Consider the following 104999-nt stretch of genomic DNA (forward strand, 5'->3'; position numbering starts at 1 on the left):
TCAGGATTCACTATTCTAATTGTTAGGAATCATCTTCTCATTTCTAGCTTAATTTGATGCATGGCCAGTTAATATCCATTTGTTCCTGTGCCAGCGTTGTCTTTTATCTCACATAGGTCCTTGCCTTGGTATTTATGATCCGATGTATTTGTAGAGAATAATCATCTCCCTCTCAGCCATTACATGGAAGACTAAACAAGTTTTTCTAGCATTTTCTAACTAGCCAGCCTGTCCCTGAACCTAATGCCATGGTAACTCTTCTGGCTGTGCTGCTGGTCAATTTCCAGGAGCCGTCACAGACTTTGTGCTCACCTGGTGAGAATTCCCTCTCTGGATACAGACAGGGCTGCATTCACCCTTCTCAGTCCCGCTTTGCAGTGACAGCTCAGAGTCACTCTGTGGCCGGTTACTCCTGTAACCCCTCTTCTTCAGGAGCTTGCAGCTCACAAAGTCCCCCAAATGAAGTAAAGAACTGCACTCCTGGTGACTTTCATGCCTTTTTTTGGAGATACATCATTCAGTTACTTTCCCCTACAGTGCCAATGCACCGCAACATTCTGATTTTGTCATGGAGATTACACATAATATTTGTGCCAATCTATAAGGAAATCAGTTTGTAAGAACATCCACAAAGTACCTCAGTAGTAACCTTCTGCATGCCATAGAATCATAGAATGGTTAGGGTTGGAAGGGACCTCAAAGATCATCTAGTTCCAATCATATGCTCCCTTTCACCAGGCTCTGCTTTCATCTTGACCTTAACCATTCCTTCCTACGTGAAACTCCTGTCCTCATTTCTGCCCCAGCATCTACTAAGGTTCCCAGTTGGTCCCAAGGTTCCCAGCTGCTTCCCTGGAGTCCACACAGGGCTTATTACTTTACAGAAAGGGGTTTTTAACTATCAGGTTAGTCAGACATAATAGACTGTATTTTATCCCACTTTCAATTTCCTGTCCATGTGCTGCGTTACTCTTTAATCGAATACTATTAACATCAGACCGGCAGGCCTGCTGCTGTCTGGATCGCTCTTTCTCCCTTGTTAAGTATAGGCATCGGTTGTCTTTGCCATTCTTCACTTCTTTTTCTTTTTTGTCCTCCTTTTATTTTGCAGCATTACTATATTTTTAGTTGATTCGTGGTCCAGCTCAGTGGAAATCTTGCTATGTAGTTTTTCGTGAAATGAGTAATCACCAGTGGATTCCTTCACGCTCTCAACTAGATACTTTTCCACCTTGTATCCCACATCTCATAGCTTTCTCCAAGCATTCCTTCTCTCCTCTGGATCCACCCTTGCTAGCAGGTTTGTCAGGCTCTAACAATGAGCCCCAAATTGCACAGCCCAGCCTCTGCCTGCCATTGGAATAAATTTCCAGGTCACTCTTTTCTTCTGATCTGAATGCAATTTCTTTCTCCATCTTGGTCCTGGACTCTACCTCCCTATTGTGTCTGCTGTCTCCACCATTATTCCTGAGTGGTGTTTGCTCTTTAGTTTTCCCTTGCTGCCGCATCTTCTGTTTCTCTCCTTAATTCTCCAACATACAAAATATATTTTTCCATTTTATTTCTCCTCAATTAGTTGGGTTTTCTTTTCATACTTACTTACTTTGATGGGTTAACTCTGTCTGCATGCCTGCCTTTTTTTAGTTCTCATGCTCAGAAGGTGTCTGCAGTTCCTCAGTGTTGCCCCTTCCCACCATGTCCCCAGAGCTGCAGCAGCCTGGGCAGGAGCTCCAGCTCTCATGAGGACCCTGGTTTGCTGGAGCACTCTGCTGCGGGCAAGTGAACCCGGTGCAGTGCTGGCACAGTTATGACTGGCTGGGGGGGTGATGCAGAGTCACCTCCTAACCCTTGGGGACAGCCCTCCAGTAAGGAGGGCTTGACTCATCTGCTGCATGTTGTGAATCTGGGTTTCTGCCTTCTGGCCTCTTTGGAAGAAGGGTAGCATGAACACACATAGAAAAGAAAATCCCCCAAAAACAAGGTGGGTGAGGGCAAGGGAGACAAGGCCAGAGTGATGTGACCAGTTGTGTACAGCCTGATGTTCCCAAAGTGTCTGGAGAGAGACTTTTATAAATGGATAATATTCTGCTTCCATCTCGAATCCTGCATGTGTGACCTGAAATCTGGGAAAGAAGCTGTTTGCAGCCAGGCAAACAGCGTCACTCTGATTGCAGTCTGGACTACTGAACCAGAGATGATCACGCCTGCACGAGGGTGTCCTTCCTGCACCAGCTACTCCTGCAGCAGGCAAAGCCCTACAGGTCATTAACTCTTCATCTGCAATTCAAGAAACAGCCTGGCTATTGCACTCTTGGTCGAAGGAGCCTAGGCTGCACCAGGCTCCAGTTTGGGAGAACTTAAGCTCCTTCCTCCATTGCTTATCCTGGAGAACAACACACCATTTCCACTCTAGCTTCAGTGAGGGTCTTGCTGATCCTTCTCAACATGGAGGTCTGATCAGATGGAGGCGGGTGTGAGTCTCTGCACTCCTCCTTTCCATTGTTCCCTCCACCAGTCCTAGTCTTCTGCCTTCTTGCTTTTTGCGGAGTCAGGTGTACCTTTCTTTCTCCTTGTTGCTCTGTCTTGGTGCAAAAAGCAGGCGTGCACTAATGTAACTTGCTGAAGGCACAAAGATGGAAGCCATCATCAGTGCAGAGTGTTATCACACTATCAGATGGGAAGGTCTGGAGGAACTAGGCAATGAAAAAGGAATGAAGATCAGTGAAAGGTTATGACCTTAGGGATTAGTAATGATAATTTCTTCTGGATGTGATGAGAGACGCTTGTGCAGTTTCTCAGTGTTTGCACCTTTTCTGGTGCCAGTCTTGAAGAATAGCTTAGGATCACTATGCAACTGGGTGAGGAAAAGGAGAATTTCAGCCCCTCCAGGTGCTAAGTTTCTCAGTTTTTATGACAGAGATAGAAATTCTCAAAAATCTGGCTTTCTGGAGAACTAAAATATCTTTTTTATCATGTCTGATTTATATAGTAAGCTTATATTCTCTTATCCACTGAATTTATAACTATGGATTTACTTTTTAAATATCGAAAAATTGAATCGTGAGCTTTTTGTGTGGCAAAAACATTGACATTATTCAGCTTGAAAAATCTAAAAGACAATAAAAAGACCAAATGAATTTAGTGACATTAAACATATGTGGACCTGGCTCTGTGATTTTTCACTAATATATTTGACATACATAGTAAATTCACCTACCTTGTTAGACATGGGGAGCGAAAGATTTCCAGATCCTCCCATCCTTTTCTTTTTAATCCTGAAAAGCCAGCAATTTTGCATGGGATCAGATAAAAACACAATGTAAATTGGCTCTCTAATGCTATTTAACTCTTCTCCCTTTCTCCCGAGACTGGCCTTAAAGCACTAGCAACTGCACATCATTGCTGCACACCTTCTCTGTGACTCCATGACAAAAAAACAACAAGCTGATTACTCTGGCAACCACGAAACATCCAAGAAATGCTCCTCACCACCTCTGTCTATACTGAGAGAATGAATCGAGGCTTTCATGGCCACTAAAAGTGGAGACAGATGACAGTACTCAGAGCCCGAAGGACCATTAAATGCCGTAATGTTAGTTTGCAATTTCAACAAATGGAGGTGGGCAGATAGGCCATGACCAAGCATGCATGCTTTGCTAAGCTCAGGCTGTTGTGCTGCCTCCTTCCACAGTTGGTATCAACATTGAGTGACTCATCTTGTACAAACTTTTTTCTGTTATTTATTCTGATTACATCATTCTGGCAGTAAAAGCCAATTACCCTGCTGCTGACAGTGTTGCCCTCTTCCCCTTCAGCCAGAAGAAATACCTTCAGTCCTGGAATCTGAAGTCCCTAGAAACCCCTCAAGCTACTAGGAAACAACTCACAACATTTCTGTAGCCAACAGGCATGAAATGACCCCGCTGAAATCCCTGCTGTAACATGATGCTGTAGCTTAACTTTAAAACATCACCTAGAAAACGGCATTCGGTGAGATAAAAGGGAAGGTAGAAGTGTCACCTGGAAGCTTGCAGGCACCGCGGTGGCACACTGGACCCCAGGTGCTTTGATGGCAGACTTTCACCCTGGCGTGTTTAATTGCTGGACTTTGCTTGCCAGCCAGCGTGGGCACCACATATGATTGCGGTTTCCTGACGGGACAAGAATTCTTTATCAGCTGCATAAAAGCCGTCAGCCTCTCTGGCGTGAGCCCTGACACCCAACTCCGTGAGCTGGCAACATCACCCCAGCAATGCGTGACACCCTGGAGTCCTCCACAGACATGCCGGAATTCTCAGCCCACTTTAGACCTGCTAAAGCATCCGCATTTGTTCCTGTGGCCCATAGGATCTTGTTCCAAATCCACACAAATCCTGGGTGGCGAACAGGCAGCAGAGTCATGGCCAGAGCAAGGCGCCTGAGGAGTCTAAAAGTCTGGAGAAGCCTGTTCTTCAGTGCCTCTGCATGGCAGCAGGCACAGCAGGGCCAGCTCAAGAACAGACTGATGGGAGGCTGCAAAGGGTCAGAAGGTTTGGGGCTTCAACACATGCAGCACAACAAGAGTCCTTGGTCACCAGTGCAACTGTTTGTGACTGCCCATACACACCCTGCCGCGGCAGAAGACCACGGCAGCTCTGTGAGCTCTGTCTCTGGTAGGGACCTGAAAACTGCCCATTCTCAGGGAGCTTTCAAGGGTCTCTCATGGGCACATGCTCCTGAAGAGAGAAAATGCAGATGATGGGAAAGCCCTGGTTCTGCTCATCCCCATCTGAAGCCATTTCATTTTATCTTCATGATTTAGAGCCCACAGGAGTTGATCAGCTCCAGCAATCTGTCCAAGACTGCCTGGAGCCTGAGAGAGCAGCTTGGCAAAGCCAGGTGACTTCTTCATCCCCAGCAGGAAGTTGGCATTACAGTCAGATTTGGTGATTCGACACTCACATGCCACACTCCACATGTGCATCCCAAGGCTGCCCTCCTAACATGTGGTGCAGCTCCATGGAGCGAACAAAGCCAGAAGAAAAAACTTCTCCCACATGCTCCTCCAGGCTTTGCTGGAGACTTTCCTGCAAAGACTTTTTCTTGATTTGAGTGGCCAGAGAATCCCGAGAAGAGGCTGCCCAGGCCGGGGGCTGCGCTTTGGCCATGAGGCAGCAGGGCTGTGGGCAGGCGCTGGGGTAAGCTGCCAGGCGTCAGGCTGAGCACGCTGCTGGTCACTCTGCAGGGACTAAGCCACAGAAAGGACATTGTCAGAGCGGAGGATTGTTCTGGGGGAACAGGCTGCACAAAGAGGGATTGTTTTGCTGTGAAATGAGGCCATGTTTTAGCTTCAGCCAGGGCTGGGCTTTGCCTGCCTGTTGGGGCTGCGGGCTGGCAGGGACACTGCCTCCTTCCCAGCCTGCCTGGCATCTTCTCTGCTTCTGAGGTTCTCCACCAGTGCAGTCAGTAGAACAGTGCATGCCCTGAGACCTATGATGGGTGGAGAGGAAAAGGAAATGGAAGGATGAGAGAACTCGTGGCAGATCCTGCCATAGGCTCCTGTGTCTGCCTGGCAGGTCTAAGGGGCACAGGGGCAGGGAAGAGCAGCAGTAGGGCAGCTCCCATGATGAGGGGCTGCAGTGTTTCTCCCAGATAGTCAGGAGCAACCGTCCTCCCTTGAAGGGACAGATATAACCAGGAGGGAAACAGAGATACGCAGTAAACTGCTCCGAGATAGTGGGCAGAGAACATAGTGGCCTCCTTTCTCCAAATACTCACCTCTCCAAAAAGTGTTGTTGATGGTGAACATCACAAGCCTCCTTGGATGCCCTCATGCCTGCACTGTGTATGGAGACAAACATCTCGCACTCAAGCCCTAGCAAGACACAGCAGGGAGAACAGGACACAAAGAAGTGAAGGAGAGGGAGCTGTGTGTTTGAAATGAGGGTTGGAGCATTCCTATTAATTCCTTTTTTTTTTTAATTCCCTATGTGAGTGAATATAAATGGTTAAGAGCAATGGTGGGCGCACCCAGAGGCTTTGTGCGAGTCATACCTGGCGGCTGAGGGCTGCGGGTCCTGCTGCCCAGCTCTTCCCGCCCGCAGACCCGTGCTGCCTGGCTCCCTGCCCAGCCCCGAGCTCTGTGGCGTGGGGCTTCACATGAGGTGTGCTCCCCCAGAGCTCTGTGCAATTGAGCCACAACCTGGTGCATTGTTCTGCTGACTGGAGCAAAACTGGCTGTGCTATGATGATGGTGATGACCATGGCTGTTTCGATCGCTGCCATGCCCCTGGGAATCTAAATATACAAAAACAAGACAGCCAAAATTACTGCTTCTTGGCCCCACTTAAGTAGAATGCATTTCTTAGAGGGGATACAAACCAGTCCTGTGTTAGCTACTGCCATTAGCTCTCTCGGCAGTGCTTTGAAGTCCCATCACGCTGCTGCGGCAGAGCAGGAGACAAGAGCCATCTCTCCCATCCCACACAGCAGGACCTTGACTTCAGTAGTGCATCAGTACCAAAAATAAATGACACGTAAACATCCACAGCACACTTCAAAGCCCAGTTCCCGCAGGAGCAGCACACCTCCGTGCCGCATGCCAGGGTGGGCAGAGCCCTGGGCTGGCACATGACAGTGGGAGACAAACGCGTCCCACCAAGGCCACCTGGCAATAGGCATAGAAGGGGGAGGTCTGGGTTCAGGAGAGTAACATCCTGGGAAACGCTGCAGCTTCAAAATCACACCCACAGACAGCAATGACGCCCCTTTGGCCCAAAGCATGGCCAGCAAAAACTCAATGAAAAAAAAAATGCGAAAGTACCCTAGGGCGCAGACTTTATTCAGAGGAAAGGATCTGCCATGCCAAGCGGGACCTTAGCACTACTGCTAATTCGGTGCAGAACTGTTTGGACATGACAGTAGCAAAGGGTAAGCGGGTAAATCAGTGACAGAATCTGAGCTGCAGTGACAAGACAGCCGCTGCAGGAACCACAGCTCTTGATCCTCTGACTTTGGAAAATATGCATCTCAGAAAAATCCGTGCAGTAATTTCCTTTCTTTAAAAAAACACACAACAACAAAAAACAGACAACAAAAGCTTCTCCTTCAGAGGAGCCAGCCAGCACACTTTGCATGACTTACGTGCTTCCTCGTGTGCAGGTTTACCCTGGAGTAAATTGCAGGTTTTCATTAACTTCTAGGTGCAGGTTTCCACCAAGGCAATGTTCATGGATCCAGCCAGAGAGCTACAGTATCATAAGGACAATAAATAAACTATGGAGTCATATCAGCCTAAACTATTTTTATGGAATATATTACAATTACATCCAAACATCCTGTCTCTCAAGTGTGTACTTTTGCTACCACCACGTCTATGTGAGGCACAAAGGGGTAACATTGTACTTCTAAAACAGATGAAGATTTTTTGCACTCAGTTGCAAGGAGGAGCGCTCCGGGATTTTTCCAAAGCACTTGTATATTCATTTGTAGGCACCAGCTGTCATGCAGACATGCTCTGGCTCTCCCGGGGCCACCAAGCTCATGGGGGGAGCCCAGGGGAAAGCGGAGAGCCAACCTGGGGTTTCTGCTTCCACCGCTCTGGTTGTTTTCCCTCTGTTTGTGTCTGTCACTTTCAAGCAGTTTCCAGCTTCTCAATGACCGGTTCAGAGGCATGTTTTGCTGCTGTTTCCGTGTGTTTGTTTCTCCTCTGCGAGCTGCAGGTGAAGCTGCTTTGGGAGCGATGCAGATGCAAAACTTGGCTTACTGCCCTTTGGCAGCACATACCCCGTTAAGTTAGTTCTCAGCATAAAAAAGTGCTCAGGCTCCCTCAACCCAGCCACCAGAATACTTCTCCTTTGATCCCAGATATTTCTGTCAGAAAGGTCCCATCCTAGCAGGAGGATGGAAACCAGCCCCCCAGCCCATGCCAAGCCCCTGCCTTCCTGCCTTAGCTACCGTACGGCCAACTGCAGAGGTTGCCCTCCCTCAGCTGTCCCCCTCATCTTTTGGTCACGTCTCTCCTCGCACCTGATGTACTTCGCCTCCACTGTAAACACTTAATGACATCCACTTGAAAGATCTGTAGGTTAAAAAAAACAAACAAAAGTGTTATGGTTTTCTTTTTTGAACAAAAGAAGACACCTATGTGCACATCTCTGCTTGGGGACGGGACAAGAGAACAAACGTGTGGCAGATGTTGCTCATGCTGATCAGCGGATGCAGAGAGATGCAGGGAAGTAGTGGCACCACAATGAGCTTCACAGCTTCCAGAGGTGAGCCAGCCCAGGGCAGCAGCAGGACAGGCTGCGGGCACCACCCAGCATGGCAGCATGTGCAATACAGGCTGGGAACGGTGGGACTGCGGATAGCTGGGCAGGAAGGAAAGGCAATAAATATATTGCTCCTGCATTTGGGAGGAAGCCAGATGAAGCATTTCTGTCACGAGGGTGAAACGCTTTCCACTCTAACAGTAACTCAGGAAGATGTTAAACGACAGTTGCATAAGGGAAATGTTAAAAACTCAGCAGTCCGGGTATCCTGCATCTCAAAACTAAAAAAATAAAAATTAAAAAAATCTGTTTTTAAAAATCCAGACTCTTAATGCTGACATTCAGTAAGACAAGGAAGCCTGGAAAAGCTCCGAGAACAAGCAACCTGATGTTATGCCAGCATTTTAAAAAAGTAAACAGGATGGCCTTGTAAACAGGTGTGTCTATTCGACAGTCATCCCATGCAAAATAATGACCAAAAAATATGTGATCATATCAAGAAGGACTTAAAGCAGAGAAATATAAATATCAATCATCGTGCATTACAGACAATGAACCTGTCAAACTAACATGATAATTTTTGTGGCACTGTATACTCTTAAATATCAGAGAGTGAGCTGGCTTGTACGGCGGTGCGTGCCGTCAAGGAACAAGAGTGCCAGCAACCTGGCCAAGTGTAAGGCAGCAGAGGAGATGCTCCCCGAGGAACTGGCATCGAGGATGTGTTTCTAGCAGGGAGTGCTAAATAGTGAAATCTGATGACCTGCAAGGAAATGAAGTCACCACGGGTAAAGCATGCTGTCCCGGGAGCCGGGGGGGGCATCCAACAATCTGGAGCCCTCAGGATCCCTGGGGCAATGGGGCCACATGGCGAAGGTGTCCATCCTCTGCACTGGAGCCTGACTGGTACTGAGGAGGGACTTGGGGGGCCAGAACAAAGCAGTGCCTGTGCTGTCCATAACACTGCCGCACCCGAGCTGGGGCCCAGACAGCCCAGCAGCACCTGCCGTGCCAGGGTTGAGCCTCCTCCCTGCCAAAATCATCCTACTAGGAAGAAATGAGTTCAGAATGGGATTGGACAAGGCAGGGGAAAAAAACCCTCAGGGCTCAGCACAGCAGCACATCCCATGCTCGTGTGGAGAGTGTGCTTCCCCAGTCGCCTGCTTGGCGCTGCCTGGCCCCTGCACAGACCGAGCCTTTGCCCTGGCCCAGCAGGGCTCTGCTTTTATCTTGACACAGCGCATCGGGAACAGTGAATCCCTGTTGGACTTGCAGACCACGGTGACAAGCAGCAGAGCATGAATTTCCACCGTGACTTTATGGGTAAAGGGGAGGTCCAAAGGGGACATTTTTGTAAAACAGGGACGGTTCCTGTACTCTGTTTAAACATTCAAGCACTGGCAGCGACTGGATAAGAGGTTAAAGTCACTCTACATTCGAAATTCCCATTCCCACAATTAGAATAGCGTGTCCTAGCCCAGTGTCCCAAAGGACACAGATGCATAAGATTTGGGTGTGAGCCAAGAAGTGGAAAATGGAAAATATGCCTTAAAGCAAAAGGGACATTCATCAGTTCAGTTTATCGTAAAAAAGGATCAGGAAAGCTTGATCATAATATCCGACTCCTCTCTGGAACTAACAACTCAGGGGCTAGCTCCCTGGCTGAGAAGATCCAGTGACTTGAAGAGAATTAAAGAAATCCAGCCTCAATATAAGGTGCAATAAAAAAATTAACTTTTAGAACAACCTACCAGTCACTGTGGCAGAGACGTATCAGTTCAAGATCAACTGTTTTCCTAACAACAGTGCTCTAATTTACACAATTCAGGGCAGCCTGTGTCACGCAGGAAGTTACACTGGCAAGCCCAGCCGGCCTCCCCGGCTCTATAATCTATGGAAAAAACCCTGCCTGTATTTCCCTTCCTCCCGTCCAAGTGTGTGAAAGGTCTGGCCTGTCCCATTGGAGGCGTTTTCGGGAGAGCCAGGTTAGCACGGGTAGCAGGCGGCCATGCTCTGCCTGCGCCCTGGGCTGCCTGAATCACCCCACCAGCCGCCCGGCGCTCCTGTGCTGAGACATTTTGGCTTTATAAGGAAGCCAGTCTGGGGGGGACGAAGAGAAGCAGCATCCTAGAGCTGAGGCTCCACGTGCAATGAGTGCCAGGGACCTGATACACGTTCCTCTGACAGTTTTCTGCCTTCCTTCCCAACCAAAGCAGGAACACGATATAGTGCAGGGAACAGCTGTCCCAGCGGTGCTCAGCCCATCACAGGGCACGGTCCTGCAGGCTCTGACTCTCCTGCCATCGGGCTCCAGGCATTGCACAAAACCCTCGCACTGGAGCCAGCAGCATGCCCCTGCCTTCACACCACCTCCGCGCCGCAGTCAGTGGCTCCTGAGAGAGCCAGGAGCTCTGCGTTCATTAGGAGCAAAAAGCAACTCCATCGGTCTGGCTGGGCTGGTGCCACTGCAGACACATCGCTGGGATCATTCCTAGTGGAAAAGCTTTGCTTATTGTATCAGCTGCTTGTGCTTCCAGCTCAACTTTCTGCTTCCCAGCTCAGTGCTTTTCAAGGGCCCGCACATCAAAACGGGTCGGTAACTGCCCTAGTCACAGCTTTGCGGAAGGCTTTGTTTTGGGAGAACAGCCCACAGCCTCCACAAATAATCTGGATCTGATTAGCTCAGAGGCAAGCAGTGCAGGAGCAGCTGCAGGCTGTATCTGCTGAGTGGAGATTTCCTCACCCGTAAGATTGCTGACAGATGCTATTGAGTAAAATACAGTGCTGGCTTTCACCACAACTCAAAGGGAAGTCCAGGCAAGAGCAGCAATAGGCACGACGGTTGTCTTTGGGATAGTGCTGTACGTACTGAGATGCTCTGTGGGCACACGTCCCCACCCTTATTCTCAGAGGAAGCTTTCATTAGGCAGATTATATGTTACAGCTCAAGGGCAGAAAGTAGAACAGGGATGGCTTCCCAATGCCCGGTTCCAAAGAGAAATGGGCCAGACCTCACAGCTGGCCAATTCAGAGGTGCCACAGTCCTGAGCGGATTGCAGTACCTCTCTGAACTGACGAATTAATCCTGAAGTAGCTAAGAAACTTTACAGGAAACGGAGAAGCAGAGAATTATGGAAGTGAAATCAGATCCAGCTGGGATTTGCAGCAGCATCAGAATACAAAAGCTCTGTGCTTCGGTTCCTGAAACGCTGGCTTCTTGCTGTGGGCCTTGTAACAGTCTTTCCCACTATTTTGCTTTCTGGGGAATAGTCATAATGGGTTTACAATGAACAAAATGCTTACTGCTTACGTTTATACCCTGCTGGCTCACTTTATAACAGTTCTTTACACATAAGCCTGCAGCTCCAGCACTCAGCCTCCAACGTCTTCTGTGTGTTTGAGATTGGAGCTGCTCTGTAGCCTTACCCAAAGGAAAATGAGAGTCCTCACGACCCAAGAGATGGACACCAGTGTCTCACAGTGTGCATAACAAGGTCTTTATTCAACAAGAGGGAGGGAAGAAAGAACATCATGAGTGAACAAGCAGAAACAAGGAGCAGAGTGCTCCATGTAGCTCTTTGGGTTTTCTATCAGGAAAGGGTAGCTGTCCTCCAGGCCGGACCCGAAGAAGATGGGATCAATACCAGAAGCAAAGTCCTCTGCTCTGACTGAACAGAGAAGTACTTGTGTCCAGGACACGTGGCTACTAGCAGCTCCGCACAAACCACCCATCACTAAATAAAAGCCAGGGAAGGGCCTCATAACCCTCAGCTCCCTGGATATGGTGTGTGGATATGTGAAAGGACTTCAAAGTCCTAGAAGGAATCCAGGTGTGGTGGCTGCAGCAGGAACAATGCTGGTAACTGCTGTTCCCTGCGTCTGGCTCATCTCAGCTCATCTCTGATATGGATGCATTGAGGCAGACTTGATGTTTGTTTTTATGCCACTCGGCATTTTTCCTGGAGAGAAAAAAAAAAAAGAAACAGTGCAAAATCAGGTATATGAGAGGACATTTGCTCAGAGGCATGCAAGACTCACAACCCTCTCTGGGTTTTTCCTGTTCCACCCCAGGTACCACACTAGGCTTACCTGCTACAGCATCTTCCAGCTTCTGACCTAACACAATCTCTTTCTGACCTAACACAATCTCTTCTATAAACTGGCATCTTTCTCTGTTGAGAAATCTCCTTGACAATTCCTGTGTCCCCCTACTATCCCTTCAAATTCTATCATTGTTCCATCTTAAACAAGCCTTTCTCCTTGTCAGGAGGCTCCTACAAGAGTGTGGGACTTGTTCAGTCTCACAGAAGTTGCTGGCAGCAGCACTCACAGAAGTACCCAGACTAATCTCTATTTCCCTTTCAGAGGCAAACACAAGTGTCTGTATCCCATTCCATATAACACTATTTATAGTCAGGGCATATATTCAAGTTACTGAGCCTCTCTCAGATCTCTTAATTTCTCTTAACCACATCCACCTCTCAGGCATTATTACTCTTTGCTGATACCAATCATACATGGGAGTGTGTTCGAAGACATTGCACTAGCTTACAATAAGCGTACAGTGCTAGACAAAACTAAGATGATCAGAAAAATAAACAAAAAGACAGTGATTAAAGAGCAGCACAGAGGGATATTCAAAGAACACTCCTTCAGAAAGTGGAATGTGTGTTCGAATTAGAATAGAAAAAAAGGACAACTTCTGAAATATAAACTGTAGTGCAGCAGGACAAGAAAAGATTTGATGAGAAAATGGCTAAAAGAATAAAGATTATTAAACTTTCTCTATCATATCCAAAGCAGGTCATTGCCTGCAATGAATTGGCAGGCAATCTGATACCACTTCAGTGCTAACAATCGGTAGACAAATACTCTTAGACATCACTCCGAAAGGAAGAGTGAACAGGACTGCCTGGGTCACCTGCATCTGGAACACTATGAGTGGTTCTGGTGTTCCCAGTCTCGAAAACAAACAGAAAAGTTGCAGGTAGGAGTGACAAGGATGGTCCAAGATATCTTATCATTTTCACACAAAGACATATTGAACAGAATAGGACACATTAGCTGGGGAAAAAACAAAAAGCATGGACAAAGGGAGGAGGACACGACAGACTTTCTAAAAAATGAAAACTATTATGGAGAAAATAACTGAGGAATGATTATTCACTATTTCTCACAACACGGGTGAAAAGGAAACATGCAATAAAATAATCAGACAAAAGATTTAAACATAAAAAGGAAGTTTTTTTAGCCAAACATGCGATAAAGCTGTGGGACATATTGCCATAGGTGTTACAGAAGTCAAAATTGTAATTCAAAAGGAACTGCAGAAATTGATGGCTGCTATACCCACTGGTCTCAAACCAAACTCTGGCTTAAAATCCCTAAAGAACAACTGCTGTCAGGATGTACTTTGTTCTTATACTCTTTCAGCGTCAGCTATGGGCACTATCAAAAGCAGGACAGTGGGACTGACCTTTGGTGAAACCCAGTACAGCTGCTCTTATCAAAAGGGAACTTCCCTGTAACACAGGCTGGACAAGTGCTCATTACCAGCACATTCTGTTTCATGTACAGAAGTGACTGTCTTCCCATCCCGGGGACAGTGTTTGTGGGTATGCAGCCAGAAATCACAGAGGCCTTCTTTGTTTCCAAACCACAGTGGAAATTACTTTCTAACTCTTACATAAATACATAATTAACTTCGGATTAATATTGTTGCTCAAGTTCATTTCTGAACAACAGTCATTATAGAGGCAAGAAAACACCAATTAGGATATCCGATATCCAAAATCTCAATTAACATGAACATAAGAATGACAGTACAGGGTTAGGCCTCTAGGTCCCCCAGGCCAAACCCACTCCTCACAGCAGAGGAAATTTAAGGAGCAATACCAGAATAGGGCAAGCCTGCAGCGATGCCTCTGCAGAATACCTCCTCAGCTTCTAACATTTTGTGGCACAGGGACTTGGGAGTCAAAGATTGTATCTTCAGGATTAGCTGTTGACTGATTTTTCATCCAGAAATTTACCTCCTTACTTACTTTTCCATCTCTCGTAAACTTTACCTACCTATCACACACTTGGCAACGTGCTCCACAGTGTAATTATTTAGTATTCAGAAGAGTATCTCCCTTTTGTTCTGAATCTACAAGCCAATACTTTCATTGGTGCACTTTCATTGAGCCTTCTGTATCATGGGAAACAGTGAACAATCATTCCCCATTCACCCGCTGTATACAATTTAGGATTTTATAGTCTTCCATACTTTCTTCTCCCTAAACCAAAGCTATCCCTAATAGCAGAGACCAGAACTGCACATAATACTGCAGGTGTGGGTGCCCAATGGATTTATACAATGGCCTTATGATATCCTCTGTTTCTCTGTTCCTTTTCTATTAATTCCTAATGTTTGGTTTGCATTTTTGCCCCAACTGAACATCCAGTTCATGTCTTTACAGAACTATTATATCATGTATCTATTTCCCAAATGCAAGTAACTAGGTTAGAGTCCACGTGCTGGACATGTGAAGTCAAATTGCTATGCCTATGTGTTTCACTTTATATTTAATACAAATGTAAACTACTGTTATCGGTATATGAAATCCTTCTGTGACTCTTCACAGACAGCTTTTGTTCTTTTCCTACCTTAAATAATTCATTATCATCAAACTTTTCCACTTTATTGCCTACCCACAATTAAATTTGACAGCAAAACCCCCAGCATAGATCCCAGCTAAAGTACGCTGTGATCTCCCCCTGTATTGATTCCTATGTTCCCTGAGTCTATTATTAAAACGGTATTGCAGTGTGACTTAAGAAGCTGAAGCCAGATGGCTGGGATCCATTTCAATGCCTGAGTCAACTCTAAGCAGCATCATTCCACTGTTACAACCTGACTCATGTTATTAAGGCCAGAAAGAAACCTCTTGGTTATATCTACAAGGTGACTGGGGAACAGTCTCTACATCTGCATTTGCCTTTCTTCCTCCCTGCACTTCAATTGCTCTCAGATATGCAATTTATTTACCTGGCTGTCCTGCTTGTGCCATCTGCACTCCTGCCAGCATTGGCTGCTGCTGAGCTGGTGCACCTGACATTGGGACCTGCTGCATGCCCGAAGCACCTGCAATGATGGCACCAGCTCCTGGTTGGCCTGACTGGACAGATCCTCCAGAGCCAGGGGGTCTCCGGTTTGACAGTCCTTTCCCAAAGGCCACAGCTGCTACCAGTGCATTGGTATCTGCAGGGTTGAAAGTCTGCTTATTCTGTCGTAAACCTGTAGAAAAATAAGTGATTTTGGAGCATTTTAGCAATCAAGTCTGAAAAGTAGCATCGCTGGTCCTGAATTTACTTTTCTGCTTTTTTAGTGCATATAATAGAGATCAGCTTCTAACAAGCTGTCCTGCAAGAGTCTCAGCAGGGTCAAAGAAGCTGCAAAATCCAGGGACAGTGGTGATGCAAGAGCTTCTCCACTGAGAGCGGGGCATACACTGCTCAGAAAAGGAGGACAGAGGGAGCAAACCCTTCCATGCTTCTGAGAATCATAGAATCATAGAATGGTTAGGGCTGGAAGGGACCTTAAAGATCATCTAGTTCCAACCCCCCTGCCATGGGCAGGGAAACCCTCCACTACACCAGGTTGCCCAAAGCCTCGTCCAACCTGGCCTTGAACACTTCCAGGGATGGGGCATCCACAACTTCTCTGGGCAACCTGTTCCACTGCCTCACCACTCTCAGAGTGAAAAATTTCTTTCTTATATCTAACCTAAATCTGCCCTCTTTCAGTTTAAATCCATTGCCCCTTGTCCTATCACTACACACCCTTGTAAAAAGTCCCTCTCCAGCTTTCCTGTAGGCCCCCTTTAGGTATTGGAAAGCTGCTATAAGATCACCCCGGAGCCTTCTCTTCTCCAGGCTGAACAGACCCAACTGTCTCAGCCTGTCTTCATAGCAGAGGTGCTCCAGCCCTCTGATCATCTTCGTGGCCCTCCTCTGGACTCGTTCCAGTAGCTCCATGTCCTTCTTGTGTTGGGGACTCCAGAGCTGAACACAGTATTCCAGGTGGGGTCTCACAAGAGCAGAGTAGAGGGGCAGAATCACTTCCCTCGACCTGCTGGCCATGCTCCTTTTGATACAGCCCAGGATACGGTTGGCTTTCTGGGCTGCCAGTGCACATTGCCGGCTCATGTTGAGCCTCTCATCCACCAGCACTCCCAAGTCCTTTTTCTCAGGGCTGCTCCCAATCCACTCTCTGCCCAGCCTGTACCTGTGCATGGGATTGCCCCGACCCATGAATGTTCCCACTAAAGGCTCTTCCATGCTGAATCCTATGGCAGGTAACAAGCACTGTGTTTTAGATAAACAATGGCAACATCCCTTTTGGAAGCTCATGAGCAGCATGGTGTCTGCAAGTTCTTCTACCACACATCTGCCCAGTTACACTATTAATCCTGGAAACCAGACAGGACCTGTGCTTGGGTCCTTGCTTACACTATGTGTGTGTGTCAAAGATGACAAACTCACTACCTTTGAGATCTGTGCATAGCACTTCCAGGAATAGTGAAGAGCTGATGGCAGAGACCAATAAAATAAGGAAGTCCAGCATCGGAGTCAGAACCAGAAGAGGTTGACCATGAGTCTGAAGCAGCCATCATCTAGAGGACGGCACACAAAAGCCTGCCAACAACATGCTGTGGACTCATTCAGAACACAGCTAAGGAGTTTCCCATTCACTGCCACTGCATTTTCACAGCTACTTCTATTAATCCAAGTTGACTGAGATGTTTTCTTGGTAAATGCTTACCACCTCCTCAAAGGGGGATATGGCAAAGGGTTGGAATGATCCTCCTGCCATTCACAGGTCACATAGGCAGGATGCACTGCACCCACAGGACCCATTTTCAAATTAGGGGGCTCCAGGACAGCCAATCTTCCATCTTGTGGAATGCTTTCGTCTATGCTGCTCATCTGCATTTCCCATGCTTCAGACTCTTGGATTTACCTAATTTGTCACTATTCCCTCAGGCCTGCTGCTTGGACTTTGTACCCCACTTCCACCTCAGCGACATACCTCCACTTTCAGATTCACGCTCCTCCTTACTGATTTTCTCCAGCAGATTTGAGCACATTTTGTTCAGACTTTGGATCTGTTTCTGCAAAATGAAAACCATCAGAAAGTGCCAGGATACCTCCAACTCAGTGCAAGTCAGCAAGGTAAACAAACAAGCTTTCTCTCCTCCGTGTCTGTGTAACCAAACATAAGCATTTTGGTAGCAGAGCCTAGAGAGCCCAGTGCTAATGTGAGCAGGAGGGCACTGTGGGGATGGGATAGCCTTTGCCTTTCTCTGACTAGTCTGATGGCACCTACTGTGAAAAAACAGCAGGCTTGATACCCTTGGTTTGTGAAACTGGAGGAAACCAAACCTCAGCTAGGGTCAGCTGAAGAAATCTCAGACAGAAAAGGACACAGCAAAAAAGAAAACTGTCAGATGGAAGGGTGAAGGAAGCAGAGTTTAAGGGTATCTTGTGCCCTAGGATTAAGAGGCAGAAGTATCAAACTCTTCTTCACCTACCTGTGCCACATCAGGGCTAATTCGAGCTGCATCTGTGATCAGCTGCTTCTCCTGCTCCTCCACCTCGGGGTCAGGCTTAGTTCGAAGATGATCAGGCACTACCTCATGGCTGAACACCGGCACACGCCCCTCTGTCTGCCGCTGCAATAGTTGGACAAGCCACACTCAGAGCCTCCTCCCCCAGCGAGGCACTCAGACATCTCAAGACCAGAGCACAGGCCATGGTGCTGGAACAAGGCTAGTACCATGCTTTGGGGAAACCTCCATCTGGGGAGCGTTACGAAGTTTGAACAATTCGTCTAGGAATTTGCACTGTCCCTGTTCAGTCAGATCAACCCACGGGGGTCTGCAATGCAATCCCACCAGCATGGCCATGATCACTTGAAATGTTTTCTCACTCAAGCAGAGAATAAATGTTGCTAGCACACACCGGAGGTTCTGTAACACACCCCGTGTTGGTCAGATGACAAACAGCGCAAATCTAGATGCAGACGTCTGACAGAAACAGCACTGCTACAACAGTGAAAACCAGGAGCTTGCAAGGAGACATCCCAGTCACACAAAAAGACACTCTTTCAGCCCCAACATCAGGAAAACACCACATTTATGAACAGAACACCTCTTGTAAAGCGTATGCAGTGCAAGTGTTTGTACGTGAAAGCCTCCCAGCAAAGCAGCTCCCAGGCAGAACTACTCATCACCTTTTATTTCTCTACACCCAAAGCTGAGGAATGCCAAGCACAAGGAATGGCAAGCTGGAGCAGATACACCAGCGCTTTCTGATACTCCAGGGGCAACACTCAGAGGGACGTTTCTTACCATGATCTCCTCATCGCGGTCTGGAGACAGCACTAGGGGTATGATAACCTGGTTTCGCAATAGTGGGGTCTTCTCATGCTTTAGCACTTTATTCAAGGTGTTCAGCTGCCCTGACAGCAATGCAAAGCTGTCCAGAACTGAAGGCCTGGGAAAGCAAATAAAGAGGACAGAACATGGAAAGGGATGCCACAGATGGTTTTTATCTCTTCTTCACTCAAATGGCTGAGAAGTGAGGAAATAACATTATTATTCCTTGAATCAGTCTACTCCAGACAGTAAGCAGTAAAACCTGGGGCTGAACGTACAGGTGTGGACAAATCCCAGTCCCTGCTGCAAATAGCTCAGGAACATTACAAGCAGCACCACTGGAAGTGGCAGTTGTTTGGGATTTCAGTGACATACACAGAAGCAATGCCTTCCTTATCACTGACTCTCCCAGTGCAATTGTAGAGCAAGGTCTGAGAAACAATTTAACTGCTAAGCAGTACAGACAGGAGAGATGATATTTATAGCTTGGCTATCCAGACTAAGCAACAATGAAGCAAAATAACTGATAATCTTGTCAAGGAGGTCCCCTTCAGATTGCTCTCTCTGGGGAATTCGTCATCTCTTGTGCCTTCTGCAACATTAACTATAGGCACTAACTGCCTGTGAAGCTTCGCTGCAGTGGCAGACACTGTCTAAGATACTGTACGGTTTATTAAGCTGTAGCTATAACATCTTTATGCTCCATCAGGAGAAGAATGCCACCTTGCATGTCTCTCAAACTGTCTGGTAAAACACACAGAATCAGCAAAACACAAGAGCTCAGTTTATACCAGAGCCAGAAAAAGCCAGAAAGGTCAAGAAATACAGAAAGAACCATTACTCATTTTATAGTGTAGGTGGATCTGTAAGATATTTGTCAGAGAAGCTTCCAGTCACTGAAGATGCAACTCTACTTCTCATAACGTGTCTAGATTAAAAGGTGTTAGCACGACTCCATTACTATACAACATGAAACCTATGGATTTCAACTGGTTTTATGGTGGAAAACATGTAGTGGTTCTTCCAGCAGAAATGTGAAAAGCAAATTTAAACCTACTGACAATAGGCTAATGTTTTTTAATTATAATTTGTGGTCCTTTGAGCTGAGTCTGGAACACCTTCAGCAGCAACCGACAGTGCCCCCAGCTCTGTGAGACACCTTACCATGTGAGTCGGTCGTACTCGTTCTCCAGCTTGTAGATAAAACTGACCAAGGAGTTCTTCAGGTCAGCCACCTGACTGATGAGCGCCTCCAGGGTCAGCTCCAGCTGCTTTTCCTCTCTCTAAAAAAAGGCAAGACAGACAGATGACAACAAAGCTTAACATCTTCCCAAGGTATTGTGGATCCACACACACGCATATAGTCCAGTCTCTCCTACAGAGAACCTCCTTTTCAGGGGAAGCAAAGGGAGAATCTGGAGATAAAAATCCTATGGTTTCACACTGACCCCTTCCCCTTGGGCCGGAACACTTAAGCATGAGACTTGTACCTGAGAGAAACCCTTGGTTAGCTGTCCTCTTTAAGATGTAGATGAGCGTAGTGAAGACATCATCACTTACATCTCTTTTTCACCACGTCAGGCAAAGCCATCAAAGTTAGCTCATGTCACCTTTGTGACCCATTTAAGCTAACCCAGCTCAAAGTAGATTAGTGTTCTTTCAACCTTTTCTGACAGCAGATGTGGGCACAATGATGTCTTCAATCAAAACAGCCCTTTGCAAAATGAGTATCAGGCCCACAGCCTAAAGACTCCAGTTTCTGCCCCTCACCTCATTCTTTACTTTCTTCCCGCCCAAGAGCCACTTCCAGCTGCTAAAGAACCTGGCAGCTTCTATTCTACTTGTTCCTCACTGGCTGTGGGAAGTCCTGCCATGACAGAGGTGGCGAGGTGGCACATACCAACACACACACATCACCTCCTGCTTTCTGTTCTGGATTAAGTTGTTTAAATAACCATTTCCACTGACGTCCTCAGGTGAGGGACGATGCTGACAGACAAACTGTCAGGACAGGGGACTGGCTGCCAAAGACACCAAGGCATATCCTTGACTCTTGCAAAAACCCTCTAGAATCTTACCTACTCTAAATTATTCATACTACAGTATTGCACAAAACATAATTGAAGTCTCAGCCCTAATGAACTGCTAATGTAAGTTGAGAACTGTACAATAATAATCCACGAGAAGGGTGGGACAAAGCAATCAAATAATAGAAAGGGAATGCCGATTGGGAAAGCAGATAGAGTGACTCAGGCTGTTGGCACGCTTGCTATTGGGTTTGTTGTTGTTCTGTTTAAATACACTGGACCAGTGTGTGCTTCACTAGAGAGGTTATCAGGTATCTTCCATGTTCACGAGAACACAAAATTATTCTATTTTATTTAGTCTGACAAGACTATAAAGGTTCTTTTAGTAATCACTGATCAGACTTCACTTCACTTCACTTAAGGACCTTAGAAGAAACAACTAAGTCAACTTTCTTAAAAGTTGCTTTTAAGAAAAGCAATGGAGTGGACTCACGGAGCGGATTGCTGGGTGTTCCACCAGCAATAAATGTACTCTCCTCCATCTTGTGATGAGACTAGTCAGTTCCTGTGCAATTAAGAAATGAGTTTACAACTGTTTGTGTGCGCCGTGTTTGTGCAAGATTAACTAATGCCTGTATTACAAGTTGGGCTGGCAGCCAGTGTTTCACTGCAGGGGTGCCAGGCATGTGCGCCCACGACAATTCACCTGGCCCGTTGCCTGTGCTTATCCAAGAAGCCCTCAAGAGGATGAATGAAATCCTATTGCACAGCTCTATTGCTCTTGCAGCAGCAGCGTACTCCAAGCCTCCTTCTTTCGCAGGCTCTCTCCAAAGCCATTAAGAGCTGGAAGCAGATGTAAGCGCTGCAAAGTATGCACGCAATAAGACCAACCGGTGTTTCCAAGGAACGCTGAGCCTCTCCCAGGCATATGCTATATTCAAGCAGTGCTTTAAGGAGTTCATTAGCAATACTAAATCGCCTGAAGTAGTTAAGATAGGGCTTAGGGGAAGGGTTGCTGAAGGATCTCCTGATACAGAGCAACTGAGAGGTTAAGGCGAAATTCAGAGTAGGTATTCGTAAAGCAACATGTGGCAAAACAAAGGGGAAAAAAACCCAAACCAATCCTGACTTTCCACACACAATGACATTCTCTGAACTGATAACACTATCACTCAGAAACAAGATCTCGGGATTATCTGAGGGTAACCCATGAAAACATCTGCCCAACACTCAAGAAGCAGTCAAGGAAGTAAACGCAAGAAAAGGATTTATTAGAAAAACAACAGAAAACTAAGCATCATTATGTCATCATATGAACGCATGCCTCATCTGCATCTTAAATATGTGTCGCTCCTGTCCCTCCAACTGAAAAGGGATAGAGTAGGAATATGTACAAATAAGGGCAACAAGGATGATCAAGAATATTCCATCAGTTCCACAGATACAGTTAAAAATAGAAAAGAGACCCATATATGCAAGTGGCTGAAACAAGGAGAGACAATATGACAAACCCTATAGGTAAGGAATTGCAGGACAATCCATTTCACCTTCTTTTCCAGTCCGACAACCAAGAGGCTTGCATGAAGCCATTAGGTAGCGGTTTCAAACCAACCGAAGGAGGTGGATCTTTACAGCCCGTTAACTTGTCATTAACTCTGCCACTCTTTTCCATTGGACATTACAGAGCCTAAAAATTCACAGCCCTTCAAAAAGTAACTACATCCTTCTTCCATCAATGAAAATTTATCCCAGGATATTAAACACCACGGAAGTGCTGGCAATAGTCTATACAGAATGACATCAGCAGCTTATTGTGCTCCCACAACTTCTTTTAGGCATCAGCTTCTCGGCTAGCGGCAAAGCCAGGCTGCCGGGCAGGTGGACCTTTGGTCGGACGACTCTTACCACGGGCTGCAGCAAGGGCTGAGAGGGAGAGCTGCACTCCGGTACCCGGGCACGCACTCACCGTGCAGTACGAGGGGGCCGTCGCGCAGGGAAGCGTCGCACCGGCTGCCCACGGGCGAGCTCAGCCTCCCGCCCAGGCTGCTTCAGCCCGGGGCGGGGTTTGACCCCCGAGGAGACGGGCCGAGGACGGCCGGGAATTACCGCCGCAGCCCCGGCCCGGCCCAGGCCAAAGGCGGCGGCAGCGCACCGCCCGCGCATGAGCCGCCTGGAGCTCGGGGTGTTCGTGGCAGGCGGCACCGAAACGCGGGGCCCGACCCCGCCACAGACAGGCCGCTCTGGCCGGCCTGCCGCCCGCGGCAAGGCAGCGGCCCGAGTAGGCCTGCAGCGGGCAGCTCGGCTCGGCTCCCGGCCCGCCGCGCCCCCAAGCCAGTGTGCGGCCGCGCTTAGCCCCGGCCCGGCCCGGCCCGGCGCCCCTCACCTGCATGGCGGCACCGCCCCGTTGCCACGGGAGAGCGGCGCTTCCGGGTCAGCCGCGCGCCGCGGGGGCGGGGCCTGCAGTGCGCGAGAGCAGAGGGCAGAGGGCACGGGGCGGAGCCGCGCGGACATGGCGGCCGCCGAGAGACCCGACTCGGAGGTGGGACCGGGCCGGGGGGGGGAACGGGGAGCGAGGGGAGGGGTAGGCGCGGTGCGAGGGGTAGGGCCGCGGCGGGGCCGGGCCGGCCGGGGCTGCGAGGGAGGGCGCGGGGTGTGCGTGCGGGGCCGGAGCGGCGGGCGGGTGCGGGACGGGACGGGACGAGGTGCCCGCCGGGGTGCCCTGCGGTGACCCGGGCCGCCGTGCTCCTGCCGCGCTCCCGCCGCAGGTGGAGGAGGCCGGGCACGTCTTCCTTCTGATGAAGAAAGACTATCGCATCTCCCGCAACGTGCGCCTCGCCTGGGTCCTCAGCCGGCTCCATCAGGTCATCTGGGCTGTCCCCGAGCCGGAGCTGGTGAGTCCGTGCCCTGGGGCGGGTGGTGTCACCGCGCTCTGGTGTGGCAAGCTGGCTCTGCGCCGCTCGTCAGTAGCTGGACCCTGCGGAAGATTGTAACGCAGTTAAAAAGCTCTCTGATTCTTCCCTTGGCTCGGCTCAGTGCTCTCTCGCTTACCGTTTACATGTTCTTGTAGGTAAAGTCAGAAAATGAACTTGATGTTCTCAGCATCTTGCCTAACGGGTGGCAGCCAGACGAGCCCGTCCAGCCCAGGCCCTATCTCCTCGTGCCCTCTACACGGGTCACCTTCCTGGCCCGCCAGTACCGATTTGTGATTGAACTTGATCTGAGCCCTTCCACAGGGATTGTGGTAAGTGCAGAAACTGCCTCTTTGAGGTGCTCTAGACCCGTTCCTGTTTGCTGAGAAGGCTTATTCCTGTCTATGTTAGTCTTAACTTTTTCAGAAGTCTTGCTTTTTCCAGGAGGGAGGCATGCAGTGCTCCTAGCTAGGCAGCTTACTGGCAAATTCTATTTCTCGGCTGAATGCTCAACGTGTGACTGACTTTAGGTTACGGGGAGCCGTCGTTTTAATCCTCCTGCCGTTGCAGAAGGATGTTTGCTGTTGGCTCTGTGTGGTGGGGCAACCAACAATGACATGGAAAATCGTACAAGATGAAAAAGCTGTTTCCTTTCTCTGTTTCTGTAGGATGACTCAACAGGGGAGATAATTTTTGATGAAGTGTTTCATGCCCTTTCCCGGTGCTTGGTGGGATTGTTAAGACCCTTTCGGATCCCTGGTTCAGACATTATCTACCAGCCAGAGATCTTTGTCACTATCCAGGCGTATTCCTCCATCATTGGCCTGCAGTCCCATCAGGTAAAGTTCAGCCTCTTCCTTGGCACAGCTCAGTGTGTGAGCAGCTCGCTGTATGGGCTTCCTGTGAACGCAGAGGAAAGTGGGGGCATGTGGTAGCTGGGCCCTGCTGTCTGTGATGCTGCGGACTTGTCTCATTAAAACATGCAGCCTGACACACAGTGAAGTGGATGTGAGCAACTTCTCCTTTCTGGCCAGGAAGCGGAGGTTTCTTCTGGGGGAGTAGGGCCCAGCAGAGAAAGCCGCCCACAGGCACGGTCTCACAAGTTGGGCCACAGGGAGTATTTCCCTCATGTCGAATGTGTGCTTGTTGTTTTGTTGGATTTTTTTTTTTTAACTTCTGTTGACCAATTCTTTTTGGCCTGTTATAATTGACTTGAAACATTCAAGAAGAGCTGGTGTGCCCAAAAGCTTGTTTGCCTGCTCCAGCTGTGTGGCAGTGGTTTGTGCAAAGATAATTGCCTCTTTCTACAAACCTTGCTCTCTTCTTGCACTGGTATGGATATGTTTCTCCTTGCTGGAGAGAGCAGCCGGCCCCAGCATTGAGATTATGAGTGAGATTTTACTTTAGCCAGGACAGATCTGTTTCATAAGGTGAAGTCTGATTTATGGTGCCAGTGTGGGTTTTGAAGTTTATCCTTGATCCCTTCCACTTCACAGTATTTTCACGTTATTTTTATGTTTCTGATGGTGTATTTCATCTCTTTGCTAGTACCAGGGAAAGTGAGTGGTATCAGGAGGAGTCTGTTAGTCTGTGCCTGCTCCCTCCGTCTGTCTTTCTCCCCAGCCTGCCTCTGCCCAAGCCTTCTGTGAGGCTGCAGCTTTTAATGGCCTGTGTAGTGCTTGAAGAGCGTGGCCTTTGCTTTAGTACTTAATCTTAGGTCCTACCAAAGTAAGTGTAGCAGGAATTTCTCCATTTGCCAATGATATGTCATCTTTTCCAGCTATGCTGCAGATGCCATCATGCTCTGCCTCAGTATCTCCCCTATTTACACTAAATTGAGCACTCTGAAGTTGATACATTTTTTTTCTTTGGATCTGTTTAAAGACTAAAGACCGGTTTATTCTATGAGGCCAGGAACTGTAATCTCTAGGTACAACTGGCTAAGCTTTATGTTTCTTTTATGGAAGAAAAGGCATGTATGTGTATCACTCATCCAGGAAAGCCTGTCTATGTTGTAATCATTTACTTTTCCTATGTCACTGTGAGATCTTGCCCATCTGAGGTTGAGGGAATGTGGATAACATGCAGTGTCCCACCTGTCTGTTGAAGTCTTTGTCTACATGTTGTGTCTTCTTTGCCTCCTGGTTGTGGACAGATATTGCCTGTACAGTGATGGCATCTGTAAACATAGGTGTCATGACTGTCAGCTTGAGGAGTTTCTGTGGTGGCAGGCTTACTCTGCTACATCACTCAGCCTCTTTTGTAACGTCTAGTCTAATTTTTTCCTTTATTTCAATTTACTGTTCCTTTATCCAGCCACTTACTGAAGGATAATTGGATCAGTCTATAGGTGAGATTAGAACAAACAGACCTTCCTTAGAAACATCAGACCAGAGTTAATGGCTTCTAACAGTGATCCCACATCACTTTCTCCTAATAACTGCTTATCCTGGAAGAAGGCAAATGAAGTAGAAATTTCTTGCCCAAGAAGGAGATTTCCCCAAGAGTGATGTGAGCATCTGCTGCGGAGTGCACTGCAGATGCCACAAGACACCGCTGCTCAGAAGCATTTGGCCCTGAGCAGGAATAGTGAGAAGAGGCCTGTGCTGTACTTGTACTTTGTCAGGGACATGTCTGAACTTCACCATGCAGACCTGTGTTCCTGTGTACTGTTTTAGGGGCTGGTACTATAGAACATAAACTTGATGACTGACATGTGTGTCCTTGGGCCAGGTACTATTCCAGGGCTGTCAGCTGGATGAGACAAAGCGAGAGGCCTTTCTGCACCAGGTTTACACACAACTTTGTGCCTTTGAGAACAAAGTGGCAGAGATGCTTCAGCAACAGTATGAACCCAAACCGCAGGTGAGGTGGGCAGAGGTGGTTGGGGTCTTTTCCCTCCCTGGAGATTTGCACTCTGAGGCCCCTCTGGGGTGGAGTGGCAAGAGGAACAGTGGCGTAGGCCTGAAGAAGGAACAGTTGAGGATTTTCTAAGATAACTTTGTGGGATCCAGTAATGAGACATGAAGACTGAGGAAAGCAGAACCAGTAAGTGTTTAAAAGAACTGATGAGAATGGTTACCTTCGCCAAGGTTGTTGTGCAATAAAGCAGCCTGGCTTCTTGTACATCACAGGACAAACTGTAGAATGTGCTTTCTCTCTGAAGGAGATGGTGGGACAGGTGATTATCATTAATCTATAAATAGCCATGAATATGCCCTTCGTCCCTGTTACATTTCTTGACTGAAAATACTTCCTTGTTACCATGAAAATTGACCATTAAACTGAATAAACAGCCAGTGCAGTTTCTAATACTCCTTGAAATTGGTGGCAGATGCTGTTTGGTAGCCACAGATGTATGTATCAACAAGTTAGCAATAGCCTGTAAGCTACAGCTTAGGATGAAATTAAAGATGAGACTCTGTAGAGATTCAAAATGTGCGTGGATTTTTTGTCAAGATCATCTTTCCTGATATTGGAAATAAAGAATTGTGAAGGTTACATTGTGGTACTGCCATGTTCATGTGGCGGTCACAATTGTATCTATGGGCACCCTTCTTGCAGTCAAAGGTATTATTTGCCTTACTGAGGTTATTTAGTCCTTATTTAGCATTAGTTATTAGAGTTTGAGAGAAAAGAAAAAAAAGTCTCAAAATTAGATGAGCAAGAGGCTACTGGTGGTCTGTTGCAGTTGCATATCTGAAGTGCTTCAAATCTCATATTCTAGCTGAAGTTTGTATCTTTGAATGTTAAGACTGTCAGTCCTGGAACAGAAAGAAGATTGCAGGAAGTAAATACCTTTACCAGTGTGTCCAGCTGGGGTTTTTGCAGTGCTTTGTATGCATTCCTGCTTGCTGCAGTGTTTCGCTACCCTATAACTTCTTCCATGCAAATGGGGGAAAGAGACGCGCTTGCAGGCCAGAGGGACTGGTGAGTCCTGCCACAGGCTGTGGGGTGGAGGTGGGAGGCCCCAGGGGAAGGGCAGGAACTGAAACTTTTTTTTACTTTTGAAGTTGCATTAGCTGTATCATTGTCAACAAGTGCCTGAATTTAAGGCATCTGGCAAATTGAAGTGATGAATAGTCAGTTTTTGTGCTTGCAGCCACAGACTGCTCCCATTTGTGCAGAGCAAAAGTTTAGTTAGTTCTGATTTTCTCTTCCCACCTCCAGTCATCTATAGCTTTGCAGGGGAGGATCTCACCTATTCTCTGTATTAGCAGTAAAAATGAAGCAATAGTTTATTACAGGGTTGAACTGCCAGAGCCTTCTGGAGATGAGGGGATGATGAACACAGTAGGTTCCTCACCAGTGTAATTATACAAATTCCAGGCTTTGCCTGGGGGATATTTTTCATAGAAGATGCAGGAGAAGCCTATCTGCATTTGCTTATATCAGCACTGCATAACGAGTGCTGTTTGAGCAGAGTTAAATGCGTAGGCACCAGGCTTTGTTGTTACGAGGCTCCTTACTCCCTCTGCTGCAGTGCTTCATGCGTGAGACATAGCTGTCTCTGCCTTTGCAGGATTTCCGGGCTTTGCTTGTGTAGATGCTGAATAGCTGCAGCTTCTACTAATTGACAAGAAAAAAAGAGATATTCACCATCTCTTTAATTTGGAACTGCTTTGCTCTGCAGAGGAGCTTTAGTGACTCCAAAGTGTCTCATCTTTCCCTTTCTGTGAGAAATCAGCTTATAATAAAGCTCTAAGCATGTTGTCCCCTTCCTCCACCCCTGAGCGGCCTTGCCCAGCTGCTCTAAGGGGCCCAAGTGACCAGTACCTAGAGCACCTGGAAATTAAAGATAGAAGTGGAATGTGCTGAAGTGCTTCAGGGCTGTGGTGCCATGGGGCTGCTAGACTGAATGAGTAAGAACTAGGGCTAGGCTGGGGCCTTGTGGGTTTTTCTTTACTTTTCCAGGTGGATTTGTCACCTCTGAGCCAAGAGAGCCCTGGTGACGTGCAGGAGTCATCTGGGAGGAAGCCCAGCGTGTCTGTTGTCACTGCCGATGTTGGTCTCGTCAGCATGGTCCGGCAGGGGATCCTAGCACTGCAGCTGCTGCCCTCCAACTCCAGTGCAGGTTGGCTTTGTCCTCTGGGTTAAGGTTTGCCCAGTTGTTTGCGAAAGGTTGTATTCCTCCTGCCTTAGGCTGAGATTAATTTTATAACGGCTGCTGCGTAGACCCTTCTGTTAGGAATGAAATTTCACCAGCAACTTTTGCTCTGCACGCTGTGGACAAATTGTGGTGGTGGGAGTGGGGAGAACAATACTGCGCCACGTGCCATCTGTCAGCGCTAGGGAGTTTGTGAGGAAGCACAGCTGTGACTGTTGCTTGGGACAACCCAGGATGTGGAGAGTTGTGCCCTGCCCGAGTGCTTCACTGTACCTAGTTGGGAAGTTTGCCAGCTCCAGAATGCCTTGGAAGCTCTGAACCAACCTCAGGATTTTCCTTCCTACTTTTGTCCTGCCTGAATTTTGTCTCTGGTAGATATACTGGGAGAGTGGTAGCTGGTTGAGATGGAAGATGCACTGAGATACTTCCTTGTTTACAGGTATAATAATAATTACGGATGGCGTGACTAGTGTCCCTGATGTGGCTGTATGCGAGACTTTACTTAACCAGCTCCGCAGTGGCACAGTGGCCTGCTCCTTTGTACAGGTATGTCTGCTGGTAGCAGGTAGTGTGGGACCGCTGCCTGCCAGAGGGAGGAGGGTGGGTTGCTGTCAGTGATGTTCACCTCCAGAGGGGAAGGGGGGACTTCTCTACCAGTGTGAGGCCTTTACTGGTCCTCTGCCTTGTCCTCAGCACTGCTCTACTCTCTCAGGTGTCTTCTTTATCCATCCTGTAGGTGGGCGGTGTTTACTCGTACGATTGCAGCTTTGGCCATGTTCCCAATGTGGAACTGATGAAATTCATTGCCATGGCCACTTTTGGTGCTTACCTCTCCACATGCCCTGAGCTGGATCCCCTGAGCCTGGATCTGAACGTGTATCACAAGGCATTTCTGCTGTACTCCTTTCTGCGTACTGGGGAGTCCCTGAATCCAGAATACTACTGTGGTGAGGAGTGTGCATGTTCCCCTTCCAGTAGACAGGTGTCTTACAGCACCTCTCTTTGAGGTGACTCCCCAGGCTTGGTTATGCTGATACTCTCCCGTGTCTCCTCTGGGCCATGCCTCCTGTAGGCTCTGGGCGTTACTGGTCTGTGCACCCTCATCTGTGACTCCCCTCCTTGTTCCAGGAATTGGGTGTGTTGGGGGAAGCTAATGTCCCATTTTGCACCATTCCCCTTTCTGAGGACTTCACTCAGCAAACTGCAGTTAGACCTGCTGTATTGGAACGTGGAGGGGGTGAGAAGCTCTGGTCCAACCTTTCCTGCACACTGGCTAGCTCTCAGATGGGGACGTTATGGAGAGTTTGTCCTAATCAGGTTTGCAGATGGCAGTTTGGAATGAAAAACTTGACCCCTGAGAAGCATCCTAAACGGTTCTCTTGGTTGTTCTTATTGTGTGAATGTTAGTGACTGAGAGTATGCCAGGAGAGATTAGTTACCAGTAAAACATGGAAACACCCTTTCATGCCCTGGCGATGTGCTGGTGCCATCTGCACTTCCTTCCTGTAACTTGGCAGCAGAAGCCACATACAGTGACAAGTTTGAAGAGAGCTGGCCTGGGACTTGGAAATGTTGACTCTTAAAAAGGTCAGGTGTTAGTGGTTTAAACTCAAGGCTTCCACATCCTGGTACCTTTTAGAAAGCACCTGGGAATTCAAGGTTTTCCAGGGAAAGGGGCAAAGCCTAAAAACTTGGTGTGTGACTGTTGCAACAGCTGTGCAGTTTCTGCCTGTCTTGGCTAAATGCGTAACTCCAGTGTGTACTTTGTCACAAAGGCTGTCCCAGAGGAAGCAGGGCCTGGAACCCCACCCTGCCCCTCTCCCAGGCCTCTTGGCCACGACAGTGGACCTGTTTGCTGTGTTGCAGAATCAGGAGTGGGTGTAAGTGGTGCCTGAAGGATGTGCTGTTCTTAAGGCCAGCGAGTGTTCCTGGCAGCTTTTGTAGAGCACTTTGGGAGAGCTGTTGCTGTAGGATGAGAAGCAGGGGAGTTGCTCCTTCACAAACCCCATCTCTGCCATTTACAGTGTCCCAGCACAGACTGTTCAATGAGCACCTGGTGTCTGCAAGCAGCAACCCTGCTCTGGCGATGAGGAGGAAAAAGCACACTGAGAAGGAGGTGCACGCTGACCTCGTGAGCATTGTCTCAGTCCGGCTGCGCGAGGGCTACAGCGTCCGCGAGGTCAACATCACGAAAGGTGACTGTGCTGTGCTGGGGGCTGGAAGCTCAGATAGGACTCTGTTCTCAACTGTTCAAGGGAAAGTGCAGAGTCTGCCATCTCAGCAGAGTGGCTGGTGTTGTGGAGAAAGGAACCATTTAAGTTTGTTTCCATGAATAATTGCCTGACACAGAACTGTCTGGTATTGTTGTGCAGTTGCGCACTTGCCAAGCTCATCCTCTGTGGCTAGAAGTGCCTGGGGAGGGACAGTCAGACTGTGACCTTCTGTATCTTGGAATAGAGTCCCCACAATTGCAGGGAAACTCGTGACAGAACTTGGGGTTTTGCAGAGTGTTCTGCGGTTTCCTCTGTATTTCTCCTTTTCTCATCCCTTTCTAGTCCTTTGCTAGATGCACTCCAAAGTACTAACACAAAGTTGAGCCCTTTGGTACAACAGATTTAATGCCTCCAAACTGCAGTCTTCCAAAGGAAGAAATTGGGGGAAACAACGATATTGTTAGGTGAAAATGCCAGATCAGTCAGGACCATAACCAATACTTGAAGAACATAAAACCATCCAGTGATCCTGTTCTCTCATCTGACTCACTAGAGCTTATGGCACCTGGAGCACGTGATCTAGCTACTGACTAGGGACCTTGAGGGGTTTGAGTATCCCAGAAAGTGCTGGTAAACCCTACCTAACTTTCCATCTCCAGCTGTGACTAGTGGTAGTGCTTTAGCTGAAGAGGAAATGAAAAAATCCAGGTGCAAGTTACGAATTGCAAGCAAGAGAAGAAATTATTCTTGACCATCGCAATGACCAGGAGAAAGCCTGGAGGAGGATGGCATTCTTAAAATATAGTGTAAATATGTACCACACATGGTGATTCAGTGTCTTCACTGTATTTTGGGGGGATATTAGTACGCAGGATATGTTTTATATCAGAAAATCGAAGTCTGTGGTGTAACTCCAAAATAATTCCAAACTTGCTATATGATGTTTTCTGTTAATATACTGTGTTCTGCCTTAAAACCATGTAAATATCTTATGCCACAGCTCTGCTTGGAAGATTATCCCAGAGCTTTGTTGCTCTTTCTCTAATTTCTTTTCTAAACTCACTCAGACCAAATTAGACCTGTGTGGCTTTATTGTCCTTAATTAAGTTTATCCTCCTTCTCTGGCATTGCACAAACATATTTAAGAACAATGCCTTTCTCCTCGTAACTTTCCTTTTGGCAGGTTAAGCAAGCCAATGTTTCAGCCTCCTTTTGTAAGGGCAGACTTTCTGTTCTGTTTATTTATTTTAATAGCACTTTTTTTTTCCCTCAGTTGTTTGGTTTTCACAGTATGGTCTCATATTTCTTGAAATAGTTGATAAGAATGTTGTAAATGTGGTTTTATCACTAATAACTTCCCTGGTTCTGAAATAAAATAGCATATCTGATAGACCAGGAATCATATGTGCTTTCTCCAGGATTGCATTGCGTTGTTAGTGCAGAAATCTCTCCGTCTTCCACGCACCTTTGCTTCTAGCTGATGAGTCCTTAGGGATGTTTTATTGGTTTTTGTTTGTTCAGTAGTTCCTAAATGTGCTATTCTTCACATAAAAGTACTCTTAAGTTTGTCTCACTCGGTTCAGCTTGCTATTCCTGTGTGCTGACTGGAAATTGCAGTTCTTTCGACTTGATGCTCTTACAAATTGAATGGACCTAAACCAGCTTTTTTGGGGAAGGTTGCTAACGATCATATTAGAGGGATAATTTCTAAAGTTGGTCTTCCAGGAATATCCCTAATTTCTTGTTTCAGGAGTTTTCTATTAAAAGTAAGAATCTGCTAGCATTTCCCATTGAGACAGCTCTTCTAGTAATGTCTGCAGATTGCTTTCACTAATCTCCTATAGGTGTGGCATGAGATATTTCCCCTAAATCCAGGCAGATTAGGTCTGTTGCACTCTCCTTGTCTAGAAACGTCTGTGAAACAGTCTGACAAGTCAGTTCCTGTCCAAGCTGTGCTCAGTATTGTGTCTTTTATCCTTCTGTGTGCTAGTTCACTTACACCTTGGAGAGTGCTGAAGAAAGAGCCTTTCTTTAATCTGGCAGCAGTGGTGAAGTGCTCTTCGTGACTGTGAAGCCTTACATAGAAATGCTGGAATAGCAGGTGTGAATCATTCGAAAAGCAGACAAGTTCACGTTGTCCCTTTTTGCGGAAAAGTGTAGCTGCAACCTCTGGCTCAGGATATTGTAAAGCAGCAAATTCCTGGACTCTGGAGGAATGTATCAGAAATATCACCACATGTTCACCATGCTCTCTGCACTTTCCTATAGGTATCTTCCTGCTGCCTTTTAGCCTTTGGAATGCTGAATGGATTGGTCTTCCTTTTTTACAAGAGTAGAGAGCGGAAGAGCAGCTGCGCTAGATCAGAGTTACCTTCTGGGGTGAATAGCTATAGGCAGGTGCACAGGGAGGAGTAAGAATAGGATAAACATGATATCTCCTTTCTCCTTTCCTTTTTTCTTCCCTTTGAGCACTGTCTAGCTCTTTGCAGCTCAGGAACTCCCTGAGCCAGAAATACTTTCTATGTACTTTTCATAAGTCTTTGTAGAAGGAATTTAAAAATTAGGTGTCTGAGCTATCAAAAATACAGTGTGTATTTCTATGCCAGCCTTCAGAATAGTAGCAAATAATGTTATTATAGTTTGGAAAGGCTAAGGCTCTGGGGAATTTCTGGCTGTGATCAGAAAAATTATTGAACTAACATCTTAAAGTAGAATTTAAAAAAGATCAGGACGTTTAGGTGTTTAGCACTGCCTCTGCTAAGGAGAAACATGTTTGGCTAAACAGGGCTCTCTGGGCCATTCTGTATAGAAGTGTATAGCAAAGAACAGTTAATTAACCTGGGTTGCCAAAAGCTTTTGCCAAACGTGCAAACTAAAGGCTGTTAAGGAGCCAGCTGGCTGTGAAGCAAGAGGAAAAAGTGCAGTTGTGGACTTTGACACTGTCGCTTTTCTGCTTCACTTTACCAAAGGCAAAATAGAATAAATAGCTAGCTTTGTGCTCAGAGTTGCCTGGAGAGGTTGTTTGTGATATTTATAAATGTTCTGGTTACCCTCACCATTTAATTTTAGATATTTAGGCATTTAGAAGGCTACTATGGTTAGTTAGGAATGCAAAAGTGCTTGCAAAAGGGGAAGGATTGAAAGGTATGGAAGGGAGAGAAGCTGTGTCTGAGAAGCTATGGGGCATGGCATGTAATGGAGTTCAGCTCCTCTCGTATTTCTTTCTGGGACAATGTCAGGGGATTGCCCTCTGTAACAACAACAAAAAAATTCTCATTGACTGTTTTCTTTTTGCTGTGTGTTGAGGAGAACTTGGAGGACACTTTTCAAAACCTTGTGTTCCTCTGTGAATCAGTCCAGCACCGAAAATGGCTGGGCACAAGCTGGCCAGTGAGAACAGCTGTTCTCGGTGTTGGGAATTGGGAAGACAAAGTGAGTTTTCTAAAAACCGGAGCTGGACTTTATGAAAGAAATCAAAGCAGCAAAAGCTTTAATTAGCTATGAAGTCAAGAGCCAAAACGAGATCGCTTTGCAGTACACACAAGCTGAAGATTCGTCTAGGTGTGACTTCAAACTAAGCCAATATTTTGCCTATATTTTTAGTTTTCTTTGTGTTGGATTGTAGGAGTGAAGCCAGGATGACTAATGGAAACACAGGTAGAAGTAGGAAATATTTTTATTAATGATCTAGGCAAAAAATGTAGGAATTTACTTATCATGTTTGCTGTTGATGAAGTAGCAGAAGTTGTTATGAGAAGCAAAATCTTGTGCAGAAAGCAGTGAATGAGCACTAAAGCAATAAGAGTGAGGTGGCAGTATGAAATGGAAAGAGACAAATTTATAAATTCTTGTTTAGCCTCTCTGATAAACTAGACAATCTTCATGTGGAAGCAACAGATGGTATAACCCTGGAAAATGCATTTATAGTAATGCAAAGCACCCATTGTGGAAAATATTAGTGACCTTAAATAAAATCCCAGTAATCCCTTAGATGAAATACAGGTGAAATATAGTATGCAACTTTGAACATCTTTGTTCAGGAAAGATGAATTCTTGAGGTGCAGGAAGGTCTGGGACTGTTAAGGGGAATGGATATTCTGTCATAGGCTGATGACCGTGGCTTGGTTTAACCTGCACAGTAACAGCTGAAACTTGGTAAGGATTTCTTCCCCCAGTGCACATTCCTTCTCAATGTTATGGAAATGAAACTTCTGAGAATAAAAATAATTTAATCAAAAGAACAACAGAGCATGAATTTGACATGTACTCTGGAAGATTTCTTCTAAAAGTTGATGGCAGAAGAGTACTCTGAGGGAGCCTCCCAGCAGGGACCATGGGAGCAAAAAGCAAGATGGCTTTAAAGTGGAGTATAATCAGGCTGTGAAGGGGATGACCTGATGTGCTTATGACAGCAGCAAATGCAGCTCTGCAGGAAACATAGGATCCAGGCTGATGACCTGTTCGGACGGTTTCCAGCACATCCAATCACTTATCTCACAAATGTTGCAAGCCCGGCAAACTATAGAGCAGGCTGGACATCAGAATAGATGATTGAGCTGTTGAAACAGCAGTGTGGCACTGTTATAGAAAGTCATGTGTTTCCCTGGGTTGTTTTGGTACAAATACACATGCACAGTCAGCAGGAGTGTGACAGTTTTCTGCTCTTCTGGCTCAGTGAGGCTTGCTGTCAGGTGTTTGTGTTATTCTTGCTAGAGATGCAATGGCCCACTTAAAGAAAAAGGTGAAAATGTTCACTTCTTCACTTTGGGAGGAGAAGAGGGTCAACAACGGTGACAAGCTTTTGATCCTTGAAGTTCTAGATTGCATGAAATACTGTCTGTGCAGGAAGAACATGGAGTTTAATTCAAGAATTAGGCCTCACCTTCCAGGTTGTTTATGATCTGAGCCCATCATGTCCAAATGTCCATGTTTCTGCAGTGGGGTAGATTAACTGCAGACTGCAGATGAGAAAGCTTTTTAGCTTAAAGGCCCTGCTCATCTATGCAAAGCAGCAGCTTCTTGGAAACAAAGATGAGGCTGTGAAGAAGAGAGCCCATTGCAAATGGCAGCATCTTCTCTGAGTTTCGGTTGCCTTCTCCAGTGTAGATACCACATGTACATTTAAAGAACTGTTCACCAAATGCTGCTGTGTAAGCAAAGCCTCCCTCTGTTGGGGAGGAGAGAGAATGACTTTAGCTAAAGCCAACAGTTGTTGGATTACTTTGCCCTTCCCATAGCAATCAATCAGTCTCACAGTACTCAAGAGTTCCTGGTCAGAGATGAAGCTCAGATGTGTGCCAAACTTGAACTTACTCCTCTGCTCCCATGCAGGTGGGTCTCAGCTGGAGGTGAAACTAGTGCTGCTTTGGAAGCATAACATGAGGATAGAGTACTTAGCTGTGACACCCTGGCCCCTGGACCCATCAAAGCGCAGCACGTGGGTGGAGGTGACGATGGAGGGAAGCTATGACATCTTGCATGACATCAGTTGCACCATGAGGAAGCCTATCACCAGTCTATACCGCACTACAGTCATCCGGCGCTTCTGGAACACCTTGCAGAGGTGAGCTGGACCATCCTCAGCAGTTCCCAGTGTCTGATGTAACCAAGAAGTTCCTTCCTTGGTATGCTGGGGCATGGGTTATGCAGGTGGCCATCCCAACCTGGGGTTCCAAAGGAATGTGCTCTGAGGAAGAGGCCTGACTGGTGACAAGCTTGCCATCTAGTCAAGGAAGAAACTTATACTGGCCTGCAACCTAGTCTGTAAGGTTGCTTCATGGTGAAAGTGTTGCTGCCCTGAGTCCTGGTCCTGTGATGCAAACTTTAACTCTGACTGCCATCCCATGGAGGTGGTGTGTTCTTACAGCACAGCCTTGGAGCTGTGCTGTGTGATCTCATTAGGAGCAACACCTCATGTCACTAAACCTGAAGGGCCTGTGAATTTCCTGGCCAGGGTGACTTAGTCCCTGCTATTCATCAGATTCCTTTTCTAGCACTTCCTTTCCAGCTCTTATCATCCTCCTTATATATTAGGTTGTTATGCTTGAACTCCCTTAACATGCTTTTTGCAATCAGGCGTTGAATCCCAGCATTGCCCTAGAAAGCCTGTCTTGGAGTAGATGGGCTCCCAATACATAGGGAGTGTTCTGTGTGCAGGCACTGGGCTGACTGGGGCAGCAAGGGGGAGAGCGTGGGCTTTTGTGGCTAACTGCCTCTTCTCTTTCAGCATCAACCAGACAGATCAGATGTTGGTTCATCTGCAGTCTTTTGACACTGTCCCAGAACACTTCACCATTCCTGAGAGCACCAAGAATGGAGTGCCTCTCTTCTACATCCCCCCAGGCTCCACCACTCCGGTATGTTCCCTCTCTGTCCCATTTAATGTGCGATAGGTTGTCCCTCCTGCCTATTCTGTCTTGCGCCAGGGGATGCCGAGTCCCAACAGGCAACCAAGATCTCCTGTAACTCTCAGGCTTCATCTCTTGCGTTGTCTTCCTCAGTAACAGAGTTCAGGTGCAGTGCAGTGCCTGTGAACAGCCCATCCCAGACTTTTTCCCCTCTGAGACATCACCCTATGTCTTTGTTGCTGCAGCTACACCTCTAAGCCCCACAGCAGGTCCCCTAAGTGTGCTGTGAAGCTTTCTCTTGTAGTAATGTCGTGTGTGAGACTGATGGGGAGGCTGACACGCTTATTTTTGCCATGCTTTTTCAGTGGATACCTCCTGTTTGTGGAGTGGCTGTTGGCAGTCTTGTGCCCTGATGATGTAGCTCATCACCATCAGGTGAAGATATAGGATGTGCTGAAGAGTTGTTGTTTAATAGGCTCGTTGCTCTGAGCAGTCATGTGGAAGGTGCAGGAGAGATACTTGTCATGTGCACAGCAGATGAGAAACAAAATATGAGCTAATAGTTTCCACTGCAAAATTCAAACTCATTGAAGCTCACTGAGCAGAAGTGGTAGCGTATTACCTGTTCCCTGCTAGTGGTGTCCTTGGCATTGGTAGAAGATGACTAGCAGATATCAAAGCTAGGGGAGCTTTAATTTAAGAGAACTATCCATTTAGCTTTATTGCTTAAGCCCTTTACTTCTTTAGGTTTGCCTGGTAAATTTTCACTACGTAGGGTTATGTATCCCACGGTATATCTGGAGCAGCCCATCTTGTGGCTAACCACCACTTTATTTCTGTGCCAGCAGAGTTGCTATAGTTGGTGGAGTCCCAGTGTTACCATCTAAACATTTTAGAGTTGCCCAGAACCACCCATTGCTGATACCCTATTTGCATGAGCACTCTCAGATGGGTTATCTCAGTGTTTAATTGCTCTGCTGACACAAACCGTATATCCCCCTCTCAATCAGAAAGGATACTATTGCGCATGCCGTCTTTTCCATGGTTGATTTACTCGATGCTGAGTAGTTAAATTCCTAAGTAACTTGACATTTCAGAAACTTAATTTACTTTTACTTGCATTGTACTGCCTGTATCAATGTGAATGCACTTAATTATTCTGCCGAGAGGCAGTTATTGAAAGCTAGGGATGCGGCTAGCCTTTTAGGCCTATATAGGTCAGCTGCTAGAGAAATTCCTGGTCTCTCTGGGTGGAACCAGACAGTTTCTTGCTGAATATTGTGCTGTTGTTTTCTCAGGTCCTATCCCTTCAGCATAGTGGGTCTGACTCGAGCCATTCCCAGTTTGCCTCCTACTGGAAGCCTATCCTTTCTATGGATGCCAACTTCTGGCAGAGGTGGTTGCACATGCATCGTATAGTCCTTCTTCTGGAACATGACACGTAAGTAACTGGTGGGGCTGAGCTCATGTGCATAGTGCAGGCCAGCCTGGGAAAGCAAGGTGTCCAGATCCGTTCAGTTGCAGAGTTGCAGCTGTCTTGCAGGTGCCTGTGGCCAAGGGAAGGGTCTTGCTAGTGCAGCCTGGTGGATCGTGAAGGCTCATTTATCTGAAAGGGACTGTGGGTTGGGAAGTCATCTTTGGCAAGAGGGAGGGCTGTTCTCAAGAGCATAAATTATTTCTCAAGCCCCTCTTGGATTTGGATTTCCTCATCACAGGGGTGTGGACCATCTAGTTGAGTCTATACCACATGTTTTTGTTTGCTGCTGGAAAACATCTTCCCTGAAAACATTGCTTTCCTTAGGCTGGTCCTAGTTGCAGAGTTATGTGATTAATAGCCATATATCCCTGGGCTCTCACAGGGAGTGTAGCTTTTGCCAACAGGCACAGGTCGGGATGATGCTTGGGTGTTGGCTGCTGTAGAGGAATAAGGCTGATGTACCAGTCAGAGGATGAGTTGGGGTGGGTGTAGCAAAATCTCTCTGAGCTTTGGAGGAAGAGAAACTGTGGTTCTAAAATGACTTTCTGCCGCATCCTGCAGGCCTGTGCCCAAGCACCTGCACACGCCGGGCAACAACGGCCGCTACAGCACCATCCAGTGCCGCATCTCTCACTCGGCGCTCACCTCCTTGCTGCGGGACTGGAGCAGCTTTGTGCTGGTGGAGGGCTACTCCTACGTCAAACTGATACACAGGTGAGTGGCTCTGAAGCAGTCCCATATGGGGAATTGCGCATATGGCCAGACCAAAAATCCAGTTAGACCAGTACACTGTGATGGCCCAGATGTCTAGAGGAGAGGATAAGAGCAAGACAAGTGGGTATGAAACACTGTGTGTTCTGAATTGCTGCTACTGCATTCCAGGGGCAGCCCAGAGGGAGAGGGAAGCCGACTCGGGGCTTTCTGCGCGCTAGAACTGACGTGTGATGCTGCCAAGTTTTATGGGCTGTTGAGCTCTGCGGAGCAGGCCTCCACTTGGTCTGACATGCAGAGCAGCAAAATCTGTGCTATTTCAGCCCTCCTTAATCCCTTCTCCCTAGCTCTGAGGATCCCACACCTTCCTCGTTTTATGTGGTGCGGATCATCTCCAAAGCTCCTTGCATGGTTCTGCGGCTGGGGTTCCCCATTGGCACACCTGCACAGGCCAGGAACAAGGTGAGAGCTGACTGGCTGCTTCCTGAGGTAGGAGCAGAGCAAGAAGTTCTAGATGTGGAACTGGTGGGTAGATCACAGGCGACACTGTGGGCAGGTATCCTCTAATGACTAACTATGTTAAGGCTTAGATGGGTGTGAATTTATAACAGAAAGGGACAGTTTGGACAAAGCTTTCTGTGTTAAGTCTATGAAAGATCTAAACTCTAAGACTCGAAGATCAATGGAATAGCTGATCACATGAATGTTTTTCCCACCGCTTAATTCAACTGTGGGATTTGAAGTGACTCAAAGGTTATCTAGTCTATCTTTGTGACCAAAGCACAATCAATACTGTCTGTCAGGAACAGCAGATACTTGTCTGACTCATCTGTAAAGACCTCTATGATGGAGATAGCCTAGGGAACAGGTAGTATCTGCTTCAGTATGTGGTGAGTTGCGTATGTCCTTGGACAAGGAGTTAAGAGTTAAAATGTGAACAATGTCCTGCATGAACGGGACAAGAGGCACATGTTCCCTGCAGGGAGAGAAAAACAGGGAGAGAAAAAGATGTAATACCCACAAAATGTATCTGTTAGATAGAATTTTAATAGCCTCTTTGTATTAAAAGAAATGGGCTGCCCTAATCAGATGCAGAAGGTAGAGTTACTATGTGGACTGTTTCTCCAGCTGTAATGGCTGAGACAAGTCTAAGTGTTTCTAGATAAAACAGTAAGTATGGAAAATATGTCCTTTCTCATTAAACTATGTGAACCTTTTGTTGTAAACAAGAGGTTTATCATTAAACCTTGAGCTTTTGTCTTCATGAAAGAAATCTTTGGTTTGTCTCACTTAGCTTTGGTGTTAGATTAGTCTGACAAAAGAAACTGACGAAGTGGGAAGGACCATCTCTTTCTGAGATAAAGAACACAGATAACACTAAATGCTCTGGCACTCTGGAGGATCTGCCCTTCCATGTCTTTAAGGGATCCAGGCTTTGGGCACTGGTTGCTGGGCCAACACGTGGGCTGGTAATGCCAAGTGACAGGTTTTATGGAGATCCCTCTGGCAGATGTAAGTTAATACCTGTCTCATGAAGAAGGTGTGAGACAGGCACCATACCCTGCAGCTCTGGGCAAGCTCCAGATCATTGCAGCAGGAGCTGTATATAGATTCTAAGTTGTATCATGCACGATTCTTTTCTTTTTTTTTCTGCCTGCCAAAGGACTGATTAGCTACTCAGTGTGGAGGATGGCAGTAGAACTTAGCCTGCCTTGTTTAAGGGGAAGGGTGTTTTGTGTTTAGCTATTCAAATTTCCAGTGTTTAAGGGAAGGAAAGCACCTAGTACAGTCTGACTTTCAGAAGGTTTTTGGTGAGACTCCGTACAGGACACAACTGTAGAACTGGAGTAGGAATGGGGTGTCATAAAACAGAAACTTGTCTTCTCACCTACATGCCTGGCAAGATCATGGAGCAAATCCTCCTGGAAATTGTGCTAAGGCACATGGAAAATAAGGAGGTGATTGGTGACAGCCAGCATGGCTTCACTAAAGACAAATCGTGCCTGACAAATTTGTTGGCCTTCTACAACAGTTAAAGCATTGGTGGATAAAGGAAGAGCAACTGACGTCATCTACCTGGACTTGTGCAAAGCATTAGACACTGTCACACATGAAACCCTTGTCTCTAAATTGGAGAGACATGGATTTGATGGATGGACCACTCGGTGGGTAAGGAACTGGCTCAATGGTTGCACTCAAAGAGTTGCAGTCAAAAGCTAGAAGACCAGCGATGAGTGTTGTTCCTCGGGGGTTGGTATTGGTCCTGGTGCTGTTTAACATCTTTGTCAGTGACATGGACAGTGAGACTGAGTGCACCCTCAACAGGTTTGCTGATGACACCAAGCTGTGTGGTGTGGTTGACATGCTGGAAGGAAGGGATGCCATCCAGAGGGATCTTGAGAGGCTTGAGAGGTGGGCCCATGCAAAACTCGTGAAATCCAACAAGGCCAAGTGCAGATTTAGATTAGTGCAAGGTAGACTAGAAGTTGTGGCTGCCCCATCCCTGGAAGTGTTCAGGGCCAGGTTGGATGGGGCTTTGGGCAACCTAGTCTAGTGGGAGGTGTCCCTGCCCTTGGCAGGGGAGTTGGAACTAGATGATCTTTAAGGTCCCTTCCAACCCAAACCATTCTATGATTCTATGAACAAGGCAAGGAAATTGAAAAAGTGCTCTGTTCTCATCAAAGCAGAAGCTGTGTGTGGTTTTCCCAATCTTTTTGCTAGTCAAAGGGTAGGAAACTCATCTGCAGGTAGTGAGATGAGAAAATCTGCAGGTGGCACAAAGCGATTTGGTTTTCTCTGCCCTTTCAGCCTATGTGCTTTGTGGACACCTAAGCAGCACAATAGTAGCTAGAAGCCAGTATTGATACGTGCAAAATAGTGTATCTTGGATTTGGGAGCTTAAACACAATCGATGATCCTGTGTTAGCAATATGAAACCACAAAGGGGTCCTAAGTGGCATTGTAGTGCAGAAAAGAGCTCTGTTTAACGTTTGGGTTTAGGGACACTCCTTTCCTTGAAAAAGACATTAATAACGATAGGGAAATTTGCTACAATAATTAGTTTTGAGGAGGGAGATAGAGAGCTGCTGTTCTCCTGTTTGCTTACAATGGTAATGAAAATTAAAATGAGTTGAACAAAGATCATGAAAAGAAACCTAACCGTGGAAATTTCAAAGAAAACACTGGGCGTTGTGGGGATCAGATGCTTGTGTGGGTAGAACCATGTTCAGAGCTGCTAAAAGCTAAAAAGAGTAATCAGGAAGTTGTTTTGAAAGTATCTTGGAGAAAATTAACGTATAAAAATAACCTAACCTCTTGAAAACTTTTACTGTAAAGGTTTGACACATGAAGATGATAGTGGGGAAACACATCAGCTGTGGGGACAGTCTGGCTTGGTCTTATATGTACTAGTTTACATTTACTGTAGGCTGTTGAGGAGAGGAGGAGGGGAGGAATGAGTGTGGATACTCAGACTGCTTCTGTGGAGGAGCTGGCCTGCAACTAATTTGTTTTTCATCAGAGTTACGTAAGGAGATTTCTTCCCCCTTGAAATTGTCTGGGGTTTTTTTGGACCTTTCTCTTGCTTTTAAAAATATTTGTAGTAGTTAAAATATGGACCTAAGAGCCTTGTCTCATCTTGGTCTTGGTATTCCTAGTGTCTCAGAAGTAAAGTGACCTTTAACTCCTGCTCATCTGTATATTCAAGAAGTGTTCTATTCCTTGTAGTCAAGCTCTTGTTCTGGAAACTTGTTTTCAGTAGCTTATGTCTCCAGACAAAGCTGGTCATGTTTACCTTTTGCTTTTGCCTTGACAGATAGTGGAGGAGTTACGGGACCGAATCTTGCAGCTGCGCTTTCCCCACAGGGTCCAGAGCAAGGAAGCAACTCCAAAAGCAAAGAGGAAAACGTTTGGCAGTAGTTCTCCCTCCAAGTCTCCACCTGTTGCTGGGGCCCAGTCAGCCCTCTCAGACAGACCCTGCCTCGTTGTGCTGCACAAACCATTGGAGAAGCTGCTCATCAGGTAGTGATGGAGATTCAGACTATTAGCACAGCCTCCCTGCCCTGGGAAGTGGGAGAGAGGAGGGTCTGTGGAGAGTGCTGCCAGTTGCAGGATGAGAGTGCTGTGAAGCTCGTGCTTCTTGGCATGGGTTTGAGTTGTGTGGCGGGGAATGGTAGCTGTAGTCAGGGAGGGCTATGACTTAAAGCAGGGAGCCTTGCTGGGCAGGCAGATTTGTTACTCCTCACTAATATGATGCAGAAGTGAATTTAGTTACTGCTGTCTGAGCAGGATCCTGTGCTGAGCTAGCTGTGTTCTGCTGCTGGAGGGCTCTGTCCTGGGCCCAGAAAGCAGGCTGTGAATCCAGGCAGCTCTGGCTCCGAGCAGAGCATTCTTTCCACTTTCTGCCCTCTCCTAGGTATGAGAAGCTGCCTTCTGACTATCGAGCCCCCTTCATTCTCAACCTGGAGCATCCCCCAGTGTCTGGCCCGCTCACTATGGTAGCCAATCGTACTGCCTCTTCCACCCTGGCCTCGCTATCCCGCTACTTCTATCACCAGCGTTGGATCTGGAGCGTCCAGTCAGGGCTGGCACCAGCTGTGCCCATCACCGCCGTAGCCCAGCTCCTTTCCACTCTCACAGAGTAAGTAGCACACCTGAATGAGAGTGCTTTCTCCAGCTAGTCTTGGGGATGCAGAGAAAGCAGGGTGGATCTGAAGCCTTATAGGTAACAATTGAAGCTGCTGTGCAGAGAATTTTGATCCTGTACATGGCTTCTGTCTACTTGGGCCAGTGCTTTACCCAGTTCTGCAGCTGAAGCTGAGGAAAAGGAGCGTCTTGTAAACACACAAAAGGACAAGAGGTTTTACTGTGCCCGGAGTATGCTGATCTTCACACAGGCTGACCTGTGCAAAATGTCACATCTCCCCGTTCTCTGTGTGTAGCTCCCTGTCTTGGGAAGGAAGGTGGTATGGGGTGAAGGGTACAGTCATCCTTGTATTTAAGGCTTGCAGTATGGGTAGTGAAGATCTCCATGTCTGACTGCCTGTCTGTTGCCAGGGTTCGTCTATCAGAGGGTTTCCACTTTGCGTCCAGTGGGGATGGAATTATCAACATGGTGCTGGAGCTGCCCATACAGGTGAGCCTGGATGCTGCAGTGTGGACAAAATACTTCACTGCTTCTTCTGAAGTCGGTTCACCTTCCTATGATGGAATTTTCCTTCCACTTTTAGCACACAACTTTGGCATGTACAGGGAGACTTGCCTCCTCCCCTGAAGTAAATCAGCTTGTGGGTTGGGCGTTTTCAGTCTTCATCTGCAGTTAGAGAGCTGCTTTGCTGGTAGGGATATGCTGTGCTGGAGGAGTTCTTGGGGCTGGGACAGGCTCCCTCAGTCCATTGCGCTAGAGGAGCTGGGTGATGGGGCAGTGTTGTGTAGAGGGGCACAGGGTAGGTATGGGCTGTTGCTGCTGGCTAGGCTGACGCGGTGTCTCCCCTCCAGATTGACGGCTCAAGTGAGAGCAGCAGCAGCAAGGAGAAGCACACCTGTGTCGTCCAGTACATCCTCTTCCCGCCCCACTCCACCTCCACCAAGGACAGGTGAGGCTGTTGCCCTGCTTCCAGGGAGAGCTGTCAGCAGAATCACCGCTTTGGACATGCCCTTCACGGGTAGTGTGGGAAGGAGGGAGTCCTCCATCATCTAGTACAGACAACTAGCTGTCATGGATTGATCACCAGTTAGCTGGAGCTTTGCCTGCAAACCTAGAGTTTGTGTGGCTGCTCTCAGCTCTGCTGTCTCACAGGACTTGCCTTATGTATTTCCTCCAGCTTTTCCACAGATGATGACAATGATACGGAAGTAGAAGCAATTGAGGTGGACACAGAACTGAACCTGGTCACTGAGTGCTGGGTAGAGCCACAGAGCGGCCATGTCCACAGTACTGCTGAGAATTGGAAGCACCTCCATGGCTTGCCCTACCAGAAAATACCTAAAGCAGTGAGTCCCTGAAGGGGCAGGGATATGGGCTCTTTTGTGGATGTAGAGGGGTTTACTTCAAGTGCACTGCAACAATGCTGGTGAATTATTGAGGGCCAGAAGACATGACAATGCTGTTAAAAAAAGAGCCTGAGATTTTTAAAAGAGGAACTAGGCTACTGGACAGAAAAGCTTTCTGGATTGCAAGGTAGTGAATACAATGCTGCTCTGGGATAGGTGGGAAAACACAAATTACTTTTGTCAAGAGCCATTCCATTGAAGGGGAACAAGCTGGACCAGAGCAGGAATTGCAGGCAGTACTGCCAATTCATCTCCTGAACAAGGCAGAAAGAGGCTAAAGGGCTGGTGGAGAAGGAGGGAACAATGAGTGAGAACAGGGCAAGTCAGGGGACGGGATTGTGGGTGTTTCCTCTCCTTGCTTTTAGACTGTTTTCCCCCGCATTTGGAGGTAGTAATTCTGCTGCGTACAGCTGAGCCTTGACTGCTTATTGCAGCTCTATCCCCGGGACCTTGCGTGCATTGCCACCACGCTGACCTTTGAGTACATCAGCCAGTTGTGCCAGAACAAGGAGTGGGTCTGCCCTCCTTCAGACGTCAAAGCTACTGAAGGTGAGTCCAACATATATGTCCTAGCAGGTTTGGTGGAGCAAGAGACAGCTAGGCCCTGAATGTCTCAGGGTCCATTAGAGGTTTCTGGAAGGTGGAACAGGTATTTTAGTGCCTTCATAGACTTTGATGGCTGTGGGTCACTTTGCACTTGTGCTAAGCTGCCAGAGAAATGGTTTCATCCTGGGAAGGCCAAAAAAGCATTGAGGCTTTCTGCCCAGGCTGGAAAGGTGATTAGACAACCCTGCTTGAGCCGGAGGGTTGGACCAGATGACAGACCTGCAGAGGTCCTTTCCAACCTCAGCCATTCTGTAATTCTGTGAGACGGGCTGACTTCTGGAGCAGATGGAAGATGAACTCGCCTATACAGTGATGGGTGGCGTATGCCTGGGCAGATGGTTATACAGAAGTTGTAAATGATGTGAAGGAAACACTCCTCTGTTCTGACACAGTTTCCAGAGCAGTTTGTGGAACGCTTGCCTTCTGGTGGTCCTGTTCATCTCTGGATTCTCTGTAAATGCTCCAGTAGCCCACAAAGATAGGGAACGGGACCTTAGGAGGTCTGGTCTGTTCTCTTCCTTCAGGATATGATTGTGTATCTCATCTGACATGATTAATATAGTTCATTGTGAGCTCCGGGAGTATGTGGAGAGTTCACCCTTGTCAGGCAATCTGTCCCAGAACCTCACTGGTTTTGCTTTCTTGTCACTAGTTCAGCCAATCCTTTCATTTGCTTGCTTTACAGTGAATAACACAGCAGATAGTGGGTGGGTTTGAGGGAGCCAGGATCATCCCAAAGGCTGAGGGCAGGGCCTGAAGGAATTCTCTTGGGTATCAGTCTCCCTGTGGAAACAGGAGAGGACCAGGAAAGCTCAAGGCCTGGAGGGCAGAGACTCCTTCCTGAGGAAGAGGACAGGAAACACCTGCAGGGATGTGCAGATGGGAGATCTCTCCCAAGAGCAGGAAGGGAGTCCTTGTTCCTGACTACGCAGGTAATTGAGGCTGCCTCTGACTCCCAGCATGGTCATTGCTCTCCAGCAGTGCTAGTCGCGACACTGATGTTCCATTTTTGTCCCCTGGCAGCTCTGGGCCCAGAGTCTAAGGCCTCGTGGTGGTTCTCTGTCCCTCCTTGTATAAAGGTGGCAATAAGCCCAGGGGACTCTTACAGCAAGGTTACCTCAGTGTAGGTAGTTCACAACCTGCTGCAGCCTCTGGCAGGCTTTGCCCTTTCCCCACATTCGTTCTTGGTATCCCTCTGCCTTCCTAAGCAGAGGGAGTTGGGGGCAGTGTAGCTGTGTACCTTCACTCGTGCTACCTGCACTGTGATTAGGACTTGCACTACGCATGTGGAGGTGGCCTGGGAGGCAGGGCTATGTGGTGCCAATTTTTGTTGCAGATCCAGACATGGGGGCTGGTTTTCGAGTGCACGAGATTCCATTCCAGTTCAACCTCATGAAGCTGTTGCCCAGGTGCCAGCAGGTTGAAATGTTCTTCCTAATGCTGACAAAAGGTAAGTGCCTTTTCACCACTTGCCTCCTCCTGTTCTCCCTCCATGGCTATGGGCACCCTGCTCTGTGTGCCTGTCTCCCTGGGCAGCAGGCATGAGAGCTGCCACGCCTCTTTCAGTAGCTCAGTGCTGTTCTTCCCAACTCTGCAGCCCCAGGGCTGTCCATGTATATTGCTGTCTTTCTTGAGATGATAGTTTTGGAAAAGTTGGTTTTGAAAACATTAAACCTGGGCTGTTGCTCTGTGGTGGTGGGTTCTTGTCTTTAGCCCCAAACACCTCCAGAACAGTTACAGTAGCAGGGTGAGTCAGTGCAGGGTAGCTAATGATGCTGGAACTCCAGGGCTCCCTCAAGACCCTCCAAGTCAGCCTTGCAGAGGTGCTGCGGGAAAGTCCTGGCTGTGTGGAAGTGTCAGTTTGCAAAGGGCTGTCTCCTGGGGGCCTGAGCAGGTGGTGGCTGTGGAGGTGCTGTCTCTGAAACTGCCATGGTTCTGTTTGAGCAGAGAATGACGAGGTGACCAAGGACTCTTCGTTTGTGCCCAATGAAATGCTACTAAACCTCTTCCATGGCTGCCTGCAGCATGACCTCAGTGACCGGGAGATCCCCATGGCTGATGCTGATCATGTGGCTTTCATGGAGCAGGTTCTGCAAAGGGATCGTGATGGCCATCAACCCCCCTTCACACTCCCTGTGATCAAAGGTAAGGGCCAGGAGCGTGGCAGCAGTGACAGCGGAAGCTGGGGTGTTTCAAGAGCCTTACTTTCAAGTCTTTTCCTCAGCTGGTGTTTCTCAAGTTGATTTCTCTGTGCTCCATTTCAGAAGAAACCCTGAAAGCCTCTGGGACCGTGGAGCAGCAGGATGCTTCTGCATCCTATCATCTTGTTGGCAGCAATGGCACCAGGGATATGACTGGCTCCACAAGTACTCTGCAGGTACTGCTACGCTGCCGTCCTTCTCCTGAGCCCCCTCTGAAGACAACGCAGCAGCTGTTGAAGAGCAGGAGAGTTAGTAGAAGGGTTGAGAACAGATTGAAAGGCTAGTGTTTTCCCACACTTGTCAGCAATTTAAACTGTAGCCTGTGGCTGAAGTCAAGCAGGCATCTGGTAGGTGTGTGGGTAGTTGCACTCACCATGGGCCTAGCCTGTTACAGCACTGATGCTGTGCTGCACATTGCTCAGAAACCATGGGCAATCGCTGCCTGGAGGTCAGGACTGGCCCCAGCAAAGCTGGCTAAGCATCTCCTGACTGTGTATGTTGTGTTTCCTGCAGCCAGGCTGCTTTGAGAATGGTGCAGGGTCATTTCAGCACTGTGCTGCCAGCAGTCATGGAGCAACTTACTATGTGTGGTTGCTACCTGCCTCAAGGTGGGCCTGTGCCATGTGCTATGAGCTTATCCAGCTTCTGCTCTTTCATCAGAGCCTCGGCAACACAGAGCTGCCTGAGGATGACGTGACCCTGAGTGACACGACGGGGCCCTTTCCCCCACAATGGCGATGTTATGCCAAGCTGGTCAACCCACAGCATGTGTTCCTGACCTTCCTGCCAGCCACCTTCTCAGGTGAGGCCGCCTGTTGTGGGGAGCAAGAGGAGGTAGCAGTCCCAAGCACCTCCTCAGAAAAACAGTAAAAACAGAATCAGCTCTGTTAGGATGGAGAGAAAATTGAACAGCAGAGTCTAGACCCAGTGTTTTTGCACCATATGGCCAGGAGTAGAGTAGTGCAAAGTGCTGAATGTCTTACTCTTCTCTCCTTGGATGTGGTGCTGCCCACATAGTGTTTTCAGGCAGAGGCTGTGGCTTCAAGTCATTTGCTGGCTGCAACCATTGGACGGTTTTCCCAGTAGTTGTTAATGAATGGAGTAAGGAGACTGCTAATGAGATGGTCTGGGAGGGTCCCCACTTCTGGGCATTGGCACTGGTCTGGCTTCCACTTAGCTGCTGGTGAAGGCTACTAGGCTCAGCTGGAAGTACTCTGTGGAGCTGCTCCCATGCATAAAGAGACAGCAGGGACATCTCTGCCCTCTTGGGAATGTAGAAGGAGGAGTTAAACTGTTCTCACTGGACAGAGGGTGATTTTATTTTGTTTTCTTCCAGATGTACAGAAGCTGATGGCTTGTGGGTTGGACAAACCTCCAAAAGATGAGACTCGATCTGGAGAGGATGCTGTGGGACCTGTCTGTGCAGAGCAAGTCAGGGCTGAGGCTGAAGAAGGGGATGCTGCAGTGCCATTACCTACCCTCAGCATAACACCAGCCCACGGTACTGCCCTCAGGACAGCGCCTTGCTAAAGTATTAGTATGGGTATCCTTGCTATTCCCAAGCACACTGTTGGGCAGATTGAGGTAGGTGGAGTAACAGGCTGCAACAGCCTGTCAGCTCCTCTTGGCAGAGGAGTCAGGAGGAGAGCCAGGACAATGGGCACAGTGAAGCCTCAGCCAGCTTTCACAGTATTCGTGGAGGGGTGAGGGAGTGTCATGGGAGCTGAGTGCCCATGGCCCAAGGCTGGCTCCCTGTGGGCAGGGAGGTTGCAGGTAGATAGGAGCTACTAGGAATGGCAGTACAGGGCTGCACTAGAAGGTCAGTGACTCTTGTGTCGTGATCCAAACTGGGACTACCAGCAGCACAATGTCTTAGGGAGAAAGGCACAGGTCCTGAGGTGTATGGGATTTGATTGCATAGCCCCTGCTGCAGTCAGCCAGGCCTGCAAGGAGGATGAAGGTTGTGCTGCTGCAGAAGGTGGTGGTGGTAAACAGTCGTGGCTGCCCAAGAAGGGGATCAGTGTGGCCAAAGCACTGGGCTGAGTGGTTGGGTGCTGGGTGAGGAGAATGGCCCCTGAGGTTGACTGGTGAGAAGCTTGTAAAACTGATACCTACCTGTGGGTGCTGCTGTGAGGGCTGTGACCTCTCAGACCAGAAATGAGGAGTCCATCGAAGGCCTTTATCTCAGGACTGTTTCTTTTGCAGAAGTGAGCCGTGACTTTGGAGAACAAGGTGGCCCCTCGCGGAGAGATGTACATATCTCCTTCTGTCACCAGAACTCGCAACCTGAGCTAGGCGAGTGCCGCCGATTTCGCTGCCCCATTTACATCTACAGCTGCTCTTTGGAACTGTTACGAGAGCAGCTTGTCAGCCCACGGGCACACCGTCCTCCCCGGGACATCTTTTTCAGGTAATACCAACCATACTTGACTCCTAGACAGGAAGCAGAGGAGCTTCCTTGACAATAGGCTGGCTGTAGCCCTGCCTTATTCTCTTGGCTTTGCTTCTCTGCCTTATAGCCTGTGCATGCCCTAGGGCCTTTCTTCAGTGGTGCCAGAGCCATTTATAGTCTAAATGTGCTTCGTTAGTGCTGAAGGCTGCAGCTCCTCTTTTCCAGGTCCCAGTCTCTGGAACGTCCCCCTGCTGCTGCTTGGCTAGACCACAAGCATAAGGAGTTGGTGAGTTACTGCACGCTGCTGCAAGAGCATTCCCACCAGTGCTATGTGAAAGGTAAGGAGCAGCATCATGAGAGCTGAGACAGGGTTGGGATTGGGGCTGGACACTGGATCTTCTTTTAAGAAAGCAATGTCTCATTTTTCTTGTGATCTTACACTGAGAAAAAGGGAGGAGCTGTGGGACTGATTTCCCACCAGGAGGGATTTAAAGATGCCTCTGTGTGTTCCCTATGAGCTTTGCACAGGCTGTTCCTGGACCTGTGCACTGCTGTGGAAGGGTGTATCTTCTTTGACTTTTTCCTCTCGCCTTCAGGGTGGCAGATCCATAGGTCACTCTGGCGTGACATAAGCCCAGGTTAACATGTAGCATTAGGCATCCTGGCTGAGTCTGGTCTCCCAGCACCTGTGCTGACTGTAACTCTGTGTTGGGACTTGGTGAAAATCCGCATGTGGCTATTGCCTGACTGCTGTGACCTTGCATCCTTGTGGTGGGACACTCAAGCACTGTGCTTGATCCCTAGGGCTGTTCAAGAGCCTTCAGCAGTCACACAGCATCAGTTCCCAGGACCTACTTACAGCCATGGACTACTGTGAGGAGCTGCTCCAAGAGATTGATATCACCAACTTCCTGATGACAGTGTGCAGCCATGTCCGCTCGTTCCGAGAGAGCCACCAACATTTCCATACACACTCCAAGACAGCCAGCTTCCAAGTGGGCAGCGTAGAGCAAGAAGAGGAGCAGAGCTCTAGGGAACGGGGTGTCTTGGTCTCTGAATCAAGGTAGGGATCCACCTTGGTCTTGCTTCTGTTCTTAGCATTACGCCAGGACAGATCTTTCTTCAAGCATCTTCACCTGCCTGCCAGAAGGAATGTTGTAGGGCAGGGTCTAACAGAGCCATGTGCAAGAACAGATACTTCCAGTGGGATACCCACCTGGTATGTTGTCCACCAAGACCTTCTCTTTTTTATAATCTCTGGTGACATCCATCCTTTCGCTTTCTGTTGTAGTCTTAGCTCATTACTGTCCCATCTGGCCTGAGCTGGAGGGCAGTTTGTCTGCAAGTAACTCTCAGACTTGTTTCTGGAGAAATTACGCATCTCCTGCTGTTTGACTCATTTACTGTTGACTGTGGTGAAAATGACAGGTTTGTTATATTTTTCTAACAAATGAAGTGCCTTTTTTTTAATTAAAACTCTGGGAAAAAAATCACAAGAGAAATAGCAAGGCAGAATTGGAATATGCTAGATCCTAATCTTCTGTCCTGCTATTCCTTAGGTATTTCTGAGGTTTGTATTTCCTCTGAAAACTGAAGGAGGGGAAGAAATACTCTGCTGTGCCTTAGTGTCTATTGAAGAAACATCCTCTTTAGGTCCTTTGTTCTCAGTTTACACTTGACTATCCTAATTTCCTTTGTGTGAATTCACTAGCAGTAGTTGGCAATCCTCAATCTTACTTCTTTCTATGCTGTAAGTCATTGAGATGAGGCTGTGGTTTTGAAGAACACTCAGTGTTTGAAAAGTCAGATGACTTCTTCAAGTGCTACTTTCCCAGAGAGAAACTGTGGTATTTTTTTTCGGTTTATAAGGTATTATGAATCATCTATCCCAATGCAGATTGTATAAACATTACTGAAGGATGTACAGCTTGTGACACATTGGACCCAGATCTGCCATCTCTATTACTACTTTGAATACCTGGGGAGTACTTTGACCAAATAACATCCCACTTCCCTGGTTGCTTTTTCTGAGTTTTAGAAACTGATTCTGTCATGGAGCTGCTGAGCAAGCATGGGCTTGAGCTTTGCACTCTGCTCTGTGCTGCCAAGACACTAGGCGTTCTGGCATGGTGGCGTTTGCTGTGAGGTGCCCTGGACTTGAGTGCTGGTAATTCAGATTGCTCTAGGCCTGTCCCTATGCTCAGACACGTCTCTCTGTTTCCCAGAGAGGGTGTGTAGCGTGGTGTAGAGTACCTGGCCATAGGATCAGCATGATTAAACTGCCTCTGGGCTGGCTTCAGACAGCCGGAGTGCTTATCTGGGTCAGTGGGTGGCATGAGGGTTTCTGGGGCTGTAGGGAAGGAGGCCACGTAAGTCACATCAAGTTTACACAGATGAGGTCTGGGGAGCTGTGAGGCGGGATGCTTGCAGGTTAGATAGTACATATGACTATTCTTGTTTCTCAATTTGCCTGTCTGACCTGTCCCCAATCCTGTCAGCGCGGAAATGGAGGACTACAGCGAGCAGGACTCCCATAACATTGCTAGCCCCACAGAGGAGCCAAAGAGCAGTGTGGGCACCAGCTGCTGTTCAGAGTTTCCCCTCTCACTGCTGGAAATCGGACAGCCCTGCCAAGCACACCCTGACTTGCATAAGATTATCCAGGTGAGGAATGTGGTAACTTGGCTTGGCTCTTGCAGGAGGGTAAAGTGGAATGTCTGCTTCATGTTTGGGGTTTCTCTTTTAGGAGAAATTCCTGGAAATTGGAAGTTTACATTTCAAGCCAGTGCCATCAAATCCTCACTATTTCTTCTATTGCCCACCATCAGCTAAGAAAGAGGTATGCATGGTGCTGCCCTGGCAGGCACCTAGTCCTTGTGAAGCAAAGTAGCTTTGCTTGGTGTCAAATCTGGATTTGGGGCTGGCAGAGTCACGGGTAGACTGAGAGGCCGATCAACAGCCTGCTCCACTGCCTGGCATGTTCTACTATCTGCCCTTCCTCTCTCCGTCTCAGGAAGAGACATCTCGCGATCAGACAGACAGGAAAGGCAGTGAGGACATGGAGGGATCAGAGGCAGAACTGGCAGCTGACGAAGGTAACATTTGCTGGAGAAGAAAGTGCCTGTAGTCTTACTGTGGTGGTGTCTTCCAGAGCTTGACTGTGTCTGGTGGGGTCTCTGGGGACGTGGGCCTGGTCTGCTAACATGGAACCTGTGTTAACAGGAACTGTGTCTGGGTGCTGCATTGCCACAGAGAGTGACCCAGAGCTGGAGGTGGAATACCGTGAGAAGCTGGAGCACGAGTTCCCAGATACAGATTCCCTCTCGGACTCCAACACAGTGAACCAGGATGATGACTCCTTCAGTGTGCTGGGAGGGGACTCGCTCAATGAACAGGAGTTCCTGGAGCAGGAGATGCCCCCGCTTTTTGTACACCTGACCTGCTCAGTGAAGCTGCGTAGCCAGCACAGCTCCATGCCCGTGCAGTCCCTGCCGACTTGTCTAGGTAAGAGCAAGCCATGCTGTAAGGTGAAAGGGCAGTAGGGCTTCTGTCAGGTCCCTGCTGGGTGGGCAGACCCTGGAACAAACATGCTGTGTCTTAAACAGCAGTCTCTCTGGACCATCCTGCCCTATATGGACACCCCAGAGTCTCTCAGCATCAGACAAGGGCTTTTTCACCAGGTCTCCCAGTTGCTGTGGGATTGGTATGAAAGGGTGAAAGGATCATGAAGGATGGTGGCCTTCTTGAGCCTGTCCTTGTGTGTGGGACAGCCCCCTCTTGCAGTCTCTGTACTTGCCACCAGGCTGTGTATGTGTGTAAGCAGAGCTGTCTGTTGCTTGATTCCTTTTGTCTGTGATCTCTCCTCAGGGGAAGTTCTGGGCTGCCTGGAAAGCTGCCAGGGCTTGAACGCCATTGACTTGGGGGACCTCTGTGTGACCCTGGACATCTTCGTGCTGACGTTGCCCCTGGAGATAGAAGTTGTCAATGCAGACATTCTCCACAACAGGTAGGTGGAAGGAGGCCCAGTCACTCACCCACTCTCTGCCTGCCCTTCACAGCCACCAGTCTCAGCTCCTCTCCATGTGCTGAGACTTGGGATTCTTCCTCTCACAGAGCCTCCCACAGCCCTAAGAAAACTAAGATTTTTCCAGGATAGGCGCACCTTCTCTAGAGATCCCTTTTCCCTCTCTAGACCCTGTGTCTGTTTATCCTCTCTGGCTTAAAAGCTGATGCTCAGCTTGCTCTCTCTCCTGTGGCAGATGCACCTCAGAGAGCAGCGTATCCTTCACACGCTCTCCAGGGCAGCCATCCTCTTTCCGCTCAGATGAGGATATCATGCACAACTTGGAACGGCTCCCATCCACAGGAGATGAGAGGTATGGCACCACAGACGTACCAAGCCCCTCATGGGCTTCTTTTGCTGCCTAGGAGCTGCATTGTGCTGGCTGCATGGATGAGAATGACTGGTTGAGTCGTCTTCTCCTCTGTCCTAGGCACCCTGCGCTTTCCAACCTGCCTGGAGTACACAGGCAGGCTATTGAAGCCACTATGAATGAGGTAAGCCAGTCTTGCCTACTTCTTGCTTCCAGCTGGAGCAGTGTGGCCACAGCACACAGCTGCTGTTCGACACTTCCTAGCCTGCTCCAAGCTGCAGCCTCTGTCAACTGAAATAACTTTGAGGCCTTGCTGGTATCCCACAGGCCATTGGCTTTGCACTCCCCAAAAGCGTAGGATTACCCTGACAAAATTCTTACTGTAGCTGGGTGGGACAGACAGACCTCTCTTCGAAAGAGCTTTTCTTTGGTACATTCAGGAGATGAGGGGATGTAGGTGATGAGAGAGGCTGCCCTGGTCCTGTTGGGATTTGGATCAGAATCAGCAGCCATACAAATGCTGGTCTTGCTCTCTGCCCTTGCCCTGCTCAGATTCGCTGGCTCCTGGATGATGAGATTGTGTCTGCGCTGCGCCACTCACAGGTCATCAGCACCTCCATCCTGCACCGAGTGGCCACCCACATCTATAACTCCAAGGGGCGGCCCAGCTGCCACAGCGAGGTGGTGCTGCTCCAGTTTGTCTTTGGACCTGAGCACTCTCTGGAGAAGTTCAAGGAGGTAAAGAGAAAGCTCTGAGGCAGCGTCATACACGTAGCTAGCGGGATGCTTATTCTTCCCTGTGTTGCAGGAGTTCAGAAGAATGGCTTTGCCAGGCTACATGCTCAATGCAGAAGGCAGTGACTACCACTACATCTCCATCAGCCGCCTGCACTCCAGGCGGGCAGCTCCAAACCCTTCAGGGACACCCTGCTTGCAGCAGCCAGCTGGAGGGGTCACCAGGACAGCCCTGAGCCAGGCAGGCCAGGAAGGCAGCAGTGAAGCAGAGGCAGAGGGCTCTGAGCTACACCATGCAAGCTGTGTCCTCCCAGAAGAAGCCCAGGGTCTCTGGGAGTGGCCAGAGAGTGAGACACACATTGTGCCAGACACAGGAAACCCCATACGTGAGGCAGCCATGCACAGGATGAGGTGAGAGACACTGAGGTGGTCTGTTGGTGGGAAGGTGTGGGACACTCTGGTAACAGAAGGTAGAAGGATGCAGGAGTATGATTGGACTTTTTTTGGTGCCTGTTTTTCTGGTCATTTTTGCGATCTTGGCTGGTGTGCAGGTCCCAGAAGTGCTGAGCCTTGAGCAGAGCAGAGCACCTGGTCATGACTCCCTGGAGGAGGCAGCTCTAGAGACAACCATACAGTCACTGGCATCCTCATCCTCTGAAAAAGGCAACAGCGAGAAATCACCATTGGTGACACCATCTGCAGCAAGCCTGGCTGACTCCGTAACACAGGGCAGGGAAGGTAGGAGCTGAGAACGTGGGCAGGGTGTACCGCAGCCTCAGGAGCTTTTAAAGGAAGGGCCCCGTTTTGGCTGTAGCGTACGAAACATGACTGCTACTCCTGTTCCAGCGCCTAAACACCAGAATTGGTGGTGTGGTACTGTTGATCTCTTCCTTGCCTGGGTGCTGGCAGTTCACTGCTTAACAGTACCCAGGGTACTAGACTGTGCTGCCACACTGATATCCCTAATGATACGGAGTTCCTGGGCACTCCAGTAACAGCTGCAAGAACCCCATTCCCCAGCACTGCTTCCCCATGGCCAGTGCCCCCACTGCCTGCTTGTTGTGTGGTGTAATGTTTCTCCAGCAGATGGGCCCTGTGAATGCACTTAGGAAGTGCTCTCATGATCAAACCCCACTTCTCTTTTCAGGCTCCAGCAAGCAGCGTCCCAGCCGTGTGCAGAGCCTCGTGTCAAGCCAGGGCAGCATGGACTCCGACCACCTGGGTGAGTCTGCCGGGACAGGGGTGACTAACAGTGTGCAGGCAGACACTGGCAGTGACATGATAGTGTGGGGGCATGGGGGACTGTGTGCCTGGACTGGGGTGACTCCTGAGCCCTGAGGACAGAGCTTGTGAGTGACTCTGGTCTCCTAGAACCTGCTGGGCCTGGGAAGAAGGCTGGCTTTCCAGGCAGCCTGGGACTGAAGTGAGGATGCATTACAGGTTACGATGGGGGAAGCAGTGACTCGGAGTATGAGGAGGCACTAATGAGCGACCAGGAACCCAGGTGTCCCCTCATGCCGGATTTCTGGCTTATCATAAAAATCCAGCAGGACCGAGTGGAGGTCTATTACCACACACGGTAAGCAGGGTCCCGCTGTCTGGCCATGGCTTCATGTACCAGGACCTTTTTGCACTCCCTTACTTCTGAACAGGATCTGCTTCCTGCCCCATATGGGAAGGGTGCTGCAGGATTAGACCAGTGCTCCATAAAGGGAAAGCAGCCACCCTTCCCCACTGTGTTCTTGCTCCCAGCACACAAGGACAGGCACTGTTCAGGTGCTCTGCTGACCCCTCTCTCCCCTTCCCTGTAAAGCAGCCTGAGTGTGGAGAAAGCAGCATCAGCAGAGACAGAAGAGGAGCAGCCAGGGGAGTGCCAGAGTCTCAACCAGTTGGTGGTGAAGAAGATCAGTGAAATCTGCAGGGTTGTCAATCAGGTAACAAATCTGCAGAGGGCAGGGGCAGAGCAGCAAGTCATGAGATGGCTTAGATGAGAAGGGACCTCTGGAGGTTTTCTGGTCTGGGCCCAGCTTGGAAGAGGGCCTGGGGAGCCAGTTCAGCTGATGGAGTCTCGGCTTGGGAGTCAAAGGAAAAGAGGCTCAGTCCAGCCCTAAGCCCTTCTCTGTGCTGTCTTCTGTGGGCTATGCAAACAACAGAACCAATCTCTTCTCATCCTTTGCAGCGCTTGCTGCTGCAGGACCTGCATGACAGTCACATATGCAACTCATTACTGGTGGCAGAAAGTGAGGAGGACATCTGGAAGAGCGAAACACCCTATACTTCCTACAGGCAGCGTGTCATGCCCACAGACGGTATGAATATGCCCTTGGCCATGCCTCAGCGGCAGTGCCACTGCCTGCCCATGGGTGACTAAAACGATGGTGACTTCCATGCTATGGCCCCAGCTATGTCCTATGTTCTTTGTAGATTACTCTGTAGAGGAGAGCTACCAGCCCCGGGACTACCTGGCTGCTACCATGCAGTTCATGCCAGGGCACTTCGCTTGTGATGTTGTGTGGAGCACACTCATCCATGTGCATTCACGCCTCAAGATGGGTCCCAACATGGGAGTCTCACGAGGTGCGTGCAGCCCAGATTCCTCCTCGTTTTGCATTTTCAAGAGTCTGGCTTCTGGCTGGATTGGCACATTGGAGGAGGTGTGTGGGATAGCTAACACCTCACGTTGCCCACAGCTATACAGGCGCTTCGCTCAGTGCTCAACGCCTTCTCTGTGGTGAACAGGAAGAACATGTTTGTCTACCAGGAACGTGCCACTAAATCTGTTTTCTACCTCCGGTAAGAAGCCAGTGTGACTTGCTGGCCTGACCCTGCCCTGCTACATGCATTACACCAGACTGAGAGCTCCTTGGGCAGAAGGTGTCTGCCCAGCCAGCCTCAGGGACCCTGCTGTGACCCAAGCAGCAAATATCTGATTTCTCATTAGTCAGAGTCACACCAAGCCAGGCCCTTCCTGTTCTCCCTGCGCTAGAACTTTACATGGGAGGGAAAAGGATTTTTTTTTTGAGGGAGTCAGAGGGCAATTTTTCCATAAGCTCCATATCGTAAGGACTAATCCTCAGAAAGTGCACAGGGCAGAGCAAGGAAGATGTGAATCTTCTGTGGAGGTATGATGCTGTCTTCCTTGGGAATGGAGGCTGACATGTCTTTGTCCTGTATTCAGACTGACCGAAACCACCTACAGTGGGAAGGTGTGGGAAGCAGAGAGCGTCTTTAGTCCAGTGTCTCGCTCACTGGCACTGACACGCAGCCAGGAGCCCATTTACACTGAGGATGTAATGGTGAGTCTGCTGCTCTCTGGGAGTGGATGTTGGTGCTCTTGGTCACAGGAGTGGAGGGGACTCAGTGGTTTCAATAACCTGGATTTTATGTAGGATAAAACTTACGTTGTAGATGTGTGGAGTAGGGCAGCAGTGGGTGGGTTCTGCCTGACCTTGCTGACAGCCCAAGATAATGATGGATCTAGAACTTCACGTAGAAACTTTCTCTGTGGCTGTTTTTGTTTCTCCAGGGTTCTCGTTCCTCTCTGGATGCAGCTTCATGCCGTAGCGTGGACTCTACTCGGCCTGTGGGACAGGTAGACAGGCACATCCAGCTCATGGTCCATGGTGTTGCCCCAGCAGGTAAGTGTTACAACACCTGGCAGCACATGGACTGTGCTGTTGCAAAGCAGAGGAATAGAGCTGCAACACCTGCCTTCTTTGCTTAAAGAGCAGAGAAGGTATCTCTATATTGAGCAAGCTGCTTTTCCTTAGCCCAGAGCTGCTCTCCATTCCATCTGGATGGGAATATGAGGAAAGGATCCATGGCCCACAGTGAAACCTCCTGCAGACCAGGTGGCTTATGCCAACTTTCCCTATGCTGGAGTACCTTCATCTTTGCCTGCTGTACCAGCAGTCTTTTGTGATCACGAATGGGTAGAAAAAGATGTCTGAACAAATTGATGGTGGGGAAAGACATGTTCTCTGTGGGAAGTGACTGTGAGGGTGGTACATCCTGAACAGGCAGGGAGGAGTGGCTCTTGTCATTCTTACTGGATGGAGGTGAAAAAGCTGCTTGTACCTTTGCTTACTTGTCAGGGCCTGAGATCACAGATGAGCTGGTGAAAGTGCTGCGCAGGCGCCTGGATGAGGCCACCCTGGATATCATCACTGTCATGCTGGTGCGGAACTGCAAGCTGACACCAGCAGATGTGGAGGTACCTCACTGGATATCTGCTGCACTCATCCCAGAACCTGTAACACTTTCTTACTTCTTGACCTGTCTCAGCCTTTCCTGCCCCAGGGCAGGGAAAGCTGGGGCAGTTCGCTGCATCCCATTCCCTGCTCCTGTGCTGCTGGAGCATTCACCAAGGTATACACTGTGTGGGTGTCAGGGTAGGTGGGAGATCCCCTTTGCTGGGGTTTGCAGCATGACAGGGCCTCCCTGTGAATAACCCTGGCACATCTGCCCACATCTGTGTCAGGGTGCTGTCTATGGACCTGGGTTCTGCCCACCACGTTCTCCCTTCACGTGGCCAGCCAGCATAATTTGGATCGATATCAGAGCCCTGGGCCTCCTGCTAGTCTCAGCTGAGTTTTAAAGCCTTCTTTCTGCAGTTTATCCAGCCCCCTGGGACACCACCCACAGAGGTCCTGCAGTTTGCACTGCCACCCTCTGCCCTGCCTTGGCTGCATGCAGTGGCCTACTATCTGCGCCAGAACCTGCTCATCTTCCTGCACACCCCAAAGTACACGGACAGCAACGTGGAGCACCACTTCAAGGTGAGAAGGGCTGTGAGTTGGGATGGCAGTCTGCCCAGCTTCTACTTGCTGCTGGGGGCATTTGTTGGGGCAGCTCAGTCATTCCGTTCCCAGCTCTGCCATGTAATGTCAGAGAGGAACTGACACTGAAGCCTGGAGGAGTTTCACAGGACTAAAAGCAGATCCTGTTGGGTCTAGTATAAACTTGGACAGGCCTCGCTTTGATACAAGCAGTCACTTGCTGTGCAAAAAGCAGCAGCCACAAAGCTCATGTCCACAATCTTCTCCCAGGAGCATGGGAGAAGACCCCCTTGCAAAGCTGAGCTTGGCTCCTTGCATGGCTCCCTCAGATGTAAGGACTGAAACATCAGGGCAAATAAAAGTTTGGGAGCAGCTACCCACCCGCCTCAGCATGGCCATAGCAAGGATGGAAGGTGAGGCCAGATATGTAGTGCCCTATAACCCTGGACAGAACTGTAGGAGGGTCCTTCTGCCTGACAGTGGCCAAGGCTGTGCTGGCAAGTGTTTTAAGTAGGTCTGGAGTGCTTGCTACTGGTCTGGGGATGAGCTCCTGCACGCACATGGGCCTCTGCTTCCCATTAAGGCAAGTTCACTGTCTCTGTCACTGTTCTTCCTTGCTCTCCTTAGCACTACTTCAACCACAGTGGGAGCATCCCAGACCAGGATCTCTATCTGTACAACAAGCCAGGCGGCCAAGGCACTGGTGGCAAAGGTACTGTGCTCAACTCATTTCTGAAACAGGGTATGGGGCTGCCTGTTGGAGAGCTCTGAGTAACTGAGGAGAGCCAGTGTCGGGGCAGCATGTTCTTCCGATGGTTGGGAGGTGGGCAGGGTGTGTGCTTGGGGGACTGCACGCTCTTGCATGTGTGGCGGAGTGAGCCAAGGCCCCCCACAGAGCCACTTGCTAAGCTTAGACCGTTGCTGTTGGAAGCAGCTCTAGGTTGCAGTATCTGGAATGGCAAGACACAGTGAGACCTCAGTAAGCGTGGGGCACAGAGACTCAGTGGGGCTGGAGTGGGGAGCAGGGACCATTGTTGCTGGAGCCTTGCTGCGAAGGGGTAGCTGAATGCTGCGTGTAACTGAGCACAGGCTGTGGGGGCAATATCCTTGCTCTTTTCTCTGGACTGCTGGAGGAAGGGATGGATAGGCCTCATCCTGCAGCAGGCTGTCGTGTCACGTTTTATCCAGGCCATGTGGTCTGTCACCTGGCTGTGTGTGTCTCGTGCCCCTTGTGCACTGTCTGAATGTTCTTCTGTTACGTAGGTACCATGTCGGACCTTGTGCAGCACCTCTTTCCACTCTCCCACTTCCAAGGTAGCACCTATGGCTCCAAGTATTACTCCAATTCCCTTTCCTGTGCAGCTCCCTGGCCCCTCTCGTCCCTGCTGTTCTTGTTTTCCTTGTGTTGTGGCTTCAGCTCTGACTCCTCTGTGTGTTTCTGTATATGTGTCCACTTAGCTGAGCCTCCTCTTTCTTGCTGTCTGGATAAATGAGCAAACAGAACCTGCTGCCCTGAGATGGCAGCTCTGGAATTCCTGGCTGCTGAGGATCTTTGTGCTGCCCTGTTAACTTGCAAGCAGTGAACTCCAAAAATCCTTCACCCTTTCTTCCCCACAGGTCCAAACAGGCATCTCGTCCCTGAGGAAGAAGAGTCATGATGTTTCAGCTCTGGTCTCACACTCCAGAGTGTAGCATCATTGCTCTTCCAGTGGCTGTGTCCTGGGGTGGGGGCTTCCCTGGCATGCCAAGGGGCTAGAGTGGCCAGGCACCACCAGACGTGTACTTGGTATTTCAGTGAGCCTGAGTCAGAGGGGGCTCAGCATCCCTCACAGGTGGGAGGTGACAGCTCCCTAGCACCCCACCTCTCCCCAGGATGTGATGGATGAGTACGTAGCCAAACTCCAGTGCATGGAGCAGTAAGGTCCTCGGCAGTTCTTGCTCACTTACCTCCTCCCATAGCTCCGGAGTTTGGGTCTTGAGTTTTGTACCTGTTTCTTACCTGTGATTCAGTGATTGCATTTCAGCTTCTCTGTGCTCCTGTAACAGGGCTGGAAGCCTTGCTCCCTGTGGCAGGGAGGCTGGCCCTTCTGCCGGTGGGGCAGGGGCAGCCAGCATCTCCACCCCGAGGGACTGAGACAGTGGCAGGGTGTTGAGTGCTTGGCACTTGCTTGGCAAACCACCTCTGTCTCAGGGAACATGGGCAAATTAGGAGTCTGCTCCTGCGGCTGCTGACCTGGCTGCTTGAAAGCACTGCCCAGAGTGCTCCCTCTCTAGAGCGTGTGTCCCAGCACAGGAGAACATGGGACACTGTGCTTGGTTGTTCTCACGTCCTCACCTGAGACAAACTGAAGCAGAGCAGAGCTACAGGAATGGATATGAGAGGGAAACCTGCCAGAGAAGGGGGAAGGCTGAAGGTGCTCAGTATGGGAGTTTGTCCAGGAGAAGATGGGAATAACTACATCTTAGTCTGCCGTTACTCACATGAACATCCACTGTTGGTTCTAGTGGGCCTGGCGCTGACTGTCAAGCCAGACAGATGAGGAGTTTGTGCCCTTTAAAGACAGAAAGTTTGCTTGGGAGTGCTCATACTCACTGTCATAGGGCAGATTTGCAGTTCTGGGTGAAGTCCTGGTCCCCGCTAACCTTTTTTATTTGGGAAATGACAAACTTCTCTGTTGTTTGGTGGATGAAGGTTGTTCCTGTGCCTGTCTGGGGAAGAGACATGTCAGAGCCTGCTGCAGAGCGCCTCTGAGATAAGGCAGCTCCTGTACTTTCTTCAAGTAGAGGGATGCTCATAGGTTTAGAGTTTCCTTTCCTCAGTGAGTGCAAGTGAGCTGCCCTCTGACTTGGATGCTCACCTCTCTCCTTGGGAGCCGCTCTCTCCATACCTGTGCCTTCTCCCTTGCATCTGCCATGTCTTGTGGGAAAAGTTGCTGCAGAGCTTACACTTCATTAGAAATGATGTAGACCAGGAGGTTGTGCTGCTGGTTAGACCTCGGTACAGTCTGTTGGGACTGGATTTGCCTCAGCACAGGGAGGGCACTCATCCTCCACGCAGTGCTGTGGATCCAGGCGGGTACACTTTGGTTGCTCTCTGGCAGCAGAATCTGATGTCACTCCCATCCTTGCTGGGATGCAGAAAGACAGAGTACGAGCTCAGGAAATGCTGTGAGTCTGAGGTGGTTTGCATCTGGACACATCTCCCTTTGGCAGTGTTGGGCAGCTTTGCCATCCAGTCACTCGATTGCTGGATTAGTTGATGAAGGCGCTTTGAAAGGGGGTGGGAGTGTCTAGGGTTACAGCATGGGGTCTGGACCTCACAACTGCATCCCTGCTGCTGCTTCCCTGGTGCCCTGGCCAGCGAGCTGGGCCATGGTTTCTGCTCTGGTCTGTAGCAGGGCTTCTTCTGTGTGGCCCAAGGGCACACAGGATGTGGACTGTGGAGCAAGCACATGCTGCTGCTCTGCATCTTGGAACTGTCCTGTTGTGCATCCTTGGGGCTCAGCGCAGGGAGGCTACAGGCAGGGCCTGAATCTTACTCTGCAGTAACTCCAGGCTACTACTACGTATCAACCTGCTTTGTTCCCAGCCTTGCTGGTAGGAGTGTGTGGAGAAGGCCTCAAGATCAGATCTTGTACAGAGGAGAGGGGCTGTGAGTGTAATCTGCAACAAGGTGTCATGTATACAGATTTCCTCTGCAGGGACTCGAGGTCCTTCATAGCCTGGAGAGGGGGGCTGGACTGTATCTGGGCTCTGTGCTCTGTCCCTTAAGAGGAAAGGGATGACGAGCCCCGTCCTGGATCTCTCTGCATAAGGCCCTCCTGGGGCAAATGGAGATACTGTCCCCTTGCACATGGGGCTGGACAACCCAGGAAGCTCCTGCAGGACAAGACAAAAGCTGCCATGATGCTGCAGGAGAGAGGTTGTTGGGGTGATGGGGACACCAAACATCATGCTTCTTACCCTGGCTCCCCACGGGCACTGCTAGCCTCTGCTCCCCTGGCTGTGTCCCCTCCTGGGGGCCCTGCCTGCCACGTGGCACCGTGCAGCCCAGGTAGTGACACAAGGGTCCCAGGGTGGGGTGGCAGGCTGTAGGCAGGGCTTGTAGGGGTGCACCCAGTACTGGGCTGACAGAGGCTGTCTCGGCTCTCCACCGTAGGAATCGCGTGCATTGCTCTGACATTCGTGGATGAGCACGGCAACCCCACCTCGCTGCCCCATGGAGAGAGGCCTGACCCTCCGAAGCTGCCTTCCTCCTCGCCCATCGTGGGCCTGCTGCAGGATGCTGATTTTGAAAAGCCTCACTGTGGTCAGTAGGCACCAGCCGGAGGCTGACACCCTGCATTCAGGTAGGGAGTGAAACAGGCCACAAGCTGCCAGTTCCCTGCTGCCTCCACATTCCCTGGGTCACCTAGGAGGCTAGGTGAACGTGGGGGTGCAGAGCCATGCAGGACTGCCCTTTCCCCACAGAACCCCCGCGTGCTGGTGCGCCTTGATATCTGGGAGAAGGGCAACATCAGCCTGCTGCAGCTGTCGGAGAAGCTGTGCGGGGCCCTGCGCCACGCGCTCTGTGACGCCGTCATGGAGTTCCTCGTGCTGCCTGCCCCGCTCTGTGTGGAAGCCACCTGCCCCCTGGGTGCTGCAGAACTGGAGGAGCTGAGCTCTGCAGGTGAGAGCCCGGCTGGGACGGCTACCTCAAGCCCCCAGCCAGCCTCGCTTCTGCCCCCTGGCCTGCAGGAGCTTGCTGTGCTGGGGCAGCAGGGGCTGAGGGGGCTGGGAAGGGAGGAAGCCACTCTCCTCTCTGCAAGATGTGCTGTGTGATGTCTTGGAGAAAAAGCATTATAGAAATCAGAGTTGGAAGAGATATTTAAAGGTCTGTCTGCTCCCCAAGATGGAATCTACTTTGCTGGATGTTGCTGCAGGCTCTCTCCCTTCTCTCCAGCCAGGCTCTGGCCAGCCACAGTGGAGTACAAGGGGACACCAGTAGTGCCACAGCAGGAGCCTATGGAGAGTCTTATTTGCTCTGTCTCCACAGGAGGCTTAAGGAGGACCATGTCAGAGACCAAGGGCTTGGCCCTGTCCGCTGGTGGGGCTGGCAGGAGCTGTCCTCCACCGTTGCACTTCACCTCTACCCCTTCGTCCAGCTCTGGGGAGCCAGTGACACCCACAAGCAAGCTGGGACGCCGCAGCTTCTGGGACATGCTGGTAATGTTGTTGAGGGACCAGAGGGGAGGAGGGCCTGTAAGTCCTCATGGTGTGGTCAGGCCAGGAGGAACAGAGAGGAGGGATCTGGCTGGAGTTGGGAGACCAGGCTGGTAGAGGGGACTGTGAGCTCAGGGCACTAGCTGGGCTGTGCATGTGCACAACCTTAACTCACCCCCTTCTCCTTAGAGTAAGGCAGAGTCCTCGGAGCTGGGCAGCCCCAAGACCACTGATGACATTGTGCTGGAGAGACCAGAAGAGGCTCGCACAAGGCGGCGACACAAGACTGAGAGCGTCAAGCAGCACTCTGAGCCAGGATCGGGCCACAGCCACAGCTGAATTGGAACAGGCACAGAGGCAAGCATAGCCTGCAGCCTGGGCAGCCAGGGTGTTGTTCCCCTCCGTCTGCTGCACAATGCTCCACAGCCTGACATCCTGCTCACTCTGTTTGCATCTTAAGTCTCTGGACCACATGGCTTTTTTGCAGTTTGTCCCTTACGCAGCCAGTTAGGGGAGCTGCCTTCCACACACAAAGTCTTGATCCTTGTTGCTGAAGTGCTGCTGGGAGCACTGCTGGTTCTCCCTGCCAGAGATCCCTTCCTGCATTGTGAGGCTCTGCACAACATCTGACACCCCTCTGGCTACTGACCCAGAGGGACCAAACTCGAGGGCTGTGACAACCCAAAAAGGGGGCTCCCTGGAGTGGGCAGAGACTATTGCACCTTTGTGCCTTCATTGCTGTTGACTTTGATCTGGTATAACTGCTTCCCTTTCCTCTTCCCAGGCGCCGAGCCTGCCAGTTGGAAGAAGGGGATGTAGGTACCATGCACCCACTCTTCAGTCAAACCTGCCAGCAGTGGATGGCATTCATGAACCACCTGGGTATGTATCTCGGGTCCAGCTTCTCCAGACGGCTAGGGATGGGCCTTCTCTCCAGAGCTCTGAGAACAAGTCCTTATATGACACCAAGCCATCTGCCTTCATCCCTTGCTGATCTCTACCCAGTTACATGCCTTGTCTCTCTCCAGACCTCACCAGAGTCCCATTGGTCTTAGGGCCAGCATCAGCATTACAAAGCTGTGGCAGGAGTCTGGGCATGTATCTTTGTGCACCTGAACAAACCTGCTAAGGCCTGTGGTTGCATTCTGCCATGCTCAAAGTCCAGGGCTTGCGGTAGTGAAGGAGCTCCTAGATGTAGCAGGGAGGATGGATCTGAGCCTCCGCAACAAGCTCTGGGGCTGTGAAGCTCTGTGGAAGACACCCACTCTTGCAGGGAGGGACAGGAGGGGATATGTCCTTCATATGGTGGGATTTGGGTCTGTGTGGCATCCCAGTTGATGCTTTCTGGATTCCTCTTACTTCAGTGTTTGTACATCCTCTCACACCTCCTGCTGGCAAAGTAGAGCTGTCCTCCTCTGATGTTGAGGAGTAAACCAGGGAACAAGGAATAATTGAAGGAGGTAAAGTGCCATGCTCAAGACATGCAGGGAGTTTGGTCCAGGTCCCAGTTCAGGTCAGAGCCTGAAAGCAGGGGTTATTTCAGCCTTTATCTTCTCTTCCCTGTGAGGTCCTTGTTCTCCAGCTGTGCCTGCCTCAGTCCCTGGCAAGGCAGGAACTTGGCCTGCTGTGGGCAGCAGGCCTGCTGCAGGGCTCCCTTAGCCCTCTCCACTGCCCAGGCAGGCAGGGCTTGGCTCTGGGGTGGCTCGGCACCTTGTTCCTACAGTCCTTCTTCCATGCAGGATGCCCATCAGTGCAGCAGTGCTCAGTGGAGATTGTGTCCCGTTTCCTCCTGTCCTCCATCCTGGTGGAAGTGGTGAGCCTGGTCACCGCCCTGGCGAGTGACACCACTGTCAAGGTGTTTGAGCAGATCTGGTGAGTTACATGGTTGATAGGGCTGTTTGGCACCAGCAAATGCCCGTCAGCTGTGCCAACCTCTACTCACATGGCTGTACTTATCAGTCACCTCTGGTGCTCTTCTTTGCAGCTACCATCAGGATGCCAGCTTCCTGCCCTATAAGCCTGGCCAGAGTGCCAGCCCTCGCCCTGCAGCCGTCAGACACTTCATCCTGCTGGGACGCAACTTCAGCAGTGGCGTTGCAGCACGGAACAGGGGTGAGTGCCTGGCCAGGGTCCACACAGACTGTGTGCTGGGGGCTCTTGGGGTGGAAGATGTATGAGCAGGGTTCCCATCTCTGCTGGGACAGACTGCTTGCGCCCGGATGTGGGCAGGTGAGTTTGTCTGTTTCAGCTCTTGAGACCTTATTCTCAAATTTGCTTGTAACTGCTTATTTCAAGACAAGCCAAGCAAGCACTGTGGCACAACATCCTGTTGTGCTACCGTAATGGCAAGTGGGATGAACTGGTCTGAGGGTCATAACTCTGGTTTCTTCCAGCTCACAAAGGGCTCCAGCGCTTCGAGGCTATGGAATTCAGCTCAGCAGAGAGAGGCTCTGACCCAAGCCTTGTTGGACGAGACCTGGCACCTCGGCAAAGGTTCCTCTTCATGGAGATCATCGACAAAAAGGTAGCAATGATGTCCTGTGTGATGTTGTCCCCTGAAAGCCAAACTGTCCCCCACTGGCCCAGGGCTAGAAAGAGGAGAGGAAGAGTGCCTCTGTAGGCCACCAACCTTCCCTGGCAGGAGCACTCCAAAACAGCTGTGCAGGACATCTCTACTTGTGCTGCAAGCAGAGCTGGAGGTTCCCTGCAGCACCAGGGGAGGTGAACTAGCCCTCACTGTCTCAGGCTTTAGCTGCCTGACTATAATTGTTCTTTCCCTCTCTACAACAAGGTCCACATTAGGCTGGGCGCTTGTGCTGCCAGTGCAAGTACCACCAGCACTGCTGTGGCTGTTATCAGGGGAGCTGTGAATGTGCTATTGCTGCTCTCCCTGTCTCAGTTGCCATTTGAAACCTGCCTGGAGCTGCAGCAAGTACCACCCAGAGTACCTGGGGCAGCCTGTGTCACCACGCAGGCCCCTCACTGAGCAGGTCTCTTAGCCTTCTTCCCTGTCCTCTCTTTCCAGCTGACACTTTACACCTACAACTGGTCCCCAGACCTGGGAGCCAACCTGAACTGCTCGCTTACTCGCCTGCTGCAGTGGCAGAATGCCCGGTCCCACATCGTGCACTGCCTACTCAGCCAGAAGCTGGGACTCTTCCACCACCACTGCTTCATGGACACACCATGGCATGAGGACAGCAAGCAGGTAGGGCACCTTGCTGGGCAGGGCAGTCTTTTCCTCTTCAGGAGGGACCTTGACAGCTTGAGGGTCTAATGAAGGTTGCATGAAACTTCTGTGCTTTGTATGCCATGTTGGCAAGGCATCCCCAGGTGCTCACATGTCCCACTGTGGCCAGTGTCCATCCAGGCTGTTGCTGTCGGCTCTTGGAGACAACCAGAAGTGAAAAGGGGAAGCAGGCTCGTGCTGTTGGCAGCACTTATCTGTGACTAGATTATTTAGGATGGAGGAGCCTGGGCAATGGGCTTCCCACTGCACATTAGGCCATGCTGGGCCCAGTGCCAACTCTGCACAGGACTCGTGATGGAGAAGGCCAACAGATATTCTGCAGATGGCCAAATTGGGTTTACTCTGTTCGCGTTGATCTCTTTCACCAAGGCTGGCAGTAAGAAGGCTTTCACGGCTATGTCTGCTTGCTTAGGAGCCAAATCCTTTCCTGAACTCCCTTTGGAGGTTGGATGCACTGATCCGACTCCAGCCCCCACCAAGCAAGGAACAAGGCCGGCTGAGCAGCTCTGCCCGCAGCCTGCCATCTCTGCACTTCCATCCTGATGTGGTGCCCTTGACGAAGCGCTGCGGGATGTTACCACCATCAAGCGCCTACCCCATGGGCCTGAGTTGGGACCTTTTGACCCCGTGTCTCGGCATGGTGCCCAGTTCCTAGAAATCAAGAGCATGGAGAGGAAAGGTAAAGCAAGGGGCTTGATGTCACAGGAGCCTGGCCTAATCATCTCACTCTTGGAAAAGAAGCTCAGAGAGAGCACAGAGTTCTGGCACAGCGGACAGTTTTCAGCTGCTCCTGCCAGGGTGCTGTGAGGGGATAGGTTAGGCCTGAGTCGGGTGGGATTGAAGGGGAGTAGCAATACTTGGGGCTGTGGCTTGATACTCTTGTGGCTGCTCTCTTTCCTCCAGAACTGGAGAAGCAGATGAAGATTGAGAATCTCTTTGTTACCTGGCAGCAGAGATCAGCGCAGTCCAACATGCCTATCAGTGTGAGTGCAGCCCAGGTGGGCGAGTGGCGGGCTGGGCCTTCTTACAGCGCACTGGGAGCACCAGCTTGCCTGTGGCAAAGGGGGACACTGGAGCTCGGAGCGGGGTGCGTGTTGGGGGTGGTGTTTGGCAGCGGAGCAGTGCTCTCCGCTTGAACTTGTGGGGTTGCTGGGCTGTAGCACCAGACTTGGGAATGGGGCCTCCCTGCCCAGCATTGTGAAACTGGGAAGTTCAGCAGCAGCACAGTGTTGAGACAGCTTGTTCTCAGGCTCGATAAGGGATGTGTGCTGTAACCGTGTTCCTCTTGGGCTGTGCTGTGCAGTTGGCAGACCTGGAGACCCTGAAGCAGTCCTCACGCCTGGTTCACTACTGTGCTACCCCCTTGCTCTTTGACCCGGCCTTCCGGCAGCAGATCCAGACTGACCAGCAGGGCAAAGTAGAAGGGAAGGTGAGTGTCAGCAAGCGCCAGGAGGGTTGGTGCTTTGTGCACTGAGCAAAGGATGGCTTTGCAGTCTTTTCCCGAGACAGGGCGGCTCTGACGGCACACCTCTGCATTACAGGAGAAGTTTGCAGCCCTGTAAGATGGAGAATGAGACAAATCCTGGGTCCTGCAAAGCCTTTCTCCTGCTGCCACACTGTCCCTGGAGAAGACTGACTTCCGTTTTCTTCGGAATTCAGGGATGAGTCTGGCAAAGCCATCAGTGTGTGGTCTGGGTACTGATCTTTTGGAGAGCAAAACTTCTCTTTATGTGTTCTGCAGCCAGACCTGGTAAACCTTGGCCTGGACCCAGCAATAGCTGGAGCAGTTGAAAAGCAAACCAGCTGAATCCTGAGCAGGTTGCAACCTGACAGACTCTAACCGGTGCAGATCCTGCACCGGCTGTTCATGATCTGTATGCGGGTCAGAACGGGGAAGAACAGGCTGTTTGTAATTTATCTAAATGTCAAAAGGATCTGACAGGTCTTTAAACAGAGGGTTGCTACAGAAATTGAGCACTCACAAGAGAAAGGAAAAGTATCATCATAGAATGAAAACTTCAACTTCGTTTTTGGACAGAGCAAAATGAAAATTGGTTATTCGATTTGAACACCCTGCAGCAGGGTTTCAAGGTTGTGTGTTGCGGTCTGTATCTCCAGATCATTATCGCATTATATCGAGATGCCAAGCTTTGCAATGCGTATGGCTGTTCAGACTTGGTCAGAACAGAAAAAGACTGCAAGGAATTTGAGAGGGACCTGAGTAGCCTGTGAATGAGAGGTATTGTGGGAGCTGGGCCTGGTTCCCAGTAAAACAAGCACAATGGGAGGAATTTGAACTCCGCCTGTAGTGTAACGCTAACTGCAGAGCCAGTACAGAGCAGATAGCTCAGTGGATTTCTTACATTCGTGAATAGTTGCACACAACAAGGCAACTGTTTAGAGTACATCGGAAAGAAGTGTTAGTATTATGGATAAGGTTCCAGTACATTTCTAAAATACTAGTGTGTTAATGTCTTCATCTGGACAGTAAATGTGAGACCGAGCATCTTCTGGCACTGAACGAGAGACACTCAGAGGAGGGCAGAGGGTAGCTGGAGAGACCCCAGGTAAAGACTGCTGTCTCCTGTCATCTGCTGGGTAGATGAACAAAAGGGCAGATAGAAATGTATGATCCACAGGCTTGAAGTAGAGAGATCAAGAAAAGAAACCAGTCTCTCACAGCACAGACAAGGAGTATTCAAGACACCACAAGGAGAACTGAAAATGGGGAAAAGGGAACACTTACTGTTCAGTGCTTCTGAACTACTGGTAAATCCTGAGAAGTCAGAAGGATTCGTAAGTGGATTGGACTGTTACCGTGACAGTAGGAGTTGAAGCTCTGTTGAGCCCTGCATGAAACAGTTGTGAGTGACCAAAACTTTGTGGAACCCGTTCTCTGGGGGGAGATTATCCCCTTCTGCCAGGGCACCTTTTCCTGCAGTCTATTGAAGTGCTGTTAGGTCAGTCCATGGCTGAGTAAAATTTGGATCATATGTTTCGACACGTGCTAGGACAGCATTTGAAGAACCAGCTGTTAGTGCTGTCTGGCAGAGGGAGATCTGCCCTCCGCTCAACCAGGGCAGCTAGTGGTGTCCCAGCAAGTGTCACCTGCTGGAGCCAGATGCAGCAGGTCTCCTCAGGATATTATTTTCTCTTCTAGAAGCGCCACCGCTCAAATGACTCTACAGCTTCAGGGAGGGACCGCAGCCACAGCTGTGACTCAGCAGAAGCACTGCCCTGCAAGGTGAAGGAGGAGCCCTGGCTGCAGGAGATGTGCAATGCCTTCTTGCAGCAATACATCCAGTACCTGCAGAGCATGGGCTTCATCCTGGTCCAGGTGCGGCCACCCTCACCCACCACTCGCAGGTCAGTGACATGCAGGGAACCCTGTTGTTGAATGGCCAACACAGAGCCGTGCCCTGGTTTGACACAACAGGAGACCTTGGCTCCGGCTTAAGGCACTCTCTGCTGTCATTTCCTGTAGCGCAAGCCGGATCCGAGCTCTGGCAGCAATGGGTGTGGAGGGGAGAGGGTCCTTTTCCTACACAAAGCCAAAAGCAGGGGAGTCCAAAGGTGAGTGCATGTCTGTTAAAGAGTTGGAAGTGGGATGATGTCAGGCTGTGGAGTGGGGCAGTTATCCTGGTTGGCTTTTGAATCTGTTTCAGGCAGAAGGGATGTGAGAGGGTAGAGAAGGCACCAAAGCCAAAAAAAGAGTCTGTCTAGACCATCACCATCTTTGGGATGTTGGGTTAGATGAGATCTTGCCCTCCTGCATGTCTTCCTGCAGCCGCTTCCCAGGACTGGGTGGAACCAGGGCAAATCTCAAAAGGGCAGCAGCAGCTTAGAGGGGTCTCATAAGAGGAATAGGGTGACCTGAGGCCCGGACAGCTGCCTTTGGATGTGATTCTGGAGGTTTACCTGTTAGAGAAGCCTCAGCATCTAGGTTGAAGGGCAGTTCTGGGGCAGAAGAATCTTTAAAGTGAGACGAATGCTGAAGAGATCAGAGAAGATAAACCTGGAATGGCTTACTGCGAGAGCAGACTGAACAGGCTGAGGCTCTTTGTTTCTGAAGAAGTGGCAAGTTGGGAGGGACAGGACAGAGCTCTACCAAATCACAGCTAGCCTGGACTGGCTCCTTGCTGTCTTATTCGATACAACACCGAAACACCATCAAATGAAAGCATTGAGAGCCAGTTTCCAAGCAAAAGGGAGTGTTTCTTTGTGCAGCAAGTAACAGTGGTCTTTGTCAAAAGGTTTTGTGAACACAAGAGCTTACATGAGAGAACAGGTAGATACCTGGAAGAGGTATCCATCTGAATTGCTTGATAGGCAGAAACCATCTGTGGCTCATGAAATCACCCAGGGATGATGGAAGCATATAGCATTTGCTCATTCTTCTCTGACACTTTCCTGGCACCTGCCTTTGACTGGTGTTGGTACAGGATTGCGGGCAAGACACACCTTGCAGTTAAAATGAGAAGAGAGCAATCCACTGGAACAACTTAACAGGGGGCAAGTGAATTTGCTGGCAGCTAAGCTCTGAGCCAAACTGGATGCCTCTGATAGCTGCGTGTCAGGCAGATTGATGGTCTGGGAGTGCTCAGCCGGGAGAGGTGGGGAGCTAGGTTTTGCGGGCAGCATCGCCCCTCAGCTCCCAGTGTTGTCAAACTCTAGAGACATTCTGTCCTGAGTAAGCAAGAGGCAAAGGAGCAGTGTGCCTGGTGTGCTTTCTTGAAGGCTGTTTATTAGGTTTGTTAGAACTCTTTTCACAGTCAGCCCTGGTGTGTCTTGCTCCCCTCCCTCCAGTGAGGGTGCTCAGTTGATGAGGCTCCTCTATTTCCACCTTTGCCGCAGAGCCTCGTGGCAGCCTTCCACCTGGTGTGCAGGCTGCTCTCCTATGCCAGAGAGCCCCTCCAGCTTTGTCCTTCTCTTCCCAGAGCACAACCCCTGCTGTTTCCACCTATCATCTACAAAGAGCTCTTCCGGGTGGGATTGTGCTCATGGAGTTGGCCTTCCAGGTAAGAAAGAACAAGAAACAAAGTATGATCTCAGGGAGTTTGGGGGATAGTCTTCAGAGATGGCAAAGTGAGTGATGAGGAGGAGTGCAGCGAGGACGTGTGATTCTTTCTTTCTTGTCCTACCTCTTCCGTGGTCCTGCAGGACTGTGGATCAGCTAGGGATGGTTCTTTGGGGCTCAGAGCAGTACAAGTGCCTGGAGTGGGGGCTAATAAAAGATGTGAAGGCTCAGCACCAGGTGGGGTGCTCTGTGCTCAGCTGTGTGTTGGCTGGGCTGGCTTGGTTCAGACAGGAGAGGAGACAAAACGTGGAGCAAGAGTGTCTGGGACCCAGCCCAGAGGGTGAAGCATGGGGACTGTTCTCCTTCCCTGGAGAGGCTCAAGGCTTGTGCTGTGCTCATGTGCTCTCTCCTCTAGGGCTATTACTTCTGTGTGAAGCAGTATGCGCTGGAGTGCTCACGGATCCCCATGGGCCAGTCTGTGAACTCCCGGTAATGGCTTTGCAGGCAGTGCTGGTGCTCCTCAGGGTCAGGGGCTGCTTTGAAGGAGGCAGTGATCTCTGGGACAGAGTGAGTGTTTTAGGTGCAGCAAGTTCTGGAGAGCTCTGCTCCCTCCTCCTGGAAAAGCAGAACCACACAGATCTTTTTGCAGCCACGTGCCCTCCACGGCCTGCTGCTTGAGCAGATCTGGAGTGCAGTGAAACGGAATGGGAGATTTGGCAAGAGAATGGCTCTTGTCCTCACTTGGGGAGCAAGACAGAGCAGGCTGGGGAGGAATAGGAGCAATTCTGGAAAAGATGACTGCTTCAGGGAAAGTCAGTGTGTGGAAGGCTAGAAGCTCTCTGCTTCCCTTGGAACAAAAGGGAAGCAGAATGAGAACAGGGATCTGTGAACATGGATAGCTGCCCTTTGCCAGAGGAGGCCACTTTCTGCACCACAAGCCCTGGTTCTTGATACCTCTGTGCCTTGCTCTACAGCACCATGAGATGCCTACTCCCTTCTTGTTTGGTGTGTCAGGGTGTCTCCTGCCTGTCCCCAGGTCACTGGGCTGGCTGTCTAGAGGCTGGCCGGCCCCAGCCTGCCTGAGGCAGGAGACGTACATGACCACACCGTGCTTTCCAAGGTGGCTCTGTAGCAAGGCTGCATCTTGTATATGCCAAGAGTGGCTCTCCTAAGCTTAGAGCCTGCCAGGACCTTGCCTGTGGGTTTGCTGAGCCTTTCCTGGGAAGCCCGCATGTGCACAGGGCAGGGTTACCATGCTGCAGCTGGCATTGCAGGGAACATCCAGGCTCTCTCTGGCTGGCTTGAGAAGAGACTTGCCTGGTTTTGCAGTGGGAGGGGGATGGTCCTGGGAGCAGCAGGTGAGAAGCGTGGGGCTTGCTGCAGGGGCCTGGCCAGCCTTCCCGCATGCTGGGACTAGCCCAGAGTTCCTCCAGATTGGGCAATTGGGCTCTTACTTCCCCTTCTCTCCTTTGTCCCACCCTGGGCTTGTGCAGAGCAGGCAGGATGCAAGAACAAGGCTAGGCAGTGCCTTGTCCCTCTTCCCACTGGCTGCACATCTCTCTCCATCAGGGCACTCTTACAGCCAGAGCTCGCAGCAAGAGCTGCATGGGACCCAGCTCCGTCTCTGAGTCTGCGGTACGTCCTCTTCTCCCATGCCATGCTGGGCACAGCAGGACCTGCTAGTGCAGGGCTGAACCTCCCACTGGCTGTGCTTCCACCCTTCCTGCCCCAGTGCCCGGCAGTGGGAGCCGCCTCTTGCCTCCTGTGCCAGCGCCTTCCGTAGCAGCACACGCCACAGTGGGCAGCCCAGCTTGGGAGGAAATGGGGTGGGCCCTGGGTGCTGGCATGGGGGCAGTGCCTCGTATTTCTTGCTCTTTGCTCTGCCTTTCCTGGGGCAGAGCTACAGGCTCCTCTCCAGACTCATCCTGGCTGTGCGGGTTGCCTCTGGCTCATGGCAGCAGCAATGCAGGTGGCGCACAGAGAGAGGGCAGCTTGTTCTTGTGCCAATGCCTCCTGCCTGCTGGTTTTCCCTGCTTGCCCCCTTCTTAAACCAAGGGATTATGGTGTGGGTCAATTGCCCAAAGTGGGCAGAGAGCTGAAGGACATTAAAACCATAGGCTCATGGCATGAGGGCAGTGCTGAGGCCATTACCAACACTGTCCCCTGGCACAGCAGCTGCACATGTGGTGAGGCATGGCCAGGGCTGTGTGTGTGAAGGCTGGTGCTGTCCCAGTAAAGGACTAGCACTCTGAGCAGAGGTGATGGCCATGTGCTGGAGGGATCCTCTTCAGGCAGACCTGTGCCACACCAGCCACCACTGGATCTGACTTCCAGCAGCCAGCCTTGGGTCCCCTTTAGTTACTGAGCACAGGTCATTAGCAGTTCTGTTGTTGCCCTCTCTGGGTCCAGCTACCCCTCACAGGCCCCTGCCCTGCCTCCTGCTCTCAAGGGACATTCAGGGAGTCAGTCTTTGCCTGTAGATCCAGAACTTGCTGGGGCTCCAGCCCTGGTATGTCCTGTACCCACTTGGGGACTAAGCAGTGCAGAGCAGCGCTCAGCTGAAAGCAGGCTGTGTCTTTCGCAGCCACGTGGCTTTCAGCTCAAGGCAGGGACGAACCTCACGCCAAAAGGGAGACAGTGCCAATCAGTCTGTGCTGCTACTGGAGACCAGGAGGGGGGCCAAGTGTGTAAGGAACCAACAAGCTGGATCCCTTGGGGCCAGGCCTGCAGGTCTGCTATTTGCACTGTGCACACAGCTTTGCGGCTGCATCCTGCTGTGGTGTTGGGGCAGGGGTGGTTGCACTGGCTCTGCCATGCCTTGCTGTCAGCAGGGCTTTGCAGGTGGGTGTGAGGTGCCTAGTAACATTCCTGCCTTGACTCCCTGTCACTCCACAGCTCTCCATGCTCTTCACGGAGGAGTGTGACAAGGTGCGGGACCTCATGCACGTACATTCATTCAGCTATGACTTCCACTTACGTATAGTCCACCAGTATCTGCTGGGTTCCCACATGACCCTTCGCCAGGGCTACCATCTCACCAGCTTCCTGGAGGATTTCATTGCCCACCACCCTGATATCCCCAATTTGGCCGCAACCATGTTTTCCAAGGTGAGTAGCTTGACATGTGATCAGTCTGGGATTGATCACCAGCCTGTAACTTGGCAAAAAGTTCCCAAGTACTTTACAAATAAACTTGACCCTGACAGTATCCAGGGAGATGACAGGGAGAGGGTGACATGAGAGACTCAGCTCCAAAGAAAGTCCTTGCTACCCTGTTGTGGAAGGGAGGCAGGTTGCTCTAGAGCTGTATCCCCCAGAGTAGTTTGTAGGACACGAGGAAAGAGGCACTGAGCAGCTCCTGTGATAGCAATGTGTCCTCCTCCACTAGGCATGCTGGCCCTGCCCACCAACATGATCACTGCACACCAGCTGTACAACTACATCGCTGACCACGCCAACACCTACCACATGAAACCCCTACGCATGGCCCGGCCAGCCACGGGCAGTGACAACAAGAAGGGGACACCAGGCACAGAGCAAAACGAATATGCACTGGTCTCTATTTGGAACAGGTGAGTGCCTGTGCTGCAAGTTCCTGGAGCTGCCAGAGATTGGTAGGCACCCCCTGGTCCTGGGGACGCTGTCCCAGGGTGCCAGCAAAGCTGACTGTTCTACATAGTGCCAGGCAGCAGTTCTGCCTGGCTTTTCTGAGATGGCCAACAGGGCTGCTGTGTGTGTGTACATATGCATTTGACATTTCCCATAGCACTTCTGAGGAGTCTTGCTGTATCGAATTCCATGTGCCCAATAGTTCTGTTGCGACCAAGAGCTCTGGGGAAGCAAAGTGAGATCCTCTTCATTCTGATGTGCTTTTGCTCCCAGCTCGGGCTCCTACAAAGACTCTGAAGGTCTGCGTCATCATGATGACTTCGATGTGTCCCTTCTAGTGTGTCACAGTGCAGCACCATTTGAGGAGCAGAGTGAGGCAGAGAGACGCATGCTCCGGTGAGCACTGGGGGCCCAGAGGCATGACACCAAAGCTTCCTGGCTGGGGAGGAGGGCTCTGGGAGGGACTGGCTCTGACTGGGACATCACAAGCAGGTTTGGTGCTGTCTGGGGAGGATCCTTGCAGGGAACTGGGCAGTGTGGTATCTGCCCTCGTCTGGGCAGAGAAGCACCCTCACTGGCAGGGACAGAGGCCCATCATTTATTTGTAGCCCAGGTGAGAAGGGAGCAGCCCTTCCCCAGGTCACAAGCGTCTCCTTGCTCTCAGCTTACGTTTCTACGTCATCATGACTAGCCAGCGGGAGCTCTTCCCCCGGCTCACGGCTGATATGCGACGCTTCAAGAAGCTGCCACGCTTGCAGCGGGAAGTGCTGGAGCCTGTGGTGGGACGGGCAGCGTGGGAGGCAGCGGAGCCAGAGACGAGCCTGGGGCAGCAGCAGCCAGCAGAGCGGGAGCTGTGGCAGGATGTGGAGGACAGCAGCGAGTTCTATGCAGGAGGCACGCAAGTCAAACTGGGACCTGGGCTCTTCTACACCTCGCCACTCTTCCCCTTGTTGGCCTCCGAGGTGGCCTCAGCTCAGAAGCAGCTCAGCAGTATGGTGCAGCTGGCCAAGTGCCATTGCCGCAGGGACAACCTCTGGAAGCGCCTCTTCCTTCTGGAGCCTCTGGCTTCTGACAAGCTGAAGCTGGGCAAACTGTCGCTGGTGGAGCTGGAGGAGCTGCTCGATGCCGTGCATGGGAAATCCATTGCTGATGTCGACCCCCAGCTGGTGAGCAGCAGGGACAGATTCATTGTGCACAGCAGCCACTGCTCTGCTCTGGGGAGGGAGTGGGGCATTGGGTGAAGGGCCTGCAGGGCACATCTCTTCCTGCTGGGTGGGAAGATAAGAGGCAGGAACGTAGCTTCTAGCTGGCAGGAGAAGGGGATGGCTGCATGGACCTGTCTGTGGAAAGTGGGTAGCTCTGTGTCAGTGTTCCTCAGTGGGCTGTGACGAATACATCTGATTTGGGGTCTGAAGGCTACTGTAGCATTCTGGCTGCTGGTGCCATGGCTAGAGGGAGGCTGAAATCAGCCCTTTCTGTGCCCACAGGGGTGCTTCCTTACCATGACAGTCTCCTGGTACCAGAGCCTTATCAAAGTGCTGTTGAGCCGCTTTCCCCAGAGCTGTCGGCACTTCCACAATGCTGAAACCGGCACCCAATATCTGGTAAGTCCCAGCCTGTCACCCACCTGTAGCCTCTCTCCCCTGCCTGCTGTGGCTTCTTGCAGTGTAAGCCTGGCACATGCTGTCAGGACAGCGTGGGCACTGTCATGATGTTGCTCTCCACTCTGCTACTGGTGCAGCAGTGTCTGTTTGCCTGACCTCGGACAGGCAGGTCACTCTTCAGACCCAGAGCCTCATGCCATGTATATCCCCATGGTTTGACAGTGTCACCCATGAGCCAGGCAGACCTGCACCTTCACGGCTCTATCGTGCTACTTGTCCTGCATGTCAGCATGTGCCTGGGTGGGTGTTGTTTGTATCCCTGTCCAGGGGTTTGTGCTGTCTCCTTTGCAATGTGTGCTGTGGCTGTCTTGACAGGTTGTGCTCAACCAGAAGTTCACGGATTGCTTCGTTCTTGTGTTTCTCGATTCTCATTCAGGAAAGACGGTAAGAACTGGGAACATAAGAGCAGCTGTATTGGCTCAGGCCAGGATTCATCCAGCAGTCACCAAGGGCAGGTTCCTGTGAGGAGAATAAGAGCGAGTCAAGAGGCTTGTTAACACCTTTCCCAATTACTATCTCAACATCAGACAAACTGTGGCCCAGGCCTGTCCTGAGCTAGAGGTGGCCTTTGCATTTATTTATTAGCCCTCCGCAGCTTTATTTCCTTTGGTTAATTTGTGGCATCCATGATTTCCCTAGACTTGCTGCTCCGTGATGCGGTTACAATGCATGTGAAGAGCTACCTGCCTTGGCTAGTTTTTGAACTTCCTTCTGCTCTTTTCATATGATGCCCCTTTGTTCTTGTATTGGAAAAGAGTGCGCAGTTGATGCCCTTTTCCTTCACAGTGTTGCTTCTGGATCACACTCTAAGCTGTATCTCTGTCCAGGCTAGAGAGTCCTTCTGTATTCAGTCCAAAGCTGGAGCACGCTGGGTCTGGCCGGGAGGGGTCACCAGTGCTGTGGGCAGAAGGGAAGGGCACCTGCACTATGAGGATCCCAGCAAATCTTCGTGGGCCTTGGCCTTTGTCGGATTTGAGGGCAAAAATACTCTGCATTCAGCTGTCCTCCCAGGCAGAGTGCAGGATGGGTCACAGGGAATGCAGGGATCTACAAGATGCTTCAGTCCACAGAGAGGCTTTTGTAGAGACTGCAGCGTAACCGATCCCCTTTCTAAATAAATCACACTCCACCTTAAAAGCAGGTAGGGAAGACAGGAGAGGTGGCGCCTGCTGGAAGGCTCCTCAGTGCCTCCTGCCACCTGATGGTGAAGTGCCCTTCCTGTTTTGTGCTGGAGCTTTTTTCGTGGCCAGTTCTATTCTCTTCATGCTAGTGGTAGCTCAGAGCTGTGTGGGTACCCACTTCCTCCCCGGTCCCTGAGATTTGCCTCCACATCTGAAGGTGGAATTTTTGCTAACGCTGTGTTGCTGTGTTAAGCAAGCTGAGAGCTCTTCAGACTGCCTTTCCTTCTCTAATGGCTTAATTGTCATTCAGAGCCCTTCAGGGCTCAGGTCAGCCCTTGTAAATACAGGTGTCCAGGTCTGCCCCAGTATTCCTGAGGAGCCTCAGCAGAGCTTTCTGTGATTGCACTAAGGCTTTTCTGTCCCTGCCCAGTGCTTTTGGTACAGCCTAGGATGGTATTTGCCTTCATGGTCATGTCTCACTGGTCATAGGGTCACCTCGTGGTATTGATACGATACACTCAGACTCTCCATCACTCTCCTAATAACTCCCATCTTATAACAAATCCTTTGTGTTCCTCACCTGTATTTCACATTTAACATTCATCCATTCCCATGGCCTCTTAGAAGTCTCTAGGGCTTTTTTTGCATTATCCCAATCCTCTTTTGTATTAGTGCCTCAAATTTTATCAGCATGTTCCTCATCTTTGTGCCAGACTCATTAAAATACTAGGCAACGTGAGTTCCAAAACGTGTCCTGGAGGAACTCCATTTGTAACCTCTCTCCAGCCTGCTTCTTCCCCTTTCAGCACTACCATCTTCACCTTCTAATTTTTGCGTTAATTCCTATCTTTTCAGCTTACCTAAATTTCCCATGTGGCACTACATCCAATCCTTCCTGAAGCTCAGATAAGATACACCATGATTCCTTGTCTAGAAATATTACCTTATCAAAGAGAACTCTAGCGTTAGCACAGAGCTGCATTTTCCCCGTGCTTCATTCTCTCCAGGCCTGCTCTAAAGCCTTGCACGCTGCTCACAAATGGCTTTCTCTTCCCTCATAAGTGGTGGTGGTGCATTTGCTGTTTCGCAAATGAGACGCTCACATTTGTCTTCTGCTTCAGTTCCTGCAGCCTTCTCTTCCGAACCCTGTTCTCTGCTCCCCTCTGCCCTTGCCCTGCCTTGTCAGTACAGTCACTAATGAGAATGGAGCAGCCAACATTTATTTTTAGGATTGCAGTTATTACGTTTAATCTCCTCCCCTTCCCCATTTGTTGCACTCCTACTCTTTGCCTTAGAAGAAGAAATTTCCCTCTAATTTCCCTGGAAGCCCCTATGACTGTGGAGGCAGCAGGATCCCCTGCTCTCCTGAGGCTGCTGCTGGGGTTGATATAACTGCAGATGCATGGGGGCTGGGACAGAGGGAGTGGGCAAGTTCTTGCACCTAATTTCCACCAGGAAATTGGGAGGAGGCTCAAACATGCTCTGTCACAGGAGGAGGCACTAGCTTAGTGCCATTGGCATTTTGAGATTTCTCCCAGTATCTGCCCGACACCGCCAAAAATGTGCCCACACACCTGGGCTAGGGACTGCACAGGGCTTGGATGAATCCTGTCCCCTGACCTGCTGCTCCTCCTTCCCTGCAGAGCCTCACTGTGGTTTTCCGGGAGCCATTCCCAGTGCAGCCCCAGAACAGCGAGAGCCCTCTGCCACAGCTTGTGTCCACCTACCACCACCTGGAGTCAGTTATCAACACAGCCTGCTTCAACCTCTGGACAGGCCTGCTCTAGCACTGGCACCCACATCCTGGAGTGACACGTGTACTGGACCTCTCGGCGCAGCTGTGCCGTGGGTGACGATGGGGATGAAGAGGCCTCTGGGAGGGGGACCTGTGCTCTGGCACTGCAGGCAGCGCTGCCAGCAGCACACCTGGGAACTGAACTGCGGAGCCTGAGGATGTGCACCTCCCTTGCTCGCTGGCTGGCTGGTGTGGCCCTCAGTGCGCTGTTTTCGGTGGGTTTGATACTCGGTGACCTTGAACCGAACCACAAGGGCAGGAGCTTGGCTGCGGTGGCTTGGCTGAAGCAGAGCGACTCTCAGGGACATGGCTTTGGCATCTGCAGGTGAGGTCTGCCTGCACGGCAGCTTGGAGCACACACAGCACATCTTCTGCACAGGGCAGCACCGCACAGTGCCCTTGCTTTAGGTGGAAAGACTCCTGGACTTCAGGGCTCTGGGCAGCAAGGCTGCCCACTTCTGGCCCTTTGCTTTCATCAGGAGAGCACCACATGGGACAGGAGGGTGAACTGGACCAGGGGAAGGTTTTATGGAGATGTACATTAAAGCCATTGATGTATCTGTGAAATAAACTGAACCAGATCCCCACTCACGTGCTATACGCCAGGATGAGGAAAGCCTCCTGTAGGGGATGCAGAGGCAGCCCTGGCTGTGTTTGCACCAAAGCCTCATAGTTGCTCCAGAGGAGGAGCAGCAGCACAGACAACTCCGAGTGTCTGTGGGCAGGCAGCCCCCAGCCTGTTATCCTGGTTTGGGCAGCCTGGGAGGGAGCTGCTCACTTCACTTTCTGCATCTGCTGCAGGCTCAGTGCTGGGCACTTGCAGCAGCCTCAAGAACTGCAGGACTTGGAAACCCAGAGCCCTCTTCCCACAACTCCAGGCACCCGCTGGAGCTGGACTGGGAAACCTCACACCCTTCCCATAGAGTGAATACTCCCCAAAGCAGGGGAGACTGGAAACCCTTCCCTGGAGACCCCTGCAGACTGGAAGTGAAGGTTCTCCTGTGTACCTGAAGTCACCTACGGTGCTGACCAAGCCATCCCCAAATATGGCATGCTGCAGATGGTACTTGAGTTGATGAGGGTCCAACTGCTTGGGCTCGCCCAGTAGGGCCCAGGAAAGGGAAATACGACATAGATGCTCCCAACATTGCTGTAGGAATCATCCTACCATCCCCAAGTCACAGCAAAGAAAAACATGCTCCTATGTTAAGCCATTGCTTTGACTTTTATTCCAGTAATTTCCTTGTTTTACTCTGCTGCCTTGCTGGTCCCACCATGCTGCAGCCCTCGGCTCTCCCAGTATGAGCGCAGCCAGCCCAGACCTTCCAGGGTATTTCCTGCAGTGACAGACAAGGTCTCCTGCTGGCACCTCCAGGCAAGCTGGAGCAGCTTCTGCTCTGGGCAGGGATCTTGTCCCCAGGTAGGGACTCTGCCCACTACCTGCCGCCCCCTAGGACCTGCCTGGCTTTGGATAACCAGCCAACTGGTCCTTGCTGGGATCTGCCAGCAGGGCTCAGACCACCCACAGGCCCACTCACCTTTCGGAGCATACTCGCACCCCACGTAACCAGTGTAGCTGAGGGACTCCAGGAGCTCGAAGATGTAGGGGAAGTTCAGCTCCCCAGGGCTGTCAGGCTCATGCCGCCCTGGCACCTGTGCAATCTGTATATGACCTAGGGAGGGAATGGGAGAAGCCCTGCCCAAGGCAGCCTTGCCCACAGCCTTCTCTAGGCCTAAGACAAGGTGACCTGAGAGCAGCTCCATGCCCCCAGCCACCCGCAGCAGCGTGTGGGGCAGGAGAGCCCCACATCAAAGCCACTCCTGCTCCATGGCTGCAGAGGAGCTGGTTTGGGTGCAGGGTGTTACCAATAAGCGGGAAATACGTCTCCAGGTTGCGTGACAAATTCCCATCCATGATCTGGCAGTGAAAGAGGTCCTGTGGGAGAGAAGAGATGGATGTTGCAGCTGTTGAGCAGTGAGTGGTCAAGGATGGCTGGTCTATGGTCCCTGTCCTTCCCCATGTCCCCAGGAGGGGATAACAAGCCCACAGCCCCTGGGACTCCCCTGTGTGCCTGTGCAAGGTTCCCTGGTGGAGGGACACTGGAGATCTTCAATGCTGACTCACCAGCTGCAGCTTCAAGTTGGGCCGTCCCACCTTCTCCAGGATGGCAGCAGCTAAGGGTGCAAGAAATGAGAGACCGTCACCTCCAGGCTGGAAGCTTCATGGTGAAGCCCTGAGACTCTCGTTCATCAGCTGTGCTCCCTCAGCATCTCCTTGCAGGTGAGGCAACCTCCTGCCTTTCAGACTGAGGATCTTTCTCCTCCCTCAGAGGAGACTTTGGGGAGAGATGTCCACCTTACCTTGGTGTGGGGTGTTCAGAAAGTAGCAAGGGTCAGTGATGCGGTTGTTAATAGGCTCCACCAGTCCGATCATGTCTTCCTGTAACACAGTAATGTCACTCTGCAGAGCATCCTGTCACCTCTGCAGTCAGGAGTGCTCCCTCCCTGTGCCATGCTGGTGGGGGAGTCTCCATCCTCAGTACGCCAAGAGCTGCACCCATGGAGCAGGACCCGTTACCCGCTTACCTGGGCCAGGAGGTCAGCAGCGTATCTGAGATTCTCAGTGAAGGTGGTTTCCATCTCGCGTGCCACTGCTGCCCGGTCTGCACCCTGGGGAACCCGCCCAGCCATCAAGTGGATCCTGCAGACACAAAGAGATCAACCACAGGCAGCAGCTCCAGTCTCCAAGCAGCTGGTTGGATCAAATGCCCCTTCCTCTGCTGAAAGAAAACAGGGCCAGGCTGCAGGGGACAAACAGAGTAGGAGCTAAGAGGAGCCATCTCCTGTGCAGGAGGCACTACAGGCACCAGCAAGCTGCAGGGACACGAACCTGCACCATCCCACCTCAGTATGCAGAGGGACATCTTTGAACCTTTTGCCTGACAACTCAGGCCTTGATTCTTCCCTCTTTTCCCAGCTGCCTCCAGCTCTTTCACCTCAAGGCTGAAGCTTTCTTGGGGTCTTGCTCCTGGGGCTGCCCTGAGGCCAGCATGATGGGCAGCAGGCGTGCTCCCGCTGCCAGGGCAGATCAGATGCCTTGTCTCACCACTTGCTGGGGTGAGAGCAAGGAGGGTACAGTGGCCAGCGCTGGCTACACGAGGCTGCGTGCAGAGCCCAACGGCTGGGCGAGAGCAAGACTCTTCAGCGACCGTTTCGGGAAGGCGTACAGGGCAAACAAAACCCCTGTCAGTCTGCCTGGTTCTGGGGAGCGCAAAGATGTATGGGCAACCCTTGGCCTGCCTGGCCCATGCCCTCCACAGGGCTTTGGACTGTGTTTCTAAGGGAAAGAATTAAGCAAAGTAAATGGAATAAAAGGGCCATGTTGTTTTTTTCTGAAGGGGGCTGTGCCAGGCTAATTGCATCCCTTACAGTCTCTCTGCTGTGCTGGAGTCAGCGTGGCCTTCAATAAAGCAACTGTTGTGGTGTCCTGGGGGCAACAGCTGGTATAACTGGGGAGGAAAAAGGGAGGATTATCACAGGGACTGGGACAGCAGCCTCCTTGGCAAAGGGCAGGGTCGGACCAGAGTCCCTGGCAGCTTTGGGTCAGCTCCCAGGCAGCACATTAAGGCCGTGGTCCTGCACACAGGGGTCTGCAACCAACTGGCTCCTGCCCGATGCAGCCAAGCAGGAAGACGCTGCCCGGGAGAGGCTCCATGAGCTGGCAGGCTGGAGGCACAGCAGGGCAAAGGGCGAGCCCCGCTTGGAAGAAAGGCTGCAGAGAACTGCTTCGGTGCCGCAGGGGCCGGGACCCGCTGCCGCGGGGTCGGGGGGAGCCGAGGCACCGCATGGGCGGGGGTCCTGCCTCGCACCTACCTGGGGCAGCCCACCGCCTTGGCGTACTGCACTGCCGTGGCCAGGCCCTGCCGGAAGGCAGCCTGGCGCCCGGGGACGGCCGCCAGCCCCATCTCGCCCGCCTCCTGGTCCCCTGGGAGAGAGCGGCGGGGCGGTCAGCGACACCGGGGCACCCCCGCGCCCCCCACCCACGCAGCCCGGGGGGACGCAGCAGTACCGGGGGGGGTGTTGAGGAGGACGATCCGCACCCCTGCCCGATCCGCCGCAGCCCGCAGCGCCTGCGCCGGGCAGCCCGCGGGCCAGGCCGCCTCCACCGCCCCGAACCCGGCGGCCGCGGCCGCCTCCAGGCGCGCCGGCAGCGTCGGGAGCTCCGGGAACAGCCACGAGAGGTTGGCGGAGAAGCGCAGCGCCATGGCGGGCGGCGGGGCGGGGCCAGGCGGCGGGGGCGGGGCCGAGGATAGATGGTGTCCGCGCCGCCCGGGGGCTGCGGCCCACGTGGGCAGCGGGCGGCTGCCGGCGGGGACGACCCGCTGGTGGGGCTGCCCGGAGGGGCCCCGGGTGTGAAGCGAGCCCCCACCAGTGCTGGAGCGCGGCCCCTCCGCACCAGCTCCCGGCTCCAACCCCTGTAGCGCTCTGCCCTGCGAGCGTGCAGCGCGGCGACGGCTCCGGCGTGTGCCCACCGCCGTGCTGGTGCGTGGGGCCACCGGGCCCGTGTGGGTCAGCGGCCCCACACCGCGCCCCCCGCAGGCAGAGCCCGCCCCGTGCCGCCTGTGACACGGGTGGGGTTGGTGTCTTTGTCAGAGGGGCTGGGGGACACGGCTGTGCCGGCGGCGAGTGTTGCACGCGGCTGGTGTCCTCCCTGGGAAAGGTGTTTTTGCAGGTGTTGGCCTGACATACACAAAGCGCCGTGTTAATTGGTTTCCTGGGGAGCTTATCTCTACCAGTGTCTCATTATGCGAGAAACGCTTTCTCTTTTGTCCCACACTTTGCATATTTTACCATAAGATGTTCCTCTCCACTTCTGCAGAGCTGTGGCTCCGGTGTGGGGGAGTCCGACCTCCGCCGTGCTTCTGACCAGCCCTGCATCCCCGGCCACGTCCCCTCTGCTCTGTGCACCTCCAGGCACAGCTCGCAGCCTGCGCAGGTGAGGTGGGTGTCCTGTCCCACCCGTGGCCACCCAGGGGCTGTGCTGTGGCTGGCAGAGGTGGCACCGTGAGCCATGGACATTTTGCAGGCCCTTGTACTGAGCCTGTTCCTGGGGCTCTCACCTGCCTGCCCGAGCCTGGGGAGCCCTGTGTGCTCCTGCTCTTCTGTGACCCCAGCAGAAGCCCTCCACAGTCCCCAGCCCCATGGCCCACTGCAAGCCCCAGGGATATCCAGTGCTTTGGAAGAGCCCAGCAGCAGTGCTGCCTCCGCAGAGACCGGCCACAGCAAAGGTGTTTTGGTGGGAGGTCAGGGCAGTGCCAGCAAAGAGAAAAGCAGTGGCAAAGCTATCCATTAAAGAGTCTCAACTCAATTAAAGCTATTGATTAATCAATTAGAAGAAGCTTGACTCAACTTCTCAGTAAGAATTCAAACTGTCCCCAGTGACAGAAAGTTGTGCAGGGGGCTGTTGTCCATGTCCCCAGCACATGCATTCCCAGTGCACATTTTCTCAGCCCACATCCTAGTGCACATCCCCAGCACTCATGTCCCCAATACACGTGTCCCTGACTGCTCCACCATGCCAGGAGAGCCCTGCATCTTCCACTCGTCCTTCTGCGGCCTCACTCCAGGGTGCAAGGGGGTTGTCATCCTCTTCAGTCACGCCCAGGAGGTGCCTGGGTGCGCTGGGCTCAGCGCTGGCAGGTGGGCGGCAGAGCTGCGCAGGCACGGGGAGCCCCAGAATGAGGGGTGGCACCTGCCTGGCCTGGGGCTGCAGCCTCACCAGGTCCTTGTGCCGTGGGGCTGGAAAAGCGCCTGCCAAGGCTGTGCACCGCTCCATCCCCGGCAATCCTGGCCACATTCCAGCCAGAGGCTGGGCACTGGGCAGGGGCAAAGTCCAGGAGGTGGTGGGTGAGAGCAGGAGAGCTTTGCTGGGGGCACAGCAAATAAATACACAGCTAAGCCTCAGCATGCAAGTGACCCAGGAAATGAGGTGGGAATGTGGGGAGCCCTCACAGTAAACCTGCCCTGCCGACAGCAAGCAAAGCGGCTGGGCTCCACGCTGAAGCATTAATGGCATCTTTGTATCTCTGGTAATATATCGCATTGATTTTCCCTCGTTATAACTGCGGTTCCTGCATTGCAGGCCGGTGTTTTGTCACTTTACCTTGACAGGGCGCAATGGATTTACTCCCTGCCACGCCACTGGAGGCTCTGGAGCCATGTCCTACACTGGCGCTGGGACTTGCGCCCGGCACCTGCTGTTTGGGGGAGCTGGCATGAGTGTGGGGCCAGACTAGCACCTGTGTTCCCCCCAGGGAGGTGGGGAGGGGGCCCATCGGGGTGCTGGCACAGGAGGACAGCTGGGTGCTGAGCGTCCCTGCCGCTGCATGGGAGTTTTATTGGCCCAAAGAAAATGTACCTCCTGCGCATTTTATTAGCAAACTGACATTTCCACGCAGACCCGGCTCTGGCCTCTGTGACGGCTGGAGTGGGGAGGCAGCGGGTGGCCCCCACACCTCAGCACAATGCCTTGGGGTGCCCCGTGGTGCCAGCAGCGGCAGCCGAGGCAGCCCCTCCAGAGCCCACTGCAGTGGGGCACCAGTCCTCCCAGTACCCCCATAAATCCCCCAGCTCATTGTGCTGTGGGAAGGTTTTATCTCTCTCCTTACAAAATACATTTTAATTTAAATTGACATTTCTATATTTTAACTACCTGTCCCTGGGCTCCCAGGCGGCTCGGCTGGCACCCCGGGGGCTGGGAGGGATGAGGTGATGTGGGCTGGGGTGGGTGGGTGGCACTGTCCCACCGGGGTTTGTCACCCCTGTCCCTCCTGGGCACCCCCGGACCTGTCCTGCTCCCCCCAGCCCTGCAGCTGTGCAAGGTGATCCAGGGCTGGGACAGGCCACCCTGGGTGTCCCTTTCCCCCTGAGCTTTTCTCTCTGCTCTAAAGCACCCCAATATTTTGCAACCTTGTTTGGTTTCATCTTTATAGGTGAGTAAATTCTAGCCTTTTATGTGTAGAGAAAGGCTGGGAAAAATAACTCGCATGTGACCCAGCATCTCACAGAGGCAGCTGCAAGAGCTTTGCTTGTATTAAATCTTGTTTTTCACCAAAGGCCATCTTCCCCAAACCCATCCTCTCTGAGTGCAAACGGAGCAGGAGATGAAAAGTCTCTCCAGCAGGACCCAGGACCAACCTAACCCCACTTCTCCACCCGTGTCCCCGAGGCCAGTGTGTCCCCGCGATGGCCATGCCCCCTGCTCCATCACCCCCAGCCCCTGCCAGAGCATCCCTCCCAGCTCCCCGGTGTTGGGACAGGCTTTGCTGAGCATTGTGTGACCCAGCCAGCTGCGTGTGTATCCCCAGCAATCCTCCTGGTCCAGAATCTCACACAAATTTCTTGGACTTCCCTGTTTTCATGGCCCTGGACACCACTGGGGTTTGGCTCAGGGACCTGGCACTGAAGAGACAAGCCAGCCCTGGTGCCCACTGGGGACTCCTTAGTGGGATCCATCACTCCACAAGGTCCTTCTGCACTTTCCACAGTCCATGCGTATTATGCAGAGATAATTTGTTAAGGAGCATCTCTCTGCTGCTGAGCTGCCTGCTTTCTGCCATTGAAGTCTGCTGTGCCCTTCACAGCCACCATTGCTGCTCGGCTTGGGTCCCCCTCCTGAAACAAAGGACTTGCCAGGGCAGCAAATGGCTAATGATGGGGTGCAGCAGGGCTGTGCCATAGCCAAGGCCTGCCCTGGGCCTGCGGGGTCCTTCCCTCCCAGTGGGAGCCTCCTGTTCCTCTTCCCCTTCCCCTTCCCCTTCCCCTTCCCCTTCCCCTTCCCCTTCCCCTTCCCCTTCCCCTTCCCCTTCCCCTTCCCCTTCCCCTTCCCCTTCCCCTTCCCCTTCCCCTTCCTCCTCTTCCTTCTGCTGCTGCTCCTCTCCCTCTGTCCCCTCCATCCCCTCTGTATCTCATCCCTTATTCCCCTCCATCCCCTGCATCCCTCCAGCCCCAGGCACCGGGCAGCACATGGAGAAGCAGGGAAAGGTGCCAGCCACTCCCAAAGCTGTGACAAAGATTTCTGTGGGATGCCTTAACAAGTACATTGCCCCTCTCAGGCCTCCCTTTCTTACAGCCTTCAAAAACACCTAGGTAAAAAAAAATCTATACATCATATTATGGGAAACAAATATCCAACCTTTGCCAGTTTATGGCTATTCTTCATGAGGGAGTATCGAACCATGTGGGAATGTGATATAAATCCTGATGGAACCGAGAGGAGGAGGTGAGGACCGAGCATCCCCACATCCCCATGGCTCCTGGCACGGGTGGGCTCTCCATCGGCCAGCCAGGATTTTCTTGCTATTCTGAGATTTCACGGGAAATTAATGAGGAGGCCAAATTCTCCTCCAGCTCTTGGAGGAGGCCGGGGCGGGCGGTGCCTGGGCCCGCTGAGCTGGCAGATGTTGTTTAACATTCCCGGCAGTAATTAATAGACGGCTTCATCACTCTTGTATGATTCAAGCATGTCGTCCCGCTTCTCTCCAAACACAGAGCAGAAATATTTGTTAAACGTGGTTGGCGTTTTTGTGTGATCATTAGCGCTCGAGCAGCTCCAGCGGCTGCAGGATTTATCGCCTTGCCAGGATTCCTTTTGGCCTTACAACGCCATCGCCACTCCTCCCTCCACTGCCGGCCCCTCCTGGCAAGAGGCTCCCTTTATTACTTTCCTTCTGATTTATGTCCTGCCGGCTGCAACCTCCCCTTTACACCACAGTTATGGCTTCCCCCCTGTTCCATTCATTACGCTGCAGCAGGACAGGCTTTGGCCAAACCATCTCCCTGACCAGGGGCACCCAGTGAAATGCATCCCGGCAAGGCTCTGCAGGGATCACTCCCACCACCTGATGCCTGCGGCAGGATGCAGGGGAAGGGTCCCTATGGGGGTGCTTCAGCCCACAGTGCCCAGGTGGGCTGGCAAGGCCTCCTCGAGCAGCAATGTGTGTGGGGACACGATGTGGGCTGGACTGGGCACAGTGACAGCAAGTGGTGACTTGGGGAGCAGGGACAGGGCTGGCTTGCCAGAAGTGGCAGCCCATTAGCCAGCATCGCTCTGGGAAATCACTGCAGAGAAAAATTAATAGGAGCCTCCCAGCTTGTCCTTGCTCACAAACAAAAGCAAGTGGGGTCTCCCCATGAGCACCCCGCTCCTGGTCGTGGCAATGGCCCAGTGTCTGTCCCCACGCCCAGAGAAGGAAAGTAATGGGGATGCAGGAAACAGGTACTCAGCAGGGCCCCAGTGGCCACGCCAATGGGGGAGAGTGGGGCCCAGGGAGGGAAGGGGCACCGCTTGCCTGGCTAAACGAGGGCTGCCAAGGTGACCGTGGTCTGGGATCAGCCCTCCCCAGCCTGGAGGAGCAGGGGTCCCGAGCAGGCTGGCAGCCCCAGGGCACAGCCTGGCCGCCCCAGGGCACAGCCTGGCCCTGGCTCCTGTCCCCTCCCACGGGCTCAGGGACCAGCCCTGGCTCTGCCGGCCCCTGCACACTCCGACCCCGTGCCCCATGCTCCATGCCATGGGATGCAGGAGCCGGCCCGCACAGCACCCCTGCCCAGCACGGCCCTCTGCAGCCCGGCCACCGTGTTACTCCATCTCTTAATTAATCAGGCTGATTGTAACGTGGGTTTAGGGCATTAACATTCAGTTGTGGAATTCTCCGCCGGCTGGGCTCGCAATGAATACAGAAGTTTGCCTAATTAGAGTTGACACGCAGCCGGCGGGAGAACCAGACGAGCGGCCCCGCCAGGGCTGCCCGCCCCGCGCACCCTCGCCCGGCCCCGGCACCCCCGGCCCCGCCGCTGCGGAGACCGGCCCCGGCGGCCCCCGCCACCGGCACCGCACCCCGCCGCGGGCACCGGGCGGGCAGCGCTGCCGGGCCACGGTGTCCCCGGGGACAGCCCCAGCCGGGCGCCCGTGCCAATCCCCCGGCCGGGCAGCAGCCAAGAGCAGCGGAGATGTTTCCTTATCGGCAACATCAGGTCTTCGCTGTCATTACCACGGCAATTATCGTCTCGTTTGGAGTCTTTAGCTGCCATAATCTGTCTCTTGCACTGATTTATTCCGCCGGCCTCTTCTCCAGCCGCGCTGGAGGGAAGGAGCCATCAATACGGAGGCAATGAGCTCCACTCCGTCTCCCGGGGAAGCCTCTCCCTGGCCGGAGCAGAGCAGAGGTGCCCCGTGGCCGGAGCATCCTCCGGACACGAGCAGGGTTGGCCCCCCGGCAGCGTGTGGCAGGGACCAAACCAGTACCCAGCACCTCCCAACACCGGTTCGGAGCTGGTTCCCCCAAACCTGGCGAGTGTTTATTATTTCAGCTGCTGTCAGCACCGGCAGACGTGGGGCTGAGCCAGTCGTGCACTCAGGCAGGCTGGGGAGCAGAGGAAGTTGTTCACCCTCTGGGGATGGACAGGGGCACGCTGAAGCCGCAGCTTTGTCTTTCTCCTGTCTCTAGATCAGGCTGTTGCTTGGAGCCGGGTTTCTCTCTGTGTCCTTCAGTCAGTATCCCCCTGCTCCCTGTGACTCCACCGGCCACAGAGTTTCATCAAGATTTTGCTCACCTGTGTTTGCCAGCTGCCAACTCCCACTCACTGCTTCTGGCTTTCCCATTCCTCTGGGCTATGCTCAGCTCTCACCTCTTCTTTTACATCCCCTTGCAACCAGGAGGTCTGGGGCTTTTCCAGACAGCAGTTTGGTGGCAGCCCCAGGGACAGTGACAGCGGCTGGGCAGGGCTCCCCAAGCATGAGTGAGCTGCCCTGGAGGAGAGGCAGAGCGATGGGACAGGGACCACAGAATGGTGACAGGTGACTGCCAGTACTGAGTGGGCTTGTACCATGGCTGGAGTCACCCAGCAGCTACTGTATGTGGTCACAGCAGCTCCCCTGGCCAGGACATCGCTCCTGCCTGGCTCTGGCACAGGAGAGGCTGTGGCTGTGCCAGCAAAGCCTTGGTCCCGCCTGCCTGCTCCTCTAGTCATCCCTGCCAGGAGGAAACCATGCCAGCCCAGGCCCGGGGCAGACTGGGGCCATGCTGTGGGGCTCAGAGCTGGTGTTTCCCTTGGGAAGGGCCCAGCAGTGACAGGTGATACAGCTGGAGGCCATCTGCTCACACCAGCTGGTCCCACTGCCTAGCCCTCCCCAGGCATCACTGTCTTCAGCATCACCCTGAAGCAGGAGAGGAGTCTCCTTGCTCCTGTGAGTGGCCAGCCCAGCTCCCACCATACACGGGGGCACCCCAGGCACAGGTGCTGGTGGCAGCAGTCACCCTTGCTGTGTGCACAGAGCATGATGCCATCCCTGCAGGAGGAGCCCTCTGTGTCCCCCAAGGCCTCACTGACACCCTGAGCAATATGAACTCACTACCAAAGCAGCCCCAGTGCCCATCTTTGCTCCCACTTGCACCCCCATGTCTGTGGCAGGATGCCTGGGGCAGGTGTGGGGGTCAATGGGGCAAGGAGAAGCCACTGGGTCTGGACACAGGCAGGAAGGCACCAGCCAAGCCCCCACACCATGGCTGAGCCCATCTGCAGGGCATAGTGGCTTCAGTGCCACCAGTGCTCACAACTCCATCCCAGTCCAGTGACACAGCTTCTGTCCCCACCCTTGCAGCTCAACCTGCCTAATGGAAGCCATTTATATGCAAAATCCCTAGAAAAAAGCAGTAATTAATGAAGTCCCTTTCATTAGCATTATGCAAATGAGATTAATTTCAGCTGTTATGAATATGCAAATATTACAATTATGATCTAATTGCCAATGTGTGTAGGAGAGCAGGCAGAATATCAAGTCTCCGCCCAGGCCCCAGGAGCTTTGGGGTGCACAGCAGCTTTGGGATGTTGCAGACAGGAGAGGAAGCCTGGGAGGGAGGAAGGGCCAGCTGGGGGGACTCTGCCTGCTCCTGTGGGCTCAGTGGGAGCATGTGTGTGCGGCCAGGCAGCAGGGATACGCCTCGACCACTGCTTGCCCATGCCATGGGTCCTGCATCGGCCCCCTCTACCTAACCCCCAGTGCTCCTGGGCAGGGTCCCCACTGCACTGCGACACCTAACCCCTGTGCAGGGCAAGCCTGCCCCAGGGCTGGGGCTGAAGGGCTCCCCAAAATCACCGTCCATCCATCTGCAGCCCCATTCAGCCTTATTAGACGTTCATCCCTGAGCTGCAGGGAGGAGAAGGAGGAGGAAGAAGGAAGAGGGAGGTTACCAGGCAACGAGGTGCTGCATGGCTGGAGGGCAAGGAGTCAAACGGCAGCCCTGCCCTGACCCTGCTCCCTCCGGTGACCTGGGCAACGGTGGCCCTGTGCCCTCATGCGCTGCCTGCGGGGTGCCACCGCTGCCAGCAAACCCCAGCTGTGTGTCACCCGCCCCGCTGCCATCTCAGCGCGGGGTCACCGTCACCCTGACTGCCAGAGGGTCCTTCCGTCTCTGAGCCAGCCGGGACCCCCAGCCCTTCACCCTCTGTCTTATGGGGGGTTCGGTGTCCCCCACTGCGGGGCTGCTCTGGGCTCGTGCTGGGGCTGGGAGGGACAGGTGGTACAGCCGCTCCGGCAGGGGACAGGCCCCGATGCAGTGTGAGCCTGCGGCAGGTGGGTTAGGCTGTAGAGATGCCCGGCATGGGGATGCCCGGCGTGGGACTGCGGGAGACGCTGTTTGGGGCTGTGGATGCCCCAGCGGGGCCAGGCGGGTGCCCTGCATGGGGCCGGTTGCCGCAGGCAGTCAGGGCGTGGGAGCGGGAGGCTGTGCCTGTGCTCCTGCACTTGCAGAGCTCAGATGTCCTGCAAGGCAAGGCCAGCAGCAGGGCGCAGCCCTCCCCGTGCCAGCTCCAACTCCGGGGAAGACGGCAGCCCGCAGGGCAGCCCAGGCTGCCCCAGGATCAGAGGCTGCTCTCTGGCTTGCACCACCATGCTGAGCCCTCACGCCCCAGCATGCAGCCCCTGCCTGGGCCGGCTGCGCATGAGACATTGCAGCAGCTGGTCCCAGCTGTGCACACAGCTGGCAAAAGCACCTTCCCCTGGGGTGGAGCAGCCCACATCTGCCCCAGTGCCTCCCAACCGTGTCCTGCCTTCCCTGCCAGGGCAACAGCCCTGTACTAGCCCTCACAATGGCCCCGCCGTATCCCCAGAGAGCAGAATAGGGGTCCCTGCCTGGCCCTGGGTGCAGGCTGTGGCTGATGAGGTGCCCCATGCTGGGGTTTTGTTGTGCCACAGAGGAGGGGGTGCTGGGGGTCTGGGGAGAGCCTCTTGCCATAGCCCCCATCCTGCCACCCCCAGCTCCCCACTACTGGCCCTGGGGCTCCTGTCCCCACCGGTGCAGGGGGAACCCAGGCTGCCACCGCAGGGGAGGTATGGAGGGTGAGAGGGCTGTAAGGACACTGTCACCCCGCTGGGGACACTGGCACCTGCTGCCCACAGCCCCAGCAGCTTCATCTCTGCAGCCCAGCAAGGCCAATGGCCCTGCTCTGAGGCTGAAGAGGCTTCTTCTTGCCCTACCACCACAACTCTCTTCTCCACTGCAGCAGGGACCAGCTGGAATCCACATCTGCCCCCTGTGCCTCTCACATGGGGATGGAGCAAGACCCTCCATCGCTCACGCTAATTTGAGCATCATGTGCTTTAATAAGGGACTTTTCCTCACACCCAGGGAGGAGGAACCGAGCAAGGCAGCAGGTAGCGGGGTGCCCAGTGGCTGGCACGAGTAGGCAGCCCCCATGCCTGCACCCAGCAGCACAGCCTGGGCAGTCCCTCCAGCTTGTCCCCAGCTCCAAACCCCCAGATCCCCCAGCCTCTTCCCATGGGGCTCAGCTGGGAGGAGGAGGAGAAGAAGGAGGAGGAGGTGGAGAGGTTTCTCAGAGCTGCTGCTCGGTTTCCAAGGCAATGAGACGTAATGGCTGTTCATCCCAGCAGGGTCATCCCTTTGCGCTGGAGCCCTGGAAGAAGGGGCTGGGGAGCAGCTGCAGACCCCAGCCCTGGTGTCCCAGCTCCATACCCCATCAGGACCTTCTGAGCATTCACAGCCTTGTTCTCACCGGGACCAGCCCTGCTCTGGGCAGGTCAGCACAGGCCAGGCACCACTCAGGGACACAGAGAGTTTCACACAAGCTGTTCCCTGTCAGATGCCATCAGTGCTGGGGATGGAGTGGGACATTCAATTTCCCAGCACAGCTGCCACCGTGTCCTGCAGAGGCCAGTGGGGTGCCAGACCTGGGATGACCCCCAAGGGTTGCAAACCAAGAGAAACACCAATGCACTGTGTTTCTCCCCTGTATCTCCAGGGAGGTGTGGGCACCCAAGGGTGCTGTCGCTACTGTCTCCAGTGGCCCTGCGGTGACTGGCAGCGGGTTCTGGGTCCTCCATCCCCCTGTATGATGAAGGCACACAGCCCCAGCCCCGCTCCCTGTGCTGCCCCCTGTGTTTTCCCAACTAATTGAATTCAGAGAGATTTCTTCCCGGCAGTTCCAATCGATGAACCCCGTGTTATCAACCCTCCCGGTCTTCAGGATGGATATGGGCAAGGGGAAAAATTGAATTTGCAGCCATTTTCATTGGGATTTAATTGGGCAGTCTCACCTCGTTGCCTTAATCCCAGGCACTGACGCGCACAGCCGAGCCAGCAGCTCCCCTTATTTATCACTTTTCAAATATTTGCCTCTTCACAGTTGTGGGAAATCAATGCTCCTGCCTGTGGCATGCCGGGAGCGACCTGGCCGGGTGGCCAGGCGGCCGGGATCCATCAGCTGCTGCCATCGCTATCGACAGGGCGATTGGGGTTTAAGAGGCACTTTGATAGCAGAACCGGCACACATTAAGTGCTCGTCATCAGGGGATGATCATGACTTATTACTGCTGATTATCCCTGCGCAGCGGCAGGGCTGCGGGGCTCTTCCTCACTAATCGCCGCGTGGCTCCGTGCCGAGGCGCCAGCACGAGGCTCCTGCCCCACTTCCCAGGGACGGGGTGCTGTGCCCTGTGACCCTGGCTCAGCCTTCAGTGCCTTTGGGACACCTTGTCCCCAGGGTATGGGGTGTTGCTGGAGGCACTGGGGGCTTTCTCTGCCCCCTCACTGCACGTCCAGTCTAGGGGAAGCTGAGTCCTGCTGGACTCCTGCCAGCCCAGCTGGGCCAGTGGAGGGGCTGCAAGGCTCCGATTACAGCCGCAGGCACCTGCGGAGTGGTGACGCCCACGCTGTCCCTCTCATCCCTTGCTGGGCATCCCCAGGTCTCGGCACTGGCTCCAGCCCCTCTGTCTCACACCATTGCCCCCTGCAAGCCATCAGCATCCTAGTTTCTGGGGGTCTCAGCTGAACGGGAGACAGGACCAGCACCTGTGAGAAGGGCAGCAGTGTCAGGGTGATCCTGTAGAGCTGCCATGCCAGCCCAGGGACAGGGTACGGCTGGGCTAGATGGCATCTGCCTCTTCTGCAGGCTGAGGTTCTGGGGGGAGCCATCTTTCCATGCTTGTTCCAGGTGGCTCTCAGCGTCAGTGGTCACAGTCGTGCTGGCTTGGTTCTGGTCACACGTTCACCCTCCTCCCTGCGATGCTCCAGGATCCCTGTGCAAACCCGAGCAGCCTCCAGCGCTGGCAGCCCCGTTCCCCAGCAGAGGTGCAGTGGGGCAGCCATGGAGCCCTTCGCTGATGCAGGCTCTTGCTGTGAAACCAGCCAGATTAGTGTCATCTAGTCCCATCCCTTGGAAGGTGTCCAGTAATGAGTAGTCAGAGAGAGATCCTTGGTGGCAGCAAACAGACGCTGCTGTCGCCACGCAGCGGCTCTGGCACCCAGACTGCCAGCTCGGCACTGGGAGCGGGACCACAGAGGCGCTTCCTGACAGCCCTGTGCAAAGGATGGGAGTGGCAAGTGAACCCGTCCTGTCCCCACCGGGTGGGGAAGGGAGTCCCAGCCTCTCCACAGCAGCACTGGGGCAGGAGGGGGTTGCTGCAGAATTGCATGGGAGTACGCCCAGCCAGGAGTCTCACTGGATGGACGCCAGAGCCTTGCTGGCACAGGGTGGGTGCACCCAGGAGGAAGGGCACACAGAGCTGGGATGCCACCGGCATCCGTCTGTCCCCACATGTGGCTTGGCTCTGTCTCCAGCCTGGCCTGGGTTCATGCCCTGGGCAGTCCCATCTCGGACTAAATTTATCCATGGCCAGTGCAAACCCATGGTGCTTGTGCCTATGCTGTGCTCCAGCAGCTCTGGACACTCCTTTCAGTGCACTCAGAGCAAGTCCGTCCCCTCCAACTCCCAGGGGATGTGGGTCTCCGTGGGGACCTCCTTCAAGGAACAGCAAGACTCATACTGGGGGGCTGATCCTGCCTCCCCTCCGCAGCTCCTTGCCCTGTGCCCCCAGCCAGGCCGTGTCTCTGCTGCCTGCCCTGGGGTTGAAGGTGTCATTTCCCTGTCCCCAGTGTCACCCTGGCGTGACATGCCATGGCAATGGGTTCTCATGGCCCTCCACCCTACAGGGTAGTCCTCAGTGAGGGGCCTAAAGAAATAAAGAGGTCAAACAGGGCCCAGTGGAGCTGGTGACATGCTGCTGGCCCCCATTTCGCGCAGTCTTGGTGCCAGAACCACCACTGACCCTGCCAGAGCCCTCCAGGGCTGTGTCACCCATCCCAGCACATGGAGCAGGTACTGCCCTGGGATGCTCCGCAGAGAGCCCAAGGGCTGGCTCCCTCACTGTCACCCACCGTGTGGGAACCCCTTTCTGGAGATGAAAGATCGAGAGGATGCTGAGCCGGGGTCTGGGGCTTTGCAGGATGCGGGTTGGTGTCCTTGTTAAGCGCTGGGTTTCATTTTTTTAGCAGCCTGTTTATGGGAATGGAACCGCCCCGGCGTGAATTATTCATGGCCCCTCGAAAGCTCATTCTCAAAATATCAATTTCTCCCAGTCGAGCCAAGCAGCACTTAAGCCTAAAAGCCTTGTTAAAATGAACCGCCGGCCCAGTGAGCCCGGCAGGGGATGGGAGCAGCCGGGAGCAGGGATCTGAGGGGGTCTGGCCCTCGCCCCCGCACCCACCTTGCGAGTCCCGGAGTCGTGGAGCAGGACACGGCAGGAATTGCAGGAGGGAACCCGGCGTGGGTTGGAGGGTGGTCATGAGCGTGGCGGGCGTCACCCCGGAGGGGAGCCGGGGACGGTCATTGCAGCACCTGGGGACTCCCTCAGGCTCGCTCCCGAGGGAGCTGCCTCCCGGGCGGGGAGGGGACACGCAGGTCCTCCTGCTCCGAGCGCCACGGCAGCACTTAGGGAGCCACACGAGGAGTTAGTGAGGTGGAGGAGCAGGGACGAGCACAGGCAATGGCAGGGGGAGCTGCCGGGGTGGGGGGAGCCACAGCGCTACGAACCAGCCCAGCAGCGGCTGCAGGTGTCACCGTGGTGCTGCTCCCCCGGGCCCGCAGGCGGGCACCGGACGGCCGGGCGTTCCACGGAGCCCGGCCCGGCACCTTCCCGGCGCTGCTAAACCCTCCGCCCGCCTGCGGCCGCGGGGAGGAGGGCAGGGTGGGGCGTCTCCGGCGGCCGGGAGCAGGGGCTCAGAGGGCACCGAGCATCACCCAGCCTGGGCACCGCACCCCGGGGCCACCGGGCGCGACCCCGGCCCTGCCCCTGCGCGGGCAGCCCCGAGCGGCAGCAGGGACCCGGCAGGCAACAGCTGGGCCGGAGCAGCGCTGCTGGTAATTACTAATTAAAATGCAGATGCTCCCCGAACTGCAACTTTTAGTTTCTCTAGCAACTGCTAAATCAAAAGCAACGAGGCAGGGAAACACCGAGTCGTGCAGTGGGTGCCGCCGCGCCGGTGCCGGTGCCGGTGCCGGTGCCGGTGCCGGTGCCGGTGCCGGTGCCGGTGCCGGTGCCGGTGCCGGTAGGGGAGGCTGGTGCTGCCCCGGCACCCCCGGCCACGCAGCCACGCGTGGCATTTCCAACCTCGCTGCTGGGGACCCAGCTGGTGGGTGCCCCACGCTGGGCAGAGGCTGAGCCCGGGGAGCCAGCAGCACCCAGCACTTCTCTTGCTTCAGCCTGGCCCGCAGCCCCTGGGCAGGGGGGCTCACCTCGGCTAGGCTGGGTTTTCTCCTTCCCTCTGCCCCCTCCGGGCCCACCACTGGCTGCAGGTCTCCTCACCCGCCCCGGTCAACCTCTGCCAGGCCAGCACAGCCAGCCTCTGCCCTGCTCTCGCAGCAGTGTTGGATGAGTGGGGGGCAGTATCTGGCCCACAGACAGACTGGGTGTCCGAGAGTGGGGATAGGGGCTATTTTCCCCCAGGACCGTCCTCTCCTGCCTCTGAGAGCAACTGCTCACAGGAAGGCGAAAAAACTGAATAAACAGAAAACTCATAGGTTAACGTGCCCTGCCCACAGAGCTGTCCTAAAATGTGTTTTAGGAAGGAGGACACTCCATTTCTCCTTAAACCTTCACCTAAACACCTCCCTGGTGTCACCCCTTGCATTGTGGCTCGCTCTGCCGTGCTCAGCCCAGCACCTCAGGCTTCCTCATGCCAGCAAAGTTTTTGCATCCTCAGATAGCCCGTTGATGCAAACAGTAAATAGTTTTGGTCCCCAGGGCCTCTCCTTGGCACCGCCCGTCCCTGATGTCTCCCTGTTAACAAGATCGTTTAGGGAATCTGTCCATGAATTGGTTTTTAATCCATCTACTGTGCTCTCTTAATTCCTCATAAACCAAGTTTTTAATCAAAATGTCGTGGCAATAAGTGAAACGCTGGAGAGAAATCAGTGGTGCTCTGCTGGTGCTGCTGCCCGTATCTGCCAGGATCTGCTCCTGCCCAAAGAGGCAATGAGTCTGTTGTACATGGCTGATGTGGGATACATGACGGTTCTACTCCTGGATCTTTGACATGACCCCAGATGAACCCTTTGTTGTTTTGCTGAGCTCAGCATCTCCCCGGTTCATCTTTGCTTTTTGCACTGTCTCTTTTTCTTTGCCATCCTCGTCCAGGGAAAAGTAGGTATGCCTCTGACATGTGGTTCAGGTCAGGCTGCAGGCTTTGGGCATGGCTCTGGTTTTGCATCATTGTCCAAATTAGCAGCTGCAGGACTCGTCAGACAGGCCCCAAAGCAGGTACCAGCGGGGCCATCCGGTAACCAGGTGCCCTGGGTGGGAGGATGTCAGCATGTGACAGTGTTATCATTTCCATGGCAACAGTGTGTGACAGCACAAGCATCGCATCAGCTGCTAGACGATGTCGGTGCTGACACCTGGAGCCAGTCGCCCATAGGTGTGTTTCTCCTGGAGGGAACTGATACGGCGTGGGCACACGCTGCCAATGGCGGGGTGCAAGGGGCTCCCATGAGCCCGAGCTCCACTGAGCAAACCCACAGCTGGTCCCTGACCGCTGCTCTGTGAATGTGGGGCAGAGCTGTCCCCACAGCCAGCTTGGCAGAGGCAGTGCTGGGAATGGGGACCCCCTCGCCCAGGTCCCCTTGCCCCGCAGTGAGGGGAGAAGCCACTTGGGAGTATGACAATGCAACAGGTGCTCCAGGTCCTCTGCCAGCGTGAGCTCCCGTCCCTTCAGACACAGGGCAAGGCGGCATCCCGTGTGCCCTGTGCCCTTCCCCACAATGGATGTACTGGCAGGCGGATATCGAGCTCAGTGTCCCCACTCTGGGCACAGCTGGGGAGCCCACCTTGAGCCCTGGTGCACAGGAGCCTGGCACCCCCTGCTCCCGCCATGCAGGCGATGCCGCAGCCTGTACCATGCCCGGGGTGGGCACCCATGGGTGGGGGGCTGGTGCCAAGCACGGCGAGGGCTGCATGGCCGGCTGGGGACACGGCACGGGAGCGCTCAGCTTTGCTTCTGTCCCCAGCATGCCTGTTGCTTGGAGAGAGCTGCCAGGGAGAATGGAGTGGGCACTTAATCTCCCCCTATAAGTTTAATTAATGGGCTGCAGCGCTCATTCTGTGCTGCTGCCTTAATTGGTACAAGCTGCAAACGCTGTGGAGCCTGGAAAAAAACATTTGGAAATGAAAAATATATTAAGCAGGAAACAGATCAATGGCTCTTAATGAAGCTGATTCGGGGCTGCCTGTCGTCAAGGGGCTGGGGCCCAGGAGGCACCACCACCGTCCAGGCTCCACCGCCTCAGCATGAACTGGGGTGAGCTGGGTGCACCCACCCTCGTAAGTGCCAACAAGCGGCCCTTGGACAGGAGCAGCAGCCCTGCTCCTGTCTGCAGGACAATGGTTTGGGGTTGTACCCACTCTGTGCAGGACTGTGGGGCAATTCCTCTGCATTTTTGGGGGCATCTTGAACTCTCCTTGCACAGCTGTAAGAGCCAGCCCTGCACAGCTGGAGAGGCATCCTTAGGCACAGCTGGGAAATCTCTTCTGCACATCTGCAGCCCCTGGCACAGCTGGAAGGGTGACCCCAGCACAGCTGGCTGATGTGGGGCTGCCCAGGGCCAGCCCAAGAGCAGGGCCAGCCCCGTGGGGCTGGAGCAGGGTGGCGAAGGGCTGCGGGCAGCACCGGCTCTGTTTCACGGTGGTGTTTTAATGTGAGTTCGTCCCTTTACATGGGGCACGGGGGGGCTGGGGGGTGGCAGGGCTGCGCTGGGGGCTGTGATTGCCTCGGCTGTGCACAGAACATTAGCTGTGCTTCCCAGATATTTACACAAGGGAAAACAAAGTCATAACTCACCAAATAAATAATCTCTGAGGCGCGTGCTCGGGCATTAGGTGGCCCCCCCCCCGGCACTTGCACGGCTGCCCTGGCGCAGAGCATCCTCCGCCAAGGTGCTCCCCAAGAGCCGGCAGCACATGCCGGGCCACGCGCTGGGGGGCAGAGAGGGCACCTAGTGAGCTGAGGAGGGGATGTCATGGGTGTTGGGGTGCAGCGGTGCAATCCTCCCCAGCGGGGACAGAGGAGTGAGAGACCCGGGCCTGGGTATGGGCAGGCGTTGCAGCTTCTGCACAGAGCGGGGCAACCCCCAGTCCCCCCAGATCAATGGGGCCAGGGGGCTCCTGTGGGTGTCCCACATGCCAATGCATACCCAAGAGGACCCATCACCTGGGGCCCAAGCCTGTGAGATGCATCAGGTGTGAGCAGATAAGATGCACAAATCTTCCTGAGCCCTAGGCAGGAGCCGGATGCCACATGGGAAACGAGGACCGCATGGGAAAAGAGGACCTCAGTGCCGGCCCTTTTCCCACAATACGTTTCATTTAGTATTTGCCATTTTTCTTCGTGTACTTGACAGCCAGCTAACAAATTAGCACGGTGTGGTTATGAATAGCTCCAGACTGCGTAGATTAAAATCTGTTTAACCAATAGATCCCAAGAATAAAATAGCAAATGAGGCCAGCGTGGCAGTGAAGGAGGCTCCTGGGACCTAGGGGTTGCTCCTGGGACCTAGGGGTTGCTCCAGCACAGCTCCGGCACAGCCTGGAGTAGAGCAACGTTGTTTGGGTGACATCCAGGGAGCTCAGTTACTGGGTGGCCAAGCAGGAGGACTCGTGGCTCTAGCACCAGTGGGAGCAGGAGGGACCCTGGCACAGGCTGTGGCTGGGGGGTGTGCAGGGATGAGCAGCTCCTCCGTGCCCCTCGGCTGCTCGGCTCGCTCAACAATGGGCTGGGGTCTGCAGGGACCACTTTGATTTCCTGCAGCTAAATTCCGGCCCACTAATGTGATTGCTAACGGCACACGGCCACTAATGGGGAATGTACACTGCAGCCTGCCTGCCTGCCTGGGACAAATTGCAAATCTTGTTATGAGGTCATGTCCAGATTTTTAACGTGATAATAGCTCCCCAGCTCAATTACACCTTTGGCTCAGTCCCCTGATGGTCCCCAAGAAAGGCCTTGAGCAGCTGCACTCCGCAGTGCTCAGGGGTGAGAGCAGAGCCAGGAAATGGGGTTGTTTATTGGAACCCCTTTACCATTCCCTGGGGCCACGAGAGCTGCCCTTTGGTGGCAGCGGACCCACAAGGTTCCCAATGACGCCTGGCTGAGGACAAGCATGTGTCGGTCATACTGCCCCACTCACAGCCCCCTGCCCCGCAGGTTTGGGTGCTCATGATAGTTCCAGGGCTGGGCAGTGGCAGATGAGACCCTGTCCCACGTTCGCTGCCCTCCTACCATGCTGGGGCACTCAGCCCCGCCGGGCTCCAGCACAGCCGTGCTGCTCCCAGTTGGCCATGCACAGCTGCTCCTCACAGCATCTAGTTAGAAAAAGAGAGAGCAAAACCACGGATAAATAATTTAAAACACAAAATCCTCTGCACCTCTTTAGTGCTTTGCACTTTCAAAGCCCGGCGTGCCCATTAACTAATGAACCACATCAAACGCGCTCTCGCCTCACATTTCACTCGCCTCTGTCTGCTGCACCAACCTCTCCTGACCCACTGGCCCCCTGGCACATCATCTCCATCCCATTCCCCAGCCTGGGGCTCTGTGGTGGCAGCCCTGGCCAGGACAGGGACCCCATGCAGTGATGGGGTGCCCATGGGGTCCCCGCGACTCACCTCCACCGTGGGCTGCACCCCTCGCTCCTCCCGTTGTCACTGGGATTACTGGTGAGGGCTGCAGCAGAGGGATGGCGAGACTGTCACATTTTGGCTGTCATTACGTATTCAGTTGCTCGGTATCTTTTGCAAGCTTTGGAGTGCGTTACGGAGTTAAGACCACGTAAGTACAGGGATCATTTTCCTTCTCCCACCTCCGGAACACAGCCGCCCCGCAGCAGAGTCTAAGAGCTG

The 104999-nt window shown here is 52.2% G+C and overlaps 3 protein-coding genes across 3 annotated transcripts; 1 reads left to right on the top strand and 2 right to left on the bottom strand.

The window, feature by feature from the left end:
* Positions 1-11736: 11736 nt before the first annotated feature.
* MED8 (mediator complex subunit 8) lies at positions 11737-23121 on the bottom strand. The gene is made up of 7 exons (XM_086617525.1): positions 23081-23121; positions 19835-19953; positions 18644-18788; positions 17825-17965; positions 17323-17404; positions 15280-15528; positions 11737-12208 (listed from the first exon to the last, which is right to left on the bottom strand). Exons 1-7 carry the CDS (start codon positions 23084-23086, stop codon positions 12144-12146), a joined length of 807 nt encoding a protein of 268 aa, XP_086473651.1. The 5' UTR covers positions 23087-23121; the 3' UTR covers positions 11737-12143.
* An 85-nt stretch (positions 23122-23206) lies between these two features.
* Positions 23207-83474, top strand: SZT2 (SZT2 subunit of KICSTOR complex). Its single transcript, XM_086617726.1, is given in 79 exon segments — positions 23207-23236; positions 23463-23588; positions 23765-23938; positions 24275-24445; positions 26340-26471; positions 28521-28680; positions 29153-29259; positions 29450-29660; positions 30738-30908; positions 36258-36489; positions 37153-37282; positions 38572-38714; positions 39312-39464; positions 39809-39923; positions 43276-43481; positions 43876-44100; positions 44517-44595; positions 44958-45055; positions 45284-45452; positions 45947-46061; positions 47455-47568; positions 48066-48263; positions 48383-48495; positions 48980-49121; positions 49656-49820; positions 50525-50729; positions 50937-51049; positions 51516-51774; positions 53210-53375; positions 53458-53550; positions 53725-53806; positions 53934-54215; positions 54579-54717; positions 54971-55087; positions 55205-55268; positions 55637-55822; positions 55893-56205; positions 56208-56230; positions 56371-56557; positions 56967-57041; positions 57260-57398; positions 57633-57753; positions 57999-58128; positions 58244-58396; positions 58510-58612; positions 58998-59115; positions 59346-59457; positions 59914-60032; positions 60433-60597; positions 61225-61309; positions 64757-64893; positions 64895-64946; positions 65039-65266; positions 65633-65802; positions 65989-66105; positions 66107-66156; positions 66584-66681; positions 67539-67671; positions 67784-67881; positions 67884-67928; positions 68193-68323; positions 68825-69007; positions 69462-69600; positions 69603-69728; positions 69953-70032; positions 70353-70478; positions 72210-72415; positions 72534-72605; positions 72607-72622; positions 73987-74067; positions 74482-74551; positions 76957-77145; positions 77148-77174; positions 77455-77638; positions 77949-78071; positions 78340-78841; positions 79163-79279; positions 79655-79723; positions 82104-83474. Coding segments are annotated over 79 exon segments (10941 nt in total). The 3' UTR covers positions 82248-83474.
* A 4-nt stretch (positions 83475-83478) lies between these two features.
* On the bottom strand, positions 83479-86520 carry HYI (hydroxypyruvate isomerase (putative)). Its single transcript, XM_086617727.1, has 8 exons — positions 86325-86520; positions 86129-86240; positions 84842-84956; positions 84617-84695; positions 84381-84430; positions 84122-84191; positions 83794-83928; positions 83479-83592 (listed from the first exon to the last, which is right to left on the bottom strand). Exons 1-8 carry the CDS (start codon positions 86518-86520, stop codon positions 83504-83506), a joined length of 846 nt encoding a protein of 281 aa, XP_086473853.1. The 3' UTR covers positions 83479-83503.
* Positions 86521-104999: the final 18479 nt, after the last annotated feature.

This window comes from Tauraco erythrolophus, chromosome 10 (assembly GCF_009769465.1).
Source record: "Tauraco erythrolophus isolate bTauEry1 chromosome 10, bTauEry1.pri, whole genome shotgun sequence".
In the NCBI taxonomy this organism is placed as follows: Eukaryota; Metazoa; Chordata; class Aves; order Musophagiformes; family Musophagidae; genus Tauraco; species Tauraco erythrolophus.

Excerpts from the sequence above, each read along its gene's own strand:
- HYI (XM_086617727.1), bottom strand. The coding sequence starts at position 86,520 with ATGGCGCTGCGCTTCTCCGCCAACCTCTCGTGGCTGTTCCCGGAGCTC. Across the intron at positions 84,431-84,616 it reads TCTGAACACCCCACACCAAG|CTGCTGCCATCCTGGAGAAG; the intron begins GTAAGGTGGACA and ends TTGCACCCTTAG. Across the intron at positions 84,192-84,380 it reads CCAACTTGAAGCTGCAGCTG|GACCTCTTTCACTGCCAGAT; the intron begins GTGAGTCAGCAT and ends TCTCTCCCACAG.
- MED8 (XM_086617525.1), bottom strand. Across the intron at positions 18,789-19,834 it reads GAGTACGACCGACTCACATG|GCCTTCAGTTCTGGACAGCT; the intron begins GTAAGGTGTCTC and ends TTGCTTTCCCAG. Across the intron at positions 15,529-17,322 it reads GCGTGAATCTGAAAGTGGAG|GTTTACGACAGAATAAGCAG; the intron begins GTATGTCGCTGA and ends ATTTTTCTACAG.